Source organism: Lissotriton helveticus (genome assembly GCF_964261635.1).
Source record: "Lissotriton helveticus chromosome 1_1 unlocalized genomic scaffold, aLisHel1.1 SUPER_1_unloc_52, whole genome shotgun sequence".
Classification (NCBI taxonomy): domain Eukaryota; kingdom Metazoa; phylum Chordata; class Amphibia; order Caudata; family Salamandridae; genus Lissotriton; species Lissotriton helveticus.
This window is the reverse complement of record NW_027611695.1, coordinates 372257-516435: the sequence shown is the minus strand read 5'-3', so window position 1 is coordinate 516435 and position 144179 is coordinate 372257. Positions and strand designations below refer to the sequence as shown.

Sequence of the window (144179 nt, the reverse complement as noted above, 5' to 3'; positions counted from 1 at the left end):
CATCATACAGATCATGACCAAGAATTAGGTGACTCGTGGGCGAACATTGCGACTACAGATGCTAGACAAGTCGGTGGTTTCAAGCCTGAGCCGTTAATAGCTGAACTTCCTTGTAGAATTATTGCGTACATGAAGACCATTATGCCTGAAGTACGCGTGAACTGGGACAAGCTATCCGCGTGCAAGCAAAACAAAGACGAGAATGTGTCTGACTTTTTCACGAGATTTGAGGAAACTTTCACTGACCATAGTGGTCAGGATATGGCTACCGAGGGTGGCCAAAGATTGTTTGTAGACAAATTTGTACACAATATGCTTCCCGAACTGTGTGCTAAACTAAAAGATTCAGAGAGTGCTTGGGCTGTCTCTACGTCAGCGCAGATTTTAGCGACAGCTCAGTACTACGAAAACAGGCACAAAGACGAGCTAGACAAGGCAGACAAAAAGACGAAAGATTTAAAAACTAAAGTTCTTCTCCAACAGGCCTATCCGCCTCGTGTGGCTAGCCAGCCCAATTATCAACAGAATAAGCAGTATTCTAGAGACGCGCAAGGAAACGAGTTTTCCCATCAGCGTGTTCCGTATGGCCCGAATCAATGTGCGTATTGCAAGGAAGAGGGTCATTTTAAAAGTAATTGTCCGGCTCTTGCGCGACGCTTAAACGGTGTTTCCGGTGTAAGAGGGAGAGGTGTTCAACATGCCCCCAGAGGTAGGGGCCGTGGAAATTTCTCCCAGAACACAGTATCTATTCCGCCTCAGAATTCGATGAACAGCTTCGACCAACAGAATAACGCATCGTCTAGGTCAGCTCAGTACTATGCTGACGACTACTACACCGAACACGACAATGAGGGTAATGATTGCTAGGACAGACATGGACAAAGAGAGGGAGTTGTTTCAGTTCCAGTAGATCAGGATGGACCTTATGTCGAGGTAATTACCTCAGGAGTGTCAGAGCCATTTCTGCTGGATACTGGTGCTACAAAAAGTTCTATTATGCACTCGAAACTTCCTGGCGCACCTTTGTCTGGCGAAATGAATGTCTCAGTAGGCTTCTCTGGCGCCCCTGTTAGAAACCCGATCTCTAGTCCTATATCCCTTTCTGTTGGCCCCTGTGAATTGGAAGCACCCCTCATTCTTACAACAGGTTGCAGTGAAAATTTGTTAGGATTGGATTTGCTAAAGAGGTTGTATGCGACTTTGTACTGTTCTCCCTCGGGAGTACAACTTACCTTAGGGAAAAAAGTCATTTCTCCAATGTATTTGTCGAAAGAAGGTATTCCAACCGAATTGTCATCACTTCCTGATATACTGTGGGCTAATGGTTCCAATGACGTAGGTCATTTGGAGATAGCACCGTATGTCATAACTTTGAAAGCCAACGTCAGATTGCCACGTATTCCCCAATACAAAATATCTAATGAATGCGAGAAGGCATTGTTAACGATCATTTATGATTTGATCGATAAAGATGTTATCGAAGAAACAACAGGGAACGTTTGTAACAGTCCAGTTTTACCGGTCTTAAAACGTACTGATCCTTCACAGCCCCCTGTGTATAGGTTTGTGATTGACCTCAGAGAGGTAAATAAGGTAGTTATCCCACAGTTTCCAGTTGTCCCCGACATTACTGCTTTATTGACAATGGTTCCCGTTTCAGCAGACTGGTTCTCGGTGATTGACCTGAAGAACGCTTTCTTCAGCATCCCGATCGCCGAAGAGAGTAGAGACCTTTTCGGCTTCAATTTAGGAGGACGAAGCTTCCGCTTCAAATGCGCTCCTCAAGGCTACTGCGAAAGCCCATCAATATTCAGTCAGGCTCTGAAAACCCAACTAGACACAATTGTGCTGCCAGATGGGTCAACTTTGATCCAGTACGTAGACGATCTACTGATCACTGCAGACACTAAAGAGATTTGCAAGGAAGCTACGTTGTCGCTATTGCGTCACTTATGTGACATGAAGCACAAAGTCTCCCTTTCAAAACTGCAATTTTGTCGACAAGAAGTAACCTACTTAGGTCACATCTTATCGAAGGAGGGAAGGAGACTGACACCAGAAAGAATACAGGCAATTACAGAACTAAGTGCCCCAAAGACACAGAGAGAGATTCGAGCCTTCTTGGGCATTACATCGTACTGTAGAAAATGGATACCGAATTTCTCACTACTAGCCAACCTTTGCTGGCACTACTCCACAAAGACACGCCTAATCCTATGCCTTGGTCTGAAGATTGTCAGACGAGTTTCCACGAGTTGCGTGATGCATTGTGTTCGGCTCCTGTGTTGGGAAACCCCAACTACAGTAAGCCTTTTACATTGTATGTCCACGAAAAGGAAGGTTGTGCATTATCAGTCTTAACGCAACACTTTGGGGACAAACAGCGCCCATGCGCGTATTTTTCGGCAACTCTGGATCCAGTGGCTAAAGCACTGCCAAGTTGTCTGAGAGCAACCGCCGCAGCAGCTGTCTGCATTCGACAGTCTGCTGGATTAGTCATGGATCACACTCTGATCGTTATGGTTCCGCATGCAGTAGACATTTTGCTAAATAGAACAAAGACACAACATCTTACTAGCGCTCGACTATCCAGTTACGAACTTACCCTGCTAGCAAGTCACATCCACATAAAGAGGTGTGATACACTCAACCCCGCTACGTTATTACCCATCCCGACAGAGACAGACAAGATTGACAAACATGACTGCTGTTTCAGGACAGAAGAAGAGACAAAAGGGAGAGTAGACTTACAGGACACTCCCCTTCCCGAATGCAATGATACTTTATGGGTTGATGGTTCATGTTTCAAGTTGCCGAATGGTGATACGACTACAGCATATGCCGTAACGACATTACACACCATTGTAGAGACTGCACGCGTTTCCCACAATTCTGTGCAAGCTGCAGAGCTGATTGCGCTTACTAGAGCATGTGTGTTGGCAAAAGGAAAGCGAGTGAATGTGTACACCGACAGCCAATATGCCTTTGGTGTGGCTCACAGTTTTGGGAGATTGTGGCGTGAACGTGGGTTCCTTACGTCCCATGGTGCAAAGATACAACATGGCCAGCTAGTCAATGAGCTCCTTGAGTCACTCACCTTATCCCTACAAGTCGCCATTATAAAATGCAGTGCACACAAAAAGATTCAGGATGATGTTGGCCGCGGGAATGCATTGGCAGATGAGGTTGCGAAAGAAACTGCAAGGAACACAATGAGTCGGATGTATGTTATGGGTCCCGCCAGATGGATTGCTGATGTAGGAATGTGTGAGGACACCATTGAAAGCATAAAATTGATACAAGCCGAGGCCACTGAGAACGAGGTGAATGAATGGAGAGAAAGCACAGGTAGATTGGATGCGAATGGTTGTTGGGTCGAACTATCAGAACACCAGCGATGGCTATTACCTAATGCATACGTACTTGCAGTAGTAACGATGGCACACGGAATTGCGCACATCAGTTCGAAAGGAATATGTAAATTATTGGCCCCAGTATGGCAGAATAGCAATATCCCAAAATATGCAAAGAATGTGGTCGAAAAATGTATGGTGTGTTTGAAGTACAATCCCGGTAGGGGAACCCCAACTCCAGCTGGTCATTTTGCGCCTCCAACGTATCCGTTCGAGGTTTTGCAGCTCGGCTTCATCCACATGGAGAGGTGCAACAATCTAAAGTACGTGCTCGTTGTTGTTTGCCCCTTTTCGAGGTGGGTGGAAGCGTTCCCCCTTAAGGACAACACCGCCTTATCAACTGCCAAAGCCCTTGTCAAAGAGTTCTTCCCGAGGTTCGGTATGCCTAGAATTGTCTGGAGTGATAACGGAAGTGAATTCGTAGGATGCGTAATGAAGAGAGTGTGTGAGTGTTTAAGCATCCACCAAAAATTCCACGCTGCAAATCACCCCCAATCAGCTGGACTAGTAGAGTGCTACAATGGCACTCTAAAACTCAAACTAGCCAAGATCCAAGCCAGTACAGGTCTTAAATGGCCTGACGCCTTGCCTCTAGCACTTTTATCAACCAGGGTGACTGTCCACTCCAGATTAGGACTTAGCCCCCATGAGATCGTGTTTGGTCGCCCAGCCAACGTCTGGGGCGTGCCAAGACCCAAGAAACTAAGCGAGATAGAACACCCCGTACTGCTTGACTATTTGTGCGAATTGACAACTAAATTACGTGTTTTACACCAACAGGTTCACAGTTCCTCTCCACCAGCCTCTGACGATCCAGGTCACCTCATCGAACCCGGCTCGTGGGTTTTGGTGCGAAATTTCCAGCGCACCAACAACGGACAGCCGAGGTGGACCGGACCGCACCTAGTGCTGCTTTCAACGAGATCTGCTGTTCGGGTGGAAGGCAAGAAGAACTGGGTACATGGGACTCACTGTAAACGGGTCCCTCTACCCCTTCCATACGACCGGTGGGTCAACAAAGGACTTGCCGACTCTGAGACAGAATCCGTACCTCGCTTCATCCCTTTCAGCGATGCACGTTTGAAAGAAACTAGTACCGAAAAGGAGAGTGATCATATTTTACAAGGACTTGTGTCACCATCTATGCAATTGGACACTACCGAACCTGAGACGCTGTTTGAAGACCACACCGTACCTGGGAAACGACGGTACGACCTGCGGTCTAAACAAAGAGACTAGTAAACGATTGACCTAATGTGATTTCCTTTTCCCCCTAAGAACTATTTTTAGATTTTTCAGCTCTCTCGTCCCAAGGGAACTAGCTCATTTTTGATTTTTCGAACCGCCATCCGGTTCTGCTGCTAGGGCCGCGGTTGAAGTCTGGGGAGTGCAACTGGGAAGTTCTAGGTCCACGGTTCTGGTTGGTCCACGGGAGTTACCCCGGACTGAGCAGAGCGCACCCCCTGGGAGAATCAATCAACCACCGCGGGCAGCAACTAGAGGATGGAGTTTCCAAGGGTAGAGAAACCTATCAGACTCACGAACTTAGGAAAACAGTTATGCACAATACTGTCCAAAAGAAGATTCCTGATATTATGTGTTTTAATGTTATGTAGCATACTTGTGTTTTTTACTGGTTATACTCTATTCGTATTTAAAGTTACCTTTTCGAATGACACCCAGCCACCATCTCCTCCCACTATTTCTCCACACTACTTTCACCCTCTACCTGAACACGAGTCTGCCCGAGGACTCGAATTTGTAAACAACTCTTTCATTCAGCTTCTACACCAACACCAGTCCATAATGAACACATCAAACTGTTGGATATGCGGACTCATGCCACACACAACCGATAAGGGGATCCCATACTTCATTTTGCCATTCAGCTACTATGGTTCTCTGTGGGCTTTCCAGACCATGTTCCTATTTGCCCTAGAACCGTACCCGACCCGTTCCACTGCGAGCGATTCCAGTAACAAGGCACTGATTGCAGGGATAAGAAATATGAGTAGGGATATCGACACATATCTGACAATGCCCAAAGATGAACTCACTCCCTACACCCGTTGGAACGTGACTAAACATGGGGTTTACCTGGTCAAGAGCCAGGCAGCAAAGAAATACCGTCCAGTTTGGGTAGTGCCCCACCGAGGTCACTTATGCTTACAGGGTATTGGTAGGGACCCCACAGCACAGTTAGGAAAGAGCATTTGCACGGAAACATATGTATTTGCTTCCCGAACTTCCCCTATACTTTTGGCAGCCAAAGGCACGTATTTCGTTTGCCACGACCAAGCCTACACGTGGTTGCCCCCTGACTTCTCAGGTACATGTTTTATCTCATTTCTGCTGCCTCCCACCTACACGGCCAGAGCAGACTACCATCGGACAAGGACAGCTAGGGGTGTCGTGAGTAAAGACGACACCGCGGGTCAGGAATTCACTGACTTCGCAAAGGGTTTTCTGCCATTTTGGGGGCCTATGGTGAACAGCAGAAATATTCGCCAGTTATCGAGGATAGTTGAATCCGCCGTGACTACGACGGCCGGAGCGCTTGGCAATCTGACAACCGAGCTTCAGTCGGATCGACTTATGACCCTTCAAAACCGAATTGCCTTAGACATCATACTCGCCGATCGTGGTGGTGTGTGTAGAGTCATCCAATCCAGTTGTTGCATTTTCATCCCTGATAACGCACCGACAGTATACCAGGCCATCTCCAAACTACACGAAATATCTGGTTCCCTTCACGTTGAGAAAGGGGATTGGTCCTTGCTGGGATGGTTATGGGAGCTGATCACTGCCTGGGGATGGAAAACCTTGATCTTCATTGGGATGATCTTGGCACTTCTGTTCATGTTTTGCCTGTGTATACAGTGTGCTCCTGCACTATGTGGCCTCTGTGCTACCTCGTGTGTACGGAAGCCTGTGTCCCAGGACGAGCTGAGTAACAGAACGATGCTTCAGCAACATCTCCACGAATTTCTTCATACCGATTTGGACTCAGATTAGCATGAGTTATTGCCTTATATGAGGGCAAAAGGAGGGTCTGTGGTTCTCAAAATTCCGGACCCTGTTGTTCTCCCGATATCGAGGTCCAATACCCGTGTCACAAAACCTCAACGTACCAAGACGATTTTGGTGTCTATGAACCGATAATAATTGGGACATCATTCCTATGTATTTGCGTCACAATCGAGGGTTGCCAACACCCCAAAATCGTAGTTTCCGTCCCCATCCCTTAAAACTCCATTTTGTGAACGGCATCCATCTTGCATCTTGCCCTCATGTTAAGTCAATTAAAGGTCGAGCTTGATCAAAAAGGACACGTCCACCTTTTCGTGACTTCCCCCTGACCTGTCCCAACTGACTCCATTGCCTTAGGCCAAACTTGTTTGGGCAGCTCCTCGCCCAGTGGCCGGATACGATAGCATCAATACATAACCTTCCACAAACCATTCACTACATACAGACCATGCTTTCTGCAAACATGCACCTGTCCACATTCCTTGTTTATGGCCAGTTTTATGACTGGGTTGTACCTTTCTTTATTGAGGTTTTCGTCGATATCTGATGGGAGTTCCAGGCTGTAGGAAGGTGGCTACCTGACTATGGTTACCCCGGATTTTTTGCCTGTGTTTAGCTGTTTTTTTTGACTTAGTTGACCTGGTTCCCTGCTAATCAGGGCCCCAGGCCATCTGCTCTCTCTGTAAAATGGATTCCATGTACCCTAGGTACATACCACAATTGGAAATGGACTCCTTGTCAGCCCCTGTATAATGCACTATAGGTGCCCAGGGCATAGGAGCCACCAAGGCCTACCAGGGGCTGCAGCATATCTTTTGCCACCCCTGGCTGGTTCTTAAATTGACACAACTGGCTGATCACTCAGCTGGGGTAAGGTGGTGTAAACACCCCTTGCTTAGATATAGTATACCTATATCTAAACCTATATCTGGACACATATTAACCTGTGAGCCACTCCTATGGAAGGCCTCATCAATCCTGGAGGCAGAGTGCGTGGTTTAATGTGAGATGGAGCTCTAGCATGAGCTGAGCCTGTCTGCAGCTGTCGGGAACAACTCCCTAAGCTGTTTCAGGATAACGCCATACCATATACTCTTAAGTGCCTTATAATCCTCGCGGTTAAATAGCATCTTTGGTTTGGCTTTATCAAAACATGTCGTGTAAGGTGTCATACGATTTGGAATACTATCCCCTCGCCAGTTCTGGCGACGGGGATAGCATTCCACCCCTCTAGAGGGGTAAGACATGTTACTTTGCTTAAATACGGTTAATTTCTAAAAGGGCCTTAGATCCACAAAATGGATGCCTCTGCCACAGACACGGGTCTGGACCCCTGCAGCTGACCGAAACTCAGCCAAATGGGGCCTGGACAAAGGGTTTCCTGTCACAGGAGGGTGTCACCACCCTCCAGACAGGAGATAGTGGATTGTAGCAGGGAGGTTTGAAAGAAACCAGACACTGCTTGGGGCGCACAAGGCTGCCCCTTGCATAATCCGGCCAAACCGGTTCTGGGGCACTCCAGCCCTCGTGCCAGGGCGGCCTGGATCAAAGGAAGGGGGTGTATCCACCCACTTCCTGGGTCCCACCCATAGGAAGGGACCTAGCAGGTAATCCAGCCCCCAAAATTAGTATAAGACTGGGAGCAGTGCCAATGCACATCAGATTTCCTGGAAGAAACATTAGAAACGAAACTCTGGACCCTTGGACCTCCTACTCAACGTGGAAGCCCGAAGAATCTCCCTTGTGGTCAAGGAGTGACCACCCTGCAGCAGCAGGCACCATCCAGCCCTCGACGTCTACTTTGTTGCAGTTCCCGCCGGAACTCGAGCGACAGAGATCGACGAGATCAAGCTTGCCTGCCTTCCAACAGCCCGATCCACAGTCCCTGCAGAGCTGAGACCCGTGGAGGCGACTGGAAGCGTGGGGCACGCCATCTTGAATTGACCACGAGACGCTGACCGTGCAGCCCACGAGTGACCCTCGAAGCTGTGCACCGGGGTTTGAGAACCCTTCACCCTGAGCTACTCTTGAAACGAAGTTCAGCCCTCCACACTCGACGAGTGCTGCGTGGGGCCCTTCTGCTCCATTTGGCTCAACGCGTTGGCCCGGTCACTTGCCAGCTGGCTAGTGGTCCCTGTGCCGACAAAACTACAAAGACGACTCGTGAATCTGGTTGCTCCAGATCCACACCAGCCCCCCTGAAAAGGAGCCCCCACTCTGACCTTCCTGGTTCGAGTGAGAAGCAATCTCCCGGTTCCGCGTGGATTGCTTTTGCCAAGTGTTGTTTGCTCCAATCTTGAAGCCGACAGCACCGACGGCGAGAGCCTGCGTGGGACAGATTGTGACCTGCACCTGGACGTCGCAGATGCCCCAGAGCCCACGTGACAGCGGAGAGAAGCTCCTCGATGACCACCTGATTGCGCCCGACATTGCCTGGTTCCGTCCTGGTTCCACCCTGGTCACTGCTGAGTGACCCAGACTCTGTCCCCTCTGCTTTCAGGTACTCTTCGACTTGAGTCCACCCTTGGACTCCACCGGACACTTCACTTTCAACCCGCCTGCAGCCCTTTCAGCTTCAAGCACCAAGAGCCTGCGTGTCAAAACCCGACGCCACTTCGACCCTGTGCACCCACTTCCTGTGGGTGAGGTAACTTTGCTCCGCCGGTGTTTCCACACTGGTACACATCTCTAGGGTCTGTGTCTTAAGTTTTGTTCCTCTAGGTTCAGCGGAAGTGTCCTAAAACTCTAACTTTACACTTTTTACGCACCATTGGTTAACATTGGTGCATGCGTGCGCTTTCCGCACTGCTCCCGAATCCCGAGGGCCATTCCCGACTTCAGCATTGCTTGTCCCGACTGCTCCCAGCGATTCCCTAGGCCCTAGGCCTAACCACTGCTCGAGTGGCATCTCTTATACCACTTGTTTAGTATATGGTTTGAGTGGCCCCCTGCCCTCATCCATAATTGTGCAACTTGTATGTTTAAACAGTGCTTTTGATTTAACGCTTGTGCCCCTTTATTCATAAAGTATACTGGGGATTGTTTTTAGTAATAAATACATATATTTTTATAATATATACTTGTGTGGTGTCCTTTCATTTGATATTACAGGATTGTATGTGGTAAAACAGCTAGCTTAACACGACCTCTTAAGTTAAGCCTTTAGGCTGCTTAGTCCATGCTACCCCTAGGATAGCTTGTCTAATAAGGTTGACTTACAACCAGACACCATAAGGGATTGTTTGGTCTGATAATAGGTGGTTCCAGAATTGGAAACATCACCTATCAGGCCAACTTCTCACACAGGCCTAACTGGGTAATCTAACGAACTGGACATCTAAAGTATGGGCTTGCTTACATGACTTCGCTCTTTGTATTATTGTAGAAATATGTGTATAGCCATATCATAAACTCAGGAATTCTTGCTTGCAGCTATTATTTTTGTATATAAGGAGACGGCTGGTTCTGTAAAAACGAACAGTCTCCCGAGAAACTACTCGCTGTGTGGTGTACTTCTGGGACACGTGTTACTTGGTAGCTACCAATAAAACTTGATCTTTGACGGTAACTAGAAGACTCCGTGTTTCTGTGGTCCGGAACAAGGGAGAACTCAGAGGTCTTCGTGTGCTACCCCCTGGCACCACCGGGTTCCTAAAAACCCGGCACCTCAGCCTAACCAACCTTCAACACCACGTCAAGTTGGTCGCTCCTGGAAGATCCTTGTCCACAAGCCTGCAGTATTTCTTTGTCCCGGAGAATCTCCATTGTAATCAACAGGGCACCCGACCTCAAAACAGCCCCTGCGCCCGGCCAGCCTAGTGCCGCTGAGGGTGCACCTTTGGTCCCCAACTTGCCATGAGCGAAACCATAGAAGCTTTGCTCCCACAATCCCATGGCCTGCTTGCCAGCCGCCGCCAACCAGAGCCCCCTTATCCTCCATAATTTAACATTGGGCCTCAACACTCTGCACCCAGTCGTCCTAGTGCCGCTGAGGGTGCAACAACAGTGCATCACTGACCCTGGGGGACCCCTGAGGCTAACCCCAGAACCTTAACTCCCACAGTTTATTAGTTACCTGAGAATCGTTAACCTGTTTTCCCTCCATAGGATAACATGGACACCTTTTCTCCAAAATGTTTCTAAGTGAGGAGTTTTGAAACCTAGAAATATTTTTTTAAATCGCACAAATAGCCAAAACGTGTTTACTTACTTGTTTCTTGGGAATGTCCCAGTGCTAAATCTAGGTATACAGCACGGAGTTAGAAAAGTAACGTGAAAAGTAACTTACCTGCAATTAATTGTAGAAGTCTATTCATTTAAATGTACTGCTCCACATCACTGTGCACCACTAGAGAGCAGCAGAGAACTGCGGAGAACCGCAGCAGTGTCACGGAAGCGATCTGAGCGGCAGCAGCTGCATCGTCGTACTACGGGGGAGTACCGAGATGACAGGAACCCCCGCAGGTACACCCGCAGCTCAAACAGACCTCGAGGAGGGGGTGTACTACAGTGCCACAGGGGGTTTGGTGGCCCCTGAGCTTGATTTGGTGGTTTTGCAGTTTGCGGTTTACGAGGAGGTCTACGGAGCGGACGGAGAGCCTGCTGCAAACCTTGCCTCACCCCGCCCCACCTCGCCTGACCCGGCGAGCTGCAAACTCACTGCGGGACCTGCAGGGCCCGGCTGGTCCTGCTGTCCATGGGGGTGGCTGCCCAGCCAGCACAGCGTCCGCGACCATCACCACCGGACTGGGTGAGCTGTGCTGTGCTGTGTGCGGTGAACAACGCAGGGGGTCTCAAGCGTTGCCATCAGCCATTAAGCCATCAGCATCAAGCCCTGGGGAGGGCTGGGGGCATTGAGATTCGTGTCCCCCCCACCCACAGTAGCAGATCCACTACTCCAAGGTCAGAGTGCAGAGTGCAGAGCAGGAAGGAGCGCGGAGCAAGGGGCGAGGAGAGAGAAGCGAGGCGGTGAGGGGGAGCCGAGCGGAGCCGAGCCGCGGGGGTAACTGGCAGTCGCTGGCAACTGGGAGACAAGCTCAAACACCCACCCGCACGCCGCTCGAGCACCAAACCCGCCCCCCGCCCTCCAGTTCCTGGACCCGTGAGAGTTGTGATACTGCCTGGTATCAGTGCCGGTACACCCCCTTAACCAGCGCTTACTCGCTGAAAAGAAGGAGAAGGAGAAGGAGAAGGAGACCATTGGTTCTGCACACCCGGTGAGCTCTTGTCTATCTGTTCCCCGGTATCCCCGCCTGCACCCCCAGTCCTTCACTTGCCGGGCTGCAGGTCTGTGATTTGTCACTCTTTGTGCCAGGGAGAAAGAAGAATCTCTGTTCCCAGACTTAGTTCTCAGCCATTGTTAGCGAGGCGTGGGAGTTGAGTGAATGTGACCGCGCCAGGAGCTGGAACAGGAAGGGGGGTAAGGGGGGGTTGCGCCACAGGGCTGCAGGGCGGGAGAGTGTGAGCGCGGCTGCCGATAGAGGCAGCTGCTAAGTAAGAGCCCGGGGAGGGACAGTAAGACAGCTTGACTAGGTTGAGTTGATCCGCGATCCTCCCCGTGAGCACCACTTGCCTCTACTGAACCCTCCACTGTACCCTCTCTGCACTCTCTCTGCGCTCATCCCCCAAATCAAATTCAACATCAGCTACCTGCTAGCAATCAGCGCCAACTATTCTCCAGTAGGCACTAATTCCTAAAAGTCAGAGCACCATCTGGGAAAAAAAACGGGAAGTCTAAGCAGATCCCATTTGACCTGCTTTGCCCTGCTTGTCTAACTCTAACAAAGCGCCAGCAACAAGACACAACAAGGACACAACAAGCCAAAAAAAGAAGGGAAGAGGGAAGAGGGAAGGGAGAAAGCAGGAAAAAGCAGAACAATGACATCAGGAAGAATTAGACAGATACCAAAACCAAAATCCAACCCCAAACCTAAATCTAAACCACGGAAAAGGAAACTGGGGAAATTGGACACAACATCTCCACTACATCCAAACATTTCGCAGGAAGACAGCCATTCCGCCTGCAACAAAATAAAAGAGGATACAACCCTCGCACTAGTGGAAATGCCAATACTAACAGTAAACCAAAATTCAACCTTCAATTCAATTAACAAACAAAACGCTCAAACCAAGTCCTCTGCTGCATCCCCTTGTCTAGTTACAGCCCTTCAGCAATCACAGAGATCTACACAAACCTCACACCTTCAGCATCAAAGCCAGCACAAACGGTTTCAGATAATCTAGTAATCATTGATGGAATGCCAGCTAAGAAAAGGACATGTTCCTACCAACCAAAGATTTACACTAAGTTCTCGTTCCTAAATGATCCTGGGACAGCTATTTATTCCAAGATAGGAAACATAAGTGGACTCCACACATCGCTCTTACAAAGCGAATTCGACTGTAGCCGGACTTCTAGTGATCAAATAGTCGACTCCCGACTAGCCAATGTCTCCCACTCACCCAGAATTGAGACTGCCGCTGTCGCACCAACACCAATTCCTCCTGCTTCTAGAAGAACGGCAGCGGACACTCACATTGCAGACCTAGACCCCACTAATTACAATACTTCAGAAATGGCGTCCACTAGAAAAATTTCCATCACTGAATGGAGTATATAGAAGAAAACTGAGCCTTTAGAGACAGTAACTGATGCACATTCAATGGATCAGGGCGAGGCTCATCCTGGGAAGTTCAGCTCACCCCCCATAGGAAATCAGGACGCGTCAGTGAAAGTCAAGGTACTGATCCACAACGAGGAGCGAAGAGAAGACATATCTTCTTCTCAACTACTTAGCAGTTCATTCAATTCAACAAAGGGAACTAGAGACCCACGACCAAGACCATTTACAGTAATTGAAGAGCAAGGAAGTGGCACTCAATCTCTTCCATTCTTAAATACATCCTTGTCCGAAATCAAGTAACTTCAATTAAACCTGTGTAACACTCCTGAACAAACAGTCTCAAGCAACAAGTTAGCAACGCCAAATCCATCCCAACGCCGTACCTTACTACCATACAATGATTCTCAATCAATCAATAACTCCATAAATAATGGCATGTCTTACTTGGCAGCACTGGAGTGGGAGGAACTAGTTGCTACTTATACCCTCAAACCATCGGAAGGGAAACCATCCATCGACGCATCTCCAACATTAAAGAGGAGTAGTAAACCAGGGAAGCCAACCCCGAGTCTATATGGCTAACAATCTTGAACACCCTGCAACACTCGGCCACAGCCTTGGAATTTCAGTCTCATAAAATGGACCTGCAGCCTTCAGTTCTGCAGACAATGGCCGATTCCATCTCAGGAATTGACTGGAAAATTTCTGAACTGAACGGTCTGATAAGGAGGGGTCAAGACACCGTTTCTGCTGCTCAATTAGCTCCATCACAATTACTACCCTGTGATCCAATCTTAGATTAACTATCATTCTTACCATCTATGTTAGGCGATATGTTATCCGACCTAAAATTGACAGTTCAACAAACCAGGATCCCGCAAACCTCGGATCTACTTCTAGAGCTCCCAGTGGGGTCAGCAGGCCTAGCGACGGAGCAGCGGGCTGAGCAGAGCTCAGCAACTGCCCTGCCCTCAGTCCAAACACCATCATCCAGACCTATGGAAACAGAGCTAATGACCACTTCTGAGACTATACTTGAACCATCGCCAGCAGAGAAACAGGCCTCTAATAGGATCCGCAGAAAGAAAAAAAGGAAAGGAAGAAATCGATTACTAACGGACGCAAGATTAAACACAATTGAAATACAATCAAATTCTTCTCCTTTACCAGCCACCTACAGCAGGTCACCAAATTACAACGAACAATCACCTCCCACGTGCAAGGTCGCTGAAAATACTTCACCAGAGCCCCCACCACATCGTGTAAAACAGAAACTCTTACAATGCAAACCAACTCAAATAGTACATAACGCTTCTAATGCTGAACCAACTACAACTGAAAGTGTTCCAACAACAGGAAGAGATGAAAACGCCATGGCTAACAACGCGGAGCCAACTCAGCAATCTGTATGCAAGTTGAACACCGAAACCTGGGGATCAAGGATTGACCGCGATCAAAATGATCAACCGAATTATCTGGATATGGTATGCCCAAGTCACTCCCCTCGACCAACTCAACAGGGCTACGAGAGACCTCAAACCAACTCACCAACACCAGAGCATGTGAATAGCCCAACATCAATTGTATTCATCCCTGAATATACATGTCGAGGTAAGGATGACATACTAAATAGGAGCAATATACTAAGACTCCTGATTTCAGTGACCAACCTAGCAACCATCAGCTCAAACAACCTTATGCTAATAACGTTTCAGCCAAATACTGAGCCCTATCGCCCAGACATAACAAAAGCAACATGGCACTCACAAGAAATAGCACACAAAATTATGGAAGAAGGAGCAACATTCCAGCAATGGGGGATTGAACTGAGGCTCGAACAGCGACCACGCTATCCGACACCTCTCTTACCATCGGCAAGACCCTCGGTTAAAAAAATCACTAACTCCATACTCAAGGGAGCAAGGAGCAGTTCGTCGAAGTTGCTACCACTAGACACAAAAAGTCCTCGGCCTGGGCAAAAACAAACTCAAGGTAGCTATTTTTCGCCAAAAACCATCCATGACTGGAAATCAATACAACGTACATTCATTACAACGACTGTCGACAATTGACAAAAAAGGGAATAATTCACCACCCATCCAGGCAAGCCCAGGGAACTCAGAATCTGCTCCTGGAACATCAACGGCTTAGCTAGTAAAAGCAACGACCCTGAGTTTGTTCAATACCTGAGTGCATTCGACCTTCTATTGCTCCAAGAAACTTGGGAAGAGAAAGCATTCGAGCTCCAAGGGTTTACTTTGTGCTGCATTCCGGCAAACAAAAACGCCATCTTTGGGCGAAGGTCAGGAGGCGTAAATGTTCTTCGCCTCAATACCTACAATAGGCGAATTTGAGATAATGGATTTCCACATAACTCCCCCAAGTGCTATACAGGTGGTATAGATCCTGTTCCGGTTAAAAAAGCAGGTCAAGGGAGTAATCGTAATTAACACATACATCCACCCCAAGCAGAAACAAAAAGCGGTGGAAGACTTGGCAAAAACGCTGGAAAAAATAATGGAAGCAAGGGAGTTCGACTCATTCATCTTGGCCGGCGTCTTTAATATGCACCTCATTAACAAAGACGAAGACAATGACCTAATCCAAGATTTGAATGCAGCATGTGGCATACCAATACAAGGCCCAACAAAAAAACAGAAATCAACAAAGCACTCAAAAGACTTACTACAATCTTTGGAGCAACTTAATTTGAGGGCCTTAAACGGTCGCTACGCTGAGGATGATCCACCAGTAGCTACCTTCGACTCCAACAAACAATCTACTCATCTCGATTACATGTTTATATCTTTAAACATGTTTTTCTGGGTAACAACCTTTAGAATAGGGACGAGCGACCTCAGTGACCACCTGCCTCTAGAAGCCAAATTAAGATCAAACTGTCAACTGGTAACAGCACCATTTATAGGCCCTGACACAGAAGTCAGCTCCAACTTAAAGCGGCTATGGTGCAACTCCAGCAATATTGACTCCGTAAACTGCAAAGCGAAAACCCTCTTCAATGAAATTGATAGCTCCTCAACCAAGGTGTTGGATGTTTGGCAAAACTTTATTCATGCCATAAGAGGGAAAATGGAAGAAATTATGCCTAAAAGCCCACGTCGAGGGAAGGGAAATTCGAATAAACTAACTTCAACAATGAAAATACAAAAACGACTAATAAATCAAAAACTGGGGCAATTGCTGAAGGATCAGACAAACCAGTGCCTACAAAGTGATCTACGGGCAGCAAAAAGCCAACTCAAACAGTTGAAATGGGAAAGGCAGAAACTAATAAATGAAGACCTGTTGGTAAAACTCCTCTACGAAGGGAAATAGAAAAACAGCTCCAAGTTTTGGCAAATGATCAAAAGACTACAGAACGCTGATCACTTAGGTCAAAACTCAAATATCTCAGAGGAGGTATGGACAAATTACCTATCGACGCATTTTAATAATGACGACACCATGGAGGACGTGGCTATATGCAATTCTTGTCCAAAAGCCATAAGGTCAAAAACAAAAGGAAATTCGAACCGCACGGGCATAGAAATCAAGGGAAAGTGTGCCCACGGAGCCACTATCTCAATAATATTTTCTAAACCCAATACGGATGAAGGCCCTGCAAAGGCTATCGAGCTTGGCCCATTGTACGAAATCCTGCCAGTAGACATCAAACAAAAAATATCGAGGGGGCGACCCTCTGGGGCACCAGGGCCGAATGGCATACCACCGGTATTGTATAAAACAGACGTGGAGTTCTGGAGTGAATCGTTGGCACCAATATTTAATAATATTGAACACACTCAGACTGTCCCAGAGTCTTGGCACGGGTCAGTCATCAGCCCGATTTACAAACGCGTTAGCAAGAAGCATCCCAGCAGCTACCGGCTCATTGCCCTACTAGACGTGGAGGCTAAATACTTCGCTGGAGTCATCATAGAGGAACTAACTTCATGGGTATCCGAAAACTCAATTATCCCAATTAATCAAAAAGGTTTTTCCAAAGGCCAAGGGACCACAACCAACATCATGGCATTGTTCTTGCTGATGGGAGCAGCAAAAGAGATCATGTCATCTTCATACCTCTCGTTTATCGACTATACCGTGGCATTCGACCATGTGGACCACAACAAACTATGGCAGAAACTGGACCACTGGGGAATACTGAAACGCCTCCTAGAAGCGCTAATAATGCTCCATTCAAAAACCTAGATCAAAATTAAACTTGGGGCAGGCACGCACCTTTCTAACGCCATCAGGACAACAAAAGGGCTACAACCGGGGTGCGTATTAGCACCACTACTATTTAATCTTTTTCTAGCCGACCTACCTTGGGTCCTCGACAAATGCCCTAACCACGCACCCAAATTGGGGAAAATCGTCCTCTCTCACCTCCTGTTCGCGGACAACCTGGTGCTGATAAGTCGGACACCAATGGGCCTCCAGCACCTCTTGAACGTAACCCACACTTTTTCAGTAAAAAACTCCCTCCAAATTAACTTCAGTAAATCAAAGGTCATGGCCATGAATTACAGGAAAAAAGGAATCTCTGTTGGCATCTGAATGGAGAGCAGCTTGATCGGGTGACCTCTTATAAATATCTGGGAGTTATCCGGGACTCCAAAAACACGTCTAGGGCACAACTTGACTCCTAACGAGGCAAGGCAACGACAATCTACCTGGCATTAAAACCATTAAAGGCCAAACTACCTAATCTCACCTTTAAACCTCTCCTTGAAATCTTGCGTGCAAAACCACAGCCTACTCTCACATACAGCAGTGAATCGCTCTACGGGAAGGATGCCGCATTACTGGACACAGTCATAGCCAACATATACAGGGCTCTTTTCAATATTCCAAAATATGTCTTTCCAGCCCAAATTCAACTAGAGTTTGTCATCCTCAAACAAACCCTAGAAAGGCGGAGTGTGTGCATAGCCAGCTGGCACAAGGTCCGCATAGCAGAGACGGGCTCCTTAAGCTTCAGCGTATGGGAAGAGCTACTTCGGCACCGCAAATCCTTGCCTTGAGACTACCTATTTGAATCACTTCAAGTTCTTGGCCTGACCGACATCTGGGAAACATCAATAGACCTTTTGTCCTTAAAGAAAATCGCCAAAAAATCGGCGCGTATTGTCTCTGCGATCGAAGACAAGCATGATCTAGCAAACAGGGCGAACGGCTGGATAACGTTGGGTGTCGATGGGAAAATATAACCGCAAGCATACCTTAACACTGGTATGAAAACGGAACTCAAAGAAAAGCTGCTAAAACTTTGCCTAGGGGTGATCCCCATACTCCCCCACCTCCCACCCTGGGAAATAAAATAACTTTCTTTCCCGCCAAGGAGGACATTGTCCATGTAATCTGCATCTGTCCTAGACTAAAGGACCTGAGGCATAACTTTTTACAACTATTCTTTAAACTACATGCCGTTCGGTCCTGCAGGCAGGCAGTCAAACTGTGTTTTAACACCAATAACACTAAATTGAACTGACAGGTCGTGAGGTTCTTTGATTCGACAAAGAAAAGACTAAACAGTGCTTGACGAAAATTACACGGCTCCGAGGATAAGCATGAACTGATCTCAATTAATTCTTCTTTTTTAATCTAATTTAACTTGATATGCCTAAGTACACACGTCTTTTAAAATGTATATATTGGTGTTTTTACAATTTTGTAAAGGTTTTAATTAACCATGTACAAATAATAAACTTTACCTTACCTTACCTGCTCCAAAAAGTTTCCAAGTGTGGACTTTTGAAAACTGAAAATATTCTTTAGAAATCATGCGAATAACCAAAACGTAATTACTTACCTATTTCTAGGAAATGTACCAGTGCTGAATCTAGGTATTGTATTTGCTAAGTGTTGCATACTACTGCTCCCCTGTAAATCAAACAAAGTACAATTTATACTGCCTACTTTAACTGTGTTCATACAAGTAAATTATTACTGCTAAGTATTTTTATGCTTACCTGTGTCAGGCTTGCTTAGTTCTAGAAATAAAACAACAGTATATGTTTTTATACAAAAACAATTGGCCTAGAGTTCTGTTCTTGAGTGTGTGAATTCATTTGCTGACAGAGTGTGTACATCAAATGCTTAACACTGTCCTCTGATACTGCCTTACTGCTCGACCAAGCTACCACTTTAGAGAGTAAAGTTCTATCTAACTTTAACCTCTGCCTACCCCTGGAGACTCTTGGACTCTATACACACTGTACCTCACTTAGGTGCAGTATACAGAGCCAGTTTCTTACACTACCTGTTAGACCTGGCACCTTGACGTGAGTCTCCCTTCCACTTTTTGCTGATGTGCCTCAGATGTTTTGCTGGTGTTCGATGCTCAGGGCACTGCGCCACGGCCAATCCGTGCCGCAGTGCAAGTGCTCCCAATGTAAAAGTGTATATGTAATTGATTTCCACGATAGGCTTACTTGGTTTACTATCAGTCCCCCAGTAAAGTGCACGAGGAGTGCCGGGGCTTGTAGATACATATGCTGCTAGTGGACCTGCAGCACTGGTTGCGCCACCCACAGAAGCGGCTTCGTAAGATATGTCTCGGGTCCGCCATTGCAGACCCCGCATACAGTCCCGTACTGTCACGCTGACTGCACAAGTGCCCACACTTGCCAGTCCCTGAACCTACCCTAACCCTCATATCAGTCACCCCTTTGGTAGGCCTACAGGCAGGGTGCATTGAAGCGTAAGGTAGGACAAGCCTAGAGTGTGGCATGTCCTAGTAGTGAATTACCACCCTTTTCGTTCTTCACTATGGAAGGGCTACGGGTTCTCTTAGGCCAAGATGAGCTGTCGGAACTATTACACGCTATAGTCCCGGCAGACTCAGGGAGCACGGTAGCACGTCGAGTTTAGTATGCCTGAGCTCAGAATAATAAAATACTTCCTTTAGTAAGGTTTATTTTAATATCCTGTGTTTGCAAACGCTACTTTTAGAAGGTTAGCCTTTGCTCGCCTAACTATTTAGCCCACCTCTGCCAGGATGTGTATCTGTTGTCTGGTTTGTATGAGTGACAGGGCTGGGGAATTCCCGGGGACAGTCTGGGCCCCCAGGTCGTGAATAGGGTGCTTACACCAGGATGGGTGGGCGGAGTAGTCCTTGACTCTGAGTAGGGTTGTGCTCCACCACCACAATGCTGGCTCCACCTCCTGCGGAGCGTCTGATGTCCCTGCCCTGCACCCTGAAAGAAGATGGCAGCTTTCTGTCAACAGAGTGCTCCAAAACCGGGTTGAACTAAGCTCAGGCCCCCTGGCCTGCAAAGACAAAAGAAACGCAGTATAAATATAGGAGCTCCGCTCCTTACAAATCAGATCCAGTTTTGACCACAACAAACCTCTGCCTGACTAGAAGGACCAAGAGAAGCTGAAGGACGGAAACCAGTCTGCATCCTATAAGACTGGCTTGCAGTGGTGCCTTGCTGAGAACGGAGAGGAAAAGACCAGAGAGGACTTTGTAGACTTGTGCCTGAAACGATCTCCAAGGGCTTGATCGAGAGCTTGCCCCCTGAACGGAACCCCAGGACCATTGGGTTCTATCTGCTTGTGCCCGTCTGCTGTTGGGCCTTAGTTCTTATTCCCTCGCCAGAGTTGTGACTCGGGTGCCTTCGCCCCCTCCCAGGTCGTGACAGCTCGGAGCCTGGTCGCCCCACCGCAGAGAGCCACGCTCATCCCTGAGTCGCTCTCCGCTCCAGTACCAAGGCCGCCCGCTTTCTTGTCACCTCGCCGCTAACGGAGCGCGTTGTGCACCTCTCATCTTCTCCCGCCGGAATCTGCACGGAGTGCATTCCATAGCCTCGGACGGTCCGTACGTCGTAACGTACCCGACTGTCTCGCTTTGACCTCCTGCATACTAAGACCCGCGCCGCACCTCAAGAAAGGCCTCCCCGTACCGTGGTACCGGAAGCCTGGTGTTGCACCCGTCTGCCATAGAACGTGACACCCCTCACAGATCCACGAGTACGACCCGGCGTGCTAAGAAGTAGTACGTCCCGCAGGCCTGACGGCGCCTCGCCCCGTGAGCTGCATCGTCCCCGGATCGCCACAACCCTCCACAGTCCTGCTCCCCCGCCTCGCACCTCGAGGGGGCCCGAGCCGGAGAGATCCTCTGGAGAACCGTTGGCCTCGTCCTGAGCCTGCCCTCACCAGTAGCCGCGCCTGAAACGCCTCGGACTTCCACAAGCAAGGTACACTTGAACTCCGTCCCGAGTTCATATCGGATCCAGGGTCCGCAACGTTATTATTTCCCTGTCATCGTACCTTGCGGAGCAACGAACATTTAAAGACTAATCTTGCCTAGTGTAATCTGGTGGCCTCAAATCGCTAAACGTTATTTGGTCTTGTGATAATCCTGCTTGAATCTATCTTTTATATAAAGTATGCGTATTTTTGATACAACCATACGACTGGTGTCCATTTGTGGTGGGTCAGTGGGTTTACTGTGTGTGATCATAAATGCTTAACTTACTATCGCCCTGAGGATTAGCCTTGTCTGCTTGAGCCACACTTCCTAGAGGGTGAGCAGGGGTTATTCGAAGGAGTAGTTCCCTTGCCCTGACTGGAAGTGAGGGTCCCTGCTTGTCACAAGTGCATACCTGTGCCAACCAGAGACCTCCGGTTCCAACACTACCTCACTATATGTCTCTCCCAATTTGCATGTGATGTTGTTGTCCAGTGCAAGTTATTTCTGGTAAACTTTTGCAACGCTGAAGTTACACACCCGGATGAGGGAAATATAACTCTGCGGGGGTCTGTACTTCAGCATAGCATCTTGAAGGGTCAGAGTTATCACTAAATTTTTCTAACAGGGGATTTTAACACTCATGTGTGGGGACATCAGGCAAGGAGGAGTGGAAGCTATGGGCTGTGCACGACAAGCAGGCTTACACATGGCAGGGGTGTGGGATTTTTAAAACAGTCTACTTGTCCAAGGACTAAAAGCAACAGAAATCTACTTGTCCTGTAAAGAGATCAACTTGTCCCAGCTGTTGCCTAATTGAATGTGCTGGCCTATGGGTGCTAAACCTATTGGTTCCTTTATTATCGCATACCATAGGCTTGCATATCCCCATACACATCACACAGAGTTATGAGTTCCTTCTCTAAACTCTTACAGTATAGCATAAATTCCCTTTATCCTCTATTTCTTAAACTCTCGATGCTTAACCCCTGCTCTCCCATCACAGCCTACATGTTCCCTTTCATATATTCTCACAATGCCGTCTTCCATTTTGTTTCACTATTTCCCCAATTCCTTTCATTGCCATTTTCTCATCACAGGTCCATTTCCATTTCCATTTTCCATTTTATTTCATTTGTATCGCGCATAAATCACCCGAATGACTCAGAGCACTGGCAGATAGCAAGGATCCTTATGACCAACTGATCCAGGAAGTAGGAGAGCTCAGCTGACTAAAAGAGTTTTTAGTTGTTTTCGGAATTTCATATGATCTGGCTCTACTCTCAATTGAATGGGGAGGGAGTTCCATGCTTCTGGGGCGGTTTTGCTGAAGGCTCTATCTCCGTTTCTCACTGTTCGAACTCTGGGAACGGAGAGAAGGGCTTTACAGGAGGAGCGTAACGTCCTGCTTGGGACGTGGGCCTTGAGCTTCTGTTCGAGATAGAGAGGTCCATGGCCATTTACTGCCTTATGGACTAGGCAACAGAGTTTGAAACTTTATGCGCGTTTGTATGGGGAGCCAGTGCAGTGTCCTGAGACAGGCTGCTGAGGGGGTGCGAGGAGGTAGATCTAGTACTAGCCTGGCAGCGGTGTTTTGAAGGACCTGCAGTCGATTCAGTAGTGTTAGGTTGATGGCTGAGAACAGGGCATTCGCATAGTCCATCCTGTTAACAATGAGTCCCTGGACTAGGAGCATGCGTGCTGAGAGTGGGATCCATTTAAAGATCTACCTCAGACTTCGCATCTGGCCATAGCTGTTTCCCACTGTTTTCTTGATGTGTTCAGACATGGTCAGCTTGTTGTCTAGTATTACTCCCAGGTTCCTGACAAAAGGCTTGGGGGAGGGCAGGGACCGAGGGAGTCTGGCCACCAGTCTGATGACCAGATTTGGTCGGCTTTGCCGAAAAGCATGACTTCAGTCTTTCCAGCGTTCATCATAAGATAGTTTCTGGTCATCCATTCTTGTATACTAGTTATACAGTTTTTGAACCTATTTTTTATGTCATCAGGGTTTTGGTTAATAGTGACGAGAATTAGAGTATCGTCAGCAAAGGATACGGTTCCAAAACCATGTTCTCTGATGATCTTCGCCAAGGGGGAGACATAAACGTTAAAAAGGGTCGGGCTCAAAATGGATCCCTGTGGGACACCTTTATCATTTTCGTAAAAGATGGAAGTATGGGAGCCTAGTTGGACCCTGGACCGTCTGTTGCCAAGGTAGCTCGATAGCCATTGGAGAGCGTCACCCTCGACACCAGTCTCAGCAAGACGCTCTAACAGAGCCAGATGGTGTCGAAGGCGGCAGACAGGTCCAACAGGACCAATATGGCTGACTTTTTTGAGTCCAAGGACAGTCTTATGTTGTCCAGGACCTCCAGCAGAGCTGTTTCAGTGCTGTGGAACGCCCTGAAGCCGGATTGAGATGGATCGAGGAGTTTGTTAGACTCCAGATGGGCGATGAGCTGTTTGTTAATTAGGGCCTCCATGACTTTCCCAAAGAGTGCTAAAAGGGAAATGGGCCGGTAATTTACAAATTGATCCGGGTCAGCCGTAGGTTTTTTCAGAATAGGCCTGATTACTGCTTCCTTCCAGTGATCAGGGACAACACAGTGCTGAAGTGATTGATTGAAAATGTTAGTCAAGATGGGGATCAGAACTGGGGAGATTTTAGATATAAATTGCGGCGAGGCAGGATCTCCCGGTGCTCCAGATTTCATTTTCAACAAAATTTGGTTCACATCTTTTTCGATCAGGGGTGAGAACTGTTTTAGTGTGGCAGAGTGGGTATTGGGGGTGTTTTGCCTTTTGGTGTAAGGGGTGGTGGTTTCATCATTTGTCGTTGGCTGGGGGAACCGTTTGTGAATTTCATTAACTTTCTCATGAAAGTAGAAGGCTACAGATTCCACCCAGTTCTTAGTATCGGGGGGCGCCTTCTGTGTTCCTGGTGGAGTGGTGAACTCCTTGACAATATTAAACAGTTCTCTTTGTGAGTTTGTTGCTAGAGTAATCCTGTTGCCTAGATAGACTTTTTTGGCCTCGGCGATGTCCTTCATGTACTGCCGATGTGCAGTTTTATATAGTTCCCTATCTTGGGCACTTTTTGTGTGTCGCCATTTCCGTTCTGCCATCCTAGTAGAATATTTTGTTTGCTTCAGCTCTGGCGTGAACCAGGGTGAATTATTTTTCGGAAGTTTAGATTCACGCATGGGTGCTATGTCATCTAATGCAACAGTGATAGCCGATTCAAGTTTCATGGCAGCTAGGCTAGGATTGGTGCATTGGGAAATGGTGGGAGGGAAGAAAGACTCGGCAAAGGCAGACATGGTGATTTTATTCCATGGTCTGCTTTTTTTCAGCTTGGCCGGGCGAGTTGCCGGGGTCTGAGATCCATTTATGGCAAATTTTATGATAAAATGGTCTGTCCAAAAGACTGGGTCGGTCTGTATGATCGTTACCTTAGGGGAGTTGGTGCATATAAGGTCAAGAGTGTGGCCGGCTACGTGGGTTGGACCTGTGGGGAGAAAACACAATTGTAAGGCCTCCAGGCTGGTAGTTAGGTCTATAGTGCAAGGGTCAGTGGTGTGTTCGAGATGGTAATTGACATCTCCTAGGAGAAGGAAGTTCTCCGTAGCAAGGTCATAGGGCGCTATCGCTTCCACTAATTTCTCAGAGAAGTTAGCCTTCGAACCGGGGGGCCTGTAAATGAGGGCTAACTTCCATGATTCTTTGTTATTCACAGTCATGGTGGCAATGAGCATTTCACCCCAGCATTCGAGGTAAGAGTCATTTATATAGATTGTTATAGATGATTTATGGATTATAGCCGCCCCCCCCCCCCTTTTTATTGCCAGGGCGATCAAGTCTATGTATTGTATAGGCTGGGGGCAGGGCTATTGCAATGTCTGGCGCGGACGACTTCTGTAACCAGGTTTCTCTGACAAACAGTGCGTCTGGTTTGACAGAATCCAGGAGCGCCCAGATTTGTAGGGAATGCTTGGCCATTGATCTTGCATTGCAGTAGAGGCAGACTAGGTTAGGTGGGGTCTTCGGGCGCAATCGGTGTTGCGGGGTTTTAGTAATTTAATAGGAATTGGTCCAAGCTTGCCTTATGGTATCCACTCTGTCACCAGCAACGCCATTCCCTTTTGCTTCCGATCTTTCACCACAGGCCAGCTCCAGAACTCTTGCTATCTCAGTCACCCACCTTTAGCTACATACCTATTTTACCTCAGGTTTATAACCATCAGCAGGCTGTTCTGTCTGCACAGCTATTCTCCTATCATACTCTACATGATCCATTTTCCTCTACTCTTTTAACCAACGCTCCATTCCGCTTCACCTCCTCCCCGTCACTGCAGACTCCATTTCCTTTCCACATCACACCAGAGGCTCATTCCCATTCATTCTCCAGCACACTGGCTCGAAAGCCCCTTTGTTTCGTGATAACTGCTCCTACTCCCTTGCCACCTACTCACATACCTTAGGCTAGTTACAACTCCTTTTTCAACTTGTAAATTGAGCTGTGCTTGCCAGTGGTGCGACTTCTTTACAAAGTGGAAATGCAGTAAGAAGGGAAAACACTTGCACCCAACCACCTATTATTGCTCTGGAAAGTCCGACAAAAAGTGTTTTTTAATAGTCATTTGAAAAACCAATAGCCACCATGGCAATGCTAAAAAATATAAGTTGCTCTGTTTTTTTACACTAGAATAAATGGGAACTGAGGGGACTGTGCTCTGGTTTCTGGGACTTAATAAACATATACCAGACTGTACTAAATTTTTTTCCGACAGCATGGGGTTGAGAAAAGTGGTCCATGGTAGTTGCTGATGCAGTTCAAACGAAAAGTTGGATGAAGCTGTAGGTGCAGGATTTTATTTTCCTAAAGAAATAAAGGTCATGTTATCCTGACTGCAGTTGAAAATGGAATGGGCATGCAGATGTTGCGGCTATGACATTTTCTGATTGTCACAACTCCCGCCATCAGTCATGACACACTAATGTAGATTAACCACTGAGAAAGGACACTCCACTCTGTGCCAGGTTAGAAATTGGAAACCGTGCATTAGATTTTGTTTTGTGCATATTTAATTGTAACACGAATTGGCATACTCTTTTAAATGGCCCTGTACAAAAATGTACTTCCTTTTCAGATGCGATTCCACAGGTCGACCTGAAATTCACCCTGCATTGTGAAGATGTAACACACATACTTTTGCGAGTCTTTGCTTATTGCATCGTCTGTGTTTACAGTGTAAGGCAATATGGGGGTCAGGAGGCTGTAGTCCATATGGAATCTCACTCGGCAATGCTGCAAACAATCGCAAAGCAGACATGTGGTTTCCCATGGCACACTTGGTTAGCTAATGACTGAGCAGTGACGGTGGCACTTGAAGACTGACACAGTCCGTTCCTTTCAGCCCTAGAACAATCTCGATTTACTCTGCATTATATAAACAAATCTTTTATGCTGTCTGAACTAATTTCATTTTTTTTGCTGCACCAATGTTGTATTTTTTCAATGAAGTTCTTTCTTGTGCCAAAGCACTTCACGACCTCCAGAAACCTTGCATACTTCCAACGTGAAGGTGTGCAATAAAGAACTGCTTTACGCTGGCTCAGTGGTAATACAAAATTATCAGATGTATGTGTTTCTTTGAATCTGAGAAGAGTCAACTGTTTCCTGTGTAAGTAAGGTCCTTGCGTTTCTCCATTGATCTTGTGTGCCGGAGGCGCCCTGGGCTCGCAGACACTTTTCGCTAACAAGGACCAATATTTGTAAACAAAATGGGACAACTGCACCACGGCAAAGAAAAAAACCATATTATAATTTCCTAACCAACTTCTCCATCGAAAAGAAGGGCTAAAGGTCCAAAAGCTTACTAAACTCAGCAGCCGATCTCAGCCGGAGAACAGACTCGGGCTTTCAGCCAATCAGAGCCTGTAAAACGTTTCCTTCCACTGGCGAGATTTGCCTCCACGTTTCTCATCGATTGTAATCAGTCGCCACAGTGCAGGTTCTGTTTACTGTATTTACGGGTGGAAACAGTTAGAGACAAGGGACCTTATTTATGAAGACCTTGCGCCACCGGTGCGTCACTTTTTCCCATGTTAAAAGTGACGCACCGGTGGCGCAAGACCTTCATAAATAAGGCCCAAGGATTTTTATGCGGCTTGTTAAAAATAATTGACAGTAAGGTTATAGTAGATGTAGGGAGTTAGAAAGAATCTCTGCTTGTCCATCGGACAAAATAGAGTTTAAAACTTCTTGTCTCTGACAAAAATCTATATGTTCCGGGCGTCGGGCGATACAAATTCCCCACCCCTGACATGGAACATACTCCCCAGGGTATTGAGCTTAACTCAATTTTGCTTGCATTTGATCTAACATCTGTAATGAATAAGCTGCCGCCGGGGAAAACAGACATTACTCCCACCTTTATTGGGAGAGGGTGTGAGACCGTTATTGAATTCACCTTTGTATGTACTCCCTTTTACTCTCTGGTTACCGATTTTTCTGTGCAGGCGAGTGAATGCAGTGACCACAACCCCATTTGTGTCTTAACAGGCTGGACCCGAACACTCGGACATACCAAGGTGGGCGGGGGGCTGGTGTCCCTCTTAAAGCAGTGGAAGCGGGAAGGAGCATAAAGTGGGGGTGTATTGTCCCAGAGCTACTCCACGAGTCCATTTTAACTCAGTGTCGCAGCGAGTTTGCCACCTGTCTCGACGATGAGGCAAGTGCTCCGGTCATCATGGGTGCATTTGGATCCATGTCTACTGTCATAAGGAAGTTACTACGGGACCCGGGTAGTGGCCATTAGTAACCAGGTCCACAATGGTTTGGCTTGGCGTGCTCCCAGGCTTCCATGAACCTAAGACAGGCCTTGGGTGTAAAGCCCCGAGACAAAGGCTTACAAAGAGCATATAAGGCTGCTCTAGCAACTCGCGAGTCTGTCCTGAAGGAGGAGGCCTACAACGATTTAGTGGAGGCTAGTACACTGCGTAATAGCTCAAAGTTCTGGGGCATGAATAACAGCCCATTTCTATATGGAAATAATGCTAATTTACTGGATGCCCAAATCACAGAGGACAATTGGGTACATCATTTCGAGGGTATCTTCCAGTCGGATACCATGCCAACTGAAGGGGAGGAAAGGGTGGAAGGCTAGTCGAAACTTATTTTCACCACGCAAGAGGTGAGTGCCGGTATTCTGGGTCTATCTAAAAACAAGGCCCCGCGCCAGATGGGATCCCACCAGATCTCTACATCGCCCACTTAAAAACCTGGGTGCCTGTCCTCACAGCGGTCATCAATGCTGCAGTCCAGATTGGCCGCACAAATTCTTGGGCTTTATCGATTATAATCCCGGCATTTAAAAAGCCCATTGTATCATGTATTCCTTTCATCTGCTGGTACCAAGAACGAGGACAGTTACTTGGGGAGATAGATCTTTTTCCATCGCAGCAGCTAGACTCTGGAATACTCTTCCACTAGTGATAAGATCTACCCCATGCTGCTACAGTTTAGAAAACTGGTGAAGACATGGCTGTTTGACCAATAACCTTATCCTGCTATTAAATCCCACGATTGGAACTGTAATCGAGATATTGAGGCACCTATGAGTTTTTAGCGCCAAGACGCCCAAGGGCATATGTTGCGCTTTATAAATTTAAAAAATAAATAAATGGGTTGAGGAAAACAACTTTTTATCCGATATCCAAAACGGCATTCGCCCAGGTCGTTCCACTGTGATTAAGCCTGTACATGGTTCTGAACAAATACACTGTGGCTCGTTCCAGCCCCATATACCTAGCCTTCATGCCCCTGTCCTCAGCATTCGACTGGGTCAATAGGTCCAAGCTGTGGCAGTTGATGTCCTCCATTGGCATTGACAGTAACATCATTTTATTTCTGAGGGAACTTCACCGTGATAATAATCACTAGGGAAATCATTGACAGGGTAGCATAGTATCCCTCACAATAACTCCAGGAGTCACAGTCCACACAATGTACATGCGTTGTTCCCCCTACTCCAACCTTACATGTACCCCCAATCACCTGCCCAAACCTCTCCCTGCTGATGCCAATGTGGTACTCCGTCAACCCGCAGATCATATTTTTGGCCTTTGAAACTGCCCATACAATAAAAATGCTGCAGTTGTAAATACATATCAACTACCATTTGTTGTGTTTGAAACATTTTATTGAATAATAAAACCTAATAAACATAAGCTGATTATTAAAACAAAACAAAACATCAGTTGCCATACACATAAGAGACAAACGTAGTACAAAGAAATCAACATACTGTGACACAGCAAAGTTATGTAGAGCACAATTCTTAATTTCGGGCAATCTTTAAAGTTCAACAATAGAAACGTTCATAAAGAACAGGAAAGGAAACAAAGAAGGTGGGATACAGTGATTTCATTGATGTAATGCTTCCTACATATAGAAAAACAAATACTAATTATTTTCCTTAAGCAATAAAGTCCTCACATTAAAATACTAAGAGAAATATATTGAACAATGAACATTTCAGGTGTAATTAGAATTCAATTTGAATATTTTAACCTCCTCAGCATTATTTGACTCATGATTACAACCTGAATGCTTTATGGAAAGGAACCGCCTCATGGGGTTAAAAATCACATCTTTTCCAACAATAGGATTACAATGATAAACTTGAATTTCAATTCAATTTATTGATTTAGTCCTTTTTGGAGATCAACAATTTTAAATACATTTTAAATCAAGCGCACGATTACCAAAAAGGCGTCCTGGCACTAGTTGAAACCTGACAGTACGGGATATAAAATACCTAAACATTGGCCTAGCAGTTAGGTGAGAACATTAAACTATGGGCTGAAAAGAAAAGACTTATGTTCCTTCCTGAACTTCAATAGTTTAGGCTGACCTCAAATGATTGGATAGAGTTCCACCATTTGGAGGCGGAGTAGGAGAAACGTCTTCCTCCCCAATGGACACTTTTTATTCTGGGTACACATACCGGCCTAGTATTGCTGGACCATAGAGTACGAGAAGGGGAATATCATTTGAACATCTTGTAGGAAGCAAGGGCCAACCTGATGCCGTGCCTTATGGGCACAGCATGAGGCTTTGAATGTAATTCTTTCCCTAATGGGCAGCCAATGGAGTTCTTAAATGGCTTCAAAGGCTGGGCAGAACTTGGGGAGGTTCTTCAGCACTCTTACTGCCACATTTTGGACTGTTTGCAACTTATTGAGAAGACAACTGTGAGCCCATATAAAGATCAATACAATAATCCATTTTAGATACGACAAGAGCCAGGATAACATGTTTCCTAAGATTCATGGGAAGGAAGGCCAATATTTTCTTTGAATGTTTTAACATAAGGAAACAGGAAGAGGTTACCTGATTGGAGTGGTAAATAAAAGTGAGTTTTGAGTCAAAGACGACTACCCAAATTTCTAGCCTTCTGGACTGGGAGTGGAAGGGGCTCGAGACTGTGTGGCCACTAAAAGGTGTTCTAGAAGGAGGAAATAGCACTAACTCTGTTTTTTCTCCATCCAATTTTAAGAAATTCTTCTGCATCCAATTAGCGATGCTCATCATACTCATTCTAAAATCGTTTGCCTCTTTTTCAGGTTCTACAGTAACCGATACCACTATTTGGGTATCATTGGCATAAAAGAATGCAGAGAACCACCAGGATTGAACTATTCCAATTAATGGAGTGCTGTAGGCATTAGACAAAGTCAGACTTATTGAAGATCTCCGAGACCCCACAAGGAAGTGAAAATGGGGCAGAGGTAAAATCTTCCAAAGATACCAATTGCTCTCTGTTTGACAAAAATAACTGTATCAAATATGGCCGAAAGATCTAATAAGATCAAGGCTGCATTAATCTCCTCTATCCACAATGGATCTGATCTCTTCAGTTGCTGCCAATAAGGTTCAGTCTGTACGGTAGTAGGGTCTAAACCAATGTTGAACAGGATCCAGACAGTCGGTATTTTCAAAGAAGTTGGTGATCTCCTGATTCATGGCCTTTTCTAAAACTTTAGCAGGAAGAGGAAGGACCAATTTGGATCTGTAGTTCTTTACACCTGAGGAATCGAGGGAAAGAGTCTTTAGAAGTGCCAAAATAGATGCCTTTTCCCAAGCATCTGGAAAAAAGACGGACTTGAGCACCATTGTAATAACAAAGTGAGATCAGCAGAAATGGTAGATGAAACCGGATGGAGGGCAAGATTCTGCATGGCTCCACATTTCAAAGTGTTGATAAGATTAGAGACTTTCTCTTCAGAAAGTGGGATGAATGTACTCATTACCAGGAAATGGTAAGTTAGTTTATTCACCGTATGTTACTCCACTGCATCTGTCCCTAAAGATTATCTGGTGTATCTTAAAATCCAGGAATATTGCTATGGCTATGTCTGAACTGGGGTGGCGGTGTGAGCTAAAGAATGGTGAGGGATTAAACCCAGATCAGTTGACTGGGGGTGAGTGTTTGATTTGCTCAAACGCTCCGTCCATCATCCCCTTTTGTATCGCTTTGTTCGCCCTAAGGCGGCAGGGTATGCTCAGACGTGAGTCCCTTGCTCACTTTGCCACTGGATTCAAGATAGCCTGGCTGATGAGGGTTGTGAACCCGAAACTTGCCCCAGGATGCTTGTTTCCGGTCCAGGGAAGACGTGGCTTGGCAGTTCGGGCTGGACTGTTGCCATGAGGCACAGGGTCAGACTGATTTGCATATGGCCATGTCTGAACTGGGGTGGCAGAGTGAGCTAAAGAATGGTGATGCATTAAACCCAGATCAGTTGACTGGGGGTGAGTGTTTGATTTGCTCAAACGCTCCGTCCATCATCCCCTTTTGTATCGTGTTGCTACATTTTTATTGCCAAAGGATAAAAGTGATTTAACTGTGATGAACAATAGGCTGTAACTCTTTCTCCAAAATTGTTATTGGTGCCTACATTTTCTTTTACATTTCTCGAGATCATAGGAGTACCATGGCGCCAAAGGTGCAGACAGATGGTTAGTCTTCAATCTAATAGGCCCTACTTGACAAACTGTCTGGTAACAATGCGCGAGATGTTCAGCCTTAAGTAGTTCAAGATTATCGCTGATCAGAAGTAGCTCTCACTACAGAAAAGGTTGAAGACCCCTGTTGTAAACACTTAATATCCCCAAAATCAAATCACTTGAAAAAGGCCCAAAAAAACCAACAGAAATGTTCTTCAAAACAAAGACTCTCCGTTGGGCAAGTTGCAATAATTGTCTAGGATAGATAGGACAGGCATGATGCAAACTGTGAAAGGGAGATGGGCACACATGTTACTTCCACCCTTTGCAAGTGGGAGTTCAAAAATATGGATCCAGCCCACAAGGTTATGAGTTTCCCAGAAGTGTACTGAACCCCAGACAGACCGGAGCCTTAAAGCATATACTGTAGTTACCAGAAAGCCCAAGAGCTCTAGAACCAGCAGAATCTACCCTCCAAGACTCTACACAAGAACAAAAAGGAGTCAGAATAGCCTAGCCCTTTTCCATGTCACCCTACCCCACAGCACTGCCACCAACCCCACCACAATAACCTTGAAAACCATAGCCTCTTCCCCAAAACACTGCCATCATCCGTTCCCACAAAACACTGGCCCTTTCTGCATGCCCTAAAGCTACTCCCCCACACTGCCACCTACCCCCAAAACACTACATGGCTACACTATCTGCTTCGCCCATAACACTGGCCTCTATCCTGCCACCCCCACCCAAACTGACCCCTACCCTACCATTGTCTCTATTGCCTAACACTATCCTCTACACTCACCATTGTATCCTGAAAACACTGGACACCCAGCACCAAAACACTAGTGAGGGAGAGCTGGATGAGAAGGGGTAAGTGGGAGCCACCAAAGAAAGGCCAGAGGGCTCAACCAGGTTTTTTTAAGCCGTGAGCGGGGCACTGGCGCGTTTGGTGGGACCCTTTAGAAAAATATTAGCCCACTGGGCCCGGTGTTCCACTACATTTAAATCTTGCCTAGTCCCCGGTCCCACGACATCCCCCATGGGAGATGTAACCCTGCATTAATATACTGCCCCCGCTCAGGGGCCTGTGGAAAAGTAAATTTTGCCATGTTCTGTGTCCCTACGTGTCCTCCGTCTCATGTTATGTGTGCATGATTAATATGCATATGTATTCCCCATGTTTGATTAAAGACGCAATTACAGTTGTGTCCATCTCTAGTATGCCAGTTTCCAGTTCTCGTGAATACTACGAATATTAGGCCTATGTAAAGTTACGTTGCCACGTTTCTCTGTGTGCACGTTATTGCATTGTAAAGTCTCCGTTTCTAGGCCTCAAAAGGGCCCGGACACCAGATTCAGCTCCTGTCTCCTGAGCCTCGCTGAGGAGCGATACAGCCCCCACCTGTGTTCCTGACCCTTCACTTACTTCCTGCCTCACAGTGCCCGGTTCAGCCTGGCTCTGCCTCTGAGTCTGCCAAGAGTATGTTATGATTCTAGTTATCAGTCCGGTCCTCCTTCTCTGCATTCCTAAAGCTACTGAATTGCATCAATAGTTTCCGTCATTGTCTAGCCTTTACGTCTCCATGTAAGAGAAATACTGCATTTAATGGTCATTTAATATTCTTCATCACGCACTACATGTAGAATAATGCATGCTCCAGTCTTAGAGTCTGTTAGCCTTTCCCCTCCTGACTCTTAGTTTATATCAACATGTTCTCTAAACATCAGATACTAGATACTGTTTAGGTACATGTCGCCCTGACTCTCCAGACTTTAGTCTCTGCTCCTAGCACAGAGTTCATAGCCCCCAGCTTCTCCTAGTAACACGTCATTGCCAGCTTGCGCGCACCACTAGGTTAGAGGTCCCGGCTCCTTAGGTAGCCCCCTCCATGTTTCCGCCCCATTCATGACATATTCTGTTACGTTTGCATCACATGTCTATGTATACGCCCTGTTCACGCCTCTTTTATGCCTTATCTTTCGCGACTGTTATAGGCCCCTCCCACTGCTACGCCTGTTGCAATGAAATGCTATGTAATTGTTCTAATGTATATATACTTGTGCACTGTTATTAAAAGTGGCTAGCCATTCCAGATCCTGCCCCCAGGCAGCTGCCATCCTATTCCTGTGCAGGTTGTCCTGTTCCTGTCCTTTATGCTGTATTAAACCTGCAAACTCCTACTACCTCGAATCTTGACTCTTATTTATTGAGCTATCTGTTATTGCTATGTCCAGTAAAACCTAGATCCGGTATTATTTATTTATATACCACATAATGGCGCCCGAATAGGGACTTGCCCTTTCCCCACGCGCCGGTGAAGCCACGCCGGCCCCCTGACCCTCTGCAGCCGTGACGGAACCATACCTTGCACGTGCAGATATTTCTGCTTCAAGTATCCCTCAGGCCCACGGAGGAGACGGAGGTGGCGGTCCAGCATCCAGACGAGGCGGTGGAGGAACGCGGCGAGTCCCGACCAGAGCCCAAGCCGAGAGTCCAAGGTCCGAGGTATCCGGAGGCCCACCCGTAACTGAAGTCCGAAGTTCGTCCGTCCGGCGTCGAAGCAGTCCAGTCCAGTCCGAGGCCTTCCGTTCTTGCTGCCCGGTGAGTACCGTTGCTGGGGTAGTATCTAGACAGGGTCAATCTAATTGTCTCTGGTCCGTGGGTTTTGGTGGTACACAGACCCAAAACGAAGTGTCCACTTCGGTGGATGCGGGTCCTGACGTGTCTCTTTATGAGACCGGTAAGTTTCGTACTGTTTTAGCAGTGCATCTAGTTTCTGTTCTAGTCAGTTCTGTTCTCGAGAAAATTCATGTGTTCTGTTCTCAGTATTCCAGGTAGTATTCTGTTCGAACTGTTATTTTAAATGTTCTTCATGTATTTCAATGTCGTGGTATGAATGTGGAGTAATTATCGTGTTCATTGTGTATTGTATTGTGTCTAGATTACAGTTCAGTCATGACTTTATTCTCTAAACTCCGTCAGTTAAAAACCAGAAATGGTCTCTTAGAAGCAGCAGTTCCTGTCCCGCCTAGGGACAGTCCAGGTCATTTTATGTATCAGAAGCATGGCATAAGTGCCATATTATATCTAGATTTATGGGTAGAGTATACCAAAGAGTTAGAAGAAAAGTATAGATGGCCCGTATCAGGTACGTGGGATGCCGAGTGCATCATGAGAGTAGAAGAAGCATTATGGAAAAAGAAAGCCAGACAGTCCCAGAAAGATGCCATCGAGTTATGGCGCAAAGAATCTCATAAAAGAACCGAAAAAGAAATCAGAAAGTCAGAATTAAGTAGAGAATCCTTAGAACGAGCCCAGGAAAAGGAATTAATCGAGATAGGTGAACGAGTTAAAACCGAACAGTCAGACAGACAGAGGAATGCCCTTATTAAGGGTATGTATCCTCTTCTTGCCGAGGGCTTGCCGAAGGCGACCCCAGAGGCATCCAGTAATTTTCCGCCGCCATTAGTTCTGACCAAGCTACGTCACAAACCGACCGCAGCTGATATTTTCATTTCGTCCTACTTGGACGACACAGTCCCGGAATATGCAAATCCTGTTCCACCAGCTCCTGTAAATCATGCAATTCCTGCTCTTCCAGACACCGGGGCACCTTTGGCAGTACCTGCTACGGTACCCCAGGTCCAGCCTACATTACAATTTCCTACTCTGCCAGCACGAAGAGTATCAGTCGACGATTCCAGTTTAGGGGCCGCAGGAGGAGGTCCTCCTGGTACCCCGCCACCACACCAACGTAGAACGTTGGCCGAGTTACATGAATGTGCGTTACAGCGTACGCCCAGATATCAGTCCGTTGCAGATATCCGACGAGCTCTCACTGAATGCCGTTATGATCCAGTTACAGGTGATGATAGTACGGTTATATATTCCGTACGTGTCAGACGGGTGACCGGGTATTTGGACACCCTACCGGACATGAAAGAAGATCTAGACAGAATATATCGTTTCATCCGCACAGGGAATGATCCAGAAAGTATTAGCGAAGCCATGTCTCAAAGAAAAGCTGAAATCCAGCTTATGTTATTAAAGTTTCTGATTAATTGTCTAATAAGAGAACAAGATTACCCGACTAAAGATCCGGTCGAAATGAGAACTCTGACAAGGTGGAGTGACAATATAGCCGAGGGTAAGCACAGAACTATCAGTAGTATAGAGAGTATGTACAAGAAAATTTGTAAGGAAATAATAAGGTTACACGACCAACGTAAAGCAGCACAAGTAAGCGAGAAAGAAAATGACTCTACGGAAGAGGTAGAGGACGAGAATCCCGCCAGAATAGCGTATGTAGGAAAATCTAGATTTCCAGATCGCCATTTACGCCTAGAACACAAGTCAGTTCTTCATCATCTAGCACCAGAACAAGGTTCTCTAGAACAAGTATTTCAAGCTACCGATCATATTCTGAAATCACGAATCGGTTATAGTGAATTAAGTACCATGCATGAACAAGAACTAGCCCGATCAGCAGTCCGATGGACTACTGATTCTACCACTTTTCCAGACGAAATAGTGGCACAAATGTTTCTGAAACTGCCCCCAGCCGAGCAACGACTGGTGGGTATGTATATGATCCAGCACCTCATTACATTGTATGAGGGTCAACATTCTGATCCAGGTCCGTTACACGATGTCCTGAACGAGTTACTCCAGTATAGATGGAAAGGTTTAGGTACCGATTTAATTAGTGTCATTCTAGAACAGCGCCACAAATATAGTATGTTTTTGAACCCGCATTTTGTTCATGTTTCACCCCCAGAAAGTAAACCCTTTTACATAGACAGACAGAATCCGTTACGAGAAGTACACCCAGTTACGACAACAGATGGTGAAATGCAACGAGTGTTTGTTTACACCCCGATTACAAAGATGGAACTCTTAGAGATGAAGAAATTAATTCCCTGTCATGATAAAGATCCAGCAGGGTTCCACCGAGAATTAAAAGACATGCTCCGTATGGGAGAATAAACGTATCCAGATATTATTAAAATGTTAAAAGTCCTATTGCCCGCAGGGGTATATGAGAAACTAAAGGAAAAAGATTGGGAGGTGGGAGAGAAAAAGATCGATTGGGCAGTTCTAGAAGCTGAAGACAAGATACGAGTACCAGGTACCGGTCTTGGAGAGAAATGTAAAGAATTACCAGAATTATTAATACAAGTTTTGCCCAGATTATTGGCCACTAGAAAGGAAGACTGGGATGCAATCTCAGCCTGTAAACAGAAACAAGATGAAGACACTAGTGATTTTTATTCTAGATTTGAGAAATGCTTTAGTATCAACAGTGGCCTCAAGACAAGTAGCGAGTCATACCCTCATCTTTTTGTTACTAAATTAGTCGAGAACTCAAGTCCACAAGTTAAGAATCGAGTTTTGAAAGTCGAAAGTACGTGGCAAGCTAGTACCCCGTCCCAGATGTTGCAGATGCTTCAGTACCACCAGAATAGAATCAGAGAAGAGCAAGAACATGAGAGAAAACGTATGAAAGACACGAAAATGAAAGTACTAGTTGCACAATCTGTTCCTCAAGACAGTCAGAAGAGGGGTCCGAATCAAGCCAGTCATCCTGCAGCTCCCGTTAAAGGAAACTGCAATTATTGTAAACAGCCAGGTCATTTTATAAACGAGTGTGCAGTTCTGAAACACAACATAGCTACCGGTAAGACTAAAGAAAGACCACGTCCGCCTAGACAAGAACAAGTTACACAGACTCCTCAGCCACAGAATGCACCACAGACAGTTACAGTACCGCAGCCTATTGCTGCAACACAGCATGTTACACAACAGATGTACCAGTATGCACAGTCCGAGTATCCAGAGTACCAGCCATATTCATGAAACAGCCTAGAGAGGGAGGTAGGCTTGCCTCTCATCGAGATTCCTGTAGATCAAGAAGGTCCCTATGTGCATAGTCAAGTATTAGGGAAAGACAGAAAGTTTCTGATTGATACAGGGGCAAGTAGGACCACCATCAGTCACGCCGAAGTTCCAGGGGCTCCGCTTTCAGGCTCTAGAAATGTTTCCCTTGGATTTTCAGGAAAGCCTATCGTGAACGAGATATCTAAGCCAGTTACTCTAGAAGTGGGTCCACTGTCCCGCACTACTGATCTGTTACTTACGAAGTCATGTCCAGAAAATGTATTAGGCATTAAGACACTGAAAGAGTTAGGTGCAGTTATTTGCTGTTCCCCCGAGGGAATACGATTGTTCCTACGTGACTTCAAGGGTCACTATGTATTACGAGATTTTGATCCAAGATTGTCTAATGTTCCGCAGCATTTATGGGCGCAAGGTCCAACTGATGTTGGTTATATGCAAATCACACCCCATCGTGTGACTCTCAAGCCAGGTGTAGTGTTACCACGAATCAGACAGTACAGATTGCCACCTGAGGCTGTAGCAGCCTTATCAAAAATTATTGACGAGCTTATGGCTCAAGGAGTAGTTGTAGAAACTGACTCCAATGTATGTAATTCTCCGATCATTCCCGTCATGAAACGTACTGATCCAAATGCACCCCCAGTATATCGATTAGTGATTGACCTTCGAGAACTCAATAAATGTATTATTCCCCAGTACCCAGTTGTCCCAGATATCTCTTCCCTATTGACAGCCATTGATTCCGAAGCTTCATTTTTTACAGTCATAGACCTCAAGAACGCGTTTTTCAGTGTTCCCTTTCATCCAGACAGCCAGTTTCTTTTCGGATTTTGTTTAAATGGAAGGAGCTATAAGTTCACACGCGCTCCTCAAGGTTTCACAGAAAGTCCTAGTATTTACAGTCAAGCACTTAAGAGACAACTAGACAACATTCACATGCCAACTGACACTGCCCTGCTCCAGTATGTCTATGATCTACTGATCACAGCCCGTTCTGAACGTGCTTGCGAGCAAGCATCCCTTACAGTTTTGTATTTCCTAGCCGAGATGGGGCACAAGGTGTCCCCTTCGAAGCTTCAATTCTGTGTCCAGCAAGTGATCTATTTAGGCCACTTACTGTCCAAGAGGGGTAGGCAGTTGACACCAGATCGTATCCAGTTAATAGCGAGTCTTCCTCAGCCCAAGACCCAGAAGGAGGTACGTGCTTTTATCGGCCTTACTTCTTATTGTCGACAATGGATTCCTCAGTATGCATTTCTAGCTAAACCACTGATACAGTTAACGACACAGGAGGCAGCCGTATCGACTGTCCTCCCTTGGACATCTGAACATACACTTAGTTTCAATGAGTTAAAGAAAGCTTTATGCCAAGCTCCAGTTCTAGCAACACCGAATTACAGTAAGCCTTTTACACTTTTCGTCACAGAACGTGAAGGTACAGCATTATCTGTTCTCACACAAGATCAAGCAGGACAATACAAGCCTTGTGCTTATTTCTCGAGCACACTAGATCCTGTAGCCCAGGCTCTGCCTGCGTGCCTCAAGTCAGTTGCAGCCACAGCACTAGCTATCAGACAAAGTGATTCCATAGTATTAGGACACTCCTTGACAGTACAAGTTCCACACTCCGTGGAAGTTCTTTTAAACCGAACACAGACGCAGCACTTGACAATTGCACGTTTAACAGGTTATGAATTGACACTGTTCCAGCCACACATAGAAATCAGACGCTGCAACGTTCTAAATCCTGCTACACTGCTACCGTCAGTTAATTCCAATCCTGCCACACATGACTGTGTGGAAGTAGTTAACACTATGACTAAGCCAAGACAAGATCTGACAGATATTCCATTACCAGATCCTGACCTGACACTTTATGTGGATGGTTCATGTATGAGAACAAGTACAGGAGAATTAGTAGCCGCGTATGCAGTGACTACTGACACCGAAGTTATAGAGACACACCGTATTGACACCCTGTCTGCTCAAGCAGCAGAGCTAGTTGCTCTGACTCAAGCCTGCATACACGCCAGGAACCTGAAAGTTAATGTTTATACAGATTCACGCTACGCATTTGGAGTCGTACACGACTTTGGAGTGCTCTGGCAGGAGAGAGGTTTCATGACTTCTCATGGAACCAAGATTCAGCATGGTCTCCTTATTCAGGCTCTGTTAGATGCCATACACTTACCGACATCTATTGCTATCATGAAGTGCAAAGCACATACGAAAGTTACTGACACTATTTCCCAAGGTAATGATCTAGCAGATCGCACAGCCAAGCTTACAGCACAGACTCCAGACATTCCAGTTAATCCGACACAGACACATACTCCAGATCCGACTACATGTATGACAGTTAAGGACCCTACTCAAGATGTCATAGATATCCAGTTACATGCTACTCCCGATGAAATCAAGAAATGGTCCGAACAAGGAGGGGTCCAGACAGATCAGGGATGGGTAACGAAGGGAAAAGCCACATGGTTTCTCCCCGACTCTATGGTTCAAGTCATTATCAATACCGCACATAGTCCAGCACATTTAGGAGAAAAAGCTATGTTAGACAGTATCCAGAACATTTGGTTCAACAAGCATTTACGAGCTGCAGCCAAGCAGAAAGTCCGTACCTGTATGATATGTTGCCAGTTCAATCCAGGTAAAAGTGTCCCGGTGGAACAAGGTGGATTCCAGCCCCCTGACCACCCTTTTGAAGTCCTCCAAATGGATTATATTCAGATGGAGCGATGTCGAGGTTTCAAGTATGTTCTTGTAGTTGTATGCGCTTTGTCCAGGTGGACAGAGGCATATCCAGTCCCAGATTACACAGCCACGACTACTGCCAAGCAGTTGGTTCGTGAGTTCTTCCCCCGTTATGGACTCCCAAGGGTCGTATATTCTGATAACGGCCAGCCATTCTCATCTGAGTTGATGAAACACGTTTCCCTGTTGTTAGGGTACCAGTGGAAGTTCCATTGTGTACGCCATCCTGAAGCAGCCGGTCTCGTAGAGAGACATAATCAGACCCTGAAAATCCGAATTGCAAAAGTATGTCAAGAGAAAGGTGTAGACTGGATAGTAGCTCTGCCAGTCGCTTTATTTTATATGCGCATGGTCGCACATTCCAGATCAGGTCTGTCCCCGTACGAGGTCGTGTTCGGCCGCCCCCCTAACATGTGGGGCACACCTAGACCCCGAAGTATTACCGATGTTTCAAGTAATATGCTGACAGATTACCTAGCTTCCTTGATGTCTGCCCTACACTCTTGTCGTTCACAGGTTGCCGCCGCATTTCCAGACAATACCGAGGTGGCACCGCATGAAATCGTTCCTGGTTGCATGGTTCTTGTGAGGAACTTTGATCGTTCAAGTCCGCTGGAGCCTCGCTGGAAAGAACCCCGACAGGTCCTCCTGGCCACCCGTACAGCCGTGAAGTTGGAGGGAAGAAAAGGCTGGGTGCATCTTTCACATATAAAAAAGTTTTATGGACTGAAACTCGTTTCAAAGAACCTTTCCGAGGATTTGAAATACTGCCAAAGTACTATTCTTAAGGACTGTCCCGCAAAAGACATTGACACGAACCCTTCCCTGTTAGAGAAAACTCCGCAGCAGGAGTATAAGCTTAAACTAAGGTCTAGTAAAATAAGTCAGCCAGTTTGATTGTCTAAGTCCTCCCCTAGGTGAAACGGTTAGACCGGTTTCTGACATGAATAAAATAGACCCCCATAGTGAGAGAGTTAGTCAAAACTCAATCCGATGTATCGTTTTCCTAAGTTTCATATTGTTTCTCAGCATTATGATTTCCTGCACAAGTTATGCATTTTATCTGTATTTTCCAGTTTCCCATGTAAATAAGTCTGCTAATGTTACAGTAGAGCACACGTTTAGTGATCTGCCTCCTCATGAACTCTCTTATCGTCTCGCTATGCGTAATAATTCCTTTATCCGCATGTTACATTACTCACACCAGACCAGCAATGCCACTAATTGTTGGGTGTGTGGTCGACTCCCCCCTTTCCAGACACCGAAGGGAGTTCTGCCACTCTTTCCTTATCCATTTTCACATAATGGTTCGTGTGGAGCATGGTCCACGTTAACGTCATCCTCAACAGATATGTCTTTTCTTAACAGTACATGTTTTCCAGACAAGCAAGGTCTTCCCCACAGAACAGGGTTAGATCTAGAGAATGAAGTTTATAATCTAGGTAATTATTCTTCGAATTTCATGGTCCTGAATGTTCAGTCTGCTACTACTCCAGACTTACCTGCTATTTCAGTACTCCCAGTCAAAGGCGAATTATGTGTCAGAAATTATGGTTCCGTACATGTAGGACATAGTGATTGTACTACTATTGTCAAGTATAGTGACAGTAGGAAATCTATTTTCAAAGCTTCACGTCATTCTTATTTTGTTTGTGGTCAGACCGCATATGTTCGTCTGCCCCTCGATTGGGAGGGAACCTGTTACATTGCCTTCCTACTGCCACCAGTTTTTCTAGCCCCATCTGATTATCATAGAAACACACATCTAGTACACATTAGACATAGAAGGGAGATCGAGTCCCCAATTGTCGATTATACTGAAACTGCTCTAGAACAATATACAGATTTCAATAGAGGTTTCTTCTTCTTTATAGGACCTATCCAGAATAGTAAGTTAATACGTAGGTTAACAAGAACCCTTGAAGCAGTAGTGAATGAGACTGCCTCTGCCCTAGGTAACTTAACCGAAGAGCAATCTGCTATGAGATTTGTCGTGCTCCAGAATCGTCTCGTCCTTGACGTCATACTGGCCGATAGGGGCAAGGCATGTAGAGTCATCGGATCTAGTTGCTGCATTTTCATTCCTAATAACGCGCCGTCTGTTTATTCAGCTATAACCAGACTCCATAAAATTGCCCATCTGTTACACCAGGATCCAGGCACCTGGACATGGTCCGGTTGGTTCTGGAATATAATTTCCGCCTGGGGATGGAAAGTATTGTCCTTTCTAGGTATTGCAGTAGCGATCATATTCAGTTGCTGCCTCTGTATACAATGTGGCCCTGCGATTTGCGGCATTTGTGCTACATCTTGTATTCCTAGTCCCAAGCCCCGTTCTAAATCCCGTTCCAAGACAATTCGAGACGAGCAAATGATACTGTATGAAATGATAGATGGTATCATGAATATTGATGTTTCCTGATGGAAACGTAGTGACAAGGAGGGAATGTGGAAAAGTAAATTTTGCCATGTTCTGTGTCCCTACGTGTCCTCCGTCTCATGTTATGTGTGCATGATTAATATGCATATGTATTCCCCATGTTTGATTAAAGACGCAATTACAGTTGTGTCCATCTCTAGTATGCCAGTTTCCAGTTCTCGTGAATACTACGAATATTAGGCCTATGTAAAGTTACGTTGCCACGTTTCTCTGTGTGCACGTTATTGCATTGTAAAGTCTCCGTTTCTAGGCCTCAAAAGGGCCCGGACACCAGATTCAGCTCCTGTCTCCTGAGCCTCGCTGAGGAGCGATACAGCCCCCACCTGTGTTCCTGACCCTTCACTTACTTCCTGTCTCACAGTGCCCGGTTCAGCCTGGCTCTGCCTCTGAGTCTGCCAAGAGTATGTTATGATTCTAGTTATCAGTCCGGTCCTCCTTCTCTGCATTCCTAAAGCTACTGAATTGCATCAATAGTTTCCGTCATTGTCTAGCCTTTACGTCTCCATGTAAGAGAAATACTGCATTTAATGGTCATTTAATATTCTTCATCACGCACTACATGTAGAATAATGCATGCTCCAGTCTTAGAGTCTGTTAGCCTTTCCCCTCCTGACTCTTAGTTTATATCAACATGTTCTCTAAACATCAGATACTAGATACTGTTTAGGTACATGTCGCCCTGACTCTCCAGACTTTAGTCTCTGCTCCTAGCACAGAGTTCATAGCCCCCAGCTTCTCCTAGTAACACGTCATTGCCAGCTTGCGCGCACCACTAGGTTAGAGGTCCCGGCTCCTTAGGTAGCCCCCTCCATGTTTCCGCCCCATTCATGACATATTCTGTTACGTTTGCATCACATGTCTATGTATACGCCCTGTTCACGCCTCTTTTATGCCTTATCTTTCGCGACTGTTATAGGCCCCTCCCACTGCTACGCCTGTTGCAATGAAATGCTATGTAATTGTTCTAATGTATATATACTTGTGCACTGTTATTAAAAGTGGCTAGCCATTCCAGATCCTGCCCCCAGGCAGCTGCCATCCTATTCCTGTGCAGGTTGTCCTGTTCCTGTCCTTTATGCTGTATTAAACCTGCAAACTCCTACTACCTCGAATCTTGACTCTTATTTATTGAGCTATCTGTTATTGCTATGTCCAGTAAAACCTAGATCCGGTATTATTTATTTATATACCACAGGCCACCATGCTGGTTTGCCGATGCCCCCTTCCAATTCCTTGCCTAGGGCACCCACAGCCCTGGGCGAGGATAAGGAAGAATGGGCAAGCTGTAGGAGTGGAGGAGACAGATGCACACTGCTTCAGCATGTAGGAATTATAACCTACCTGATCTTCTATTTGGTGCCCCGTTCTCTGACGTACAGTCTGTTCTCTCCTCTGGCTGCAGAATAGTCAAGGCTGCAACCAGGAAGGTTCTCCGGTCCGGTGGCAGGTGGTGGAGTCCGAAGCCCTCCAGATGAATGCAAAACAGCAGGCAGGTCGGTGAGGAGTAAATAAACAAAGAACACATCACCTGCCTGCTGTTGAGACTCTTCCTTTTATTGGCCCATTGGCGAGCGCTGGATCAATGCAAGGAGAGGTAGCATTCACTGGCATTTTTATGAAAAGTGCAGGTTTGTTATAAAACTGGCGATTCTTTTTTGCACATCACCAAATCCTGGAGGGCCTGAATTACAATGCCCCCCAATATAATCACCCCTGCCAGCGAACACAAGCTATTCAGGATAGATGTGTTGCAGCAAAGTTTGTAATATGTTGTGACTTGGACACAGCCAATTGCTTTGGTCAGGCGATTGATATGAGTGTGGAACTTCGGTGCATTGCCTGAATTAGGTCTATATGCTTCTCTAAAGATACCCGAGCATCGTTAATGGCCAAGCTATTCGATGGCTATCACCTTTTAAGCAAGAAAGCGGACTAGGCCCTAGACAGATTCCTTGGGTCTGTCTGCCTCCGCCACGCAATTTCATCATAAATCTCGTCCCCTTTTGGCTACAGTAGGGTTTTTCAATACTGCCAGAGCAAGACCCTGCTGCAAACCCAGCAGGTCTCCCAGTTCTTTCATGGCCAAGGCACACAAAGGCAATGTCCAGCCCATCATGCCACTGAGTGACCTGCTGCTACAGCTGGCACAGCTGCATAACCTCTTTGTGTCCCTCCAGACGCTGACTCACCCTATTGTAGGCAGTATCCAACATTTTCTCCAGTGAATTAGATTGTGCCAGTGGCAGACCCATCTCCCTATTCCATCCAGACTTAACAGTGGCGACAGCTGTATCATGTCTGGGATGGGTAGGCCATATGGGAGACAGAGATTAGGGAACCCTCGTCACCGGCAGAGACCCAACTCCCCATCAAGCTGTTGGAGTTGGGAGCATTTCACTTGGCGGTGAAGGTCTTCCGGCCCACCATCACAGGAGGGTTGGTGCAGCTTCTAACAGACAAGACAGTCAATGACGATGGTCTCATTAGGAAGTGTCACACTTGAACTTGTTTGACAGCGAGCCGAGGATTCACTGGCTGCAGGTGTTTGGTCCGACAAACGGGCGCTGGAACTGCTTAGTTGAATTTGACTTCTTCCTAGATACGCTGCCCCAAGATACAGAAGAATCCTTACTCGGCTGTATTGAATATAGTGTGAGAAGCATATGGGAGAGACGGAGATCTACCATCCTGATGAGACCACGGTAATTAACTGGAACGGTTGAAACATTAACTATTCAGGGGTTATTTCATATAAATTATGTCTTCTAAGAATCGCATTTGCTTAACTTGTATTGTACAAAAGCAATTTACAGCCCTGTTTTTGTGTGCAAAATGTGGATCGGACTGTTTTATCATCATATCACTTTCATTTTGAGCACTGCGCAGTCATCACTCAACGATTTGTATATACCCTTGCTGCTGAGAATACAATTAGAATTTTTGGAAATGAAAATGCCTCATCTAGCTGATTTTTGCACGCACTAACACTTCTCTGTGTAAAGTAAAGACCTTGACAGTTTTATAACTTTCAGCTACTCAAATTGTTGATTCTGTTGCAATTAAAAATATTTCCAGGCCTGAAATTTCTTTGGAGGTTGCATGCTGGCAGCCTAAGTTATCCTGCAAGAGTTTCTTGATTAATCCTATTGCAACTACAATATGTGCTCTCTCATGTAAAGTCAGATTGTTAGAAGATTTTTTGCAACTCAAGATACGCCTTACTCTTCACCTCATGAGGATGCAGTTCTCATGTTTAGTGAGATCTCCTTTCGTAGTAAAACGTTTCTGGCTTTCCCCTCCTGTATAAGGATTTAGTCAAGTGTGAATTCTCTCATGTGAAATGACATAGTATTCAAGACTAAACCTTATCCGATATTCAGAACACACAGCTTTTTTCCCCGTGTGAGTTCGCTCATGTCAAGTGAGAAGTTATTTGTAACCAAACTGTTGCTTGCATTTCGAGCACTCATGAGGAGTGGCATCTCTCATGAAGCATAACACTGTCTTTCAGATTCAACCTTTTATGGCATAAGGATTTTCTCCAGTGTGGAGTTTCTCATCGTGAAATAGCGTTTTTCTCTGCAGCTTTTCTGGCATTCAGAGCACTCATAAGGTTTTTCATCAGTATGGAGTCGCCTATGGTTAGTGAGGCTGTGCCTATCAAATACGAATTTCTGGCATTCACAGCATTGGTAATGTTTTTCCCCTGTGTGCGTCTGCTCATGTAGAGTGAGACTGAGTTTAAAATTGATGCTTTTCTGGCATTAGGAGCACTGAATTATTTTGATGGTGTGTTTTCTTATGGCTTTTGTAACCATCTCTACGGCTGAATCTTTTCTGACCATTAGAGCACTGATAATTTTTTTTCACGAGTGTGGATTCTCACATGTGCAGTGAGATGAGATTTTTGGCTGAAACATTTTTGGCATTCGGAGCACTGATAAGGTTTTTCTCCAGTGTGGATTCTTATATGGTAAGTGAGACTGCTTTTTTCACTGAAACATTTCTGGCATTCAGAGCACTGAAAAGGCTTTTCCCCAGTGTGGGTTCTTAAATGATGAGTGAGACTATTTTTTCCAATGAAACATTTGTGGCATTCAGAGCACTGATAAGGTTTTTCCCCAGTGTGGGTTCTTATATGTTGAGTGAGACTTCTTTTTTGAATGAAACATATCTGGCATTCAGAGCACTGATAAGGTTTTTCCCCAGTGTGGGTTCTTCTATGATGAATAAGACTGTTTTTTTGACTGAAACATCTGTGGCATTCAGAGCACTGATAAGGTTTTTCCCCAGTGTGGGTTCTTATATGATAAATGAGATTGCTTTTTTCACTGAAACATTTGTCGCATTCAGTGCACTGATAACGTTTTACCCAAGTGTGGGTCCTTGTATGTTTAGTGAGTCTCATTTTGTCACTGAAACATCTCTGGCATTCAGAGCACTGATAAGGTTTTTCCCCAGTGTGGGTTATTGTATGTTGAGAAAGACTTATTTTGTCTCGGAAATATTTCTGGCATTCAGAGCACTGATAAGGTTTTTCCCCAGTGTGGGTTACTATATGTAGCGTGAGATGTCTTTTTTCACTGAAACATTTCTGGCATTCAGAGCACTGATAAGGTTTTTCCCCAGTGTGGGTTTTTATATGCAGCATGAGATGTCTTTTTTCACTGAAACATTTCTGGCATTCAGAGCACTGATAAGGTTTTTCCCCAGTGTGGGTTTTTATATGTAGCGTGAGATGTCTTTTTTCACTGAAACATTTCTGGCATTCAGAGCACTGATAAGGTTTTTCCCCAGTGTGGGTTCTTGTATGCCGAGTGAGACAGCTTTTTTGACTGAAACAATTGTCGCATTCAGTGCACTGATAACGGTTTTCCCCAGTGTGGATCTTTATATGCCGTGTGAGACTACTTTTTATACTGAAACATTTCTGGCATTCAGAGCACTGATAAGGTTGTTCCACAGAATGGGTTATTGCATGTCGAGAAAGACTTTGTTTGTTACAAAACCTTTCCTGGCAGTCAGAGCACTGATAAGGTTTTTCCCCAGTGTGGAATCTCAAATGTGCAGTTAGAAGTGATTTACGGTTGAAATGTTTTGGGCATTCAGAGCACTGATAAGGGTTTTCCCCAGAGTGGATTCTTGCATGTTCAGTGAGTTTACTTTTGCAACTGAAACATTTCTGGCATTCAGAGCACTGAAAAGGTTTATCCCCAGTGTGGGCTCTTCTATGCTGAGTGAAACTGTTTTTGTCAAAGAAACATTTCTGGCAATCCGTGCATTGATAAGGTTTATCCCCAGAGTGGGTTATTCTATGCCGAGTGAGACTGTTTTTGTAAATGAAACATTTCTGGCATTCAGAGCACTGGTAAGGTTTTTCACCAGAGTGGGTTATTAAATGTCGAGAAAGACTTTGTTTGTTACAAAACCTTTCCTGGCATTCAGAGCACTGATAAGGGTTTTCCCCAGAGTGAATTCTCATATGTTCAGTGAAATAAGATTTACGGTTGAAACTTTTTTGGCATTCAACGCACTGGTAAAGTTTTTCCACAGAGTGGGTTAATGCATGTCGATATAGACTCGGTTTGATACTAAACCTTTTCTGGCATTCAGAGCACTGATAAGGTTTTTCCCCAGTGTGGATTCTCATATGCTCAGTGAGATAAGATTTCCGCCTGAAAGTTTTTTGGCATACATTGCACTGAGAGTGGATTCCCCCAGTGTGCATTCTGTCAAATTCTGTGAAATAAGATTTATGGCTTATCTTTTTTGGCACAAGTAACTTTTTTCCCCAACTTCGATTATTTTGCCTCGATTGAGGCGGGTTTGAACAATTAATTTGTTCTAACAGTCCGTGTTTTTATAAGGTGTATTCCTAGAGTTAATATATCGTTTTCTCTTGCTTATATGCCACGGTAAGAGTGAACCTGATTTTAGAGTCGGGCTTGTTTAGATAATGTTCAGCATTTATCTCTAAAAGAAATTGTGTGTAATCTTCTTAACACTTGAATTGAGCAAAATATGTCTGAAGCAGCCCTGTAACACCTGTCGAAATGTTTCTAGCAGATAATAGTCTTTAGGTAATAGCCTCTACGGCAGCAACTTATTTTGTGACTGAAGTTTTTCTCAAATCTTTTTGTATAGTTTCTTAGCAATGCAGTAATAAGGTGTTAGTCTGATATTTAATGATTAAACTGATAAGTACCTTTTTGCACTGACGTAATGGCAGTAACTGAGGGAGTTAGAACGTGCACAGTACTATTGTGGATCATTAGTCGCAGAACATCAGTTCCTTTTACCCTTTCTATGTTTGGTATAAGGTTAAGGTTTGTAGTTCTGAAGACGAGGATTTATTTACATTAGCTATAGCGCAACTGTGCTCCTTTAATCCATTTTTATATTTAACAGTTTTACATAGCACAACAGATAATGTTGAGGTGATTTACATAGAATTACAGAACACCACACAATAAAAAGGAAACAATCTGAGATGGTCATGAACACAATAAAGTGGTGAATTTTTAAGGTTTTTGCAAGAGTGAGCAGAGTGGGTCGAGGTGTTATATCCTGAGGCAGATAGTCTCAAACTTGTCTAACTGGTTAAAAACGGGTGTGGAACTAAGGTGATTTTCCAATCTTTTGGTTGTTAACGTGTCAACTTCGGAGTCTTCTTTCAGCGTCTTTTCTTTGATGGTATCCAGAAGAAACCTTTAGTTGTAATTTTCTTTTATGCAGTGTGTGCTTCCTCTCTAGAATTACAAGATGCTTTAGATGAACGTTATTCTGTCATGCTGAGGCAATTTGTCTTTCTGATAATATTTCAGATGAGGATGCTGAAGCGGTCTTTCTACACTATTTCTTATGCTGTGTGCACAGATATGGCTTTGCTCTGGGTTAATGAAATGCTAAATTAGAGACTTCACTTACAGGTATAGTACTTTCCTCGCCACATTAGATTTTTGGAAAATGTTTAAACGTAGAATGCTGGATGTCCTTCAGTTTTTCAAAATAATCCTTCTTATGGCACTGACATTCAGTTGATTAGTGCTAAATCTTGCTTTCTTCGTCCGTGATTTCAATCACCTATAGTATTAAAATTAAATAGTTAATACAAGTACATTTCCAAAAATATAATTTACAAGCCAAATCAATGCAGAATTTTGAAAATGTTTAGCTGTTTTTCAGACAGAGCAGAGTGTAGAATGGTAGCCTGAGAGTACTTGGATGTAGGAGTGAGGATTTGTAGAATTTTCAACATTTTATTAAGCTCACAAAGGATACCTGTACCCTATGGAGTTGTAACATAGAATCCCAAAGGCAGAAATTAAAGTCATATGGACTGGCACCAAACAGATATTAAAAAAATATTCTTATTAATTAATTTGTAATGCAGATTTCTGGGACGGTAATTACTCGTCCACGGACAACAGGCGTTCTCCCCTGCCCTGAGTTACCACCTACTTGTATCTGGTTTCCTGACTTTTGAGTTTTGGCCTCTGCCTCAAGCAAATCTATTGTGTGCTGCGAGGACTATGCCTAGACCTATCCCTCAACTATGGTCCAGAGTGTGAATCGAGGGCTCCCGAAGGTTTCTCCCGCTTCACCCGCGTCCTGTTATACGGGCACTTTAAGTTCTACGGATCTGCAGTAACGGCCCCCGCCGGCACCGCGGTGCTAAGGCGCTGATTGTGCTGTGATGCTGCTCGTGCGGCGGCCAATGCAGGGGTCAAAGGAGCCTTGGCCTGCGGTGCTGCTGGTGCGGCAGCTGCTGCAGGGCACAGAGGCACAGAGGGCACAGAGGAGCCTTGGCCTGCCTCCTGCCTCATGATTTTACGTATATACCTAGCATTGAGCAGAGCAGAGCCGAGGAGTGGAGAGAAGTGTCTACATCTGCCGTCGGTAGTGGGACTGGCTCTGGATCCTGCTCTTGCTCCTGAACGATTGCCAGTATTCTCCCTTGTATTCTTGACAGCGATGAATAGCAACGAACAAGCAATGAACAGTGAGTAGTGAGTGACAAGTGGCAAGAGGTGTGTGGCGTGAGGCGGGTAGCTAAGGTTGATCGGTCCGTAAGTCGCTGAGCCATTGGAGTCTGTAATAAGTCTGTAATACAAAATCTGAGAAATTATGCAAAGGGGAAAGTGTCATAGACTTTGACCCTGTTTAAGCACCCCTCGACCCCTGAATTACTCTGCATGCCTAGACTACAGCCCTACCTGGAGCCCGGATATTAATCCATCGATTGATTAATTAATTAATTAATTAAATAAGTAACCACCAGTACCGGCGGATTCTGTACTGAGGTGTGCTTTGGGGATGTTTTCCCCATGGAGGTGTTTGGAGGTATTTTTGTCCTATCAAAGCACCCTTTGGTCTTGTCACTGGCCCGTTTGATTCTCTGAAAGAAGCAAGACTTTTTCACCTTAGAGCAGAGGTCTTCAAACGTTTGTAGGTTGAGCCCCCCCAGCTGATTTTTTTAGAAGTTGGGCCCCCCCACTACCTGACAGAAATTTCTGGACTCGACCGCCACGCGCACATTCCGGGCATATTCAGCTAATAACATTCAATACAATAAGAGTGCTTAGTAAACTGCAGGTTTGTGAGTGGGTGGGTGTGGTGAAATGACAGAGGCTTATTACACAGCTCAAAACACCACTTTCCAAGATAAAATGTGTGCAAATTGTTTTTACTAGGATGCTTTGTTTTACATATGACATGGATTGATAATAACACCACCAACATTAATGTGACGGGAGTGCCTGTTTTTCAGAGACGGTCAATCTGTGGATGGATATTTGCTACTGCCATCCTCAGGTTGTGCTCCACATCCAGTCTTGAACGGTACTTCGTCTTTAATACCGCAAGTGCTCAGAACCCAATCTCACATAAATGGGGCGAGCTGAAAGGCAAGACGGTTTGATAGCAGTTTCTCCCAAAGCTGAATATTCTTCAGACATTTTCAGCCAAGACAGGGACTGTAAGGGAGACAGTGTTGTCAGATGTTTCGAGAACTCCCAAGCTCAGAGCTGGAACACGAGAAACAAATCTTCTCTAGAAATCATTAACAAACGTTTTAGGCAGAATTACAATGGGACAAAATGCCCACCAACCAGTTATGGATCCGAAGACAGTTGAAAGTCCACAGAGAAGGCGCTGAACAAACACCTCACTGAGAATTCCTTAGTGGTACGATAAGTTGCTTGCCTGAAGTAGTGGGGGTTTGGGACACGTCAGGCTTATGTTTAAAAAAAATAGACTAATAATAAATTAATGATGTTGCCTAGTTTACTTCAGAGTAATGTTGTCTGACAGACTTTGTGATGGTAGGGACATGTTAGGGATTTTGGGTGCCCTGGATCAAAACTATTTTGGGGGCCCCTGTTCAGTACAGTTTTGAGTTTAAATGATTTATTTTCAGCTCTGCCATACCCTATTTAGCCAGGCTACTAACGGTGCACAGGCACTGTAGTCGAAATTCTAAAATCGTTTACAGTTAATATTCAGAAGTGTCTCGATCAAGGGCCCCCTGGAAGGCTGCATTGTAGTGCATTTAGATGTCTCCTTTAGTAATTTAGGACGAAAACCTTAATGGGGCACAACATGCCCATACTTGTGTACAGGGGTGAGTGAGGCGACCATATGAAATTGGGTGCGCATGTTAGTGCAGAGTGGGACGAATGAATGTATAGTTAGTGGTGGGCTTATTGGACTGAGATTGCAGATTGAACAGTGAGGGGGACAGGTGAGTGAAGTGACACGAGTGCAGGTTGAGTAGTGTGCTCGTGTGACTGCAGGCTGAGGTACAGGGTGAAAAGCGCAAGTGCATTGTGAGTGCAGAGTGATCACTGTGAGTGGAGGGTAAGTGGGTGAATGGTGTGAGAACATGGTTATAAGTGTGAGTGCAGGGTTAGTGGGTGAATGGTGTGAGTGCATTGTGATCGCTGTGAGTGGAGGGTAAGTGGGTGAATGGTGTGAGTGCATCGGGGTCAGTGTGAGTGCTGGGTGAGAGTGAAAGTGAAGGGCGAGAATGAGGAGTGAGAGGGTGCATTCCCAGACACTTGAAGTAACTCAGCATATTATTGACGGCAGCATAGGGTTTCAAATGTGTTAAACTATTGATATTGTGGCAGTAACCAGGAATCAGGGTGGAGGAAATAAATAATGTGCTGATCCCTCAACAAACTTCCAGTCTTATGATTACGGTTGCCAGCTCATTATTTTGATGTCACAGATGGTATAACAATAAGCAGTCACCTAAAGCTGTATTTTCAGCACTTGTCTGTGCATACTTTGAACAGCAAATATAAATAGAAAGATCTTTTAATTGTTTTCTAGAGCTGCATGAATGATCCATGACTGATAATAAAAGGGAACAAAGATAGAAAAGGCACATTACAAATGAATCAACAAAAAGAAGGGGGGACCGGGAGCTCGTTAACATTACAAATGAATACATAATTCTTATTTATAATCATATTTAGCAATTTGAAAGCTGTTTAAACAACACATGGCTGGTCGGCATTTTGCGCGCCTGCCTGTGTAATTTTAAAATAAACTTTCAGGGACGTTTTAAGGATTTTGGGGCATGTGGGCCAAATTTACTTTTGGGGCCCCTGTTTGGACCAGCTTTGATTTTATGATCTAGTCTCAGCTCTTTCATGCCTTCTTCGGTCAAATACTAAATGTGTGTACATCGGATATTCAGGGACAGTGATGTGTGTTTTCAGTATGTAACACAACAGCAATTCACTAATATTACTGTAAATAATCTGTCACCACCTTCTATTTCTCATATGTGAGGTCATGTATTGATCTAAAATAAACTTTTTATATGGTAGTCGCATGACGGATAAACACATTTTGTCTGCAAAATGTATGTAATAGACTTTTACACATTAAAAATGAATGATTGAAAAACGATATTTACAACATTGTGTTTTAAAATGATTCAAGGTCATAAGGGCAAGACTCTGTAGAATAGAGCTGGCTCTTTCAGTCCCCCCCACCCAACCCCTTTATTTATTTATTTATGCGTTTTTATATAGCGCAGACTTTACCCGTAGGGGTCAGAGCGCTTCACAATAGGAACATAACTGATACATGAGAACATTACAAGTGAACAAATTACAAAAGCAAACGTTACATTACATGAGGCAAAAGTGACAATCATGAGCAAACAAATACAAGAGGAAGCAAACGGGGCATTATGTCCCTGGAAACTTTGTCTACGTTCTGGGAAGAGCTAACTCTCCCAGGAGGGGGGTAATTCACCAAGCTGAAATGCTTCAGGTGCAGTGGGAGGCGAGGGGTCTCCTCTGTTAAAACCAAAAGCGTGTCCCACTGCAGCTGAAGTTGTCAGCTCTGTGATTAACCCCCTCCTGGGAGAGTTAACATAATAAAAGAACGGGCACCTCCTGCCCTATCGATCTCCCCTCCCTCCCCCTTCCACATACCGGAGTCCGGAGTCCTTCAAGAAGACTTGCACGGACAGACGGACGACTGCAGGGCACAAAGGTCAGATTGAAGTGGAGTGGGCGCCCCCCCCCCTGGGAAGGTGTCACGCCTCCCAGGGGGGCGCGCCCCACAGATTGAAGAACACTGCCTTAGAGGGTGTACTATGAGGTCAGGAAAGGAGCTGCCACCTTTCCCTCCTATCAAAAGGAAAAGAAAAATACAACAAACACTAATATTAGATACGTTTAAAATAAACCAGGCAGGTGACATACAGTCCTTTAAATCATCTAAGGTCCATACATTTGTGAACATGGGAAAGTCGCCGTCAAAGTTTGATTTTATGAAAGATCCAACTGGTGCTATGCTAACTAATCCATGTGATCTTCAATTTCCAACTAAAGCACTGAGTAGAACAAACATTATATCCCCTAAGCAAGGAGTAAGTGAAAAAGGCCACCCTGAGTCTGAAGTTGAAGTCGAACGAATGTCAAATTCAAATAAGGACCAAGTCAACCATTGGGGTAAAATAACAGACCTAGAGATGTTAACTATTCCACTTACTGGTCGTTCACAACAAGAGGACCCAAATGCACAAATCTACTGAGATACTCAGCAATTACTTTCAACAAGGCAGCTAATGCCAATGGAACAAGAAGCTCCAAATGAACTAAATGGTGGGGTGAAAATCATAAGGGAAGCCAATACCCCACTGAAATCGAATAAATTCAGTTAAAAAACTGGACAGCTGAAATGTAATCAAAATAACGATCTCAAATTAATAAGGATGAATACAACAGCAACCCAGAAACTCTGCAGCGTTGGAGTACTCCGTATCGAAAAGACGTTTTGAATAGTAGTCCACAATTCATTAATTCGTGACGAGGGACATGATTTTCAAGGACCACAAAAAAAGGAGTATAAGGACCTATCATTCATAAATGGGCAACACCATAGCCCAGGTACTCAGGTACCAGGAAGTGGGAACGCGTGAGCAATTTGGGATTTATTCTTCAAAACCTCGCAATTAACTCTGGAAGCTTTAACATATTAGTCAAACAAAATGGAGGCCCAAATAGATCTCTTGAGCGCTATTGCATCCTCTGTTGCCGGAATTGAGCAGAAGATAACAACGCAAAATAATCTAATAGTAAGGGCACAATCTCAGCCAATATCTACTTTTGCAGAGTGTAGTTGTGCCCCACTAATTAACAAATTAGCTACCATTCTGGATATTTTAAATACAATAATTGACGATGTAAAAGTGAATTTTCCTAATGTGGGAATTCAAACCATCAAGACCGACTGCCTCTCTAAAGGTACAATAAAATGTAAAGACAATACTGTTGTTGTTAAAAAAAAAATAGATGATAAAACAAAAGATCAAGAATTGATAAACCTATGCTCAACACAATCAACAATGACAGATGCAGCTCCGGAAGTTTAACTATCAAAAAGACAGAGGAAAAAACAACGGAAAGCAAGAAATAAAGCTTCTAAAAGTATAAAAAATACAAATGCATCAGATATAGTGAGATTGAACACTGGATAACCATGACCAAATATCATATTGTGAAGGTGAGGGTAAACAAATGTCTCCAACAAAACCCTTTTACCCCCTATTTAATAAAGATCTATCGGAGGTACAAGCAGTTATGAAAAATAGATGCCTAAACAAGCAAGCTGATAGTATAAAAATGATAGAGAATGGTAAAATTCAGTCCTTTGAAATGCTGCAAGTGGAGGAAAGTAATAAACAGGTGGAAAATAAGCCATCACAATTGGAAACAAATAGAGCAAAGAGGGAGAGTATCAGAGGGGATGAAACGAACAGAGATTTGTTAAAGCCCTGGAAGGATATTAAATGACCACAAGATCTGGGAACCGAAACGAAGCAGTTACATAAACATCGACAATCATGGTCTCAAACTGTTGGTAATCATAATGGAAGGGTAATTGAGCATGCTCAAGGTGAAAATAGCCTGCAACAAATTAAATTAAATAACCCAGATCAAAAAGAAGGAGTGGTGCAGGTAATTTTTACGCCGGAATATAAATCTAGGGGTAATAATGAAACAACGTGCAAACATCCGGACCCAACACAAGATGGCAGGAGTATGCAAAGCCTGTGCATCTACAGAATACACGCCTCGAACAGAGGATTAATGGCCCCAAATCCCTGCCGTGGTATCTTGTCATGTTGTGGCTGAGTGTGCCATGTGATGTGGCAGGCTATAGTGCTTGGTGTGATTTGGTCATTTTTGACCAGGTGGAGTGCTGAACGGTTAGGCAAATTTTGATTTTCCATAAGGATGTGGGGTGAGTGTTATTAGGGCTGAAGCCTTGCTGATTATATGCAGAATAACAGGTCTGGGGGGTCACTACTGACTAGAGCAGGTTAGCAGCTGCACAGGCCTTGGGAATTGATCCTATTGAAGATAATATGTGACGGGCACTGGTGACTGGAGCTGGCTAGCAACAACGCTAGCCTCTGGTATTCATTACAAGCAGGGTAACAATACATGTCAATATTGACTGGAACTGGTTGGCAGTAGAGTTGACCTCTGGTTTTAAATATTAGCAGGGTTTAAGCTACAGGGGTCACTACTGACTGGGGTTACTTAGCAGGATAATAGGTCTCAGGGGGCCAATACTGACTGAAACAATTTAGTATGATCACTAGTCCCAAGGTGCTACTAATGACTAAAGTTGGCTAGAATGATAACAGGTCCCAGGGGCCAGTACTAACAGGAGCTGGCTAGTAGGCGTACATACAGGCCCAAGGGGCCACTACTGACTGGAGCTGGCTAAAAGAATAACAGGCCCAAGGGTGGTGGGGTGCGAGTGGCACCAGTGACCAGAGTTGGCTAGAAGCATTGACAACCTTTGGTATTGATTAAGTGCAGGATTATAGGTCACATGTGGCACTGCTGAATACAGCTGGATAGCAGCAGTGGTGGCCTCTGGGAAGAAGGAATTGAGGAAGCATAACTGGATATACTGGTTTGTTTAACCCCTTCGATGCTCATGACGGAACGGTTCCATCATGAGCGTCGGTTGAGCTGTGCTCATGACGGAACCGTTCCGTCATGAGCCCGTTGGCTCATTAGAACCTTCAGCACAGCGCGAAAATTCGCGCCGCGCTGAAGGTGTTAATACCGATAATTGTTTACACATCATACACATCACTGTCACAACGTGCATTGATGTATTACATTACCAAATTACAATATTCTTATATTAATTTGATGTGTCTGTTCGCCTTAATATGCCTGCAAAGTTACATGATTTTATTAGGGCCAAGAACCCTTTTATTTAGTGATGTCCATCTTCACACTTTCCTGCATCTTGTAGTAAATTGAATATTGACAAACAGAAGTGTTATTTCCAGAAACAGTGACTTCTGCAGCTTGTCTGTGTAACTTTGATCTGCACCTCATGGACTCCTCACATTCCTCTCGAGAGAAGATCCTGCCTCCTACTCATTAGTGTTGTTTCAGAAACTGCTTCTATCACGTGTTCATGTTTCATTGACTTGTATTAGGAGAAAAGTGTATAAAAATACATTGTTGTAGCATTAGCATTATATACTCCAACTTGCTTTAGGGTGGATGCTCTCGTCCATTGCAAAGACAATTGTCACTCGTTAGTTTGCTTGGCCTTTTGCTATTTTTGCATTAAATTTATGATGGATTTGTTGGCCTCCTGGTGTGTTGCGTTTTATTTTACATAGCACAAGAGATGCTGAGGAAAATGACAGTCCAGTGTACACATTCTTCATATAAATCAACTCACAGTATACTGTTCTGGAGGTTCAGTCCCATAGACATTATCTCTAACTGAACGCAGACACCCTAGGAAGCATGTGCTTTTCAAACCAGTTGCCCTCTGATGTGGTGTCCGTCCTCGTTATTGAATAAGTCAGTATGTCCTGAATTTTAGGAGGGTTACCGCATCTAGTGCACCCTGTTAGACAGCGCTCACCTGTGGCAGTAAGATGTTAGTAGGCACCTTATCACCTATGCACGGTGCAGGGCTTTGAGATACAGAGCTCCTCACGCTGTGGAGAAGATTAGTTTTTAGAACAACAGCGGTCCCATGCATACAAATATATATGAGACAATAAATATAGACAGAATCAGATCTATATTTGGAGCGATATGTCCAGCCGGACAGAGGTCTTCAAATTTACTCAAGGAACAAATGATCCATACAGAAAGAATACCTTCAACAATTCACCAGTGTGGTGCACAAGCCTGTGCCCAACACTAACAGATCAAATACAGAAGGTAGATTAAGAACATAGAAGGGCTTTTTAAGGCAAAAGTAACGTTTTCTGTTTAAAATTCAATTGTACAGAAATATCTAGAAAGCACCATTACATCACATATAAATCAAGTTTTGTATAGGGTGCTAGACAGGTCGGCGTCAGGGAACAGACCGAACTACCGACTAACCCGGTAGTATCCTGGCACCGTCGGATTACGCTATTGTAACGCGGTCAAAACTTGCCCGATTCTGGGCTGCCTTGCCAACTTCAGGCTATCACCTCCTTGCCTGTAACGGCCCATTATATTGCCCTGGCAATTAGAGGCTTAATAACGTTAAGGCATTAACTGAATGCCCTGATGATGGTCCCCATGATTAAGTAGGGGGACCGAAACGCCGTCGACCTGTCTAGCACCCTATGCAAAACTTGATTTATATGTGATGTAATGGTGCTTTCTAGATATTTCTGTACAATTGAATTTTAAACAGAAAACTTGCATGGGACCGCTGTTGTTCTAAAAAGTATGTTCCCCAAGGTCCCCTGCTGACTAAATTGGGGTCCCTTGTTGTTGTTAATATATGTGGAGAAGATTAGGTCACATTTTACCCATTTTCCCATATTTGGTCCTGATGAAATGCCAACAGATTGCTCCATGACTACACAAGGCATGAAAAAAGTTGACCTGAAGTATAGACCCCAGCTTACCAGCAGGTCCATAGGTGATCGACACTTTCACACAGTGATAGGGGCCATTAGTTCCTCAATTTCTCTGCCACGGTTTTTAATCTCAACATGGATCAGGGTGATCACATTAACTATATTGCGGCAACTGGCCGATAGTTGATCTTATATTCAGGCTTTCACCAATCTCACATCTTATGACAAAACATCCTCTGTCCTTCTATGCTCATCAGGCGTAAAAGATCTCAGACAAAGTGCCCTCTTGTGGTACCCACCAGCCATTGTAGCGCCGGCCTGGTGAGGAGTATAGCCCAATAATGAAGCATGTCACCATCAGGTGAGTGAACGCAACTTGTCTTAAAAGCACCTGCTTCCTAGGGTGTCTGCATTCAGTTACAGATAATGACTCTGGGACTGAACCTCCGGAACAGTATACTGTGATTTGATTGTGTTTTATTTTAACAAATGTACATAGCAGATATTGGCGCATGCTTGTTTCACAAAAATGATCGGATACCTGCCACGGAGCGCACTGCTTACAGACGAGTACGGGGTTATCATGTTGCTGCTCCAAGCTCCTTACCTGTGCGAGTTATCGGGAACGATACAGGGGGCAGACCCAAACCAGCCACATGTGGAGATCAGTAACAAATACTGAAGAATGAACAGAGCTTCCAAGCTGGTGACCATTACTTAATTGACCCTGAAAATAAAAGACGTTTTTAGTATTCTGGTGACTCATGACCATAAAAACAAAGGTTATAAATTCAATATTATGTCAAATACTTATAAAATGGAACTGGATGTGCTGAATCGATGTTGCCCCAGGTCATGCGTGACACCTTCCACCACTATTACTTATGGGACTTGTAGTTTTGGTTTTCTCATTAAAAGGATGGGTTCTAAAGTCCCAGTGTTCTAAGCGATGTTAGTTAAAATCAGAGGCCTGAATGAGGTTGAAGCGTGACACTGCTCTGTTTAGAGGTGAGATGAATGAATGTCCCTCAGCCCTTCCATTCTTTGACAGACAGAGGTTTTTCAGCCGTTCATATTTTCTTGCAACGAGAAAGAAACTTTTAGTGCAGCTTGTATCAACTGAAGAGATAAAACGCCTGGGCGTGTTTAATTAACTACTGACAAACATGAACAATCAAGAACATTAGTTTCTGGAAAACTATCAAGCACCCAATTAGAATCAGCCACCCTTCACACCCAGGAATTCTTGAGGCTTTGGAGAGAGTGAATTGCACGTTGTATAAGAGGAACACTACATCCACTCAAATCTCACTTCCCAGGGATGTACTGAAATGCCAGCCTCATGGCACACTTAGCCAGCTCTTCACCTCCTCCTCCTCAAACTGTTGACCAGCTATCAGGGCAAATGAGCCTGCAGCAAAGCATCGCTGGCTTGGTTCCACACCGGACCAGGCAAGGTGGTCAACTCCATACTCCTCCAAGTCAGCATGCTCTCTGGTGGAGCCAGTCCTAGCCCCACATGAATGTTCCCTATCACAACTATTTTAATGGTACTAAGTTATGTTTCTGCTAAATGTAGGAGTCAAAAAGGGAAAGATTTTACTAGGAAGTACTGAAAGAGAAATCATGAAGTTTTTCAATATTTCTGAGTCTGCCACAGTACCCAGGAGCATTATTTCTCTACAGCAGCAAATCATGTATGCGCCCTGTAGAAAGCTTGTTTGAATGAAACATGGAATTTATTGCAGCCTAAAATTCATGCAACAACATAGAGTGCAAGATAACTTGTGTTATTATTCCAGCAGAACGAAATGCCATTCCTAATGTGTACGTCATTTTAAATGCAAACGCAGAAAAATGTATGGTCAAGTGTTGTTCTTCTGCCAGTTAAAAGACTATCTCCATTAATGTGTCAGGAATTAAAACACTATGAGAAACCTTACTCTATGGCAGGGTCCTGCCTGCCACTATATTGCAGGTTACTTCCAACATAATCTAATTTATACATACATACTCCAGGGTGCTGCCAGCTATCGGGTCTGCACACAGCAGTCTGGAGCCACTCAGGAAGGAGGTAAGCTCTTCATTTCATCTTAAGCCCTTAGATTACATTCACAGCCTGATGGGTCCGGAGAACGTTATCCTCGCTCTAACTGCGCCGAGCAGATAGACGTAGCCCATCATAGTCTGTGTTGTGTGGTGGGTGATGCCTGGCATCTTATTATCGTTGGCGGGAGGATGAAGCTCTGATAAGAGCTATTACAAGAAGAGCAGAGAAATAGGGCCACAGATCGAAACAGAGTGACAACTGCCCAGAAGCTGAAGAAATAACTCTTGAACAGCAAACCTACACCCTGGAGATAGATTCTCCAGAGTAAGCAAATGATGGTAATGAAATGCAAACTGCAGCATTAAGGTCACTGTAACACTGGGCAGGGGACGAGAGGAAAAGAACCGGATAATGTTGAGTGATGGCGTAGTGAACTAACGTCCTCCCCCTCTCTGCCTCATTATCAGCATGACTGGAACAGGGGAGAAGCCTGTTCCTGGGAACTAGCCGACGAATTGGATGACGGCCCTTTTAACTGGAAGATACACAAGTACGCAGCTCCGCCCCCTGATGACGACGCGGGATTCCTAGTGGGTAAAAACACAGAAGAAGATGTCCTGGCGTGTGACGTCACCGACCGAGGATCGAGAGTGGGAGAGCGGCCCGGAGGAGCAGAGAACGGAGCTTTTGGAGGTGAACTCGAGGACGACAGGAGTAAGCCAGGAGGCCACTTGATCCGTGAATCGCCGTGCCACACTCCAGAGGGAGGAGTGTGGCTACAACAGGTACGGCAGCGTTTGGCAGGCTGGGTAGGAAGACGGGGTTCTTCTAAACCGTAGCCGCGTGTGTGCCAGAATATCTGCCCAACCTTTCTTTGTCCTCACCGTGTAAATATACCCCTCCTCACCAGTAATCAAGCCTCTGCACCCTCGCATGTTTAATAAAGTGTTTAGCACGGGTGTCTCCTGCACTTGCCCGGTTCCCTGTGGGAGAGTCCAGATAGAGTACATATCCTGACGATCTGTACCTGTTTCTTTTCCCTGGCGGAGTCCAACGAGGCGTTAGGAAGAACGGAACATCCCCTGAAGTCTGCTTCTTAACCATCTGGAAACAAGACCATAACCAGACGCCATCACGGACCCCAGAGCTTTTCAGAGAGACACCCTGACAACCCGCCATAAAAAGATGTTTTCCAAAATAAAACCTTACCTACCCCGAACTGGTCTTAGGTCTCTTCTTTATCCCACGCCACAGTCACACACTACAACATCTTTCCCTTTAAACCGAAGATAACAGCCTACAATAAAAAACGAACCAAAAAGTAACAAAACTAGAAAATGCATTTCCAAAAGCTGCAAAAGAGAAACTGTTAACACAAATGAACAATATTAAACTTTGTTGGTACCTTAGTAATGTCCTCACTTCTGGGCTTCACTCCATCTGCAGCAATAACGCTCTGAAAGGAGAAATTACTGCTGTGAGTCTCAGAGTCTTCAGTATTACTGGTCTCAGTCACGAAGACTGTGGTGTCGGAAGATAACTTTCTCCTATTTGGCTTCATAGATCCACCAGTCATGCCATCGCTATTAGCAGACAGGCCACTGTCAGCAGCATCATAATTTCAGGCAGACCAGTAAAGCGGATATCACCAATCACATTGGGTGAACAGACTCGTCTCTGCTACATACATCCACTCTGTTCTCAAATTTGCTTGGGGCTGTCAATATGCAAAGAGCTGCAATATATTCTCCACACTTTCCTGACTACCTTGTTTTAAAAAGTTGTGACATTCAAGCGTGATTCTTGGTTCATCTCCAAGCTGAGGTTCTATTGCCACACAATACTATTCCCATATTCCAGTTTGTCCACAGGGTGCTTCAAGCCTGGTAGGTTATCACCTGTCTGTTTTGCAGATAATTTCAGATAGTTTCTGTAAGAAACTGAATTATTTTTCACGGTAGATGAGGAACAATCACAACCGTTGTCAGAATAAACTTTCAAAGCCATTCAATTAACCTAGGATCAACCCCCTGGTACCTAAGCAAGGAACAGGCAGGCTTAACTTAAGGTAATATGTCAAATATTTATGCAGAAACCAAAAAAGTAAAAGTCAAAATGCAAAACAATAAAAAAACCAAACCAAAATAGAAAAAAAAAGTAAAATGTATTGAACAAAATGACACTAAAATGACAAAATCCAATAAGCGGAATGAGATATGAACTGTAACGCTGTAAGAATCACAAGGTGCCAATGGATGAGGGGCCCGGGCATGGATTAGTCTCTCTGGAGCTGACTGCCAAGTCTGAGTGAACTTGTTCTCCCAGTTCAGCAGGAAGTCACTATACCGGAGAAAGATCTTTAAGTGGAATGAAAAACCTTGTGATGGCTCCCAGAGGGACGTGGTCGATGTAATGAAGGGCGTGGCTTAAAAACCCAAACTGAAAATACATGCTCTGCATAGTGTGTCGCCCCACTGGTATTTTGCTGCTTCGCCATTCCATCCATATACAACAAGTAACATTACATCTACTACAAGCCAGGACTATTGGCTTTGTCAATGGTTGTTAGTTGCGTAAGATAAATACGCAACAGCGATGGCTTCAAAGCTTGAGGGGGGCTGCTAAGGGTGAGAGGGGGCTGCGAGAGGTGAGAGAACTGTAGCTGGTGTGAGAGCAGCGCTGCAAGGGTGTAATGGGTGCTGCGAGGGTGTGATGGCCGCTGCGAGGCTGTGAGGGGTGCTGCTGAGGATGAGAGTGGCGCTACTAAGGGTGAGAGGGGCTCTGCTAGAGGTGAGAAAGAACTCCAGGTGGTGTGAAAGCTGCACTGCTTGAGCGAGAGAGGGCCTGGTGGGGGTAACAGATGTGCTGAAGAGGGAGCGAAAGGGCACTGTAGTAGACAAGCAGTAATTTGGGGGTTAGAAGGGTAACACAGGGTTCACGGACGGGGGCTGCAGAGGGCAAAGGATGCCCTGCAAGGGGGGAGAGGGGACATTGCTGGTGGGAGAAGGACACTGACGTGTTTGGGAGCTGTGCAAGAGAGGGGATCGCTGCAGACTTCATCGAGGGCATTGAAGAGGGGAGGCTGGGGGCACTACCACAGCGAGGAGTGCCATGGAAGTGGCTAACAACAACAAAAGGATGGAGCAGATAGTGTGATAAGTGTGTAAACGGGCGCCCCTCTGGTGTGAGATTGGATGCCCCACGGAGGGAGGCCGATCAGCGCGTCACTGGTTCCATCATTGTTGTGTTTGCAGTTACCGCTCTATATGTACTGGGGATGCTCAGACGTGAGTCCCAGTTACTCCACACCACTGGAATCAAGCTAGCCGGGCTGAAGAGAGGTGTTACCTCGAAACCGGGCCGGTCCTCGGATGCTTGTTTCCGTTCTGGGAAGGACATGGCTTTTGTAGTTCGGACTGGACTGTTCCCATGGGGCACAGGGTCAGCGCTGATTTGCATATCGCCATTGTCTAACCCAGGGTGGTGTGGAGTGGAAAAACGATGGATTTGGGCCCAGATCTTTGGACTGGGGTGAATGTGTGACATTGATCTACATTCTGTCCATCATTGTTGTGTTTGCAGTTACCGCTCTAAGTGTACTGGGGATGCTCAGACGTGAGTCCCAGTTACTCCACACCACTGGAATCAAGCTAGCCGGGCTGAAGAGAGGTGTTACCTCGAAACCGGGCCGGTCCTCGGATGCTTGTTTCCGTTCTGGGAAGGACATGGCTTTTGTAGTTCGGACTGGACTGTTCCCATGGGGCACAGGGTCAGCGCTGATTTGCATATCGCCATTGTCTAACCCAGGGTGGTGTGGAGTGGAAAAACGATGGATTTGGGCCCAGATCTTTGGACTGGGGTGAATGTGTGACATTGATCCACATTCTGTCCATCATTGTTGTGTTTGCAGTTACCGCTCTAAGTGTACTGGGGATGCTCAGACGTGAGTCCCAGTTACTCCACACCACTGGAATCAAGCTAGCCGGGCTGAAGAGAGGTGTTACCTCGAAACCGGGCCGGTCCTCGGATGCTTGTTTCCGTTCTGGGAAGGACATGGCTTTTGTAGTTCGGACTGGACTGTTCCCATGGGGTACAGGGTCAGCGCTGATTTGCATATCGCCATTGTCTAACCCAGGGTGGTGTGGAGTGGAAAAACGATAGATTTGGGCCCAGATCTTTGGACTGGGGTGAATGTGTGACATTGATCCACATTCTGTCCATCATTGTTGTGTTTGCAGTTACTGGTTGAAGGTGTAACTCGGGGAGTGATCTGAGGTGCGCGTCTGCTAGTGAGCCGTCACAGTGAGATCTTGAAAGGAGTGAGTTTGTATGGGAGGGGAAGTCCCTGTCTACCGGGACTGTGTGTGCATGCGTGTGGTTGATGTGTGAATAGGGCGCACACTGCAAGAAGTCACTGTGGGGAGAGTGGATGTGTGCACGGGTGATAGTGAGTGTATGGAATCACTGAGTGAAGGTTGCATCCGTGCAGGTGGTGAGGAAGCAAGGAGAGGGTGAACCAGTGTGTGTAATGACTGTCTGCTAGAGGGCTGTGTGCAGCGATGAAGGGCTGCTCGTTGAAGGTGTGTGCAGCGTGATTGTGAGGGGACTGTGAGTGCAGGTAGTGACTGAGAACAACTGTCTGCCAGCAGTGCGTGATACGTCACCGATGCCCTGAAAACGCGCTGGCGGTATATATATATCGCTGTGACACCCCTCATGGAAAGTGCGTGCAAGGCGCGTGTCTTCAGAGAAATGTGTGCACCGGGAACCATTGTGCAGACGTTATATCAGAGGGAATGTGTCAGTGAGATTGTGCATAGAGAGGCTTCTTGCAGAAAGTCACTACAACAAAGTGTGTGCAGGGGGAGTGCGTGTATGGGGGTCACCAGTTAGGAAGTCACCACAGCCGATTAGGACGTCACTGCAGGAAAAGTCTGTCCAAAGGGGGTCACCAGCTAGGTAGCCACTAGCCACTGCAGGGAGAGTGCGTGCAGGGTGAGTGCGTGCATGGTGAATACCAGCTAGGAAGTCACCGCAAGGAAAGTATGTGCAAGGTAAGTGCGTGCATGGGGGGTCACCGGCTAGGAAGTTATTGCAACAAAAGTGTGTGCAGGGTGAAGGTATGCATGGGGGTCACCAGCTAGGAAGTCGCTTTAAGGAAAGTGTTTGCAGGGTGAGTGCATGCATGCGGGTCACCAGCTAGGAAGTCGCTTTAAGGAAAGTGTGTGCAGGATGAGTGCATGCATGGGGGGGGTTACTGGCTTGAAAGTTATGTGGCCCACACTGTCATCCACTCGAAAGGGTGCTCTGTTCTGTATTATTATATGTGTGGTATTCGAGGCTCCTTGTCCACCACCACCACCATGTCCACCACCACCACATCCACCACCACTACATCCACCACCACAATGTCCACCAATACCACCATGTCCACCACCACCATGTCCATCACCACCACCACGGCCACCACAAGGCCACCACCACCACATCTACGTCCACCACCACGTCCACCCCCACATCCACCACCGCATCCACCACCACCGCGTTCAACACCACTGCGTCCATCACCACCACGTCCACCACCACCACATCCACCACCACCAACTCCACCCCAACCACCACGTCCACAACCACCACCATGTCCATCACCACCACATCCATCACCACCACGTCCACATCGTCCATCCCCACCACGTCCACATCGTCCACCCCCACCATGTCCACCACCACCACGTCCACCACCACCACCACCATGTCCACCACCACCACCACCACACCCACCACCACGTCCACCACCACCATGTCCACCACCATCATCACGTCCACCACTAACACGTCCACCACCACCATGTCCACCACGTCCACCACCATCACCATGCCCACCACCACCACGTCCACCACCATCACCACATCCACCACCATGTCCACCACCACCACATCCACCAACACCCCATCCACCACCCCGTCCACCACCACCACCATGTCCACCACCATCGCATCCACCACCACGTCCATCACCACCACCACATCCACCACCACCATTTCCACCACCACCTCGTGCACCACCACCACATCCACCACGTTCACCACCACCATGTCCACCACCACCATGACACACACCTCCACCACCACGTCAACCAGCACCACACCCACCACCACCACGTCCACCACCACTACCACCACCAATACATCCACCACCACCACGTCCTTCATCACATCCACTACCACCACATCCACTACCACCACCACGTCCACCACTACCACGTCCACCACCATGACCACCACCATCACGTCCACCACCACCACGTCCACCACGTCCATTACCACTACGTCCACCACCACTACGTCAACCACCACCGCGTCCACCACCACCACCACATCTACCACCACCACGTCCACCACCACCATGTCCACCACCACCATGTCCACCACATCCACCACCACATCCACCACCATGTCCACCACAACCATTAACAACACCATGTCCACCACCACGTCCACCACTACATCCACCACCATCACATCCACCACCATAACATCCACCACCATCACATCCACCACCACGTCCACAACAACCCCATCCACCACCACCACATCCACCAACACCACCACGTTCACCACGAGGCCACCACCACGTCTACCACCACCACGTCCATCACCACCACATCCACCATGTCCACCACCACGTCCACCACCACGTCCACCCCCACATCCATCACCACCATGCCACCACCACTACGTCCACCACCGCGTCCACCACTGTGTCCAACACCACCGCGTCCATCACCACCTCGTCAATCACCACCACGTCCACCACCAGCATATCCACCACCACCACGTCCACCACCACCAAGTCTACCACCACTATGTCCACCACCACATCCACCACCATGTCCACCACCACCGCATCCACCACCACCAGGTCCACCACCTTAATTTCCTATGCAATGAATAACGTTAAAAGATTTTTCAGTGGCGCATCTGCAGAAAAGTCCTCTTCCTGTTGGAAATTAAGAGGAACTTAACCCCTCACCCAAACAATACATTTACGAAAAAAATGGACTGAATGAGAGCCGTGGCCTGCGGCCTGGGTGCTACAGCAATATTACACCTGGAGGCCAAGAAACCAAGCGCGTAGAAGCCCTGAGAGCACGGCCGCCGCGCCGCAGTTGCACGCACCGCGGCGGCCATCTGTGGGTTCTGCCCCGGTAGCTCGCGTGGTTTAATGTAACAGGCCATTGGCTTTGAATAGATCCCACGGGCTTCCCAGGGGCGGGATACACTTACAGGGGCAGATTTTATCTTCCATGAAAAATCAGGGGGATGCCAGTGGAGCATGGGACAAAGAGGCGCAAGTGGTTTATAGCCGCTGCAAAAAGGACCACTGGACATAACTTCTTCAAACAGTATATGTCCATCTTCACCATTGACCCAGTAATGCACACCAGAACCGGAGTCCTCAAGGACAACTGTGGCAATCAAACCACACACACAGGTATCTAGGTAATCCATAGGATTGCTTCTGTTGTGGGGTCGGAAGGGGGAATTCCATAAATCTAATGCCATTTGAATATAATTAAATTGGGGACTTTACTGTAAGGAAAATAGTACTTCAAGGAAGTAAGCGGCCACTAAGGCATTTATGCCACACACGTTTATTTGTTGACAGGAAAATACACTATGCAAAATGTTTCAGTAACTGACAGCTTTTGGTTAAACCTGGGCAGAATCATTCAAATTCAAACTTTGTTGACAACGAATTAGAAATGTATGGTTGTGTGTACAGCGCCCTAGGCCATAAGAGCCCACACAAAAGCTTCAAATTTAAGTTTTCTAATGTTACTAAAAAGACCATGAGACTGAAGATAACAAGCATTTGCAATGCAACAGGTAGCACATTTACACGAGTTTAAGCTATTGGGATTGTAAATGACAAAGCATTTTATTTATGTTTTGAAACCCAAAACATAAATAAAAGGCATTGTCATTTACAATGCCAATAGCTCAAACTTGCGTAAATGTGAGACCAATTGCATTGCAAATGTTTGTTCCAGTTTGTTGTGTGTCCAAACACCCATTTGGTAGCAAGTAGCAGGTTTACCCCAACTGCCTGGTATTTAGTAAACATCAAATGAATCGCTAGTGGGCTGCCAACTATCAGGGTCGCACTGAGATAGAGAATATTTACGGGCACCAAACTAAAAATGCTCACTATTAGTGAATAGCTGAAGAAGTGGCATCTATAAGCTAACAGTAATGCACAGCTATCATGCAAAAGGAAAATAATAATAGACTACTGCATAGAATATCTGTGCAATGCAGTAAAAAAAAGTACATAGATATGCAAGTCAGATTCAGAGAGCACTATATTCATTCTATATCATGCATTACAATATTTTAGCTTTCTCCCACTGGAAACTTGCTCTGCCCAATGAAAGTCAATGTTAACATGTTCCCCGACGTTTCATTAAAACTCTCCCACATTGTTGTACCAAAATACATTTAAGACTTCTTTATTCATGTACATGAGGGTATACGCTGCTCATGTGCGTGCTTATATTACGTGAATGCCGGTTCATTACCATTAAAGAGAGGCATTATAGATTTGCAATGTCCCTCTCTGTGACATTACTGCACACTGCCTATGCTAATTAACAAACCCTGCCCCTCTGAAACCTATTTTTTGTTTTGTTTACGGCTCGTGCCCACTGTACTTTTCATTTTTGTACTTGCGGTTTGCTGTTTTCAGTATCTGTATGGACTTAAATATACAAAAGTGATGTTATTACAATCCTTAAAATAGCAAATGTGTCACAAATTGTGGCTTACGTGAGGACGGAGGGACAGGAGATTGATTAGTTAAGTGGTGAATAAATACACCAGCCTCGTCACACTCACACTTCCTTGAAGACTTGACAAGCCTGTCTGCTCAACTGCGACCCCTCTTTGAAGAACATGGAAATACACATGTAGCTGGGATGGTCGCCGGGAGGATCTAGATCAGTGATACTCAAAGTACGGCCCGGGGGCCGCATAAGGCCCTTCAGGTCTTTACTTGCGGACCCATGGGCAGCAGCAGCACTGGGCTGCTGTTTACTCGAGTCAGAACTAACATGAAAAAGAAACATACATATACAGCAAACACTTATTTAAAGGTTAATTGCAGTTAGGAAAATTAAGTAACAAGGCCTTTAACTTTAGGAACACCTTCATTCTTAAAGGCAGCCACTAGATATACATGCTTTGTTTTCCCATCCCAGACTTTACACCCCGCTGGCATCAGTGCGGCCCTCGGTCACACCATAGACCAAACTTTGCGGCCCCCGAGAAAATGTTTTGTGAGTACCCATGACCTAGATAAATAAAATGCGGGAGTAGTTAGACAGGAGGATGAAACAGAAGCTTGCATCTCTAAAAGGCACAAACAGGAACCCATTAAAACAAGCATTGGCATAGCCAATAGGTGGCGCCTCTGGGACCTTATAAGTGTTTAGCCATGCAACAGTTGATGTTGTTGCACCAAGGATATTGTGCTGGATAACTAAACACGTATAAGGTCCCAGAGGCGAGACCTACTGGCGATGCCAATGCTTGTTTACCTGATGGGCATTGGCTGACCGCTGCCTGGTTACTGAGGCCTTAGTGAGGTGAAGACATATTTGGGGGAGTGTTAGCCTCATCAGATGATGCTGTGCAGGGCCAGGCCCAGGTGCAATGAGGCGCAGCCGGTGCTGCCTGGGAGTGTGTTCTTTCACTTTCAATTGACGGGGCTGCCCCCCTCTACTCTGGTGAAAGCCAAAAACGGGATTCAAGTCGATCTTCTCATCACAGACTTTTCAGGCGAAACAAATGTCACCGCTTGCTGAGGCCTTCAAAAGAGTGACCCAACTCCAGCAATGAGGGCCAATGAGCATTGTGGATACAAAATAATCCTGTCTAAGGATCGATGCAACAACAACAACAACAACAGATGAACCCCGGAGAGCAGGCTCGAGACCCTCCAGCACCAGACAATCTTTCCACCTTGCGACCTCACTAGGGTGACCAGGCGTCCCTGTTTTGCCAGGACGGTCCCCGTTTTTAACCAGCTGTCCCAGCAAATTTCAAGAAATTTAGCTCATGTCCCGGTTTTTAGAGAGGGTCGACTGAAAACGGTGGGAGGTGTTTTTTATGTTTTACAAAGCAGGGAAAGTTAGCAGTTGTTTCAAGAAAGCAATTTAATTAACAGGCTAGCTACTGGGTTTAAAAATTACATTTTTTGTATGTCCTTACTGCCTATTCTGTAATTTCTCCTGAGGAGCGCTATTATCACTGAAAGTAAAAGTGTAGTCCTTCTTCTATTTTTGTGAAATATTCCGGTTTTTGGCTCTAACATACTGGTCACCCTAGAACTCACCTGGGGTTTCCTGTGGGTGCTGGGGGCCCTGCTGTGGGTCGGGCCTCACCTGGGGTTTATTTCGGGGCCTGGGCTCCCTGCTGTGGGTCGGGCCACACCTGGGGTTTATTTCGGGGCCTGGGCTCCCTGCTGTGGGTCATGGCCTCACCTGGGGTTTATTTCAGGGCCTGGGTTCCCTGCTGAGGGTCATGACCTTGCCTGGGGTTTATTTCGGGGCCTGGGCTCCCTGCTGTGGGTCATGGCCTCACCTGGGGTTTATTTCAGGGCCTGGGCTCCCTGCTGTGGGTCTGGCCTCACCTGGGGTTTATTTCAGGGCCTGGGCTCCCTGCTGTGGGTCTGGCCTCACCTGGGGTTTATTTCAGGGCCTGGGCTCCCTGCTGTGGGTCATGACCTCGCCTGGGGTTTATTTCAGGGCCTGGGCTCCCTGCTGTGGGTCATGGCCACACCTGGGGTTTATTTCGGGGCCTGGGCTCCCTGTTGTGGGTCATGGCCTCACCTGGGGTTTATTTCGGGGCCTGGGCTCCCTGCTGTGGGTCATGGCCTCACCTGGGGTTTATTTCGGGGCTTGGGCTCCCTGCTGTGGGTCATGGCCTCACCTGGGGTTTATTTCGGGGCCTGGGCTCCCTGCTGAGGGTCATGACCTCGCCTGGGGTTTATTTTGGGGCCTGGGCTCCCGGCTGTGGGTCGGGCCTCACCTGGGGTTTATTTCGGGGCCTGGGTTCCCTGCTGTGGGTCATGGCCTCACCTGGGGTTTATTTCGGGGCCTGGGCTCCCTGCTGTGGGTCATGGCCTCACCTGGGGTTTATTTCGGGGCCTGGGCTCCCTGCTGTGGGTCATGGCCTCACCTGGGGTTTATTTCGGGGCCTGGGTTCCCTGCTGAGGGTCATGACCTCGCCTGGGGTTTATTTCGGGGCCTGGGCTCCCTGCTGTGGGTCATGGCCTCACCTGGGGTTTATTTCAGGGCCTGGGCTCCCTGCTGTGGGTCTGGCCTCACCTGGGGTTTATTTCAGGGCCTGGGCTCCCTGCTGTGGGTCTGGCCTCACCTGGGGTTTATTTCAGGGCCTGGGCTCCCTGCTGTGGGTCATGACCTCGCCTGGGGTTTATTTCAGGGCCTGGGCTCCCTGCTGTGGGTCATGGCCTCACCTGGGGTTTATTTCGGGGCCTGGGCTCCCTGCTGTGGGTCATGGCCTCACCTGGGGTTTATTTTGGGGCCTGGGCTCCCTGCTGTGGGTCATGGCCTCACCTGGGGTTTATTTCGGGGCCTGGGCTCCCTGCTGTGGGTCATGACCTCACCTGGGGTTTATTTCGGGGCCTCGGGGCCTGGGCTCCCTGCTGTGGGTCATGACCTCACCTGGGGTTTATTTCGGGGCCTGGGCTCCCTGCTGTGGGTCATGACCTCACCTGGGGTTTATTTCGGGGCCTCGGGGCCTGGGCTCCCTGCTGTGGGTCATGGCCTCACCTGGGGTTTATTTCGGGGCCTGGGCTCCCTGCTGTGGGTCATGGCCTCACCTGGGGTTTATTTCGGGGCCTGGGCTCCCTGCTGTGGGTCATGGCCTCACCTGGGGTTTATTTCGGGGCCTGGGCTCCCTGCTGAGGGTCATGACCTCGCCTGGGGTTTATTTTGGGGCCTGGGCTCCCGGCTGTGGGTCGGGCCTCACCTGGGGTTTATTTCGGGGCCTGGGTTCCCTGCTGAGGGTCATGACCTCGCCTGGGGTTTATTTCGGGGCCTGGGATCCCTGCTGTGGGTCATGGCCTCGCCTGGGGTTTATTTCGGGGCCTGGGTTCCCTGCTGAGGGTCATGACCTCGCCTGGGGTTTATTTCGGGGCCTGGGCTCCCTGCTGTGGGTCATGGCCTCACCTGGGGTTTATTTCGGGGCCTGGGCTCCCTGCTGTGGGTCTGGCCTCGCCTGGGGTTTATTTCGGGGCCTGGGCTCCCTGCTGTGGGTCATGGCCTCGCCTGGGGTTTATTTCAGGGCCTGGGCTCCCTGCTGTGGGTCATGACCTCGCCTGGGGTTTATTTCAGGGCCTGGGCTCCCTGCTGTGGGTCATGGCCTCACCTGGGGTTTATTTCGGGGCCTGGGCTCCCTGCTGTGGGTCATGGCCTCACCTGGGGTTTATTTTGGGGCCTGGGCTCCCTGCTGTGGGTCATGGCCTCACCTGGGGTTTATTTCGGGGCCTGGGCTCCCTGCTGTGGGTCATGACCTCACCTGGGGTTTATTTCGGGGCCTCGGGGCCTGGGCTCCCTGCTGTGGGTCATGACCTCACCTGGGGTTTATTTCGGGGCCTGGGCTCCCTGCTGTGGGTCATGACCTCACCTGGGGTTTATTTCGGGGCCTCGGGGCCTGGGCTCCCTGCTGTGGGTCATGACCTCACCTGGGGTTTATTTCGGGGCCTGGGCTCCCTGCTGTGGGTCATGACCTCACCTGGGGTTTATTTCGGGGCCTCGGGGCCTGGGCTCCCTGCTGTGGGTCATGGCCTCACCTGGGGTTTATTTCGGGGCCTGGGCTCCCTGCTGTGGGTCATGACCTCACCTGGGGTTTATTTCGGGGCCTGGGCTCCCTGCTGTGGGTCATGGCCTCACCTGGGGTTTATTTTGGGGCCTGGGCTCCCTGCTGTGGGTCATGACCTCACCTGGGGTTTATTTTGGGGCCTGGGCTCTCTGCTGAGCCTGAGTGCAGGACTGAACCATGAGCGCGGGGTAAAGAGGCCTTGGATTAACTGCGCATGCGCGGAGGACCTGCACTGAGCAGAGGCGCCTCGCGACACAGCAAACACTGATATTTCAGTGCAAAGCGTCTCGGGTTGGCTCCTCTATCGGGGAAGTGTCTTTCCTCTGCGCAGGCGCTATGAGCGAGAAGTGTCTTTCCTCTGCGCAGGCGCAGTGAGACTGAGTGTCTTCTGTCCAGGGCAGTTCACAGGCTGCACTCCGTGCAAGGTCCTAACTCGGCGGTAGAAAGTAGTGTCTTCGCTCCGCACATGCGCAGCAGTGACGAGCGGTCCTGCGCGTGCGCAGCCGTGAGACGCCATGTTTTGTTCGCGCGCCTGTGGCTCGGCGTGTGCGTGCGCGTCACTCCCGGGGCAATAAACACACCGGGACACACTCCTCACAGGCACCCGGGCCCCCAGCGTGCCCCACCTCTCCCCCAGACCCTGCAGCCTCCACTGAGTGGGGCACAAGGAGAGGTGAGGCACTCTAATCCCAGTTTCCAAGCTCCATTGGGACTGTACTCTTTGCGCGTGCTGGAGACAGTGTCTGTTTTCCGCGCATGCGCAGTTGCCCGGCGCGTGAGACTCTTTTATAGACCTATCTGCAGCATCCCGGTTTCTAAGGTGCGTTGGTCGCTTTGTATCTGGGACATTTCAACGGCCGCTGTCATGGGACGGGCGGGGGAGCATTGAAGTGTTGAAGAAGCCGAGTCAGTCACCGGTCACTCCTTGTACAGACCCTCCCAGGGATCATAAGAGGGTCAGTCATCGGTCACTCCTTGTACAGACCCTCCGAGGGATCATAAGAGTGTGAGTCACCGGTCACTCCTTGTACAGACCCTCCGAGGGATCATAAGAGGGTCAGTCACCGGTCACTCCTTGTACAGACCCTCCGAGGGATCATAAGAGGGTCAGTCACCGGTCACTCCTTGTACACACCCTCCGAGGGATCATAAGAGGGTCAGTCACCGGTCACTCCTTGTAAAGACCCTCCGAGGGATCATAAGAGGGTCAGTCACCGGTCACTCCTTGCACACACCCTCCGAGGGATCATAAGAGGGTCAGTCACCGGTCACCACTTGTAAAGACCCTCCGAGGGATCATAAGAGGGTCAGTCATCGGTCACTCCTTGTACAGACCCTCCCAGGGATCATAAGAGGGTCAGTCATCGGTCACTCCTTGTACAGACCCTCCGAGGGATCATAAGAGGGTCAGTCACCGGTCACTCCTTGTAAAGACCCTCCCAGGGATCATAAGAGGGTCAGTCACCGGTCACTACTTGTACAGACCCTCCGAGGGATCATAAGAGGGTCAGTCATCGGTCACTCCTTGTACACACCCTCCGAGGGATCATAAGAGGGTCAGTCACCGGTCACTCCTTGTAAAGACCCTCCGAGGGATCATAAGAGGGTCAGTCACCGGTCACTCCTTGCACACACCCTCCGAGGGATCATAAGAGGGTCAGTCACCGGTCACCACTTGTAAAGACCCTCCGAGGGATCATAAGAGGGTCAGTCATCGGTCACTCCTTGTACACACCCTCCGAGGGATCATAAGAGGGTCAGTCATCGGTCACTCCTTGTACAGACCCTCCGAGGGATCATAAGAGGGTCAGTCACCGGTCACTCCTTGTAAAGACCCTCCCAGGGATCATAAGAGGGTCAGTCACCGGTCACTCCTTGTACACACCCTCCGAGGGATCATAAGAGGGTCAGTCATCGGTCACTCCTTGTACACACCCTCCGAGGGATCATAAGAGGGTCAGTCATCGGTCACTCCTTGTACAGACCCTCCCAGGGATCATAAGAGGGTCAGTCACCGGTCACTCCTTGTACAGACCCTCCCAGGGATCATAAGAGGGTCAGTCACCGGTCACTCCTTGTACAGACCCTCCGAGGGATCATAAGAGGGTCAGTCACCGGTCACTCCTTGTAAAGACCCTCCGAGGGATCATAAGAGGGTCAGTCACCGGTCACTCCTTGTAAAGACCCTCCGAGGGATCATAAGAGGGTCAGTCACCGGTCACTCCTTGTAAAGACCCTCCGAGGGATCATAAGAGGGTCAGTCACCGGTCACTCCTTGTACAGACCCTCCGAGGGATCATAAGAGGGTCAGTCACCGGTCACCCCTTGTACAGACCCTCCGAGGGATCATAAGAGGGTCAGTCACCGGTCACTCCTTGTACAGACCCTCCGAGGGATCATAAGAGGGTCAGTCACCGGTCACTCCTTGTACAGACCCTCCGAGGGATCATAAGAGGGTCAGTCACCGGTCACTCCTTGTACACACCCTCCGAGGGATCATAAGAGGGTCAGTCACCGGTCACTCCTTGTACAGACCCTCCGAGGGATCATAAGAGGGTCAGTCACCGGTCACCACTTGCAAAGACCCTCCGAGGGATCATAAGAGGGTCAGTCACCGGTCACCACTTGTAAAGACCCTCCGAGGGATCATAAGAGGGTCAGTCACCGGTCACTCCTTGTACAGACCCTCCGAGGGATCATAAGAGGGTCAGTCATCGGTCACTACTTGTACAGACCCTCCGAGGGATCATAAGAGGGTCAGTCACCGGTCACTCCTTGTACAGACCCTCCGAGGGATCATAAGAGGGTCAGTCACCGGTCACTCCTTGTACAGACCCTCCGAGGGATCATAAGAGGGTCAGTCACCGGTCACTCCTTGCACACACCCTCCGAGGGATCATAAGAGGGTCAGTCACCGGTCACTCCTTGTAAAGACCCTCCGAGGGATCATAAGAGGGTCAGTCACCGGTCACCACTTGTAAAGACCCTCCGAGGGATCATAAGAGGGTCAGTCACCGGTCACTCCTTGTAAAGACCCTCCGAGGGATCATAAGAGGGTCAGTCACCGGTCACTCCTTGTAAAGACCCTCCGAGGGATCATAAGAGGGTCAGTCACCGGTCACTCCTTGTACACACCCTCCGAGGGATCATAAGAGGGTCAGTCACCGGTCACTCCTTGTAAAGACCCTCCGAGGGATCATAAGAGGGTCAGTCACCGGTCACCACTTGTAAAGACCCTCCGAGGGATCATAAGAGGGTCAGTCACCGGTCACTCCTTGTAAAGACCCTCCGAGGGATCATAAGAGGGTCAGTCACCGGTCACTCCTTGCACACACCCTCCGAGGGACCATAAGAGGGTCAGTCACCGGTCACCACTTGTAAAGACCCTCCGAGGGATCATAAGAGGGTCAGTCACTGGTCACTCCTTGTACAGACCCTCCGAGGGATCATAAGAGGGTCAGTCACCGGTCACTCCTTGCACACACCCTCCGAGGGACCATAAGAGGGTCAGTCACCGGTCACTCCTTGTACACACCCTCCGAGGGATCATAAGAGGGTCAGTCACCGGTCACCACTTGTAAAGACCCTCCGAGGGATCATAAGAGGGTCAGTCACCGGTCACTCCTTGTAAAGACCCTCCGAGGGATCATAAGAGGGTCAGTCACCGGTCACTCCTTGTACAGACCCTCCGAGGGATCATAAGAGGGTCAGTCACCGGTCACCACTTGTAAAGACCCTCCGAGGGATCATAAGAGGGTCAGTCACCGGTCACTCCTTGTAAAGACCCTCCGAGGGATCATAAGAGGGTCAGTCACCGGTCACTCCTTGTAAAGACCCTCCGAGGGATCATAAGAGGGTCAGTCACCGGTCACTCCTTGTACAGACCCTCCGAGGGATCATAAGAGGGTCAGTCACCGGTCACTCCTTGTACAGACCCTCCGAGGGATCATAAGAGGGTCAGTCACCCGTCACTCCTTGTACAGACCCTCCGAGGGATCATAAGAGGGTCAGTCACCGGTCACTCCTTGTAAAGACCCTCCGAGGGATCATAAGAGGGTCAGTCACCGGTCACTCCTTGTACAGACCCTCCGAGGGATCATAAGAGGGTCAGTCACCGGTCACTCCTTGTACAGACCCTCCGAGGGATCATAAGAGGGTCAGTCACCGGTCACCACTTGTAAAGACCCTCCGAGGGATCATAAGAGGGTCAGTCACCGGTCACTCCTTGTAAAGACCCTCCGAGGGATCATAAGAGGGTCAGTCACCGGTCACTCCTTGCACACACCCTCCGAGGGACCATAAGAGGGTCAGTCACCGGTCACCACTTGTAAAGACCCTCCGAGGGATCATAAGAGGGTCAGTCACCGGTCACTCCTTGTACAGACCCTCCGAGGGATCATAAGATGGTCAGTCACCGGTCACTCCTTGCACACACCCTCCGAGGGACCATAAGAGGGTCAGTCACCGGTCACTCCTTGTACACACCCTCCGAGGGATCATAAGAGGGTCAGTCACCGGTCACCACTTGTAAAGACCCTCCGAGGGATCATAAGAGGGTCAGTCACCGGTCACTCCTTGTAAAGACCCTCCGAGGGATCATAAGAGGGTCAGTCACCGGTCACTCCTTGTACAGACCCTCCGAGGGATCATAAGAGGGTCAGTCACCGGTCACTCCTTGTACAGACCCTCCGAGGGATCATAAGAGGGTCAGTCACCGGTCACCACTTGTAAAGACCCTCCGAGGGATCATAAGAGGGTCAGTCACCGGTCACTCCTTGTAAAGACCCTCCGAGGGATCATAAGAGGGTCAGTCACCGGTCACTTCTTGTACAGACCCTCCGAGGGATCATAAGAGGGTCAGTCACCGGTCACTCCTTGTACATACCCTCCGAGGGATCATAAGAGGGTCAGTCACCGGTCACTCCTTGTACAGACCCTCCGAGGGATCATAAGAGGGTCAGTCACCGGTCACTCCTTGTAAAGACCCTCCGAGGGATCATAAGAGGGTCAGTCACCGGTCACTCCTTGTACAGACCCTCCGAGGGATCATAAGAGGGTCAGTCACCGGTCACTCCTTGTACAGACCCTCCGAGGGATCATAAGAGGGTCAGTCACCGGTCACTCCTTGTAAAGACCCTCCGAGGGATCATAAGAGGGTCAGTCACCGGTCACTCCTTGTACAGACCCTCCGAGGGATCATAAGAGGGTCAGTCACCCGTCACTCCTTGTAAAGACCCTCCGAGGGATCATAAGAGGGTCAGTCACCGGTCACTGCTTGTACAGACCCTCCGAGGGATCATAAGAGGGTCAGTCATTTCATGGTTTTGCAGATTCTGTTTTCTGAGGAAACCAAAGCCCCCCTCAAGATGCCGCATTTGTCATACACCAGATACTCCTGCAGTGCAATTAGGATGATGATAGCAAGATATGGGCTGGATCTGTGCCTATACCTGCGTACCATTAGTGTCATTTAAGCAATACATATTCGGAGGCACGAATGTGTGTTTGTCGACATGGCCGAACAGACTATTCAGTGGACTAATAATTACTGTATCGAGTTACTCTTTCTCTTAACTATAATTCGGGCACACATACTCATCCAATATGGCGGAGTTTACTAAACCGTCGAATCGGAGAGGGGGAGAGGTGTCATATCTCCCATTAAAAAAAAAAATAATAATAATAATTAATGCACCTTGTTTTTAAACTGCATAGCTAGAATATGACATTTTACTGAAGGTTTTCTGTTGAACTGACTGGAGTAAAAAAAAAATTAGGGAATATAACTTATGTCGTTTTTTAGATAACTATTTTTATATTGTCAGCATATTGTAATGATTTTAAATAATCGAACAATAAGAGCTTTTTCACCCGTCGAATCAGGCGAAACGGTCTAGTTATTGCACGGTTGGCACTCTTTTACAGTGCTTCTGGCATCCGGCTCTGAACTCTCGACCATACTGAGTTGCCGGGTGACGAGTGAGGATCACGGAGGATGCCGCCCAAAGGTTAGAAGTGACGCTGGTTAGAGTTGTCACACCACGCACCCTTTTTCTTCCTAGATATGGATGTTTGCTCGCATACTAATGGTAGTCCCCGTTTGTCCTTTGTATTTGCCTTGTAGCATCCAAGCACGGACTATAATACAATTCGCAAAGCAGCACGCATACCAAACCGTGCTTTTTGAAAATAGAAGGATCTTTACAGTGCGCACACATATCGTGCGCTGATTTTGGGGTAATCAATCAATCATCAATCATAGCATTTGTATAGCATGCTACTCACCCTGAGGGTCTCAAGGCGCTTGGGGGGTTGGGGGGTCTGCTATTGTTGAAGGAAAGGTGGTCCTGGGTCAGTAAGAGGTGTATGGAGAGGGAGTTCCATGTCTTGGCTGCCAGGTAGGAGAAGGATCTTCCTCCAGTGGTGGCTCTGCGGATACGTGGAACGGCGGCGAGGGCGAGGCTGGCAGAACGTAGCTGGCGGGTGGGAGTGTAGAAGGTCAGGCGGTTTTGAGGTACCTGGGTCCCAGGTCGTGGAGAGCCTTGTGTGCGTGGGTGGGGAGTCTGAACGTGATCCTCTTGCTGACGGGGAGCCAGTGCAGGTCTCGCAGGTGTCCGGAGATGTGGCTGTGTCGGGGTATGTCCAGGATGAGTCGTGCGGAGGCATTCTGGATGCGTTGGAGTCTTTTCTGAAGTTTGGCTGTGGTTCCGGCGTAGAGGGTGTTCCCATAGTCCAGTCGGCTGGTGACGAGTGCCTGGGTGACCGTCTTCCTGGTTTCGGTGGGGATCCACCGGAAGGTCTTTCGGAGCATACGCAGGGTGTTGAAGCATGACGACGAGACGGCGTTGACTTGTCTGGTCATCGAGAGGGAGGAGTCCAGGATGAAGCCCAGGTTACGAGCGTGGTCCGTTGGCTTAGGAGCGGTGCCCAGGGCAGGGGGCCACTCGGATCTGAATGGGGGGAGGCGGACTCTCTGGGTTCTTCCGGTGAGGAATGAGATGATCCACTCCAGTGCCTTCTCTTGGATTCCGATGTTGTTGAGGCGCTGCACTAGGGTGCGGTGTCAGACCGCGTCAAACGCTGCATAGAGGTCCAGGAGGATGAGGGCTGCTGTTTCCCCATTGTCGAGCAGGGATCTGATGTCGTCTGTGGCTGCGATGAGGGCAGTCTCGGTGCTGTGGTTGGCACGGAAGCCGAACTGCGAGTGGTCGAGGGATCCGTTCGTCTCGAGGAAGGCGGCCAGCTGACTGTTGACGGTCTTCTCGATGACCTTGGCAGGAAAAAGGAGGAGCGAGATGGGACGGTAGTTCTTGAGATCGGTGGGGTCCGGTGTAGGTTTCTTCAGGAGGGCGCTGAGCTCAGCATGCTTCCAGCTCTCCAGGAAGGTGGCGGTGTTGAAGGAGGTGTTGATGATGTCCCGGAGTTGGGTGCGATGATGGAGTCGGCTTTGTTGAAGACGTGGTGGGGGCAGGGGTCGGTAGGTGATCCGGAGTGGATGGTGGTCATCACGCGGGTGGTGTCTTCGGTGCTGACTGGAGTCCAGGCGCAGAGGGTGGTGGTGGGGGGCGTTGGCTCAGTGATAGGGTGCGTGGTCTGTGCGTCGAAGCTGTTGTGTATGTCGGCGATCTTGCTGTGGAAAAACAAGGCAAGGGAGTCGCAGAGGTCTTGCAGGTAAGCCTCATTTCTGCTTCTAATCAATACACACGGTATAAATAGGGAAGGTGAAACCCTCTGTAGACTAATGATTGCCGAGCACGTAATTAAAGCCACAAACCCCAACACTAGAAGTTGATGTATGTCACCGGATATGAGCACTTACCATATACTCACATAATATATATGCTATATAAGTATGATGCAAGGGCTAAATTTACACTTGTATGATAATGATAGCACCCATCATCTTTGTACAGAGAATTTAACAAGATTGACGTTCAAGATTACATTTATTACCCAGCCGATCTTAGGCTGGGTCGGAACTATAACCAGGCAGAAGGTATGTTTCTTACCTCCTGGTACTAAATAAATTCACAATCTTGGGATAATGAGCAATTACTAAATATGGTCACATCTGGCTACCCTCTTTGGGCATACAAAGAGAAGTTGTACTTTACAAGGTAGGCCTGAGCTTTTCTGCTCAGTGTGTGTTTGGGAGAGGACACAGATGAGTGTATTTTCACTGACATATATTATTAAGTATAGTAATGCGCTTGACCCTTCCTACACTTTCCACCACGAGCACCATGGTTTTTCTTTGTGATGTTCTTGATCTGTTGCTTATACTTCAACCTTTAACCCTTTAACCCAGGATATTGGGGGCTTTTGTCTCTTCCTGTCCCTCACCCTTTTTTTCCCCATCTACTACCTCCAAGTCCTGTTGGGATTTGTGATGTTGTATCACAACTTTGGAAATGTCATAGCATGGATTCTGCTAAAGTGATTTTAATGTAACAATGCCCGAGGAATTGCGGGGTTACATGATGTTTTCTGTTTTTCTTTCCCAGCCCTGAGGAAGTCGTGGGCCCTACCCCATACGACGAAACACGTGTTGGCTGGATTCTGAGCAAGATACTAACATTAAAAGCATCTTGTCTAACTATTGTGCTCATTCTGTAACTTGAAGTAATTTAACTTGAAAAAATCTGTACTTTGGTGTGATAGGACTTTACATGTACGTTTGAGATCTGCGGATCTATTTTAGGGCATTTTGGATGATTGCCCCTCCCTAAGCACCCACTAAAACAAATAATCTCCAGTAACCCAATATTGCCGAAAGACCTGAGAGTGCCATAATCCATCCAGGATAAAATCATCCCAGCTTTTCTCATAGAAAGTAGTAGTCTACTTTTGTGTGTGGAAGTGGTAGGTCATTCACCAAAGATTAAAGCCACAGGTTTGGATTCGGGCAGCGCTCTTTCAATGACGAGGCTTCTAATTTGTTACTGTGTCAAATCCATTGGGTCTGGGAACGAAACTAGAATATCTGCAAGAAATGTGAAATACATTGATTGCAACTGCTGTATGTATTCAGGAATTGCTGCTGCCCATCGGAATTGAGACACACATGTACATCAAATAATGCGGCTGGTGATACTAATGTTTCTGCGGAGAGATTGGACTTTTGTTGTCTATTGGCAGTTTTAACTGACCAACATGGCTAGTAGCTCTGATTGTAAATTATCCAGCTCCAAAGAATGCGTACCACACTTTTATCACAGAAATGACTGTATTATATGAGGATTATAGCAATGAGTTACTGGTTTTGTCCTAGAGATCCTTTTGCTATTCGTGCAATGTCTGGTGCACTACAGCACCTAGCACTGAGCTGGGAGAGTGGAGGGTCAGGTGCTGTATATTCAGAAATAACATGGGTTTAAAACCACCTGCTGACGAATTCCTTGTGTGTCCAAGAGTTCTCAAGCAACAATAAAAATGTAAAGATGCCTCCTGTGAATAATGTTCCTGCTGGAGAGAGAGAGAAGCATTTTGTCTAGTGCCTGTTGTTCCTCATCATGAAGTAGCGGAAAGGGTTAATGTGACTACTGCAAATAACGTGTACTATGCAGACCACTTAACGGCATTTTATGTGGCTAGCTCAATGAGTTACAGCTTGTCACAGAGGTCTTTTTGTTACTTGCATTTCATTAGTTACAATCCTAAAATGGCACAGTTAGGTATGAACTGTCTTCAGGAACCTGCATTCAAACTGTGTGTTATAGGTTAGAACATTCTTTTCTCCCCCAGTCTTTCATTATCCTAATGCTGCTAAAAAGGGTTAGTTTGCGTAGATGAGCATTCTTTTTACTTATGCCAATTACTGTGGTACATTTTCAATCCTGAGTTTATGCTTCTCCAGACCATACACTCTTAAAATATACTGCATACTTATATCTATGACGTGATTCCTACAACTTGCAATCCTCACTGTCATATGTAACATATCCTATAGACTACATTTACACAGATATGATTCATTGTCTCTGTATAATGTGTGTGTGATGTATCGATCTCTGACACTCTACACTGTTATGAGCAGCTCTATAAAACAAATGAAACACACATGAGAGAGGTAAGTACCTTTCCATCTTCATAACTTGATTTTGATAGAAAGTGTCACTCAAAGTGTCACACATTTGGTTGTTGGAAGTCACTCATAAGTACACTGAGACTATGAAAATGGCACACATAAGCAATCTGAAACCTTGGCAGCTATGGAGATTTAGTGTGCCTCACTCACATAAATGCACTTTTTGCATCAGAGAGTGATTGATACCGCCAGGATTCTGTTCCAGTGTTAGCCAGCCAGGTGTTCGCTTGGGAACATTTAAGGGATGCTACTACTATTATGATAGTAGTATACCAGGGGTGTTAGCGTTCTTCCTTGTGGCTTTATGTAGCTCATACAGTCTCAATCTCCCTGATGTACGTACTGTACTATGCAAAGGGAGACCAACTTGGCCCATCAAAAGAGGTTGGAGAAGCAAAGATCATTCATGGAAATGAATTAATAGGTCAAAATTTTAATTTTAGATTAGGAATCTAGGAATAGGTTATCTGATTTAAAATAATCAATATTGTGTCTGTCAAACTGTTTTTTGTAAAGAGAGTACCACCAATCATTGTTCTTTTTATCTTTATTCCTTTCATAAGCACCCAAGGGCAAAAGGGCACCTTCATAAGCAGCTGCCAACACCACCAGCGCCGCGGAAGGATTGAAGACAACCACAACCAGGTCGACTCCCACCACCAGCTCTGCAGCCTTGGCAGATGGTTCTGCCGACCCCAGTAACTCATGTTTATTATTATTTCTAACTTGTAACTATTCCCACTAGTAAAAGTATGGCCGTGTATATTTATACTATTTACTTTTCTTCAACTTTACTATCAAAGGTTTTTTATCCCTTCATTTTCCAGTGTTTTTCTATCTTGTGCGGCTGACTTTCTCCTGTCTGTAACTTTTTTCTGGTCCCCTTTTAGGTTTTGCATGGACATCGATTCACCAAAATGCCAGGGGTAGCAGAAGTGACATCACACAGCCTTTGACCTTAATGAATCATAGCATTTGTAAAGCGCACTACTTACTCGTGAGGGTCTCAAGGCGCTGGGGGGAGGAGGTGCTGCTCGAAAAGCCAGGTCTGGAGGAGTCTTCTGAAGGTCAGCAGAACTTGGGTGTCCCGTAGGTGGGTGGGGAGGGTGTTCCAGGTCTTGGCGGCGAGGTGGGAGAACGATCTGCTGCCGGAGGTCGCTCTTCGGATGTGCGGGACTCTGGCGAGGGCGAGGTCGGCAGAGCTGAGCTGGCGGGTGGGGGTGTAGAAGCTGAGTCGTCTGTTGAGGTACAGTGGTCCGGTGTTGTGGAGTGCCTTGTGTGCGTGGGTGAGGAGCTTGAAGGTGATCCTCCTGTTGACGGGGAGCCACTGCAGGTCTCTCAAGTGGGGTGTGATGTGGCCACGGCGAGAGATGTCGAGGATCAGGCGCGCAGGAGCGTTCCGGATGCGTTGAAGCCGTTTCAGGAGTTTGTCTGGGGCTCCTGCCTAAAGGGTGTGTCCGTAGTCCAGCCTACTGCTGACGTGGGCCTGGGTGACCGTTCTTCTGGTTTCGGTGGGGATCCACCTGTAGATCTTGCGGAGAGTGTTGAAGCATGAGGAAGAGACGACGTTGACCTGCTTAGTCATGGAGAGGGTGGAGTCGAGGATGACCCCTACGTTGCGTGCATTGTCGGTGGGTGTTGGAGCTGTTTCCAGTGCGGTCGGCCACCAGGAGTCGTCCCAGGCCGATGGGGTGGGTCCGAGGATGAGGACCTTCATCTTGTCCGAGTTCAGCTTCAGTCGGCTGTTCCTCCTTGGTGAGGGAGGGGATCAGATGGGTGTCATCGGCGTAAGAGATGATGCTGAGGTCGGGCGACGTGGGCGAGCGGTGCCATGTAGATGTTGAACAGCGTTGGGCTGAGGGATGAGCCCTGGGGTACGCCGAAGATGATCTCAGTGGCTTCGTAGCGGAAGGGGGGGAGGCGGACGCTCTGGGTTCTGCCGGAGAAGAAGTAGGTGGTCCAGCCCAGGGCCCTCTCTTGGGTTCGGCGTCATGGAGGCGTGTGTGTAGAGTGCGGTGGTAGACTGTGTTGAAGGCGGCTGATGGGTCCAGGAGAATGAGGGCCGCGGTTTCTCCATTTTCTAGCAGGGTCCTGATGTCACCGGTGGTGGCGATGAGGGCAGTTTCGGTGCTGTGGTTGCTGCGGAACCCGGACTGGGACAGGTCCAGGATGCTGTTCTACTTGAGGTAGCGGTTCAGTTGTCTGTTGACTGTCTTCTCGATGACCTTCGCCGGAAACGAGAGCAGGGTTGGGCCAGAAGTTCTTGAGGTCCTTGGCGTCCACCTTGGGTTTCTTGAGTAAGGCCTTGATCTCGGCGTGCTTCCAGCTCTCCTGGAAGGTAGCTGTCTCGAAGGAAATGTTGATGGCTTTCCGGAGATGGGGTTCGATGGTGGTGCTGGCTTTGTTGAAGCTGTGGTGAGGGCATGGGTCTGACAGAGATCCGGAGTGGATGGTGTTCATGATCTTAAAGGTGTCGTCATTGTTAATGTTGGTCCAGGAGAGCAGGTGGTTGGTGCGGATGGTGGTCATGGGGGCGGAGTTCTCAGTGGTTGTCGGGGCGGTCGTGGTGTTGAAGCTGTCGTGGATGTTTGTGATCTTGCGATGGAAGAAGGTGGCCAGCGAGTAGCATAGGTCCTGCGAAGGTGGGAAGTCGTTGGTGTTGGAGCTGGGGTTCGGAAGTTCCTTTACGATGTTGAAGAGCTCTTTGCTGTTGTGTGTGTTGTTGTCTAGGCGGTCTTTGAAGAAGGCTGTTTTGGCGGCTCTGATGAGGTGATGGTGTCTGCGGGTGGCGTTCTTGTGGGCTGTGTAGCTGTCCGGTGTTCGGGTCCGAAGCCAGTTCTTTTCTAGCTTCCGGCAGGTTTGCTTGGAGGCCTGGAGATCTTCAGTGAACCAGCTGGCTTTCTTGCTGCTGTGTCTGTTGGAGGGTTTCTTGAGCGGGCGAGGGTGTTTGTGCAGTCGTCTATCCACTGTTGCTGACGGCGGTGTCAGGGCTTTTTGGGATCGGCGGGTGGGCTCTGGGCGAGGGTGGTGGTTAGCTGGTCTTCGGTGTCTTTGCTCCAGCAGCGGCGGGGCATCTGTTGGGTGTGGTAGTGTGTGGTGGATTTCCGGAATCTGAAGTGGATGCAGTGATGGTCAGTCAAGTGGAGTTCGCTGCAGTGGTTGAAGGAGACATGGGGGCTTGCAGAGAAGATGAGGTCGAGTGTTGTGACGAGTTGTCTGAGTCCGAGGTTGGCTAGGTTGTAGATCAGGATGGTGGAGTTGGTGTCGTTGTTGTTCTCAAGGTGGAAGTTCAGGTCCCCGAGTAGGATGTAGTCTGTGGAGGCGAGGGCGTGTGTGCTGACGAAGTCGGCAATAGAGTCGCTGAACTGTGGTCAGGATCCGGGGGGGTTTATAGACGAGGGTTCCTCTGAGAGTGGTGTTGGGGTCGGTGTGGATCTGGAAGTGGAGGTGTTCGGTGGTGCTGAGGGCTTCGTCTGTGTTGGGCGATTCCTCCTCCTACTCCGTTGGTGTGGTCCCTGCTGGTGATCTTGTAGCCTTCCGGGATGGCTATGGCGATGTCGGGTGCCGAGGAGGGGTTCAGCTAGGTCTCCGTCAGGAAGGTGACGTCTGGGGTGGTTGAGTCGAGTAGGTCTCGGAGTTCAACGACGTGTTTGCGGGCAGAGTGGGTGTTAAGAATCAGAGGAAGTTATATTATATGACCTTTAATCCTGAGTCTTTCTAGGAGGTGAAGTCATATAACCTTAATACTTAGGACATCACAATAATTGACATCACTAACATTCTATAATAACTGCATTATTATTATGACAATACAAGTTAAACAAATGTCTGTTTTAATTTCCACCTGTATTATGGTGCTGATATGATCTTCGAAAGTGGTGGGAAATAATACTAGCTCTGAATTGTAGAAAGTGAAGCAAATGAGCCAAACCTCCTCTACGGAGTGTGCAGAGAGGTTCAGAAACTGAGGAAATGTTTTTAAGTATTGGGTCAAATAGTGCATTGTAAAGCACATTTTTCAAGTAGATTAGCTAACGAGCATTTACAATGCAATGGTCTCGGCAATATTATAGGTAGAGCTATTGGCATTGCTCATTATTTTTTTTTTTTTGTATCCCTAAATAAATGGCATTGTCATTTATATTGGCAATAGCTTAATTGCTCGTCCCTAGCCATGGGTTCCATCATCTGGACTTAAAGTTAATAAATTCTACACAAGTCTACTTTGCTGTTCTGGTCTCTGGTCATATCAGCTACACCCCAATACTATAGATTGGCACGAGTTAACAGTGTAAACTGGCATCCAATGGGGGTCCAAGACACACGTGGATCAATGGACAATCATTTGGCTTACACATTAACACAAACCATGTGCACCACGCAGCAACCAATAGAATGAGACATCTGGATTGGGGGGAGGGGGGTAGCATATGACGCCACAACCAACTTGAACAAATGAGGCAACTAGAAGCAGAGAAAGCAAAGGGAACTCCTGAATCAAGATATTAAAAGTAAAAGTCCTACCTATTCAGCAACTCAGTACACAAGCACACTACACTCTTACAGTTAGTGAATCCATGCTTTTGGGCAAAGTGCACATTCCAACTGCTACTTTTTGCTTTTAAGTTGTTACATATATCACAACCAGCAACCAATATTACATGTGCACTCTTCAGCACATTACCGTCACTTTTAAAAGTCCGCCAAAAAATAAAATTCCTCAGCACCTCAATGCCTAGGAATCATCAGCACTCTGATGAGCCCCATAACGTTGGGGAGTGCATCTCAAACCACAGGATAAATCTGTTTGCGTTTTGTAGCAGGCGATAACCCCAGTGTACTCTGAACGAAAGGAAGATGGCGCAGCTTGCAACCTAGACAACAAGCGAGTCACATCTGTAACTTATGTTCCGGCCCCAACAGAACAAACATGTATGTGGCTCGTAAATAACTGAATTACTAGCGGTGTTTACGTATAATCAAGCTTCCATTACCATGAATGGATAAACATTTTATTTTACCATTTAAAATCATTACACAACTCGTCCACTCCAAACTGCAAGATAAATAATTAAAATGCAATCAAATATAAAACATCCCTATCGTCACTTAATACGCTTTGTCTTCAACGAAGATCATGTAAAAATTATATTGTGGATTTTGATTATCTCTGAGGCTATTGCAGCTGTTTGCACGTCGTTCAGTTCCTTGACCGCCGCGTTCATTAACTTAAATAACCGAGCAGGTAATCGGGTTGATGCCCTCGGACAAAACTCGACAGCGTTTCCAGAGCTTATGATTTTAAGAGTTTTAAAAAACCAGACTCAGATAAAATGTCCGTAGTGTCTGCAGTTTCGTACAAATACATATCATTGCATAATGATTCTGGAGAGGAGCTGCATAAAAAGTCAAGTGTGTATAAAGAGTTTTAAGTAAAAGGCTTGCTTTAAAATTCTGTGGAGCCGTTATGTTAGCTGACCTTACTCCAAGTTTAGGAGGGATGCGGTGTTACATTTTTTTAGAACCAGTCTCAGAAACACGTACTGAGGTCGCAGTTATATGGCTACAAATGTAGAGTAGCAATGACGCTTTAGTTGTAGGCTACAAAAACGGATCAAATAAACTTCCAGGCACCATCTAATTCTCAATCCGGGGGAAACTAAATTAAAAGGAGGCCCACAATTGCCGGGGGAGGCAGTTCTTTAAGACTACCGTTGCTATTCGACCGCCTTATGTAATCAAGAAAGTCACTGTCCCGTAGCGCCTGCCTCAAGGGAACCCGGCAGCATCTCTGAGAATAGGTAGTCCATTGCACCGCACCAGCATAGAGCGCATTGCACACAGTAAGTTACATGCACTCGTTTAACAGGCGTGTGGTAGAAAGTTACCGATGTGAGCCGGTATTAATAAAAGGCGTACACTCACGCGCAGGCTCGTCTAAAAAAGCAAACTCAATCGAGTCAGCCGATCGGGAGAAGCGTTTCAAACCTGAATCGCGTACCTGATTTGCTTCGGCTCAATGGCGTTGGGGGCGGCTTCCCGACGTCTGACAGAATAGGATAATAAAACAAGAAACGTTTAAAAGAACAAGCCCTGCCCCAAGTCCCGGCAGCGAAAACACAAACCCGGCATTCCCCCCCAATTCAGATACCAAGCCCCCGCAAATAATGAGACAAAACCCCGAGAAACCCCCGGGAGGGGGGGAAGGCCTAACACCATGCCCAGCCCCAATTTACCCACTTAATAAGGACCAAAAGCAAGTTAACTGAAAACATACGTGCCCCCCAGCAACAGCGGCCCGCAAATGCAGGCAGCCCGGCCCAGGCACCACTCCCGCAATGGGGGAAGTGGGCCCGCAGGGGAAAAAAGGCTCACCTTATAATAATATCCCTGGGCATGACCAACGACCTAAATCGGCCCATTCTGCCTGAAGGAGGGAGAGACGGAGGGGGAGTCCAGGAGGGAGAGAGCAGCGTGGGAACACGGGTACAAGGCGGAATAGAGCCCGGCAGCACAGGCGAGGAGGAAGGGAGTCCTGCAGCTCGTGGTAGGAAAAAAAAATGGCGTCCGCAAGCTTCAGTCTTTTTCGGATTGGGGGCGTGGTTTTGCTGTTCTGAGTGACGGATGACGTCACTGTCTAAAGAACAGCAAAAATGACGCCCCCAAATCCGAGAAAGACGGGGCTAAATCGGAGTGACGGCTCTCTCCTCCAATGGCTGGCCTCCTTTTAGGAAGCCAGCCAATGGGAGAGAGGCATAAACTGAGGCGGGACTAATAGTCCCACTAAGAAACATTAATTCTTGGACTTCCGGTCTGCCGACCGGATATTACCGAGACCTAAAAAAGGGCTCTCATTAAATTTTCATGTCTTTTGCTATTATGCCAAACAATCGACCCCATTGTTTCAAAATGTGATCTAGGGCCCCTATATGTTAAAAAATATCTCTAGCATGTCAGGACCAGCATTTGATCATGGCTGCCCTGCTCCAATATCCCACTGTTGTGCTCCCATATGCAAAGACTTACCGCCAATGTGCAGTATTCATATCTACAAAAACATCAGCGAACACATACAGAGGAAAAACCCTTTAAGTGCAGCTAGTCAATCATCAGTCTTACACAGGCATCAGCAAACACACACGGGGAAAAACCATACCATTGTAATGAATGTGGAAGTAGTTTTCATGACTCTTCCGCATTAAGGATTCATCAGCAAAATCGCACAGGGGAAAAGCCTTTCCAGTGCAGTGAATGTGTGAAAAGCTTTAGTCAGCTATCCATCCTGCAGTATCATCAGAGAACACACACGGGCAATACCATACCATTGCAGTGAATGCGGAAGTAGTTTTAGTAACTGCTAAAACCTAAGGATGCATCAGAGGACACACACGGAGGAAAGCCATAAGTGCATTGAATGCAGGAAAGGCTTTAGTCGCTCATCAGTTCTACACAGCCAAAAGAAAAAACACACCTTCATTGAACACACATGGAAATAATCCAAGAGATGCAGAGAATCTGGCAAGACCCTAAACACATCAACAATAATACTGACCCATTTGTGGACACACACAGGAACATAAAAGTGCAGTTCGTGTGATGGAAGACTTGACTAGAAGGAAAGAAATAAAACGGAGATATTTGTGGTATTATGAAAGTGTCTATTCTCAGCAAATGTTCATTTCTCTACATGGAGGAAAAACCAAGAAGTACCAGGAAGCTTATTGGGAGACTAGCATAATGTGGAATAAAAGAAAAGAAACATATCTTTTCGAGTGAAACAGACATAAAGAAAAGCATCCAAGCACAACTGATCACGCTACTGGTTAAAGCAACACTATGAACAATACTTGGACTCATGGGTATTTTCAGCGAAATTTAGGGATTAGTGATAAAAACCCGTTAACCCATAAACCCAAAACAAATGTAATCCAATGGAATGCTCATCCAAAAGTCAAAGGTAGTTCCTAATAGTGAACAGTGTAGTATACACGTCATCCAATCTGAAGGATGGTAAAGAGGCTTTACTCCAGGGGAGTGACAAGCACTAGAAGAGCCAACACAGGCTGACGCACAACATGCAAACTAGGCAAGCTACTGACAACATTTATCAAACAATATCCTAGGATAAAAGCTAGATATGAGCATAGCTTTTGTTCTCTACACTAAATAATACAATCAACCACTCGTGTCTCTCTTTAATGAAGAGTGCTGTTACCATCAAATTTCCTGATACTCATTGTACGAAACATAGATGGAAGAAAGGCTGAGTCAGTCATACCGAGCTGACTGGTGTTCTGCCAGTTTATATTTCTATAAACCCTACCTTGGGAAGGCAAGAATAACACTATTACGCTATAAACTCTAAAGTAGAAAATCACTTGTGGGAGGGAGGCAGCAACTTGAGTCAGTCACACGTAATAAAAGAGGCACATATTTCCCCTATTGGAATTTATATCATAAGACAAACATATATGTTCAAAATCTGACTCAATGCCGATGAATATAAAAGATATTTGAAAACTGTAGACTGTATGAAGTGCCTTTTTAGTGTCATCACTGCCAGACGTTCATGGGCATGTGGCATTATTAAGAAATCGTTTTGGTGTAATAGTGGAGGAAGAAGGTGTTAGACAGATGCTGATAACATAACATATAACAAATCGAAATTGATCAGCGTGTGGGGGCCATCGGTATATGTATTACACTGAAAGCTGGACTACCTGATCAGGATTTTTGTTTTTTGTCCTGATCTTACCAACTCTCTTGCTAGGGTTGATCTTACCCCACAAATGTCCGGGAGGGGACGGAGTACATCTCTGCAGAAGAATACTGCTGGTTCCACTTCCAACTCCTTTACGAAAAGGGGACCACAACACAGGAGAGGCCAGGAACCACATCATGTTTGGCTTAATCATTGGACCCACTGATGTTTTCTCTCCAATTTACCAACATTGTCCAGATCTTATCCTGACTCCTTGGGTCACAGGCCATATCAGCCTGGCTCGTATAGATGAGAATTTTGAGGCACTCAGAAAAAGATGGGGGACTTTCAGACTTCCAAAGCCTACATATCTCCCACCTCGCCACCAAAACCACATAGAAAATAAACTTGGGAACAGCAGAATGTATTCATACATCTTCCTCTTGGTTGAGTCCAAAGAAAACAAGACGAGGGCTTGCCTTAATCTGTTTACCTATTACTTCCCCAAGAAAATCACACACCGAGGTCCAGTAAGAAGCGATCTTCGGACACAACATAAACATGCAGATCATCTGCTGATGGAAGCATACACCTTGGGAAGTTGTAGATATTACCTGTGACCTCTGATAGCTTCGCTGGGGACCAATAAACTCTATGGGTGGAAACCAGATGATTACGTTTAAGCGAGGCGGGTTTTACCAGAGTCCAGCGACATTTGCTTCAAATGTCCACCCCCAAGCTCCTTTGCACATAAATTTGAGATTTCAATCTCGATCTTTTCATCCCCCTCCATCAAGGTCCAATACCAGAATGAGACTTCCTTTTCCCATCGGTCGACTCTCATGACCTGATCGAACTTAGAGTGGTAGAGTGAGGGCGGTAGAGTGAGGGCGGTATAGTGGTAGAGTGAGGGCGGTAAAGGGGTAGAGTGAGGGCGGTAGAGTGAGGGCGGTAGAGTGGTAGAGTGAGGGCAGTAGAGTGGTAAAGTGAGGGCGGTAGAGTGAGGGCGGTAGAGTGGTAGAGTGAGGGCAGTAGAGTGAGGGCGGTAGAGTGGTTGAGTGAGGGTGGTAGAGTGAGTGTGGTAGAGTGGTAGAGTGAGGGCGGTAGAGTGGTAGATTGAGGGCGGTAGAGTAGTAGAGTGAGGGCGGTAGAGTGGTAGAGAGGGCGGTAGAGTGAGGGCAGTAGTGTGAGGGTAGTAGAGTGGTAGAGTGAGGGCTGTAGAGTGAGGGCGGTAGAGTGGTAGGGGGAGGGTGGTAGAGTGAAGGCAGTAGAGTGGTAGAGTGAGGGTGGTAGAGTGAGTGTGGTAGAGTGAGGGTGGTAGAGTGGTAGAGTGAGGGCGGTAGAGTGAGGGTGTGAGGGCAGTAGCTTGAGGGCGGTAGAGTTGTAGAGTGAGGGCGGAAGAGTGAGGGCGAGATGGTGGTAGAGTGAGGGCGGTAGAGTGAGGGCGGTAGCGTGGTGGAGTGGTGAGGGTGTGTGAGGGTGGAGTGGTGGAGTGGTGAGGGTGTGTGAGGGTGAGGGAGTGTGTGAGGGTGAGGGTGTGTGTGAGGGTGAGGGGGTGTGTGAGGGTGATGGGGTGTGTGAGGGTGAGGGTGTGTGTGAGGGTGAGTGGGTGTGGTGGTGTGAGGGGGTGGGGGTGTGAGGGTGAGGGGGTCTGAGGGTGTGGCTGAACGGGCACTATCAGCGGAGCAGAAGGCAAGAAAAACGAGTGCAATCAGGGGAGCAGAAGGCAAGAGAACAGGCACAATCAGGGGAGCAGAAGGCAAGAAAAATGAGTGCAATCAGGGGAGCCGTAGGCAAGAGAACAGGCACAATCAGGGTAGCAGAAGGCAAGAAAACGAGTGCAATCAGGGGAGCAGAAGGCAAGAGAACGGACACAATCAGGGTAGCAGAAGGCAAGAAAAAGGAGTGCAATCAGGAGAGCAGAAGGCAAGAGAACGGGCACAATCAGGGGAGCAGAAGGCAAGAAAAACAAGTGCAATCAGGGGAGCAGAAGGTAAGAGAACGGGCACAATCAGGGGAGCAGAAGGCAAGAAAAACTAGTGCAATCAGGGGAGCAGAAAGCAAGAGAACGAGTACAATCAGGGGAGCAGAAGGCAAGAGAACGGGCACAATCAGGGGAGCAGAAGGCAAGCAAACGAGTGCAATCAAGGGAGCAGAAGGCAAGAGAACGGGCACAATCAGGGGAGAAGAAGGCAAGAAAAACTAGTGCAATCAGGGGAGCAGAAGGCAAGAAGAAGGAGTGCAATCGGGAGCAGAGACAAGAAGAACGAGTGAGGGGGAGCTGAAGGCAAGAGAACGAGTACAATCTGGAGAGCAGAAGGCACGAGAACGTGCACAATCAGGGGAGCAGAAAGCAAGAAAAAGGAGTGCAATCAGGGGAGCAGAAGGCAAGAAGAACGAATGCAATCAGGGGAGCAGAGGCAAAAAGAACAAATGCAATCAGGGGAGCAGGAGGCAAGAGAACAGGCACAATCAGGGGAGCAGAAGGCAAGAGAACGGGCACAATCAGGAGAGCAGAAGGCAAGAAAAATGAGTGCAATCAGGGGAGCAGAAGGCAAGAGAACGGGCACAATCAGGGGGGCAGAGGCAAGAAAAACGAGTACAATCAGGTGAGCAGAAGGCAAGAAAAAGAAACTGTCTCTCACCACTGCGGTTTTGTGTTTTAAACACAACTAGTACATAGATTGCACAACCAGAGTTTTCCTAATTCAGACTGCATAAATGAAACCAGCTGCACCGTTCGCTTTTGCAAAACAAGCTCTTGGCATTGCTGTGGGGGGGCGGGGCGGGAGCGCATTGCTTTGAAGTCTGATGGCGGGGGAGCAGCTTGGGAGGCAGCATTCCATTGCGGTGCGAGGCTGATGGGTTTGACGTGCACGCGCGTCTCACACGACTGGTTCACATGAACTGGATTTAATCTGCTTTTGGTCAAGAGTTTGTTTCGCCTACTATACACTCTCGCTATTAATCCCTGCGGCATATAATAGTGAGACCTAACAATTTACATATGCAAGCATATAAAAACTGTATATAGAGTTTTCCTACTATGCTTTCCCGTATGTGTGTGTCTGTTGGTCTCTGTGTTTCTGTCTCCCATTCCCTGTAGGGAAAGTATGTAGCTCCCCGTTGTAGAAGAGTCGGTCAAGAAGGAGCACACTGCATTGAATAATTTCTTGGTATGCACTTTTTATTAGGTCTCGCCTAGAGCGAGACTATAGCGACTTAAACAGACTTTACCCAACTGGGCGATTTGGTGCTGTGTCCGTGCGCTTTTAGGTCAATGCGCAAGCGCATTGACCTAAAATGCGCGTGCACATCATCAAATCGCCATCTGTTCCCTCAGCCGCATTCCTCCCACACCTTTGAAGTGAAGCTTAGCTTCACTTCAAAGGCCACTGCTGCTTCACACCCTCATCGCCGCTCTCCCCGCTCCGCCCCTTCCCCTGCCCGCCGTGTCGCATTTCTCCTCCCCCTTCCCCACAGCAATGCCCTCCGTCTTGTTTCCTTTCTTGTTAGCATAGGCGGTCATCACGAGATAGACGTGTGTGGTGCCCAAATCACAACCAATTTTCTGACCGAACAGCAGCTGGCAGTAGCACTTCCTTCACTGGGCGAGACTACACTCTTTGGAGAAGTGACTCATTTATTACCCTCTTGCCTCGACTCACATCTTTCCGTAAATGCATTTGCCATTGCTGTGATTGTAAAGCACACGCCATGTTATCGTGTCGGCTCTATGTATTTTATTTCTTACTGAAATCGGGCATTTTTTGTGCCGGTTACCTACTTCCGTCGTTTGTCACTAGTTTTAGTAAGCACTCGTGTTTCCAAGCTCAGGCGGCCCTATACATTTTTTTGTATCCAATCGTGTTTTCAATCCCAGGACTCCGACAGCCCTGTCATTTCTTTTTATTCCTACGTAATGTGCCGTGCTGCTTATAGTGGCTTCACGAGCGCTCGTGTTTCCAAGCTCCGACGGCCCTGAAAATCTTTTTTTTAAAGTGCCACAGTATGTGTAAACAGAACCGCACTGATCTGCTAGAGGTATTTTTTTGTTTGATCGATTTCATCCCATTTTAGTTTAGTGTACCGTGGTTTTGTGGAATCCTTTTTGTGGGCAATGAACTCTGCCATGCGGGACCTGTGGCATGATTACTGATAGTTATTCCTCTTTGCGCATTCAGAGAGAAAAGGGCAGTTTATACTTCATGAAGCCATGCTCTAAAGCTGCTGCAGCTGTAATTTCCTTCAATGCAAAAGTGAGGTTTGACCGCGAGAGGGAAGGGAAATGAACCGCCATCAATGCCAACAAGCTGAACTCAGTAAATCCATCAAGACGAGTTTCTTCCAATCATTCTGTTATCGAACCGTCACATTATTATCTCAAAATAGTTTACCATTCCAGTCTTAGATTTCTATTTTGGAATCGACTCTTTTCATTAAATGAGAAGTCTATTTGAATGCACCGAGCTGTGAGCTGGACTACTCGTGTGCTGGCTGTGTTTATGCAAATTAAGTGCTTTTTAGCATAGGCGGTCGTCACGAGATAGGCGTGCGTGGTGCCCAAATCACAACCAATTTTCTGACTGAACAGCAGCTGGCAGTAGCACTTCCTTCACTGGGAGAGACTTACACTCTTTGGAGAAGTGACTTATTTATGACCCCCTTGCCTCGACTCACATCTTTCCGTAAATGCATTTGCCATTGCTGTGATTGTAAAGCACACGCCATGTTATCATGTCGGCTCTACGTATTTTCTTTCTTACTGAAATCGGGCATTTTCTGTGCTGGTTACCTACTTCCGTCGTTTGTCACTAGTTTTAGTAAGCACATCCACCATGACATCCACCGCCACATCCACCACCACATCCACCACCACCACATCCACCACATGCACCACCGCATCCACCACCGCATCCACCACCACATCCACCACCACCACATCCACCACCACATCCACCGCATCCACCACCACCACATCCACCACCACATCCACCACCACATCCACCACCACATCCACCACCACATCCATCACGTCCACCATCACATCCACCGCCACATCCACCGCCACATCCACCACCACACCCACCACACCCACCACCACCACATCCACCACACCCACCACCACTACATCCACCACCCCATCTACATCCACCACCACCACCGCATCCACCACCACCACCGCATCCACCACCACCACATCAACCACCACCACATCCACCGCATCCACCACCACATCCACCACCACATCCACCATCACCACCACATCCACCACCACATCCACCATCACCTCCACATCCACCATGACATCCACAGCCACATCCACCACCACCACATGCACCACCACCGCATCCACCACATCCACTACCACATCCACCACATCCACCACATCCACCACCACATCCAACACCACATCCAACACATCCACCACCACTTCCATCACCACCACATCCACCACCACCACCGCATCCACCACCACCGTATCCACCACCACATCCACCACCACATCCACCATCACCTCCACATCCACCGCCACATCCACCACCACATCTACCACCACATCCACCACACCCACCACCACCACATCCACCACCACATCCACCGCATCCACCACCACCACATCCACCATATCATCCACATCCACATCCACCACCACTTCCATCACCACATCCACCACCACCACATCCACCGCATCCACCACCGCATCTACCACCACCTCCACCACCACATCCACCACCACATCCACCTCCACATCCACCACCACATCCACCATCACCTCCACATCCACCATGACATCCACCACCACATCCACCACATGCACCACCACCGCATCCACCACCGCATCCACCACCACATCCACCACCACATCCACCACCACATCCACCACCACATCCACCGCATCCACCAACACCACATCCACCACCACATCCACCACCACATCCACCACCACATCCAAAACATCCAACACATCCACCACCACTTCCACCACCACCGCATCCACCACATCCACCGCATCCACCACCACCACCGCATCCACCACCACATCCACCACCACATCCACCACCACCGCATCCACCACCACATCCACCAGCACATCCACCACCACATCCACCACACCCACCACCACCACATCCACCACCACATCCACCGCATCCACCACCACCACATCCACCACATCCACCACCACATCCACATCCACCACCACTTCCACCACCACATCCACCGCATCCACCACCACCACCACCACCACATCCACCACCACATCCACCACCACATCCACCGCCACATCCACCGCCACATCAACCACCACGTCCACCACACCCACCACCACCACATCCACCACACTCACCACAACTACATCCAACACCACCACCACCCCATCCACCACCACCACCGCATTCACCACCACCACCGCATCCACCATCACCACATCCACCGCATCCACCACCACCACCACATCCACCGCATCCACCACCACATCCACCACCACGTCCACCATCACCACCACATCCACCTCCACATCCACCTCCACATCCACCATCACCTCCACATCCACCATGACATCCACCGCCACATCCACCACATGCACCACCGCATCCACCACCACATCCACCACCACACCCACCACATCCACCACCGCATCCACCACCACCACATCCACCACATCCACCACCAAATCCACCACATTTACCACCATATCCACCACATCCACCACCACATCCAACACATCCACCACCACTTCCACCACCACCGCATCCACCACCACCACATCCACCGCATCCACCACCACCACATCCACCGTATCCACCACCACATCCACCATCACATCCACCATCACCTCCACATCCACCATGACATCCACCATGACATCCACCGCCACATCCACCACCACATCCACCACATCCACCACCACCACATCCACCACATGCACCACCACTGCATCCACCACCACATCCACCACCACATCCACCACCACATCCACCACCACATCCACCACACCCACCGCATCCACCACCACATCCACCGCATCCACCACCACATCCACCACCACATCCACCACCACATCCACCGCATCCACCACCACTTCCACCACCACCGCATCCACCACCACCACCCCATCCACCACCACCACCACCACATCCACCACGTCATCCACCACCGCATCCACCACCACCTCATCCACCAAACCCACCACCATCGCTTCCACCACCACATCCACCACCACAGCCACCACATCCACCACCACCACCTCCACCACATCCACCACCTCCACCACCACCACATCCACCGCCACATCCACCACCACACCCACCACACCCACCACATCCACCACACCCACCACCACTACATCCACCACCCCATCCACCACCACCCCATCCACCACCACCACCGTATCCACCACCACCACCGCATCCACCACCACCACATCCACCACCACCACATCCACCGCATCCACCACCACATCCACCATCACCACCACATCCACCATCACCTCCATATCCACCATGACATCCACCGCCACATCCACCACCACCACATCCCCCACATGCACCACCACCGCATCTACCACATGCACCACCACCGCATCCACCACCGCCGCATCCACCACCACCACATCCACTACCACATCCACCACATCCACCACCACATCCAACACCACATCCAACACCACATCCAACACATCCACCACCACTTTCATCACCACCACATCCACCACCACCACCGCATCCACCACCACCACATCCACCACCACATCCACCATCACCTCCACATCCACCATGACATCCACCGCCACATCCACCACCACATCTACCACCACATCCACCACACCCACCACCACCACATCCACCACCACATCCACATCCACCACCACTTCCACCACCACATCCACCACCACCACATCCACCGCATCCACCACCACCACCACATCCACCATCACCTCCACATCCACCTCCACATCCACCTCCACATCCACCACCACATCCACCACCGCATCCACCACCACATCCACCACCACATCCACGCCACATCCACCACCACATCCACCACACCCACCACCACCACACCCACCACCACTACATCCACCACCCCATGCACCACCACCACCACATCTACCACCACCACTGCATCCACCACATCCACCGCATCCACCACCACCGCATCCACCACCACCGCATCCACGGCATCCACCACCACATCTACCACCACATCCACCACCACATCCACCACCACATCCACCACCACATCCACCACATTCACCACCACCACATCCACCACATCCACCACCACATCCACCACCACATCCAACACATCCACCACCACCTCCACCACCACCGCATCCACCACATCCACCGCATCCACCACCACCACCGCATCCACCACCACATCCACCACCACATCCACCACCACCGCATCCACCACCACATTCACCACCACACCCACCACACCCACCACCACCACATCCACCACCACATCCACCACATCCACCACCACCACCACTTCCACCACCACATCCACCACCACCACATCCACCGCATCCACCACCACCACCACATCCACCACCACATCCACTGCCACATCCACCGCCACATCCACTGCCACATCATCCACCACGTCCACCACACCCACCACCACCACATCCACCACACCCACCACCACTACATCCACCACCCCATCCACCACCGCATCCACCACCACCACCGCATCCACCATCACCACATCCACCGCATCCACCACCACCACATCCACTGCATCCACCACCACATCCACCACCACGTCCACCATCACCACCACATCCACCTCCACATCCACCTCCACATCCACCATCACCTCCACATCCACCATGACATCCACCGCCACATCCACCACATGCACCACCGCATCCACCACCACATCCACCACCACACCCACCACCACCACATCCACCGCCGCATCCACCACCACCACATCCACCACATCCACCACCACATCCACCACCACATCCAACACATCCACCACCACCGCATCCACCACCACCACATCCACTGCATCCACCACCACATCCACCATCACATCCACCATCACCTCCACATCCACCATGACATACACCATAACATCCACCACCACATCCACCACATGCACCACCACTGCATCCACCACCACATCCACCACCACATCCACCACCACATCCACCACCACACCCGCCGCATCTACCACCACATCCACCGCATCCACCACCACATCCACCACACCCACCACCACTTCCACCACCACCGCATCCACCACCACATCCACCACCACATCCACCGCCACATCCACCGCCACATCCACCGCCACATCAACCACCACGTCCACCACACCCACCACCACCACATCCACCACACCCACCACAACTACATCCAACACCACCACCACCCCATCCACCACCACCACCGCATTCACCACCACCACCGCATCCACCATCACCACATCCACCGCATCCACCACCACCACATCCACCGCATCCACCACCACATCCACCACCACGTCCACCATCACCACCACATCCACCTCCACATCCACCTCCACATCCACCATCACCTCCACATCCACCATGACATCCACCGCCACATCCACCACATGCACCACCGCATCCACCACCACATCCACCACCACACCCACCACATCCACCACCGCATCCACCACCACCACATCCACCACATCCACCACCAAATCCACCACATTTACCACCATATCCACCACATCCACCACCACATCCAACACATCCACCACCACTTCCACCACCACCGCATCCACCACCACCACATCCACCGCATCCACCACCACCACATCCACCGTATCCACCACCACATCCACCATCACATCCACCATCACCTCCACATCCACCATGACATCCACCATGACATCCACCGCCACATCCACCACCACATCCACCACATCCACCACCACCACATCCACCACATGCACCACCACTGCATCCACCACCACATCCACCACCACATCCACCACCACATCCACCACACCCACCGCATCCACCACCACATCCACCGCATCCACCACCACATCCACCACCACATCCACCACCACATCCACCGCATCCGCCACCACTTCCACCACCACCGCATCCACCACCACCACCCCATCCACCACCACCACCACCACATCCACCACGTCATCCACCACCGCATCCACCACCACCTCATCCACCAAACCCACCACCATCGCTTCCACCACCACATCCACCACCACAGCCACCACATCCACCACCACCACCTCCACCACATCCACCACCTCCACCACCACATCCACCGCCACATCCACCACCACACACACAACACCCACCACACCCACCACATCCACCACACCCACCACCACTACATCCACCACCCCATCCACCACCACCCCATCCACCACCACCACCGTATCCACCACCACCACCGCATCCACCACCACCACATCCACCACCACCACATCCACCGCATCCACCACCACATCCACCATCACCACCACATCCACCATCACCTCCACATCCACCATGACATCCACCGCCACATCCACCACCACCACATCCCCCACATGCACCACCACCGCATCTACCACATGCACCACCACCGCATCCACCACCACCGCATCCACCACCACCACATCCACCACATCCACCACCACATCCAACACCACATCCAACACCACATCCAACACATCCACCACCACTTTCATCACCACCACATCCACCACCACCACCGCATCCACCACCACCACATCCACCACCACATCCACCATCACCTCCACATCCACCATGACATCCACCGCCACATCCACCACCACATCTACCACCACATCCACCACACCCACCACCACCACATCCACCACCACATCCACATCCACCACCACTTCCACCACCACATCCACCACCACCACATCCACCGCATCCACCACCACCACCACATCCACCATCACCTCCACATCCACCTCCACATCCACCTCCACATCCACCACCACATCCACCACCGCATCCACCACCACATCCACCACCACATCCACGCCACATCCACCACCACATCCACCACACCCACCACCACCACACCCACCACCACTACATCCACCACCCCATGCACCACCACCACCACATCTACCACCACCACCGCATCCACCACATCCACCGCATCCACCACCACCACATCCACCGCATCCACCACCACCGCATCCACGGCATCCACCACCGCATCCACCACCACATCCACCACCACATCCACCACCACATCCACCACCACATCCACCACATTCACCACCACCACATCCACCACATCCACCACCACATCCACCACCACATCCAACACATCCACCACCACCTCCACCACCACCGCATCCACCACATCCACCGCATCCACCACCACCACCGCATCCACCACCACATCCACCACCACATCCACCACCACCGCATCCACCACCACATCCACCACCACACCCACCACACCCACCACCACCACATCCACCACCACATCCACCACATCCACCACCACCACCACTTCCACCACCACATCCACCACCACCACATCCACCGCATCCACCACCACCACCACATCCACCACCACATCCACTGCCACATCCACCGCCACATCCACCACCACATCATCCACCACGTCCACCACACCCACCACCACCACATCCACCACACCCACCACCACTACATCCACCACCCCATCCACCACCGCATCCACCACCACCACCGCATCCACCATCACCACATCCACCGCATCCACCACATCCACTGCATCCACCACCACATCCACCACCACGTCCACCATCACCACCACATCCACCTCCACATCCACCTCCACATCCACCATCACCTCCACATCCACCATGACATCCACCGCCACATCCACCACATGCACCACCGCATCCACCACCACATCCACCACCACACCCACCACCACCACATCCACCGCCGCATCCACCACCACCACATCCACCACATCCACCACCACATCCACCACCACATCCAACACATCCACCACCACCGCATCCACCACCACCACATCCACCGCATCCACCACCACATCCACCATCACATCCACCATCACCTCCACATCCACCATGACATCCACCATGACATCCACCACCACATCCACCACATGCACCACCACTGCATCCACCACCACATCCACCACCACATCCACCACCACATCCACCACCACACCCGCCGCATCTACCACCACATCCACCGCATCCACCACCACATCCACCACACCCACCACCACTTCCACCACCACCGCATCCACCACCACCACCCCATCCACCACCACCACATCCACCACCACCACCACCACATCCACCACCTCATCCACCACCGCATCCACCACACCCACCACCATCGCTTCCACCACCACATCCACCACCACATCCACCACATCCACCACCACATCCACCACCTCCACCACATCCACCACCTCCACTACCACCACATCCACCACCTCCACCACCACCACATCCACCACCACATCCACCCCCACATCCACCACCATCACCACCACATCCACCATCACCACCACCACATCCACCATCACCACCACCACCACATCCACCACCACCATATCCCCCAGATCCTCCACCACCACATCTATATATGTGTGTGTGTGTGTGTGTGTGTGTCTGTGTGTGTGTGTGTGTGTGTGGCTCTGTGTGTGTGTAGGTGCAAATGCAATGTTCTTGGATTTTTGTCACAATAAAATACACTGAACATAATCTTCACAAAAGTTATTTACAAACGTTTAAGCTATTGCCATTATAAATTACAATACATTTTATTTAAGTAATAATTATTTACATAATTAAAAGCCATTGTTATTTGTAATATCAATACATCTAAGTCACGTAAATACAACACACATTGCATTACAAATGCTATAGGTGTCACATTTGCGAAAGTTAAAACTATTGACATTGTAACTGACTAAGCTATTAATTTTGCTATTTTCAAAACCAACACATAAATAAAAAAGTGTCATTTACAATACCAATCGCTCAAACTTTCCTAATGCGAGACCTATTGCATTTCCAATGCTTGTTAGTATTACAGGAAATCATAATGATTGACTGTCTCTGTTATATTCTTCAGTCCCTTAGGTGTACCTTGGCCGCCGCCGTCCCTCGGACAGAAGGAAAAGACTCAGGTAAGTGTTTTTGCTTCATGGTTTAGTCAAGGGAGGATGTGAGGGATAAATAATAACTATGCATAAATGTGAAGGGAGGGTGTAGAGCACAGCTTTCCAAATTTTTCTTGTTGGTGACACCCTTTTGTGAAAATATTTTCAGGGACACTGTAACACGAGAAAGCGCAGCGAGCGAGCCCGAACCACCTATGGTGGGTTCGGGCCCCACACATACACACCCCACCCCACCCCACACACACACCCCACACACACCACCCCACAGACACACCACCCCACACACACCCACCCCCACACACACAACCCCACACACCCAACACCAACCCCACACACCCAACACCAACCCCACACACACACACCCCACACCCCCCCCACACACACACACCCACACACACACACCCCACACACACACCCCACACATACACACACCACACACACACACCCCACACAGAGATACTTGAGGGGCACTGTTAAAGGGTACTTGTGAGGGAATCAGTGGCAGAGGTGGCCTTTCCCTCCACCTGTCTCCCTCCCTCCCTCTCTGTCTCAATCCCTCTCTGTCTCACTCCTTCTCTGTCTCCCTCCCTCTCTGTCTTCCTCCCTCTGTCTCACTCCCTCTCCCTCAGACTGTCTCCCTCCCTGTGTCTCCCTCCCTCCCTCTCTGTCTCACTCCCTCTCTGTCTCACTCCCTCTCTGTCTCACTCCCTCTCCATCCGACTGTCTCCCTCCCTCTCTGTCTCACTCCCTCTCTGTCTCACTCCCTCTCTGTCTCACTCCCTCTCCCGCCGACCGTCTCCCTCCCTCTGTCTCACTCCCTCTCTGTCTCCCTCCCTCTCTATCTCCCTCCCTCTCTGTCCCCCTCCCTCCCTCTCTGTCTCCCTCCCTCTCTGTGTCCCTCCCTCTCTGTCTCCCTTCCTCTCTGTCTCCCTTCCTCTCTGTCTCCCTCTCTATCTCTCCCTCCGTCTCCCTCTGTCTCTCCCTCCGTCTCCCTCTGTCTCACTCTCTCTGTTTCACTCTCTGTCTCCCTCCCTGTCTATCTCAATCCCTCCCTCTCTGTCTCACTCTCTCTCTCTCTGTCTCACTCTATCCCTCTCCCCCGACCAACATATTCTGTGGGTTCCATAAGGGTCTGTGACAAAGAGGAAAAAATGTTGCTTTCGTTCTTAAATCTTTTTTATATTTTCCTGTATTGGTGGTGCCCAGGTGCGCAGCGCCCCTACCCACTCCCTCCCCCGCACTCCTGCATGCCCAAGGCTCACACGGGCATTCTCCATTGAACTGAATTGTTTATGTTTTTGTTTTTGTAAGGTTACAAGCCGCAGCGTGCAGTATCATGTAAATGTGAAAGCTTCTATATGGCTTCTTGGCAGCTTTTCTTCCCAATGCATCGCGATCCCGGGGCTGCCCCAAACCCCAGGCCAACCCCATGGACCCAATAACCCACCGTATTCACTCATTGAAGGGCCCTTTGCCAAATGGACTATCCACAAATGAAGACCATTTAACGTGCTAATAAGGCTTTGTTGTTATTCATATAAGAGCCCCTGCAGCGCCACTCTGCCTGTTGCTGGAAGGCCCGCGGGGGTGATCTAAACAGCATACTAAAACCGGGACATTTGGATGTTTTACCCGGACGCTGTTGTAAAACCCGGACATTTCTCTACTTTGGAGAAAAATGTCAGGACACTGGGACACTCCGCCAAAAACGGTGGTCACCCTACTTCAGCACCCACTCCCCCCGCCCCGTCGTGTGTGGCAGCCCGGGACCGCTCACAGCCGCACCCGAGCACTTCACAGGTCTTTAAGACCTTGTGCATGTTAATAGGGCTTTGTTGTTGCTTCGCCCCTTCTAAGAGCCCCTGCTGCTCGACTCTGCTGATTCGACACACCTGCATATGGGTCGCGCCACATAGTTTGGAAAGCTGTGGTGTAGAGGTTGGAGCAACCAAAAGAAAAAGAGTAGCCGATGATTTCTGCTCTTGTCTCTGTTTCCGTCTCACTTATTTCCTTTTCCCTTGGTCCCTTTCACCCCTCAGCCTTCCCTCCCATCATTCTCTTACTCAGCCCCTTTCCAAAAGCCCTGTACACGCCCACGCACCGGGAAGAGCCACGTCACTCCGGGGCCGTGGCGTGGTGACTCTGCGTCCCTCAGTGAGGTCTGGTCTTCTGCTTCGGCTTTCCCTCCTCCGCCAGGTTCGGGTGTTCTGCCCACCGACAAGCTGTTACATATACAAGGGGGTCCCAGTACAGATAACAGACAAACAATTGAATACTAATTGAAAATACAACTAAACTGAAGTCTTATCACACTTGTTTTTTAGGTCGAGCGTCAGCGAAAGACCTATTGTCAGCCGTATTTGGGAATGTAGACACGAGAGGGTGCAGGAGCGCAGAACGCAGATTTCACCTCGTGGGCGCGCACGGCGCCGTGCCCCTCTTGTGCCTCATTCCCAAACACAGCCACACTCACGCATGCGCACACACATTCCCACGCTCACACACGCATCCCCCCTCCTCCCCTCTCCACACACGCGGGGCTTACATACACACACAAACGCGTACACACACACACACCCTCCCAACCCCACTCACCGGGCACACGCAGGGCTTCCATCATTGTTAGAGATGGCAGGGGGCTGTGCATAGCTGCGGGTGGATGGTGGCACGTCTCAAAGCAGAGCGTCGGTCTGACGTATTAGGCTCTCACCCAATTGTCACTCTGAGTCTGTTGCCTACGTCATTCCCGGCATGCCTTGCTCGTTTCTGACTGCCATGCGACGGAAGTTTCAGTTTCGTTAGCGCTCGCTGGATCCCTGTTAAGCGAGTGTGTGTCATCGCTGGAGCTGGGAGGTGTGCGGGGGATTTCAGGAGGCACGCCCGTGGGCTGGGAGCTGCGGTGTGAGGAGTGCCACAAACACCCAGAGCTTCACCGGAGACCGCTGGTTTTTTTCTTGGCTCTCGTCACCCATCACTTTTGATCGCTTTCAAGGTCAGATATACCGGATACACTTATACAGTCACGATGTGTGATTTACATACTCATGTAACTTCAAGGCACCCACTTTTCTGCTGGATGTCTTCCTATCTTGTTGTGGTTGGAAGGGCTGGGCCAGAGACAGTCATGCGTGTTTGCTCTGAATGTTCGCCAGCCTTTCAACTGCTCTACCCAGTCGTCAGCTGACGTCTAAAGTAGAGAGATTCATGGACACACCTCGGCTTGCTACAAGTTTCGTGCCTACACCTTGTCTGGGCATGACAGGCGGTGCTCAACGAACCTCCGGAACTTGGAAGGAAATGCTTTCTGTTTTACTCTGCAAACTCTCTGACGCCCCTGGAATATAGTGGCGCTAATAATCAAAAAACAACGCATATATAAATATTTACCATGAGTAGGCTTTAATTACAGTCTCTGAGCACTATTTTCTCAAATAGCTGTTGCAGGCAGGATGCTCTCTCTCCTAATGCTTTTTAAAATTTTCATAGCACGCATTTGCATTTTTTATTGTGAATTTCATAAAATGTCGTGCATAATTCTCTCAAGCGCAGTTTAGCTTGAAAAGGCGCCTAGCGCCTAGCTGTATTAGTTTGCAGTTAGGTGCTTCATTGTACATACTTATAATTCTGAAACACATATCGAGCGCGGTAGATACTGGCTGTTTCTGTCTGTACATAACGTGATTGTTTGCGATCTGCACTGCGAGTGTGGCAGGCAGCACACAGTGCTCTTGTGTGATTATACATAAGGTAAAGCGAAAAAGTGTTCTTTTAATGAAGCCAACCACTGTTGAATACATGGTTTTTGTTAAATACAGTAGGTTAAAAGCTGGTATTATGTCTGCCTGCGTGCGGGGGCTTTGCTGCACCCCTCCTCAGTCCAAACTAGCAGGGCAGGGTGTGTTGTTTTGGAGTGCGCTGCCAGCGGAAGGCAATTCTCAAATTTGGTGGGGCGCTCTCCTCTGCTGCTCTATGTTCAAAGTCCTCGTTAAACATGCAGTCACATTGGCGGAGTTTTGTACTATAACCAACGCTGTTCTTGGTTATTTCAGGGCAGCGACTTTCTAGTCCACCTTCACAAATGTGATGAACGGAAATATTATACATCTTTTGCATTGATTTTGCTTCATGGAATCCAAACGAGACCACCCTGTGCATGTACTTTTACTTTTTAAAAGTTTTGTGATGGTGAGGTCTATTTTCTTTCCTGAAAATGTTTCACTTTTACAAATGTTTGAAATCGATTTCTTCCAATTTGAGCAGGGCGTTTACATTTTTGTGTGCACGTATGGCCAAATGCACGATTTTTGGACACATGGCATTGTCCTTTCCACAGTACGTGACTATCCTGCTTTTATTTTATGTATTTACAGTGTCCCCTAGGAGTCTATAAAACAGAACTTCTTTTCTGAATCACAATCTGCTAAAATAGGCACACAATGGATCTTCACAAAAGTTATTTACAAAAGTTTAAGCTATTGCCATTATAAATTACAATAGCTTTTATTTAAGTATTATTAAAAAAATAAAAGCCATTGTTATTTGTAATATCAATACATCTAAGTCACGTAAATACAACACATATTGCATTACAAATGCTATAGGTGTCACATTTGCGAAAGTTAAAACTATTGGCATTGTAAATGACAAAGCTCTTAATTTCGCTATTTTCAAAACCAACACATAAATAAAAAATGTGTCATTTACAATACCAATAGCTCAAACTTTCCTAATGCGAGACCTATTGCATTGCAAATGCTTGTACTCACAGTGTGATAACTTAGCAAAGGATTACACAAATTACAAAACCAATAAAGGCATTTCATAATCATCATAGAAAAATGTGTGCCCCAAGGGAAGAGGGGAGAAGGGGAGGCAGTGCAGGGTGAAGGTAAAATATAGCAGATCTTAACTCCTATCTAAAGAGTAAACATTTCTTCATAGTTTATACAACAGTCCATAATAGCCCTGGCTTCAAATGTGAGCCAGTTATGAAGAACGACATCAACTGTTCATGACCATTTAGTTAGACAACATGCTCAAAAAGCTCCTGCATGTATCAGGTTAACTGTTAGCGTAAGCCGTTGTTGAGGTGAAAACAAAAGTCGACGTTTCGACCCCAATATGAAGGTAGGCGGCAGTTACAGCCTTAAAGCGCAGACAAGCTGTGACCTCCCCTGGGTTCCGGTTTGCTCTCTCTGTTAGTCCTTCTCTGTCTTTCCGGTCTTCCCCCGCTGTTTTCTCCGCCTCGCATTCCCATGCCGCTTGTAGCTGGACCAACTACTGACCAACCTGACACGCTCTCCGCCCCCGCCTTCTTCAAGTGTGTATCCTCTGATGTCCGTCCTCAGCTCCGGCTTAAAAGGGCCGCCTGCCGATTTCCCTCTCTACACTTCTTGATGACAGCAAAGCGGACAACTGGTAAAAGGAGACTGTGAATATAGGAGGGGAGAAATATATGAAGGGATGGCATGGCACTCCTTATCCTCTATCCAATCGTCTACCACAGGGGCTACCAGACACACCCCACCCCCAGATGTTTCCCGTTCGGGGAAATGAGGGATGCGTGAAAAAAAATCCGCAACTTGATATGCAGAGTATAAAAGATGACAATGCTAAAACTAGTGCCCATCCTGGAATAAAAGAAGTCACACCTAAAAATAGCTTATCCTAAAAACCCACTTTCTAAAAACAAGATACCAAACAAAAGGAGAATCTTAGGAGCTTCAGGTGATGTCCCTAGTGTCTGATTACCGGTGTTTGTTTAGGTTTACAGGAGTCCAAAGGTTACATAGCAAACCTTGTCTATGCATGCCGTGTATTTTTCATTCATTAACGTAGTATTTATGTAATCCACTCATCGCGTGCCAGAAGGGAAATGTATTTGGCTACAGTTGTTTATATAGCTCTAGACTAGATCTGGTCTGTGTCTCCTGCTCCACAGCTTGTACCCGTAAAAGTGCATGAATGTCTCCTTCCCTTGGGAGCAAATCCACTTGTATTCCAGTTTAAGCATATTTATTGAAGGTTTCACTGAAATATGGGATATTTGCTACCAAACATCTCAGCATAATAAACCTGTGCTGATTGCAGTGTCCGATTTATTAAAAATTGCACACAGAGTGCCCCTTAGAGGGGTCCCCTAAGATCTACCAATCCTTAGTGTGGTCATCGACTGGCCCGGGCCAGTCTGCTACCATAAGACAGTGTTCTGTCCTCATGGGTAGAGTGCCTGTGCACTTTGAGGTCGAGAACAATGCCTTTCCTGGGTGGAGGTGTTCACTCCTCCCCTGGTCAGGAAGAGCTATCTGTGGCAGGGATTTTCAAAGGCCTTGCCACCTTTGTAATGCGACCCCAGCCTCTCCTGTTAGAGGGAGCAAGCGATCTTCCTGTCCTCACCCCCTTTTTGGCGGAAGGACAGGTGGGAAACCTTAGATAGAATAGGAGGTGTGCCCCCCATCCCCTCTGCCAACTCCACCCCTCAGGTGCTGAAGGCGGGGTGAAGTACACTTTGTAGTGCCCACCATCTTGAAGATGGTGGGATTTATCCAATCAGGGCTAGGACTATGTCCCCTTCCCACAGGAGGTGGGCATGATAAGAGGGTGGGATACCCTTGGAAAGTGGCCCATTGGCCACTACCTTTTACTCCCTGTGCTGTAGACAGGTGTATCCGGTTCTAATACCCTCTTCCCCTCTAAGGGCATTTAGAAGTATCATGAATATAGTATAGGTGCAGTTCTGTCACTCCAATCACCCCAATGCGTGTATTCTCTGTTGTAAGTGTCTTACCCTTTCACAGGATGAGTCAGTCTTGTCTGTGTCTCTTTCCTGTTTCCCGACATTTGAATGGCACGCCCGAAGACTCGAGAGAGCAGTGACCCACCAGCAGGCTTTTGTGGAGCGCTTTTGTCCTGGATGTAGGGCTGCATACAGTAGGGCACCCACTCTGTCTTTTCTTTGCAGTTGCCAGAAGATCAGCAGTCCCAAGCTAGCAGTCACACCTGGCCTGTCGGGAAGTGCAGCCCCTCTGGAGGCCCGACCGTCAGCAATTGAGCCCACATTATGACCGGCTTGACCACAGGCGTAAGCTCAGACAGGTTGTTCGACACTGGAGTAGTTGTAGTCCCTCATGGGCATCTGACACAGAGTAGTCAGAAATTCAGCAGCTAAAAGCCCAACACAGGCTCTCCAGGAAGTCAGTAGATTCAGACCCTGTTGTGTTAGGAATTTGGCAAATGCAACCTTGAATGGGTCTGTTGGCAGAACACAATCGTCCTACTGGGTCTCAACAATCATGTTGTTGTAGAGTTTTATTTTCTGCCTTGAACTGTTGGGAGAGTCTTGGCATCCCTCAGACTAGCTGGTCCTGCTGGATGTCTTTCCGGCCCGCCCTACAGAAAACGGGGATATGTCGGACCTTGCTTTTTCCAGGACAGCCTTGTCCTCCTGCTGGATAGTCAAACTCCCTTCCCTTTCTTACCAGACAGGCAGACTTCTAGGCAGACTTCTAGGCTCTTCAGGACAGGTACACAGCTTCTCCATTAAGTAATTCAGCCTGCAGGTGATGTCCCTTCAACTTAGATAGACTGTCAGGCTGACACCATCCCTGGTGGCACAGCAGGCACCTGAGTACTTTGTAGAGCACATTATTCCTTGGTAACAGAGGACTTTGAACTGGGGTATAAAAGAGGGATAGATGGTCCCACTTGTATACACAACTGGCAGGCAGGAGATGCAGTTTACTCTGTCGCACTCTCACATTGCATTTATGCTACGCACACCAACACCCTAAACACGCACTTGATGTTATTGCAAAGTCTGGGCACAGGAATAGAAATGGAGCATAACATGGGTGTGTCAGTAGGAAGCCCCTCCACTGACCATGAGGCAAAGATCTCTTCAGGATATTGATCCTTACAACAGGGTGCATTGCCACCACCGCTCTAGCTGGTAAACCCATGACTGTCCTCTGCCTTAAATGAGGGCACACTTGGTGTGACCCTCCAGGTCACAGGACCGGTCCGAGGCCTCTCATAGTCCCTTGTTAGAAGTTGCACCGTACTGGGGTGGCAGAACAATCTCATGTAATTGTTTTGTGGTAGATTTACCCCAGTAACGTGCAGTTACAAGTTTGACGCCATGGACTGGGGAGTTGCCACGAGGAACAGACTCTTCTGCCTGTCAAACCACATGCTCATCACTATTTCATAGTGTTTTTCTTCTTTTATTTACCACTTGTTTAAGCAGGTGGTAGATATATGTTTGTGGTTGGTTGGGGGGATATGGGTGAAGCAGGGGAGGGAAGAGGAAAGCATTTTCTAACAGAGGGAAGAATTGGGGGTTTCCCCCAGTTAGTAATAAAAGCAGGATACTTGGCTGCTTCTGCTGCACCCAGAGTCTTGTGCGTCTTTTCAATCTAATTTTTCGGTCTGGAAAAAAATTGTGTCCTGTTTTTCTGCACCCGATTACATCCAGGTGCAGAAAAACCTAACAACCGATTTTTTTTTTTTTTTTGTAAAACCTTATTATTAATTTTTGTTAATGGAAATAATGTTCACAGTACATAATAATGCGACGAAGGTGATACAATAGGATGGACATGCCCGTTAGATGTATACAATATTCCACAGGCGCGTGGAGTAGGGGCATGGACCGCTTAGAACTGATGTAGCTTGAGCGCAAGGAGAATTTAGTGGAAAGAAACAGGGGGACTATGTGTGGGGTGAGGGAACTTGGTAAAGAGAGCAGTGTCCCTGCGAAGGGAGGGAGAGAGAAAAGAGAAAAGAGAAAGCCCTGGAGGGGGATGAACTAACTGGGGAGGAGGGGGGGGGGAGGGATGTGGACTGAGCCAAGGGAGCTGGGCAGACGAATTGCACTGAGCGCATCTACGGAGTAAAAAAATCGTGGGGGGGAAGAGTGGAGTAGAACAGAGCGGAGGCCGGAGGGGTGGATTCGGAAATGGTGGGGGGCGGGGGGGGGGCCTGTCGATTATTCCCTATGAGGGCATCGATGCCGTCCGGGGCGCGGGGCGTGGTGGGAGGGGCTTGGGGTATCACGCTGGTGATCTGACAGAGATTCGTGGGATAGGGTGGCCCATTCTAGGGAGAAAGGACGCTTGCGCTGACCTGTAGCTTCCTCCTCCCGAAGGGCATCCTCTTCCACTGCAGTCCACTTTCTCACTGCGCCCGCCCACGTCTCTAGTGAGGGTCCAGCTGGCGCGTGCCATTGCATGGCTATGTTCCTTTTGGCTAGAAGCAAGTATAGCGCAGCATATCTGAACTGCACCTTGTGTGTTTTTGGCCTGTGGAATGTCCCCAGGGGGACTGCCTCCCAGGAATGCAGGTCGGTGAGGCCTGTGATGGTGCTAATGGAGTCAAGTATGGCTGACCAGTAGGGCTGAAGGGTTGGGCAGTCCTAGAACATGTCGTGGAAGTGTGCGTACGGGAAGTGACATCTGGGGCATAAGAACTGAGTGTCAGGATAGAAACGCTGGAGGCGTGCCGGGGTCTGGTAAGTCCTATGTAAAATGTAGTATTGTATGTTTTTGAACTGCGCGTTTCTCTACACCTTCTTTGGGAATTCCAGCACTCTGTCCCACTCCCGGTCATGTAATTGTCTCCCAATCTCGTCCTCCCACACCGTCCTAAGAGTGAGTAGCGGCTTGTGTGTAAGTTCCCGGATGGACTTGTACAACCAAGTGACTAGGTGTCTTCCGCTCCCCATGTAGAGGATAGTGTGTATTACGGGGTGTGTCGCGGGCTCACTGACCGTTAGATCACCATGTGGGCAATAGCCGTCGATGAGTTGGGGATGTGTCAGGAACTGCCCTGGGGGGAGGCCAAGGTCCTCCATAAGTTGTGCGAATGGGCGAAGCAGGCCCTCCTCAAATATTGCCTCGGCCTCCGTGACCTCAGAGTCCGTCCATGCTCCTACCATGGTGCTCGTAAAGTAGGAGACGCCGCGTGGCCACCCCGCTAGTGGCAGCCGTGGGGAGTAGCAAGTGGTCCTCGTTGCCATGCGGTGAATTTCCAACATACATTGGCGGGCCACGGACACCTGCAAGGGGTAGGTCCGGCAGGGTTTGATGCCAGGGAGCAGCAGCCGACAGAGTTCCGGGATGGGGCCGTGCGTTGTATGAGTCTCCCCGGAATGTCTTCCCGCCGTCCAATACGAGAGCCACTGAAGTTGCGCTGCTAGGAAGTAAGATTCGAAGTCGGGGGCACCCAGGCCCCCCTGTGTGGTGGATAGTCTAAGTTTGGCGAGGGCTATTCTATGCCGACCATTTCCCCATATAAGGGTGCAGAGCAGCGAGACCAGTTCGCGGAAAAAACTTCTGGGAGGCACCACCGGGAGGTTGGTGAAATAATACAGTAAGCGAGGGACAATGATAATTTTTGCCAGGGCTACTCGTCCGATGGGGGCTAGTGGGAGGTGTTTCCAGAAGCCCACCGAGGCGCGGATGCCAGCGAGAACCTTGCCATGATTGCCCTCAAAGATGTCGGCGGGTGAACGATACAGGCGAATCCCCAGATAACGGGGGGAAAAAACCTAACAACTGATAATCAGGTGGAATAAAATGAACACATGAAACTACGCCTTAATTTCATTGCCCTTGATTCATACTCTGGACCATATTTGAGGGATAGGTCTAGGCATAGTCCTTGCAACACACAATAGATTTGTGTGCGGCGGAGGCCAGAACTCAAAAGTCAGGATACCAGATACAATTAGGTGGTAACTCAGGGCAGGGGAAAACACCTGTTGTCCGTGGAGGGGAAATTCCCATCTCAAAAATCTACATTAAAAATTAATTAATAGTATTCTTTTTAAAATATCTGTTTGGTGCCAGTCCATATGACTTTTATTTCTGCTTTGGGATTCTATGTTACAAGTCCATAGGGTACATGTATTCTTTGTGAGCTTAATAAAATGTTGGAAATTCTACAAATCCTCACTCCTACATCAAAGTACTCTCAGGCTACCATTTACACTCTGCTCTGTCTGAAGAACAGCTCAACATTTTCAAAATCCTGCAATTCTGCATTGATGTGGCTTGTAAATTATTTATGGGGAAATTTACATGTATTATGTATTAACTATTTAATTTTAATACTATAGGTGATTGAAATTACGGACGAAGAAAGCAAGATTTAGCATCAGGCAACTGAATGTTAGTGCCATAAGAAGGATTATTTTGAAAAACTGAAGGACATCCAGCATTCTAAGTTTAGACAATTTCCAAAACCTAGGTGTGGCGAGGAAGTGGGAGCTGAGGAAAGTACTATACCTGTAAGTGAAGTCTCAAATTTAGCATTTCATTAACCCAGAGCAAAGTCATATCTGTCCACACAGCATCAGAAATAATCCCAGAAAGACCAATCACAACATCCTTATCTGAAATATTATCAGAAAGACAAATTGCCTCAGCATGACAGAATAACGTTCATCTAAAGCACACATGATCTAAAGCATCATGTAATTCCAGAGAGGAAGCACACACTGCATAAAAGAAAGATATAACAAAAGGTTTCTTCTGCAAACCATCAAAGAAAAGACTCTGAAAGAAGACTCCGAAGCTGACACGTTAACAACCAAAAGATTGGAAAATCGCCTTTGTTCAACAACCGTTTTTAACCAGTTACACAAGTTTGAGACTATCTGCCTCGGGATATAACACCTCGACCCACTCTGCTCACTCTGGCGAAAACCTTAAAAATCCACCACTTTATTGTTTTCATGACCATCTCACATTGTTTCCTTTTTAATGTGTACTGTTCTGTAATTCTATGTAAATCGCCTCAACATTATCTGTTGTGCAGGAGTGATATGTAAAAACTGATTAAATGAGCACCGTTGCGCTATAGCTAATGTAAATAAATCCTCGTCTTCAGAACTACACCTTACACCAAACATAGAAAGGGTAAAATTAACTGATGTTCTGCAACTGGTGAGCCACACTAGTACTGTGCATGTTCTAATGTTCTCAGTTACTGCCATTACGTCAGTGCAAAAAGGTACTTCTCAGTTTAATCATTAAATATCAGACTAACACCTTATCACTGCATTGCTAAGAACCTATACAAATAGATTTGAGAAAAACTTCAGTCACAAAATAAGTTGCTGCCGGAGAGGCTATAACCAAAAGACTATTATCGGCTAGAAACATTTCGACAGGTGTTAGAGGGCTGCATCCAGACATATTTTGCTCACTTCAAGTGTTAACAAGATTACACACAATTTCTTCTAGAGATAAATACTGAACATTATCTAAACAAGCACGACTCTAAAATCGGGTTCACTCGTACCGTGGCATATAAGCAAGAGAAAACTAAATGTAACTCTAGGCATACACCTTATAAAAACACGTGCTGTGAGAACAAATTCAGTGTTCAAACCCGCCTCAATCAAAGCAAAATAACCCAAGTTGGGGAAATAAGTTACCTGTGCCAAAAAAGATTCAGCCACCAATCTCATCTCACTGAATTTGAGAGAATGCACACTGGGAAAAACATCTCTCAGTGCTCTGAATGCCAAATAAGTTTCAGCAGTAAATATTATCTCACTAAGCATATAAGAATCCACACTGGGGAAAAACCTTATCAGTGCTCTGAATGCCAAAAATGTTTCAGGCTTAAATCTAGTCTCACTGCACATGTGAGAATCCACACTGGGGAAAAGCATCAGTGCTCTGAATGCCCAAAAAGTTTCAGCTGGAAATCTGATCTCACTGCACATGTGAGAATCCACACTGGGGAAAAACCTTATCAGTGCTCAGTGTGCCTAAAAAGTTTCAGCAGTAAATCTTATCTCACTGAGCATATGAGAATCCACACTGGGAAAAACCTCTCTCAGTGCTCAGTGTGCCTAAAAAGTTTCAGCAGTAAATCTTATCTCACTAAGCATATGAGAATCCACACTGGGAAAAACCTCTCTCAGTGCTCAGTGTGCCCAAAAAGTTTCAGCAGTAAATCTTATCTCACTGAGCATATGAGAATCCACACTGGGGAAAAACCTTATCAGTGCTCTGAATGCCAGAAAAGGTTTAGTATCAAACGGAGTCTATATCGACATGCATTAACCCACTCTGTGGAAAACCCTTTTCAGTGCTCTGAATGCCCAAAACATTTCAAACTTAAATCACTTCTAACTGCACATTTGAGATTCCACACTGGGGAAAAACCTTATCAGTGCTCTGAATGCCAGAAATGTTTCATTAACAGAAACAGGCTCACACTGCATATAAAAACGCACACTGGGGAAAAACCTTATCAGTGCTCTGAATGCCCGAAATTTTTCTGTCACAAAGGAGAACTCACTAAACATACTAGGACCCACACTGGGGAAAAACCTTATCAGTGCATTGAATGCAACAAATGTTTCAGTAATAAAATCCGTCTCACTCATCATATAAGAACCCACACTGGAGAAAAACCTTATCAGTGCTCTGAATGCCAGAAATGTTTCATCGACAAAAGAAGACTCACTAAACATACTTGGACCCACACTGGGGAAAAACCTTATCAGTGCATTGAATGCAACAAATGTTTCAGTGATAAACGCCATCTCACTCATCATATAAGAACCCACACTGGGGAAAAACCTTATCAGTGCTCTGAATGCCAGAAATGTTTCTATGACAAAAGAAGACTCACTAAACATACTTGGACCCACACTGGGGAAAAACCTTATCAGTGCTCCGAATGCCAAAAATGTTTCATCCGTAAACCTGATCTCACTGCACATGTGAGAATCCACACTGGGGGAAAAACATCAGTGCTCTAAATGTCAGAAAATATTCAGAGGTAGAGATGGTTACATGCACCATAAGAAAACTCACCATCAAAAATTATTCAGTGCTCCAAATGCGAGAAAAGCATCAATTTTAAATGCAATCGCATACTACATGAGCAGACGCACACAGGGAAGAAACATTACCAATGCTGTGAATGCCAGAAATTCTTATTTAATAGGCACAGCCTCACTAACCATAATCAACTCCATACTGATGAAATCCTTATGAGTGCTCTGAATGCCAGAAAAGCTGCAGAATAAAACGCTATCTCACCATGAGAAACTCCACACTGGAGAAAATCCTTATGCCATAAAAGCTTGAATCTGAAAGACAGTGTTATGCTTCATGAGAGATCCCACTCTGGGGAAAAACCTTATGAGTGCTCGAAATGCAAGCAAAGTTTTGGTTACAAATTACTTCTCACTTGACATGAGCGAACTCACACGGGGGAAAAAACCTAATGTGTGTTCTGAATGTCAGATAAGTTTTCGTCTTGAATACTATGTCATTTCACATGAGAGAATTCACACTGGACTAAAGCCTTAACAGGAGGGGAAAGCCAGAAACGTTTTACTCAGAAAGGAGATTTCACTAAACATGAGAAATGCATCCACATGAGGTGAAAAGTAAGGCGTATCTTGAGTTGCAGAAAAGCTTCTAACAACCTGACTTTACATGAGAGAGCACATATTGTAGTTGCAATAGGATACATCAAGAAACTCTTGCAGGATAACCTAGGCTGCCCGCATGCAACCTCCAAAGAAATTTCAGGCCTGAAAATATTTTTAATTGCAACAGTTTGAGTATCTGAAAGTTACAACACTCTCAAGGTCTTTACTGTACACAGAGAAGTGTTAGTGCTTGCAAAAATAAACTAATTGCCAAAGAAATGACAATAATGATATCTTCAATTTTACTCCACCCAAAAGATTTCTACTCACCCTTGTTTCTTAACACATGACTGATATCTATATTTTCATGATAAGATTAAGCCTATGCGGAGATCCTCAATGAGTGACTGAAGACATCAGATCCATTATAGATAGAGGAGATTAATGCAGCCTTGATCTTATTGGATCTTTTGGCTTTATTTGATCCTGTTAACCATTTCTCTTTGGTAAGCCGTTTAGAAAATATAAGCATCAACAGTACTGGTCTGAAACTGACCAGGTTGTTTTTGTCAAACAGAGGGCAATTGGTACCTTTGGAAGATTTTACCTTTGCCCCATTTTCACTTCCTTGTGGGGTCTCGGGGATCTTCAATAAGTCAGACTTTGCCTAATGCCTACAGCACTACATTAATTGAACTAGTTCGATCCTGCTGGTTCTCTGCATTCTTTTATGCCAGTGATACCCAAATAGTGGTATCGGTTACTGCAGAACCTGAAAAAGTGGCAAAAGATTTTAGAACAAGTATGACTAGCATCGCTAATTGGATGCAGAAGAATTTCTTAAAATTGGATGCACAAAAAACAGAGTTAGTGCTATTTGGTAAGGATTCCTTCTGGAACACCTTTTGGAGGCCACACAGTCTCGAGCCCCTTCCACACCCAGCCCAGAAGGCTAGAAATTTGGGTAGTCGTCTTTGACTCAAAACTCACTTTCATTGACCACTCCAATCAGGTAACCTCTTCCTGTTTCCTTATGTTAAAACATTCAAAGAAAATCTTGCCCTTCCTTCCCATGGAGCTTAGGAAAAGTGTCATCCTGGTTCTTGTGGTATCTAAAATGGATTATTTTATTGATCTTTATATGGGCTCCCAGTTGTCTTCTCAATAAGTTGCAAACAGTCCAAAATGTGGCAGCAAGAGTGCTGAAGAACCTCCCCAAATTCTGCTCAGCCTTTGAAGCCATTTATGACTTCCATTGGCTGCCTATTAGGGAAAGAGTTACATTCAAAGCCTTACCATAAGGCACTGCATCAGGTTGGCCCTCGCTTCCTACAAGATGTTCAAATGATATGCCCCTTCTCGTACTCTATGGTCCAGCAATACTAGGCAGATATGTGTACCCAGAATAAAAAGTGTCCATTGGGGAGGAAGACGTTTCTTCTACTCCACTTCCAAATGGTGGAACTCTATCCAGTCATTTGAGGTCAGCCTAAACTATTGGAGTTCAGGAAGGAACTTAAGACTTTTCTTTTCAGCCCATAGTTTAATATTCTCATCTAACTGCTTAGCAAATGTTTAGGTATTTTCTATCCCGTACTGTCAGGTTTGAAATGACACTAGTGCCAAGACACCTTTTTGGTAATCGTGCACTTGGTAAACAAATTAACATTAACATTATCAGACTCTGCTAGCTGCAGTCTGATGATAATAATATAAAATAAACACAGCATTCCCTTAACTTTAAAAGGAAAATATGACCTTGTTCTTATTTAAAAATTAACTCAAACCTGTGAGTTAATCCAGTGGTGTCTGGGAGCTACTGGTAGCTCGTGATTGACTGGTTGAAGACACCTCCTGCACATTTTTTAAAATTAAACCAAAAGACATTCCAAAAATGTAGGTGTTTGTTGTTTTGGGGTGAGGAGTCTGTTGTGATTTTGAGCCCATACATTCATCTTTCATCCTTTTTACATCAGGAGTTCTTATGCGTCCACTGTATTCCTATTTACACTGTTCCTTTTTTTGGTGTTTTTAAAAACCTTTTCTAAGAACGTGCATTGACGAGGTTTCATTTTTTTCTCCCAGTTGATTTATTTTCTCCCTCCTTTGTAGATTTTTTGCAAACTGTTCAATTTTTTCCATTCTTTAGCACCACCAGTATTGCATAGTGCATAGGTTTCAGTATTTATTTTCCTTTTTTGCTGAGGGTGATTGTAGTATGAATTCGGACTTTCCTTACGCACTTTTACTCTGACTTTTTCCTAATCCAGTTGGGTTACCGTAAGGCAGACTTTGTATTTGAAATTCATCTCTCCCTTGTCACCTGATCTTATTCTCTGTTTTTTTCTGACTGCAATGAACTTCTCTGCACCTATATTTATACTCGGTTTGTACAAATTTGCTTCAAACATTTTTAGTTTCCCTTTCTTTGCAGGTGGTTGATCTTGCCCTTTTTTCATTTCTCTGTGTTTATGCAACCTCATTTGAAAGAATGTAAAGGTTTCCATTGTGATTTCATATCTGTTGTTATTTTTTTTTAGTTGCACGTACTGTAGAGCAGACCTGGTTGCTTTTTGAAATAAGTTTTACCAGCAAACACAAGGAGATGATGGACGGAGTGCTGAAACTTTTCAGACTCTCACCCCCAGTCACAGATCTGGGTTGAGTCCGTCATCGTTCTTCAGCTCACTTCGCCACCCCCAGTTCAGGCCAGGCCATATGCAAATCAGTCTTGACCCTGTGCCTCATGGGAACAGTCCATACCGTACTGCCAAACCAGGTCTTCCATGGACTGGAAACCAGCATCCTGGGACCGGTTTCGGATTAACACCCGTCATCAGCCAGGCTAGCTTGAATCCCAGGATGCTTGTTTCCAGTCCAGTTGAGACCTGACTTGGCAGTTCGGTCTGGACTGTGCCCATGAGACACAGGGTTAAGACTGATTTTTATATGGCTGGGCTTGAACTGGGGTGGAGAAGTGAGCTTAAGACCGATGATGAATTCAACCCAGATCTGTGACTGGGGGTGAGTCACAGATCTGGGTTTCAGCCGTTCGTCCATCATCTCCTTGTGTTTGCTCTGTTTGCCCTAAGTTGGCAGGGTACGCCCAGACATGGGTCCCTTGCTTATTTTGCCACTGGATTCAAGCTAGCCTGGCCGATGAGGGGTTTTACCCCGAAACTGGTCCCAGGATGCTTCTATCTGAAAGAGAGACTATTAGTTATAGATTCCTTACCTTAGAATTACCCCCAAGCTTCAGACTGGATCCAGAGAAATGTTTTCTTAGCAGTACATCTGCGCTTCAGTAGGTGGGGTCGGTCGACTCCGTGTCCGGCGTCGTAGTCGCCGGGATGACGTCGCAGTGTCTACTTAGATGCACACTTGCGCGCTGACTTCCGGCTTTTTCCGCGCCAGCCCACCCAGATTGGGAGAGGGCGTGCCTTTGAGTCAGTTTTTGACTGAACCCTTTTTCGACTTTGGTCAACCTCTTTTTTTCAGTGTTTGACTTCTGGTAGCACGAGGGATGTCCCATCGTCGGACCGGTTTAAAGGCCTGTGACTCTGGACACAAGTAGATGTCGGTCACCGCTCCGCATCTCGTGTGCCTTTGGTTCCTGGAGCGCGACCACGATGCAAAGTCGTGCTCCGACTGCCAAGCCATGAACCTCAAGTCTTTGCCCGAGCAGTCCCGAAAGCATTTGGAGGCCTGGCAGTCCACTCCGCGCAGCTCGAAGTCCCCATCGAGAGGAAGGTCGCTGAGTCATCACCATTCCTCTTCGAAGCCTTTGCACTCCTCAAGTAAGTTGATGCACAAAAAGAAGGCAAAGATGCATCATCGCTCTTCGCCTTCTCTCTGTCCGTTGGCTTACGCGTCGGCCTACGCGTTTTCTGGGTTTACTCTAAAGTGCTATAATAAACATATTCAATCCTTTTAGATTTGATCTGTCTGTACTGGTTTCTATTGCAGACAATAATCTAGATTTAGACGAAGGATCAATTCCATCCATGCTTTTTAAACTCTATTTATCAATGATCTCTATTAGTGTTATCGCAACTAAAACTGTAATAGAACTGATCTGAGAGATGGACCTTCTAGTATTATGCTCAGTCAATTTATTGAACAAACTATGGAGTTAAAATCTGAATAGATTATATCCATAAGCATTGCCTGACCACTGTATTTTACATTAATAGATTACTTATCAGCACATTTTCACTCATCTTCTATTTTTCGCGGACCACGTGCTGGGTCTGTTTGAACTCTTTTAAAATATGACATTTAAATGTCCAAAAGTTCAGGAATTCTAGTTTCAAGCCTGGTCAAACCTTAATGAATGCTTCACCAAAAAGATGCTCTTCTGTTCCTACATTTTATTGTGCACCATGATTCAGAAATGCCATGTCTTTGCTTTCCGAGGTAAAATTCTAAACATATTTATTGTTGTTGCCATCCGAAAAATTATCACTAATTAAGAAGATAACAACAAGTGGTCCTGTGATGCTTGCTGGAATGGGAAGTGTTTGATTAGAAGGTGGATTGAATTAAAGTTTAGGTGACAATTTCACAAAAATGTATGGATTTTGTATATATTTAAAATTGTTGATTTCCAAAAAGGCCTAAATCAATAAATTGAATTGAAATTCAAGTTTATCATTTGAATCCTATTGTTGGAAAAGATGTGATTTTGAACCCCATGAGGCGGTTCCTTCCCAGAAAGCATTCAGGCTGTAATCATGAGTCAAATAATGCTGAGGAGGTTGAAATATTCAAATTGAATTCAAATTACACATGAAATGTTCATTGTTCAATATATTTCTCGTAGTATTTTAGTGTGCAGACTTTATTGCTTAAAAAAATAATTAGTATTTCCTGTTCTTTATGAACGTTTCTATTGTTGAGCTTTAAAGATTGCCCGAAATTAAGAATTGTGCTCTACATAACTTTGCTGTGTCACAGTATTTTGATTTTTATGTACAACTTTTGTCTCTTATGTCTATAGCAACTGATATTTGGTTTTGCTTTAATAATCGGCTTATGCTTATTAGGTTTTATTATTCAATAAAATGTTTCAAACACAACAAATGGTAGTTGAAATGTATTTACAACTGCAGCATTTTTATTGTATGGGCACTTTCAAAGGGGACAAAAATATAGTCTGCGGGATGATGGAGGACGAAATTGGCATCAGCAGGGAGAGGTTTAGACAGGTGATTGGGGGTATATGTAAGGTTGGAAGTAGGGGAAACAAAGCATGTACATTGTGTGGACTGTGACTCCTGGAGTTATTGTGAGGGATACCATGCTACCCTGTAAATGAATCCCCTAGTGATTATGATCAACAAACCTTATTAGGTTTTATAAAAGAAAATGATAAAAGTCATTTACAAAATGATAACACATCTTCCAAGTTACAGATTGACAAATATAATATGTCTAAGTTAATCAAAACCCAAGATAAAAATTCATGAATTACAGTACAGAAGTTCATCTCAGCTTGACCTGAGGCTAACAGCGACCAGTAAAAAGTTAGGCGTATGCAAAACAGTGTCATTAGAGAGTAGTTATAAAAAGATAAGAGCTGGTCTCACCCGCCTAAAACCCGCTTTTTACATCTCGGCCTAGCGAAGGCTGCGCTTGCGCAGTCTCGCTGTCGAGATTTTATGTTTTTTAGTATGGGGGCTTGACCCCGACCCTCTTCTCCATTGGCTGGCTTCCTAATTAGAGGCCAGCCATTGGAGGAGAGGGGCATCACTCCGTTTAAGCCCCGTCTTTTTGGGATTCGGGGGGGTGTTTTTTACATTCTTTCTCTTTTCTTTCTTTCCTCTTCCCATTGGCTGGAATTTTACCTTCCAGCCAATGGGAAGAGGAGAGAACGAAAAACACGCCTCCGAGGCATTCCTGCTTCACCTTGGAGAAACGTGGTGGTGTCATGGTGGAAAGGACGGGGCTTATCCGCAGCTGCTGCCACCATTTTGCTTGTCTCATTTCCTGTTTTCCTATCTCGTTGCCATCCTTTCTTTCGTTGATTTCCCCTCTCCATATTTGCAACATTTTTCTCGTTCTGTCTATCCCATTACCATTGCCTTCATTCTCCCTCCATCCCAGGCTGTCCCTTCCTTTAGCAACGCACCATCCTCACCACTCATCTCGCTGCCCGTCCCCGCCCCCTCAGATCAGCACCTAATCAGCTGCCGCCAAGGCCACGGAGTGACCGGCACGGTCTGAGCCCTGCGGCTGACTCATCATCTTCCTCCAGGACAGGCTACCAGAGGCTAGTATCACCTCGCGACTCTGGGAACACGGTCTGCCGCCCGGCGAGCCCTCGCCTGCACCCACACACTGCCGTCAGCCTCTATCCAGTACCCGCAGCCTGCACAGACCCCCCGTTCTCTGGAGGAGTGACACGGGTGCCCTGACTTGCACCCACATCACAAGTGAGACCCCCAATCCCCCTAGAGCAGGAGTCGAACCCTTCCGGAATCGAGGAAGGAGTCGCTCGCCTTCAGTCCGTGGACTGAGTTTGGGAAGAAAACTCTCTCTCACCTGAACAACATGTTGGTGGTCACGCACCAAGAAAAGCCCAACCGGATTGGCTACACGCAGGTAAAAAAAACACACAGCACCAGACCGCAGCGTGAATACGGAACTGCACGTCATTTTTTTTTTTCTGAAGTTTTTGTTGGTTCGTGCTATTTACATTACTTTGTGTTCTGTGGTTTTGCTTTCGTAAAAGGTCGAAGTTCAATGGGAACCGTGCCTGATGTTTCTGAGGAGTGGTGCCTCACTCAACACTTGATGTTGTTGCACCAAGGATATTGTGCTGCGTACAAAGGCTAAGACTAGAGCCACTCCAATTATACGGCAGAGCTAAGTAAATTATGTGGCAAGAGAAGGCTAAATTTCATCACGCACCACAACTCAAATAGGCTAGGTATGAAGAAACGTTGATAAGCACAAGACCTCAAACACACATACAGTCACATATCACAGCCTAAACAAAAACACTAACAACACACACACATCTATGGAAGTAAACCAACCAAAACACAAATACCGTAATACAAACGCTCTTGAAGATAGACAATTATACATAAACGCACACACAAAAAGTTAGAAAGGAAGACATACTTATGGGCACATAGTTGGACACAGACATATGTATGCACAGGGAGAGGCACCCACATGGGTGTCACAAAAGAGACAGTTGGGCACACAGCTATCCTATTATAAGTGCTTTAATTCCGACGTTAAAAAAACACGCACATGTGCCACCACACATTTAGACAGGCTACAGATTTAGATAGGCTAATCACATTGCCAACAGCTGTACAGAGATGTAAATACACAGTTACACAACACACACCAGAGACGCAACTAGTGCCAAATTCCGGGGGGCGGGTAAGAAAAAATTTCGTGGGGGGGAGCTGAAACTAAACTTTAAGCAATAAGCAGAGAGGAGCTGCAGGGGCTATTAGAAGGGGTGAAACAACAACAACGCCTCATTAACATGCAAATAGTCTTTTAAAGACCAGTGAAGTGCTCGGGTGCGGCTGTGTGTGTGCCCGGGAAGCTGTCTCACCCCGGGCTGCCACACACGACGGGGGGGGAGTGAAGCCCTTTGAGTCCAATGTGTGTACGCGCCTGACACACACACACATGCAAGCCGTCTAACATTGCTCTTTGTAACCTGTTGTGTAGTAGGCGACCCCCACCACTCACACACGCACCCTGCCCGCGAACCACCAGATTGATAAGACAATTTGCTTTTCCAAACTGCTTAGGGTTGGGCTCGGGAGGGGCCAGCTGATGCAACATGGTGCAGTACAGCACCTCTCTGAAGGAAGATTATATTTAAGGTGATTACTGAGTCAGGAGAGTTTCACCCTGGGATTACCAGCCAGAGACAGGTGGGGGCAGGAGGGGTAGGGAAGGGCAGCGAGATAAGGAGAGGTGTTTGTGACTGTCGAAGGAAGAAAGAGGCAATACAGCATGTGGGACTGACAGAGCCAATAAAACGAAAATAAAGAACCAAGAGCGGGCAGCGGTGACGAGCACAATATCTCCAGCCAGGCGAAGGCGGCCAGGAGACTGCAGTCAGGGTTCACGTGCCTCGGAGGGGCGCCAAGCTTTTTCCAATCCATAGTGCGTTCACCTCAGAGGGGCGATATTTACTGTAACCTTTGCCCCCTCCTACCTCGGTGTATGATCTACTACACACAAACACCTTTTTGTGGGGTGTGTTCTCATATGAATACCAGTGAAAGGCAAGAGAACAGAAGGAAAACATGATAGGAGAAAGGAGCAAGGGCAGAAAGAGGGCGAGGAGCCACGGACGAGGAGAGAGGGAGGGACATATTGGAAAGATGAGGAGAGAGACAGGGGACGAACTAAGGGTGGTGAGGCGTAGGAGGGAGAATGAGCGAATGAATGAAGTGACGGAGTATGACTGGGGATAGAGAAAAGAGGAGAAACAAAAGAATGTGTGGATGGGATAGGGGCGGGGTTTGGGGGGAGAGATGAGGCAGTGCTAATGAGAGAATATAGAAGGGGACAAGGGATTGGGGGTGGGAGCAAAATGCGGGAATACAAATATTAAATGTATCCATCCAGTGTTCCCTTTAAGTGAATCAGAAAAATAGGGAGTAAGAAGAGAACATGTGAAACTACCAGACATAAGGAGGCAGTAGCTAGAGAGGGGGAGAGGCAATGGGTGGAAAACAAGAGCGGAAAAGCGGGCGGGGAGCACAAATTGTCGAAGGAAAGTAAAAGAGGCGAAAGAGAGTCGGCGAAAAGGAGGGGGGTGCGAAGAGAGGCTGTGCGGAGGAAGGAGGGACTCTGAGACGGGGGGAGAAGAGAGAGAAGAAGGCAGGGAGGGTTAAGGAAAACAGAGTGGCGCTGGCTGACAATACAACAAAGCCCGCAAGTGGTGCGCGCATGAGAGAGAGGGGGTGCAGGAGGTGAGCAGCAATGCAGGGGGCGGTGTTCAAGCAGCAACCTGGGAGGGGCGGTGGGGCGGGCAACTAGCAAATACGTGCTTCTGTGGTACTAGAGAATTTCAGGACAGTGGGTAACACCCAGTACCTTAGATGGGAGCTACTGATCCGGCCGTTGGTGAGCCGTACATACAGAGCTTGTGGTCCTGGAGACGGGGCTCCGCTCCTGAAATGCAGAGGGGTTAGCTGTGGCAGCGTCGGAGGCCTCCAACACGGAGCCGATTTGAAAATAAAAATGCAAGTAGCACGCTGCTGTGTGGACACGGGTGCCGTGCATAATTTTAAATAGGCATGCACGTAAATACAATTACATATGTGAGTTGCCGGCCACCAGCTTGCTATTAGGCGCACAAGCACGCGCGACGTGCACAGCAAGGTAGCTGTGCACGTCACGCGCATGCTTGTGCGCGTGATAGTAAGCTGGTAGCACTTTTCAAAGCATCTACTAAATGTCTCGGCCAGAGCAGCGCATGCGCTGAATCAGGCCGAGACTTAAAAAGTATCAGCTGCCTGTATTTACTTTGGAACGGTGGAACTGAGTCTGCTACTGAAGAATACTGCCATCCTACTTGTGTGTCCTCCAAGGCGCAGTAACACAACAGGACACAGTTAATTAGTCTGAATAGTTTAATCGTGTGAACAACAAGCCACCGCTCCTCTCACAACAGAAGAGAGGCACCAACTGACTCTTCATGGAACTTAGACACAGAGAAGCTCCATGACAACACATGGGATTCTGTATGGAATCCAAAAGAAGCATATCTAAGCATAACATATTACCTCTTTTTGTAATGAAAACAAACAATATAATGCATAGCAAATAATGAGAGAAAGCGGTAAGCATAAAAAAATCATTTGAAAAATACAAGAGTACAAGAAAAATGCATGGTAGAATACAGTTAATGCAGATTATGCACAAAACATAAACATGAGAAGCATGAAAAATGCAACAAAGTTGACCATAAACATAAAGAAGATTGCAAGTGATTGGTGAAAAGTTCAACGCAGCTTCCAGGGAAGCCATCTAACACACATAGACTTCCTTGGTACCTGACTTGTAGCATTGGTTTCAGAGACATTACTTGGAGAAACATTTGCAGGTCCTGTCAGATAAGAAGATACAGAAACATTTGCAGGTCCTGTCGGGGAAGAAGATACAGAAACATTTGCAGGTCCTGTCAGATAAGAAGATACAGAAACAATTGCAGGTCCTGTCGGAGAAGAAGATACATTTGCTAGTCCCGTTGGAGAATTGGTATTGCCTGCAGACACATTAGTCAAACCAGAAGGTTTATTCACTGCAGACTGAACTTTGACAACTTTTCCCAGATTCCACCAATGTCCACCCCTTACCATAACGGCACCACCACAGACTTTCTCTACACAAATGGGTTCACCAAAGGACATGCCACCTTTTCTTACAAAATTTGTGTTTTTAATACGAACCATGTCCCCAGGAGGGATTGTCTTTGCAGATTTCTTCAGATTATACCTGCCAGACATCTTCTTCTGCGCAACTTTAACACAATACTCCATGGCAACATTATCCACACAGCATGAAACTTTGTTAGAAATGGTTCTTAACAACCAAGTAGGATAAAGAGTAGAAGTAGGTACTTTACCTTTAAGTGAAACAAAAGGTGCAATTTTTGTAAGTGAATGGGGCGTTGTGCGATAAAACCACAACATGGATTTGACTGCACCCTCCACTTTAAAACTGTTGTGTTTAGCCCACTTGATACATTCCACTACTAGTCTGTTCATTCTCTCAACTAAACCGTTGGTTTGTGGGTGTCCAACAGAACTTCTTAAATGCTTCCCACCGGATTCACTTAAAACTCACTCTTTTCCTGATTAACAAATTGCACACCATTATCTGAAACTATTTCCTCAAAAACCCTTCCCTCATAAAAATCTCTTTAAGGAAGAGTATGGCATTGCTAGCAGTGGGAGACGCGCAAAACTTGACTTCAGGCCACTTGCTGTGAAAGTCTATTAGTACAAACGCAAAACGTAAGTTGTGGGGAAGAAAATTGAATGGCCCAACCAAATCAATGCCCACCTTAAGCCATGGCTTTGTAGGAAAAGAGATGGGTTGAAGAGGAGATGTAACAACTTTCAAACCCTTTTCTGCTCCACTACAAACAGCACACTGTTTTTTACATTATTTTTTATTCTTTTAAATCACCAAAAAGAGGGAACTCAATGAAGGATACAGGTTGCAGGGAGCATCAATGACATAATATATGTGACATATGTAAACACATCATGGTTCAGCAGCATTGCCATTTACATCAGTGTCGGAGCAAGATCTACTAAGGTAAAGGGTAATTACACGGGGAGGACTATAAAACATGCCAATCCTAATCGCAGACAGTGCGTCAACAAAACAATACATTATAAGGAAGTAGGTGTAAGGGGGAGGCTGCCGGGAACACATATGGGTAGATCACATGATGTCTAATCCATGACTTCTGCTGGTGCGGCTCCCAGCCCTCCGTCCACAGGGGAACAGAGATCACATGAACAGGATGATATACATCATACTTCGGTACAATTGTACAGAAATTATACATTCATGAGGTCCCAGAAATAGTTCCTTGATGGTGGTCGAATATCGTTCTTGGCTTCTATGCTAAAGATATACATGTGAATTGGAATTGAGGGTTCAAGTAACCCCTCGCAGCATGTTTTAGCGTGTGCATGCATGACTTGAGCGGTTGCGGAGTACAGCATTCCTTCTAGCCAATGCTGTCCCCGTGTGCAGCTGGTGAAAGTGATGCAGCGGTACTCCAGAAATAAATTCTAAACCAACATCACCGTTTCCCTGAAATACTCAATCACGCACTCATTCACCAGTGGGGCCCATCACACTGCACTTGTCTCTGAATACACATAATTCTACTTCAGGATTTGGTGAACACAGAGGAGTACTTGCTGTATCATTGGCGGAGTGTCTAAACCTATTATTTAACTATTTATTTACACCTGCAGTTACAGCGATTGTACCATGGTTTTATCAACAAATGACAATATTTCAGGCACACCACTGTATTGGCAATGGATCTGCTAGTACGAAGAATAGGCTTAGGAAAACAAAAAGACCAGCTTTTGATTCTCCATTTATTTAATTTTTATTTAGCAAACGTTTAGCATGTCTGACATTTAGGCATTTATTAATTATTTATTCAATAATCTCAAAGTACTTTATTTCAGAATGATAATTTTATTCAAAATTCAGGAAATAAGCATTTATTAAAGTTCAGCAGAAAAGTTTATTAAAGAACAGATAGTTCCTGTTCTCCCTAGCATCCCTAAACTAACACCCGCATCTGATCAGTCATTTCCTGCAAAGCAAACAAGAAAAATCAAAAGTTCTTACATCCAAGGAAATCGATTCGAAATCGAGCAGTACTTCCAGAGGAAATCGAAAAGAGCGGTACTTCTGGACAAATCCAGGGGTTTTTATACCCAAATTCTATAACTTAATCTTTCTAAAAGTATCTTAGTGTCACAAACTTCTGATTGGACAATTTTGGGGTGGGTTTGCATCTTCCCACCAAAGTCGGACAGTTTCACCATGACTTGACAAGTTTCTATTATCCTTCTGTTTAGCAGCGTCTTTGGGCCTACATGTATTTCACATTATTCCATTTGTTACTTCGCCCAAAATTCACACGTTCGGCTGAGTCGAGCATCCACAGTTTGGCAGTCATCCTGAGTTTTTGACATCATAGCCGTGAACTCTCCATCTGAGCACAGGCAGCTCACTCTCGCTTGCAGGCTCTTGGATGCACATGCGCAGTCCGACTTTCATTCTCAATTTACCATCGCGGCCATTTTCCAGCAGGCCTCAGAGGCCTCTTTTGGAACTATCGTAGAAACAAACACAAAATCATGTTAAATATAGCACTACAGCCCTTCTGTTTACCTCCCCCTTTACTAAAGGTTCCCTATTAGTTGTTACCTAGCGAAAAAGCCACATAAATGCACTTTATACTTACAAGTCCCACTCCTTTCGAGCACAAAAACGCGTACAAGCACATACATGCTACATGCATATATATTTGAGCTACGCATTAGTTCACATCACAATGACAATACGAATTAGTTAAGTTTACAGCTTCATGCAGGCAAAATTAGTACTCCCACCTGTTTCAGTGTGCATTTTACACTAAGGTTGGTTAGTTCTCCACAATACATTATTAATAAAGGTTATCTTTATGGGATATTAATTTCACGAGTGGTATACAAAATTTTGTTTTTGCCACCTCGCTCCATCAAAAGGTTAATGGTCGGTATTTAACACACCTTCATGTTGCTCTGTTCTTCAAACAATCGTTAAAGATTGGCTGAAGTGAGGTGTTCAGTGTTTTGCTATTGGAAGCCAGCATCCTACTACCCAGTTCTTTATCTCAAAATACTACTGAGCTATTAATGTATTATTACTGTCTGATCTGGGCCTGCACCCGCTCTACCTGTCATAGAGGAGAAGCTGCTGAGGAATTAGCACACATACTCTTAGTTTCAGGCTCTTCGATCACAATGCAGTAACAATCCACTATCCAGCTACCTCATCTATCACTCATTGACTCTGTCCCTGCCTTGGACCTGATAGGGAGCTCTGTTTCTTTTTGGTTAGGTTTGTGCTGTACAAATACCAAATGAAAAGCACCTTTTTCAAATGAAGAACACTTTGGTGCCATTAAGCTGTGCTGCTGTAGGAAGCAGCTGAGATAGTAAAGACCCTTGCGGCCCGCGGCACGCTTTGGATCATTTGCTGGTGGCTTTCACTCCGTGAATTAATTAAACTTTACATTGTTGAGCTGTGCCTATGGCATTTTGTGTGTATTTGAAAGCAGTGCTAAGCATGTGGGCCTTTGTATAAGCTGTGTAGGGACTGTGTACTTGCCAGGCATGTAAGAGAGTCGCAGAACGCACTTTATCTTTCTGTTATGTGCAGCGTGCACTGTTCTGGTGCATTTTCCATCTTGTGGAAAGAATGAGGTTCTTGAGCCACCAGGCACATCCAGTTTTTGTGCAAAGTCCCTTGGGGTGTTGGAGTGTATGGCTTCGTGTGTCATGCAGGCAATTAAACAATTAATTTGTGCCTCGTAAGGGATCCAGTTTAGTGATTTCAAATAAGGTGTGACGTGGTTATTACATTTAGATCCAGTAATAAGCCTTCAAGCTGAGTTAAGGGGGGCCCTAATAGGGGAGAACTTTGATCTAGGAAGGCCGCAAAGGGTTTATTTCCGTAGTCCAGCCTGGAAATCACTGGGGCTTGAGCAACTGACTTGAAGTCATCGAGGGGGGGGGGAGTTTGATATTCCTTAAGATACCCCTTTGAAGGAAGCCCCATCCTGCTTTCCAGTAAGTCAAGGAGGCTGTCATGTTTGACCGTATCAAATGCTGATGAGAGGTCAAGGACGCTTAAAAGGCAGGATTAATTTTTATCAAGCATTTGTAACACATCGTCAACGATGTGAGTGGGGCTTATTCAGCGCTGTGTCCCTGAAGGAATCCGGATTGGTATTGGTTTAAGAGTTGGAATTGCTCTATGTGATTGCATAGCTTTGAAAGAGTCGGGATGCTAGAGATAGTGCGGGAGGTATTTAGATCAGTGTGGTCCGCCGTGGAATTATTAAGAATGTAGGTTATCTGTCCAGACTTGAGGCAGTCTGGTATAGTGCCTTGAATTAATTAATCATTTACTATTTTAGTTCAGAGTGGGAGAAGAGGGGTTTTAATATCAATGAAGAGATTTGAAGGAAGCGGATCACTGAAGTGGTTTGAAGGTTTAAGTGTTGACAGGATATTTAGTATGGTTATTTCATCAAAGGATTTGAACGAACACTACGCGGCAATATTTTTGGGGGTGTGTGTAGGATGCTCAGGCAACATGAGTGGGTGGGGCTGACGTGTGAAGGCACCGGGAGGCAATCCAATGAAGTCTTTAAGTCACTTTCAATCTTTTCCATCTTTCCCAGGAAGAAGGCAGCAATTTCTTAGCGGTTAGGCTGCATTTAGACCCGGAAAGCAGGTTGGATTTCCTGTTAGATTGCAATTTAACAAGTTCAAACAGTTTTTTAGGTCGAGTCCTGGCATTGTTTTGCTGTTTCCTAAAGACGTTTGCTTTTGAGCTATGTATGTGTTTGTTGTAAATGATCCCTGGAGATCTCAGGTGCTGGAGGTGTTCAAGCAAGGAGGAGAATTTCCATGACCCTTCACTCAATCTTAGATTGCGTCTTTCAGCGTTTAGACTACCATTGTACCAAGGCTCGGAGTCTTTGGTGGAAACTCTTTTTAGTTGGAGGGGTGCCATAGAGTATAGAATGTTTGTCATTGAATTAGTGTAATGATCAGTAAGGTCCTGGACATCTGACTTGTCCTCGGGAGGGGTTCGTTTGTAATTGCTGATAGATGTCAGTTCATTCAGGTTTATGTTTCGAGGGTTCCATTTCCAGTGGCTGTTTTTTTTTTTTATTTGAACCTTTTTTGAGGACAGCGATTCAGTGATGAGAAAAGTGATGCAGTGGTGGTCTGTCCAGTCACATGGAATGATAGATTCAAGTTGAATGGAATTAGCTTTAGAGATAATTAGATCCAAGGTCGCTCCCAGGTTGTGGGTGGGACTTTTGCATATTTGGATCAAATTTAGGTCAGCTAGGAAGGTTTTTAGGCTAATCACTGATTGGTCATTTGGGTCATTCCAGTAGAGGTTGAAGTCACCAAGGAAGATTTGGGCGCAATATACATCCGAGTTAGTTGTGATGATTTCCATATTTTGCTCAATGGATGGGAGGTTATCTCCTGGAGGGTGGTAAAACGCATGCAGTTTGTATCGAGGCCTATCTTTACTCAGGATATCGATGCCTAGATATTCAAACGAAATGAGAGTAACGTTTTCTGCTTGCTTCACAGAGAGATTATTGCAGTGAGTGCAGGGGTTACCTCCACCAGGTCTGTGTGGTCTATCTAATCTGATGATGTCATAGCTGGGCGGTACTAGAATGTTGAGCGTTGGAGTGAAGGAGTCATTTAGCCAAGTTTCAGTCAGGACTATAAGGTTAAGATCATAAGTAAGGAAAAGGTCAGCAATATCCACTGCATGTGTAGATGCCGATCTGCAATTGAGTAGCGTATATTTCAGGTGGGTATGGAGGCAGCCTGAGTGATGGGAATTTGCTTGAAGTTGGAATTGTTAAGAGCTCTGGGATTGGGCCTAGGATCTCAGTGTGGATTTGACTGAATGAGGAGGGAGTAAATTTGGTTGTCCAATTGAGTATCTTTCATCCAGAAGGGTCGGGTGGAGGCGTGGGTGTAGGGAATTGTCTTCCAGGTCAAGTGAAGGAGACATTGCGATTGCTGAGATCCCATTGGATGTGCTGGGTGACGTCTGTCGAACGTGATTGGTATTGGATTGCTAAAGTGAGTGTCTATTGTTACCCATTGCCCTGGTGGGACACCAACAATTAGCGAGCTCAGAGGTGAGGGATATTAGGCTTTAAACCTCAGCCATAAGTAGATGAAGCTTTTGAGGGATCTCAGTGAGTTTGGCATCATTAGTAATGTTGGAACAGGAGGTTGTGATGTGGGCCTGGAGGCCAGGTGAGACAGTGCTCCGGTTTATGGAGCTATGGAGAAGCTGAGTTGGGAGAACCAGGGGAGGGGGAATAGAGATGGAGTCATGATTGAGGAGTGGGGGTGTGGGACTCATACACAGATTGATGAGTAGATATGCGCCGTGTTATTTGTCATGTTAGTGGGTTCTGAGATAGCAAGTGTCAGGGGTTGATCCAGAAAGGGTGTCACAGATGCATCAGTGCTGACAGCGGGGGAATGTTCAGAGGTGAGGGGCAGAGATGAGGTGAAGGGTTTTAGTATCGAGTCAGTGTATATCAGTGGTCGCTGCTCTAGGGGTGTGATGAGGGCTCAGGCTATTATGATGAAAAATGCCGGTTGAAACAAGCTGCAGGGTAATGGTAAATGAATGCTGTTGGGTAATCTGATGAAGGTGAATAGGGAGGAGGGGAAGGGGTGGAGCAATACAAGTAAAGGGGAGGGTACAGAACGAGGTACCCGTGGGATGACTAAAGTGCCAGGATGAGCTTGGGTCAAGGATAAGCATGGGCGAAATTTGCAAATTTGCGTTTCGGAATTCGCGCGAAATTGCACTCGCAATCCGCGAAATCCGTGAATTCATGCAAATTTGCGGATTTTTTTTGCGTGTTCGCGGGGCTTTTTGCGTGTTCGCGGCCGCTTGCAGCGCATCGACCACGAACTTACCCTTGCGGTCTTACATGGGCGCAGCCATCTTGCTATCGTCGCGTATTTCCGGGTCCGGGGGCTAGCTGCATGCTCGCGTTGTGTGTGTGGCGCGCTTACGGGTTCGCGGGCGTTTTTGCGTGCTCCCGGGGGAAATATCGTGCGAACTTACCCACACGGTCCTCTATGGGCGCGGCCATCTTGTTTTTCAATCATTGCTATGGTTTTGGGCATGCTATCCTTCCAATCTATCTCTAATCTTTGCAATCCTTTGTATTCCTGAACTATTTTTTGCATTTTTTTGCTTATTATCTATCTCTCTATTTTCCTACATCTATATTTTGTGTTATTTTCAACTTTTTGTTACTTTATTACCTACTTTATTTGTTTAGCTCTCTCTCTTATTGTATTTCATTTTTACACCTATTCTTTACTTCTTGTGCCCAGGACCATGGCAAAGGGAGCCGACAAGGGCAAGGGGAGGGGCCCAGCACCCCTTGCCGGCTCCATTGCGGGCATTTGAGGGGGGAGGAAGTCCAGTTCAGGGAGATCTTCTCTGCGGTGGAGGTGGCCGCCTTGATGGTTTTTGTTCAAGTACACCTCCCTAAGACCGTGGCAGCAGGTGGGAGGATTGCTTCCGGTTATGGCCTCCGGGAGCATCGCCAGCTGTGGGAGAAGGTGTGCCGGGCCATGCATAGGGAGTCTGGGGTCCGGTGCACCTACCAGCAAGCGACGATCCGGTGGACTGACATCCTGGACCGGGAGCATGACCTGCTCGACCTGCTAGGATTGGAGATCCCTGGCCTTGGTAAGTAGCTATTTAATAACTACTTTTTTTTCTTCTGCTTGTTATATTGCTAATCTATATTTTCCCTGAAGATTACGAATGCTGCTGATTCGATTACATTGCAGGTACATTAATGTTTAAATAGCTTCTGTCATTGCAGGTGCTTGTCTGGTTATTGGCGTTGCTACTATGCTTACTTGTTTGCAACTTTTTGCTCATTTGAGAGCATTACTGCGTAATGCTAGAGACAGTAGACTCAAGTCTAGTCCTTCTTTGTACTCCTGCTGCTGCCACTTTGAAGAGATGGTGGTGGATTGATACGTCGAGTATATTATTTATTACTTGTTATAGGACATTTGTTAGTGGTCTGCAATCATGATGACAGACTGTGTCTGCCACGCGACGTCTCGTGCTGCTGAGTGATGGCAGTCGTAGTAGAACTTTTTTGTTGTTGGTGTAGTTAGTGAATTACATAACTTTCCTATTAGACAGTCTGCAAATCCTGCAATACTGTACTACTATCCTCTTAATTGACCAGATCAGATGCAATTGCTGTTAATTTGTTTCCCCGAGATAATTTTAGATTGTTTTCAAAGAAATCAAATATTTCAAAAAAATAATCATCCATGTTGTGTTTCTTTATTTCATGATCATCAGCACCTCCCAGGGGCAAGGTGACTGAGACTCCGGTGGAAGAAGGTGGACAGGATCGGTCCCTTGCAGGCTCTTCTGCTGGCCCCAGTAAGTTGTTCTATTGTTATATTAAGATTCATACTTCCCTAACTTTTACAGCTCCTATTCATTACAAACTTTTTCCTAATAATTCTATGTTTTACAAAATAGACTTTGATCTTCTTCTAATGTAGACTACTTTCTACATTCTTATCCTGCCTCTACCATCACTCTCTGTGCTACTACTATTTATGATTATGAGTCGGTCTGTGTAGGCAGCTAAGCTTGCCCAGTCGGCAAACGGTGTGAAACAAAACTCTGATCCAGCAATAGCTCTAGGCACTGAGTGCAGTCCTCTGGGTTGCCCTTGCTGTCTATTCCAGTCTTCTTAATGTAAGTGCTTTGACAATTTCCAACAACAAAATGTCATTGTTTACACCAAGTGAAAGGTAGCAGTTGCCTTTTTGATTTGAGAGGACCACATCCCATACCGCTAGTGTTTCAGGGACTATTCTGCATATAAAGAAGTATGGACAAGACAAATAGGACATTGTTGATGATAGGTGCAGTTCGACTTTCGACATACCTCAGTCCGAACAGAAGTTGAACCCCCAATCCCCTGACCGACTAGCTAGTTTGTCTGACCAATGATTTTACGACCCAGAAGAACAGAAGAAGACTACCGCTGAGTCCCAAGCCGGCCTATCTGAGTCACTGAAAGATCACTGCCAAGTGCAGTAGTTCAAACACTTCTGCTCACTCACTAGTGAACAAAAACCACACAGTGTTTGTTGGTCTTAAAGTTTTATTTTCAATTAGGAAATGAAAACATTATTTCTTAATTTTTAATAGCGTAGTATTTGGAGCAAGCAATGGTGATAGATGAAGATGACGTTAAAGTTTAAACAACATTCCCATGAATGAAATTAGTATGACTCAAACTTAATAATAGTTAACAGACACATGAAATTATTAGAATAACCGTGCGGGAGCCCCCACCTTCTTTAAAGTACTTAAAGTACTGCTGGTGATGACTTACTAGTAGTTGGTGAATTGTCTGGCAGAAGGGCAATGGAATCTTCTTTCTGTAATGAGAAAAATGTTGCACGTTAAGCAAGCATTCATCAGTTGTCATAAGAAGTGTAGCATTTAATGGAATAAGCATATAAAAGGTTAACACCCTCCCCAAAACCGTTACTTTTTTCAATCACAGTTATAAAAAATGTGTTATGTAACATTTTCTTCCATTACGAGGCAAAATAGGGGGTTATGTATGGCATCTGAAAATATGACATGTTTTTCCTAGACGTCACAACATCTGATGCGGCACAGATGACCACCAGTGCCAGGGCCAGCAGTGCGGAGGGGTCCACTCTAGGGCTGGATGCGGCGGCGCCAACAGGAGGAGCTGGGGGGGAGACTCAGCGGCGGACGGTGGTAAGTTATTATACTCGTTACTTATTGAATTTTTTTTTAGTAGGCTCGCAAAGGAGTGTATGATGTACTGTACAGTAGTACACAGTACACTAGTATAAGTTCTGTTAAGAACAGTTACGAATTTAGAAATACTTGTTGGGCTATCACGGAGAAGACAGTCAACGTCAACTTGTAATAGCATTAGCGGCGGTACTTCTCGGGTAAGCAATGGCCCCCTCTATTTCACTTCAACCCAGCTGGCAAATTTTTATTGTGAAGCCAAGTCATATCATAGAAGTACTTTGGAAGCCTGGATGTTATCTTCTTTTTCCTCATCGATAGCAGAGGTGTATGATGTAGTAAAGCAGATGCTGAGTGGACGAAGTATGGCCAGTGGCAGTGCCACCCCTATAGAAAAGTAAGACCTTCCTATCCCCACCTGTACTGCTTAAAGTACTGGGAGCCTGTATCATCATGGCTTGTGTCTGTATTTCTTGGGTGCAAGCTGAGTGAGGTGCAATTATGCCGGCTACCACAAGTTCACATACCAGTAATTTGTTTTTCAAAACAAGAGAAAAAAGTAAAAAAGGACTTTTTTTAGTACTCTCTGACTATGTATGTAGTAGTGAGTCCACCCATAGTGCTGCTAGTGGAATTCCTGAAACTCCCAGTAATGTCACAGGCTTACAAAGACGGCGGAAAGATACATGCCAAAATGTTATACTGTGAGCGGTTGGGCGGAAAACATCAGTGCCAGCTCCGAGACCTCCGCAAAGAGCTGCGGGACGTGCAGCACCAGCTGTCCACACTACGCCACCGGAGGAAGTGACTGTCCTTTGCCCCTTTTTTAAAGACTGTTGAGGGGGTGGGAATTGGGTGTTTGGGAAAGGGGACTTTTGGACTTTGGTTGGGTTAGGGAGGGGGGGTGAGTTGGGGTAATGTATTTTATTTTTGTGACAACAACATGAATAATATATATTTCTTAATAATTATTTTTCATACTAAAACACAGTATACGTGTTCATATTATTTTGTGTGGGGGTTGGCGGTGTCTACTGGACGTTTGTTTTCTTCAAACTTACCAGCATGAATGAAACATCTAGTCCTGAAATGTACCAAAATGCAAGTAACCGAGTTAGTGAATTCAATAGCCCTACTATTGTACTTTACTAGTAGTACTGTCAGTCTCTGCTTTCCTCCCAACTTAGTCCTGGCCCATTATTCTACCTCTCCAAAATGCTTATCTTACCTGTGATTCGTGTTTGAGAATAGGGGTAGCCACAGGGCTGCCTGCATAGCAAATGGTGATTAAGGTTAGTTGTTGACTTGAATCCTCGACGGATGCAATATCATTGTTGTGCTGGTAGCAGTAGTGGTACACACTGGCAGTATCAGCATATGAAAAAAAAGGAAATGAAACATTGAGTGGCCTTAGCGTAGCATTAGAAACAGTACAATAGATAGTACGGTAGAGAACAGTGCCCTAAATTGTAGCCTAAGCAGTGCTAAATTAATGTAAATATAAGTAGTAGTTGCGTGTAGTTTGACTGACTGCTATAAGAAATTAAGCAAGGACAAATCAACGTAACGTAAGCATTAAGCATTTGATTCTTCACGCCGTGTAGGAGGAGGATGTTCTTGATGATCAATCCACGATGGCGCACATGAACTTCTGATTCTAATGATTTGGGTTGCTTTGACCTTATCCTCCCCAGCAAGTGTGTGGAATTTATTGTTGTTGTCAGTCACACCTCAATGAAATACCGCACAGCCCGGGGGAAGAGGGTTAGGGTTAGCAAATTGAATGGGAATGGGGGTTTTTGGGAAAGTTTGGTGGAGAGGAAAAAAAAACACTGCATGGACAAACAACAAATGAAGAGAAACAAATCTTTGGATTTGAAGATATTGATAAATCTTTTAAGGGACATAAAGGAAGTGCACTACTGCATGCATGAAGTTGTTTACTAAATGGATGGTTAGAATACTGAAAAGTAGTACTACTACTTACTGCAACTTACTAGTAATTACGAAGAAACAAGTTGACAGTACAGGGCTGCAGTAATTAGTTACGCACTTTCACTTGCCTCTCTGCCCTCAGAGAGAATAAAACACTTAGAACATTAAATTAGTGTTAAACAATCATAGCAAGCAAAGACGTGTCAAATAGCTGGAGGGATGAATTTGAAGCAGAGATCAAACAAACGCAGAGTCACACTAGTAGAAGTAAGTTCAAGTTCACAACAATATCATTGAAAATATAAGGAGAATTTAAGAGGATACTGTAACTGTATTTTGTAGTTGTCCCGTTGAATTTGTGAAGTTGATGCAGCCAGCCATTCCTCTTATTCACGTTACTCCTTCATTCCATCGGATGCTCCATCGATCAATCTTGGTGATCAGACACACTGTCCACTGCCTACCTGATGCGGAATTGCGGATCGCTAATGGTAAGCCTGAGTAGTACATCGATGGCACAGGGTAAAAGCCTGCCTTTAATTTTTGATGGAAAAACACAACAGTAAGTGATAAATAAACCACGGAGAAAAAAAAATGTAAGGTACGATGTGTAGTGGAAAAACAACACTTTCAGTTTCAGCGGTGACACTCAGTATCACTCCCCAAAATCTAGAAAACGCCCACATTACCCTCCCAAAAACGTTCAGAATACTGCTAACTCGCAGAGGCCTAATTTCAAATCGTAGAAAGTAAGCTCAAAACCCCCCTTTCCCACCATGGATTTTCTTCAAACGACTTGCCATCAAAATTAAACATTCCCACGAGTGCTCCAAGGCCCCAGCACCGAGTCGCAAAAATCTAGAACACCCCCAAACACATGCAATACTGCTAACCCTAACGAGCCCTAAGTTAAAAATAGTGCCAAACGCTTTCAGCAACTAGGCCAAATCCCCCCTTTCCCACCATGGATTTTCTTCAAACCACTTGCAACCAAAACTAGGCATGCCCAGCATTGCTCCAAGACCCCCCCAACC

The 144179-nt window shown here is 47.0% G+C and overlaps 1 protein-coding gene and 2 long non-coding RNA genes across 6 annotated transcripts; 1 reads left to right on the top strand and 2 right to left on the bottom strand.

Annotated features, from left to right (window-relative positions):
- Window positions 1-47229: 47229 nt before the first annotated feature.
- Window positions 47230-49113, bottom strand: LOC144806188 (uncharacterized). The gene is made up of 2 exons (XM_078672604.1): window positions 49081-49113; window positions 47230-48834 (listed from the first exon to the last, which is right to left on the bottom strand). Exons 1-2 carry the CDS (start codon window positions 49111-49113, stop codon window positions 47230-47232), a joined length of 1638 nt encoding a protein of 545 aa, XP_078528730.1.
- A 636-nt stretch (window positions 49114-49749) lies between these two features.
- Window positions 49750-72743, bottom strand: LOC144806186 (uncharacterized). 4 transcript variants are annotated; one of them, XR_013605719.1, is made up of 6 exons: window positions 72210-72743; window positions 63219-63269; window positions 63027-63110; window positions 60371-60490; window positions 50313-50468; window positions 49750-50134 (listed from the first exon to the last, which is right to left on the bottom strand). It is a non-coding gene; the product is annotated as an uncharacterized LOC144806186 (long non-coding RNA). The 4 variants fall into 4 exon arrangements; XR_013605718.1 differs by having other exon boundaries at window positions 49750-50468; window positions 63023-63110; XR_013605716.1 differs by having other exon boundaries at window positions 49750-50468.
- Window positions 72744-85410: 12667 nt separating this feature from the next.
- LOC144806199 (uncharacterized) lies at window positions 85411-118513 on the top strand. The gene is made up of 3 exons (XR_013605723.1): window positions 85411-85504; window positions 106604-106658; window positions 117769-118513. It is a non-coding gene; the product is annotated as an uncharacterized LOC144806199 (long non-coding RNA).
- Window positions 118514-144179: the final 25666 nt, after the last annotated feature.

Coding starts and splice junctions, on each gene's coding strand:
- LOC144806188 (XM_078672604.1), bottom strand. CDS start 49,113: ATGCACACTGGGGGAATCCACTCTCAGTGCAAT. Junction 48,835..49,080: donor GAATCCACTCTCAGTGCAAT/GTATGCCAAAAA, acceptor AACCCTTATCAG/TGCTCTGAATGCCAGGAAAG.